This window comes from Pistacia vera, unplaced genomic scaffold, assembly GCF_008641045.1.
Source record: "Pistacia vera cultivar Batoury unplaced genomic scaffold, PisVer_v2 Contig129, whole genome shotgun sequence".
Classification (NCBI taxonomy): domain Eukaryota; kingdom Viridiplantae; phylum Streptophyta; class Magnoliopsida; order Sapindales; family Anacardiaceae; genus Pistacia; species Pistacia vera.
In genome coordinates, this window is record NW_022195346.1 from 1668669 (window position 1) to 1812847 (window position 144179).

The following is a 144179-nucleotide window of genomic DNA, read 5'->3' on the forward strand; positions in this document are numbered from 1 at the left end:
ATTTATTATTATGTTTTTTTTGAAAGCTGATATTTATGTTATTTGTTGAAGAAATTATATATGCAAACTACCTCTAGTTAATCGAATGGTTCAATAGATACTTTTGAATATATTACTCAAGAGATCATGAATTCGAATCTTTCTTCGGTTGTTAATACTTAATAAGGATAGTCATTGAAACTCTTACTCGGCCAGTAGTTTCAAGGTCTCGAAGGAATTAATTGAAATATGCATAAACTGGTCTAGACACCAAAAAAAAAAAAAAAAATTATATATGCACTAATTCTATTTAAAATTTTGATAAAAGGAGACAGAAGTACGACTAAAATTTTATATTGTACGGACTAAAAAAGTACGATTAATTTATTTTGAAATTAACTAAATCGAAATATTTGTCCAAGAGGCGATTCGTAGCCTAATCCTGATATTGATTGAAGAGAAATAACAAAATCTTATCATTGGTAAACTAGATTAAATAATCTCCCTCAATTCAGGAGCATAAAAAATTTCCCATAATTAATAAAAGGGATTACTAACATTTCTTTCCCTAAGGTTTGGTATAAATACCCTTTAGTCTTGTAGATTTGGTTTTGTAATTTCTAGTCCCTGTCAGTTACAATTTAGTCTCTGAGATCAATATTCTAGTTTTTGCCTATGTTGGTGGTAACTGATAAGTTTTGGTCATTATTGAAGGTTCAATAACTTCACTCTAGCAAGCAACTTCCAGCTCAACATTGAATAGTTAACTAGAGTTAGTTTAAAGATTAGTTTAACTATAGTTAGCTAAAGTTAGGTAGACTATTACTTGAGTTAGTTACTGCAGTTGAGTTTGTATAAAAGAGTATTGTACAGTAGTCGATTGTAACCTTCTTGGTAGTATAATGAAATTCATTTTCCCTGAATCCTCTCTCCTCAAAATGTAACATGGTGTCAGAGCTACGGGATTATTTCTTGAATCTACGGTAGGAGATTTGTCAAATTCTTCTTGGAGCGTATTCGATTCTGCTGATGTGTTTGATGGAGCTCAAAAATCTGCTTCAAATTCGACGATTGATACGTTTACAATTCCTAAAACACTTGTAAACATGAGTGGACAAGGAATTACAAGTCCTAAAACACCTGCTAATTCGGTTGGATCAAAGAATTTCATTCCAAGTCCTAAAACACTTGGATTGTGGAGTGTGGAAAGCATTGGAGGAGATTCGGCCCAAGCAAGTTCCAAGGGGAGAGGGAGCCCAAGCACTTCGGCCTAAACTATTCCAAGTCCAAGCCCAACAAAGGAAGCTCAAGTCCACCAAGAGAGAAGCCCAACTGTTGAAGTGAACCCATTCGGCCCAATTCTCATTCCAAAGGGGAAAGTCCACTTAAACCCTTATTGGATCCAATTGCAAGATCTTCAAGGCCCAATCTCTTACACCTTTATTAGTAGACTTGATTAGGATCATTGATCAAGTTTTGGGCTAATAAAGTGAGTTTTTTCAACTAATGGGGTGGTTAAAGACATAAACCCTAGAATTAGGGAATCATGTCCCTTTTTGCATTAAATGGGTATGGCCTTATTTTTGAATGGAAGGCTTGTAATTTTTGTGTAATATTTATTAATTTTCATTTTCTTGTATTGTATTTGTTGATTACTCTTTTAACCTTGTAATTGCCTATATAAAGGCAACTATTCTCCTTGTAAAAGTAGTTCATGAAATATCAAAAACTTGGTTTAACCATTGAGAGAACTTTGTGTTCTTATTGAGATTTCTTTATCCAAGTCTTGGCAAGGAGATTTGGTGGTGAATCGATTCAAGTTGGTGGAGAATTCCTTTAGGCTTGAAGTGTTCATTCTTGTCTAAACCTAAAATTGCAAGTAAGTGTGACATTGCCTCCATTTGTGTTTGGCCGAATTTAAGCTTGAGTTTAGGGCATATTTTTGTGTTGTTTGTTGTTGCAAATTGGTTGGATTTGGATCAACGATCTCTGTAAGCCAAATTTAAAGATTCCAGCTTGTTGCTTCACTAATAATTAGCTTAGCTCAACTCTTCTAATGGTCAGTTCGATCTATTAGCTCAATTTGTTAAATGTTCAATCACTTGATTTTACTTGATTTAGGTCAATTCAACAAATTCATCTGTACTTACTTTACGAGCTTTGTTATAAGATCTATTTCTTTTGCACTATTTTAGAAGAAATTATAGCAAAAGATGAACCCTAGCAGTGAAATGACAATGAATCTTACGGATTCAAACTGTCCACTATATATCCACTCGTCGGATACTCCAGGTTCAATATTAGTAACAGAGCAACTCACAGGACCGGAAAATTATGGTATCTGGAGTAGGGCTATGACGGTATCACTTAGAGCCACAAATAAATTGAGATTTGTTGATGGTACATGCAAGAAACCAGCAGATATAACCTTAGGTACACAGTGGAAGAGATGTAATTCATTAGTTTTAGCCTGGATTTTCAATATAGTATCAAAAAAGATTTTCACTGGAATAGTTTATTCCACTAGTGCACATTAGGTGTGGCAGGATCTCCAATAGCAGTACCACAAAATTAGTGGAACTAGAATTTATGGAATACAGAGGGAAATAGATAACTTGACACAAGGAAATATGTCAGTTGCAATCTATTATAATAGGTTGAAATCCTTGTGGGATGAATTGAGTTCATTGGTCAGCCTACCACCTCCAGATAGTGAGCTGCCAAAGATTATCTAGATCATCTGAATCAACAAAAATTGCTGCAATTCTTGATAGGACTCAATGACACTTACTCTATGGTAAGAAGTCAGATATTATTGATGTCACCATTACCATCAGTGAAGCAAACATACTCAGTTGTTAACCAAGATGAAAGCCAAAGGATTTTGCCAAGAACAAACAATATTGGCACAGATGTGACCACTGCTCTATATGCTCAGAACACTCAGAAGGGGCAAAATCACAACCCAAAATATAAGGGCAAGAAGCCTTACATAGAATGTGACTTCTGTCACTTACCAGAACATAAACGTGATACTTGTTAAAAAATCCATGGCTACCCTGCAGATTATAAAGGAAAAATGACTGGCTCTAAGAACAGATCATTAGCAAATCAAGTGCAATCTGCGAACCTACTATGCAAGCAGCTTTTGTTCCTGCCTCTAACACTCATGCAGATTCAACCAAAGGTTCTCTTGGAACTATTCTTTCAGCTGAGCAATATTCTCAACTTCTCCAACTCCTTGGAAAAGAAAATATGTCAGCTTCAGCCAATATAACAGGTAACACAACTTCACTCTTATCCTGCTTACATGAAAATGATAGATGGATAATAGATTCAGGGGCAATTAACCATATGACCAGTAGATTATCTAGCCTAAACTCTCCTATTGATATGGAATGTAGCCCAAATTTCTTTGTTGGTCTAAATGGAACCCAAACTAGGATTAGGCACACCGGTTCTATACAATTGGATGACAAAATTACTTTTGATCATGTTTTACATTTGCCTGATTTTAAATACAATCTGTTTTCAGTTTCAAAATTCACTTCATCACATAATTATGTAGTCACATTTTACCCTGGTTTTTGCTTAAGCCAGGACCTATAGAGTGGCAAGTTGAAGGGAATTGGTAAAAAATTCCAAGGCTTGTATTTGCATGTTTCCTCTTACACAACACTTGTCACACAATCTTGATATTCACGTAGTTGCCAAAATTCTTTCTTTAAGCACAGTTTGTAATGCAGTAGTGAATAAGGTTTCAGATTCCAGCTCAAGATCTGTATCTTCTAGTTTACTATCTAATTTTCATATTTGGCATCAAAGACTAGGTCATGTACCAAATCGTATTCTTAGACAGATTAATAAAGCTTTGCCAATTGATGTTAATTCACATTGTTCAGTTTGTCCATTAGCAAAACAAGCTAGAATACCATTTCCTTTAAGTCAAAGCATTTCACAACATCCCTTTGATCTTTTGCACCTCGATGTTGGGGTCTTTATAAAGTACCTACCTATGGTAATGTTAGGTTCTTTCTCACAATTGTGGATGATTGTACTAGAGTAACATGGCTACATTTGATGCAATTCAAATCTGATGTGTTTCAAATAGTCAAGCATTTTTTCATAATGATTAAAAATCAATTTTCCATTACATCAAAATGCATCAGATCTGATAATGGTTTGGAATTTACAATAAAAATTGTAAAGAGTTGTTGTTAGACTTAGGCATTTAACACCAAAGTTCATGTGCTTACTCTCCACAACAAAATGGTGTTGTGGAAAGGAAGCATAGACATATTTTGCAGGTGGCTAGAGCCTTAAAAATTCAATCTCATTTGCCAGATTCACTTTGGGGATATTGTGTGCACACTGCAGTATATTTAATAAACAGAATACCATCTTCTGTTTTAAAGGGTATTTCATCATTTGAGAAACTTTTTAACAAGCCCCCATCCTTACTTCATTTAAGGGTTTTTGGTTGCCTCACTTGTTCTACTATCCTTAGACTAAAAGACAAATTTTCTCCTAAGTCTATTCCCTGTGTTTTTGTAGGTTATTCTTTGGATAAAAAAGGGTACCTACTTTATAATCTGCAAACTCATGCTGTCCAAGTCACTAGGGATGTTATCTTTTACGAAAACATTTTTCCCTTTAAGTGGCTAGTCCCAAATATGTCCATTTTTCCTTTAGATTCATTTTTGGATGAAAATTCTTTTGACATGCATTCCAACACAGAATCAATTATGAGTCCTAATCCTTCACCTAATCCATCACAGTCTATACCACACTATTCTACTGACCATAACACATTAAGTCCAAATTCCTCTCCAGAATCTACAGCCTTAATGCACCCTATTTCTGCCCCTTTAAGAAGATCAAATAGACATACAAATCCACCTATCTGGACTACTGATTTTCACTGTCCCACTATACCTTTTACCTTACAAACTCATTGTGTCACCCAAATATCAAGCCTGCCTTAGCAAATTATCCACTTTAATTAAACCTACTAGCTTTTCCTAAGCTTCCAAAGATCCAAATTGGGTTGAAGCTATGTCAAAGGAGATACGGGCATTAGAGGACAATCACACTTGGTCATTGGTTCCTTTGCCTCCTGGCAAGAATCCAATTGGATGCAAAAGGGTGTATAAGCTTAAATTCAATGCTGATGGTACTTTAGAAAGGTACAAAGCCAGACTGGTAGCTAAGGGCTACACACAACAAGCAGGTATTGATTATGAGGAAACATTTTCCCCTTTGGTTAAAATGGTGATAGTAAGAATCATCTTGTCCATAGCTTCTATTCACGATTGGCCTTTATATCATCTTGATATTGACAATGCTTTTTTGCAAGGTGATTTAACTGAAGAAATATATATGTCTTTGCCTTAAGGTTTTACTAAACCAACAAACAAATGTTGTATGCAGACTCCATAAGTCATTATATGGTTTGAAACAGGCTTCTAGAGCCTGGAATTTCAAACTAACTTCTGCCTTAATTCAAGGTAGTTTTACTCAGTCCAAATAAGACTATTCATTGTTCACTAAGAAGCATGGAACTCACATTGTGATGGTGCTAGTGTATGTTGATGACATAGTCATCACTGGAAGCAGTCCAACCCTCAGTGATGCTGCCAAACAATTACTTCAAGCAAATTTCAAGCTCAAAGACTTGGGTTTACTCAGGTACTTTCTTGGTCTGGAAATTGCAAGATCCAACAATGGTATCACTCTTTCCCAGCACAAGTATGCCTTGGAATTGATTTATACAACAAGGTTATCAAGCGCTAGATCTTCCAGTATACCTTTTGACCAACATGTGAAGCTCACTTCCTCAGATTATGATAAATAGTTTGGAATTATTGGGGACTCTTTATTGGCTGATGCTTCTGTTTACCAACAGCTTATAGGAAAACTTATTTACCTATGCATGACTAGACCAGATTTATGCTATTCTATCAACTTATTGAGTCAGTTTATGCATGCTCCTAAACACTCTCATATGCAGGTAGCTTTGAAGATTGTAAAGTATATAAAATCTGCTCCTGGTTTAGGTTTGTTTTTTCCATCTGATGGCTCTTTGAATCTCACTGCCTATTGTGATTCAGATTGGGCCTCTTGCTTGCTTACCAGAAGATTTGTTACTGGCTTTTGTGTTTTTTTTTTGGGACATTCTCTTTTATCTTGGAAATCTAAGAAACAGGTCATTGTTTCAAGGTCTTCTTCAGAGGCTGAATACAGAGCAATGGCCTCTGCAGTTTGTGAAATTGTTTGGATCGTGTGTAGTTACTATTAGAACTAGGTTATCCTCCTTCTTCTCCTATTCTCGTGTTCTATGACAATCAATCTGCATTGTCTATTGCCTCCAATCCCATGTTCCATGAGCGCATCAAACACATTGACATTGATTGTCATCTTGTGTGTGAGAAGATTCAAGCTGGCATCATTACTACCAAGTATGTTCCCAGCAATGAGCAGAGAGCAGACATTCTCACCAAAGCCCTTGGCAGTCAGTTGCATCATCATTTTCTTTCCAAGTTGGGAGTGTTTAACCTTTATCACTCACCAATTTTAGGGGGGGGGGGGGGGGGGGGGGCGGTATTGAAGCTTCAGTAACTTCACTCTAGCAAGCAGCTTCCAGCTCAGCATTGAATAGTTAACTAGAGTTAGTTTAAAGATTAGTTTAACTATAGTTAGCTGAAGTTAGTTAGACTGTTACTTGAGTTTGTTACTGCTGTTGAGTTTGTATAAAAGAGTATTGTACAGTAGTCGATTGTAACCTTCTTCGCAATATAATGAAATTCATTTTCCCTGAATCCTCTCTCCTCAAAATGTAACAGTCATTACCATCACTGTATACGTTGTCCATAGGCACCTAATTACCCTCAACCCTAATTATTTTAAGGTAATTAAGTCCATTAAGGATGGGTTCGGCAAATCAAATAATTTTGTAAAATTGTACGAAATTAGAAATGATTTTACTTGGAGTCGATATTATTTATTACTCCAACGCGTTTAGTGTACTAATTGACCATACAAGATCAATAGATCATATATATATATATTTTTTTTTAAGGTAATTAAGTCCATTAAGGATGGGTTTGGCAAATCAAATAATTTTGTAAAATTGTACGGAATTAGAAATGATTTTACTTGGAGTCGATATTATTTATTACTCTAACGTGTTTAGTGTACTAATTGACCATACAAGATCAATAGATCATATATATATATATATTATTGATCGTCACGTGACACATTTAAAAAACTTTAGAATTGCTCCATTTTGACACTTTGGATTGACAAGCCAATCAATTGCTCTATCTTGACACATTGGATTGATATTTATTGCTCCATCTATAATTATTAATTAATTAAAAAAATAAAATATGTAATAATAATAATACATGTGCATTGTATTAACATTCTAAAGGTCTAACCATAATGACACCTTGGATTTGTGATTGCTATGTGGTTGAATTTTATTGGTGATGATGTAGACAATATTAATTGATGCATTGGTATTCCAAAGTCTAAATAAATAGACATAAAGATTGGATTACATAGATGCATTGCATTAGTTGTATTAATAATTAATAATAATAATAATTATATAGGTGTATTGCATTGACATTCTAAAGGTCTAACCATAATGACACATTGGATTTGCGATTGCCATATGGTTGAATTTTATTAATGGTGATGTAGACAATATTAATTGCTACATTAGTATTCCAAAGTCTAAATAAATAGACATAAAGATTGGATTACATAGGTGCATTACATTGGTAGTAAAAGCATACATGTTTATTAATAATTATATAGGTTCATTGTATTGACATTATAAACCTTTCTTCATATTCAATTCGTATTTAATTGTGTTGGCATTTGAAAGAAATAAGGGGTTATAAAAGGGGCTTATGTTCAGTTGTGTATTATCGCAATATGTTAGTTGGTGTCAACAATACATCTGGTCTTTTGTTAATTGTTTATAGGTCATGTTAGTTTGTGTCAATAATACGTCTGTTCTTCACGATTTTGTTAATCAATGATTTTTATTTATTTATGTTTTTGCTGTTGTTTACGGGTCAAATATTCATGAATTGGGATGGAATAAAGGAAAGATGTCCGATTGACATTGTCAAATGAGTTATTATTTTAATTCGTTCTTTTGAACTGTAAGTATATCTTCTAACTATTTTAATACGAAATTGTAAGTATATTTCCTAACTATTTGAACAGTTATTATTTGGTTGAATGATTGTTATTGTTTGGTCAGTGTATTTGAATGATTAACTGTGTTAGTCTTGTCAAATGGTAAGTGTATTCCTTAACAATTTTAATATGAAGATTAATTAACTTTTGTTGATTTCGTTTTTAGGTAACAGTTGTTATACGAATGAATAATTATTCCTTAACAATCTTAACATAAAGATTGATTAAATTTTGTTATATTTGTTTTCAAGGAAATGTTCATGTACTTTACTAAGATCAAATAGAGGATGATCCTATTGTCAGCTGAACTGTGAGTATGTATCATATCTATATTAGTAGAAACAGTTCATTTGTGTTGAATATGTTTTCTGTAGAAATATTCGTGTATTTTAATTTGTTATATGAATGATTAATTGTTTATATCCTGCTGATGTGCAAGTATATATGTTAAATGAATTAATTTTGGCTGATTCTGTTTTCCAATTAATAGGTGTTATTTGAAATATTTCTTATCAATTCTAATATGATAATCCCTTAAATTTGGGTCAAGTAAACCATTCATTTTATCATCACATGCATTTCGGTTTCTACTGAACAATCAATAGTAAATTAACCATTACTTTCCCAATAAAAATCCAATTGATAGGAGGATTGAATCTTTACAAACTAGACAGATACTGCTTTAATTTGATATATTATACTCTTAATTTGGATAACTGTAGGCCCACTGCCGAACTATTCCTTTCATCATTACACACATTTCGGCTTCCACTGAACATTCAGCAGTAAATTGACCATAACTTGCTCAATAAAAATCCAATTGATGATAGGTTTGCATCTTTAGAAACTAGATAGACATGACTTTAAATTGATATATTATATACTTAATTTGGATAACTGTAGCCCCACTTTCGAACCATTCCTTTTATAATCATACACATTTTGGTTTCCACTGTTTCTTGATTTCCACTGAACAGTCAGTAGTAAATTAGCCATAACTTGCTCAATAAAAATCCAATTAATTAGAGGTTTGAATCTTTGAAAACTAGACAAATAGGGCTTTAATTTGATATATTATAAACTTAATTTGATATATTATAAAATTAATTTGGATAACTTTAGCCCAACTTCTGAACCATTCCTTTTATCATCACATACATTTAGGTTTCTACTAAACAGTCAGTAGTAAATTGACCATAATTTGCTCAATAAAACTTTAATTGACGAGAGGTTTAAATCTTTAGAAACTAGACAGATAGGGCTTCAATTTGGTGTATTATACGCTTAATTTGGATAATTGTAACCCCATTGCTAAACCATTCCATTTATCATCACACACATTTTGGTTTCCCCTGTTTCTCAATTTCCACTAAAAAATTAGTAGTAAATTGGTCATAACTTACTCAAAAAAAATTCAGTTGATGAGTGGTTTGAATCTTTGGAAAATAGAAAGATAGAGATTTAATTTGATATATTTTACGATGAATTTGGATAACTATAGACTTGCAGTTGAACTATTCATTTTATCATCACAAACATAAAACCAATTCAATTTTATTGATGACAAAGGAAAATAAATATTGATATGTAGTTTTAATTGTATTTGTTCTATCTCTTTTTGTTGATAATTTTTTTATGTTACATACATATATCGAAAATAGTTATTGCTAGATATAATAAATTTTATTTGTATCATAAATATCATCTGATGTTTGTTGCCGAATCATGTAGCTTTAGTAAACCATTTATAATATGTAGAACCATTATTGTTATCCTTAAAGGAAGACAAATATTGATATGTAGTTTTAATTGTAATTGTTCTATCTCTTTTTGTTAATATCTTTTTATGTTACATACATATATCGTGAAAAGAGGTTGTTGCTGACTATAACTAATTTCATTTATTTAACACACACATTTCGGCTTCCATTGAATAATCAGTAATAAATTGATCATAACTTGCTCAATAAAACTCTAATTGATGAGAGGATTGAATCTTTAGAAACTAGATATACAATGCTTTAATTTATATATTATACGCTTAATTTGGATAACCGTAGCCCCACTTTCGAACTATTCCTTTCATCATCACACATATTTCAGTTTCCACTGAACAATCAGTAGTAAATTAACCATAACTTGCTCAATAAAAATCCAATTGTGAGAGGTTTGAATTAAAAACTAGATAGACATGGCTTTAATTTGATATATTATGCACTTAATTTGGATAACTTTAGCCCTACTATCAAGTCATTCCTTTTATGATCACACACATTTCGGTTTCTCTTGTTTCTCGATTTCCACTAAACAGTCAAAGTAAATTAGTCACAACTTGCTTAATAAAAATCCAATTGATGAGCGGTTTGAATCTTTGGAAACTAGAAAAATAGGACTTTAATTTGATATATTATACGATGAATTAGGATAACTATAGATTTGCTGCCGAACCATTCATTTTATCATTACACACATAAAACAAATTCAATTTTAGTGATGACAAAGGAAAACAAATATTGATATGTAGTTTTAATTGTATCTGTTCTATCTCTTTTTGTTGATTTTTGGATTGATTTTGTTGTTTGATTTGTGGATTTTGTGGGCTTTACAATTATCGTATTTCTTTAGGATGCTATCATCAAATGCTTTTTTTGCTATAAGTGGTGGTCAATTCTAATTGCAACAAATAGATTTGTGTCACAGGACCTGTATCTTCATGGCTTCTTCAATGCTTCAATTAAGTTGCCTTCAGATTATACTTTTGGAGTTGTTGTTGCTATCTATGTAAGTTCTCTTCTCAACATTCTTAAATTTTTTTTAATTTCTAAATTAATAATAACAATAATAATAATAATAATTCATTTGATCTTCTCAACAATCAAAATCAGTTTTTTCCTTTGGCTCTACAAGTCTCTTGCTTAAAAGTTCACATTTTTCAACAAGGTTTCTCTTTCTCTAATTGATTTATAGACTTATCAATAATACCTAGTGGATTATCCTGCAAATTTTTTTGCTTTTCTTGACAAAGTTTTAAACTTTGATTGCAGATTTCAAATGGTGACATATTTGAGAAGAACCATGATGATATAGACTTTGAGTTCAATTTGTGGATATTTTATTTATTGATTTTTTAATTATCAATTTAATATAAAATGAACTTCAATATAAAATTATATATATATATATATATATATATATATATGATATAAGAACAAAAAAAAAACCAATAATAATGTAAAAAAAAAATATAATAAACATATCCGCGCAACGCAACTTGAAAATGAATATAAGTTACAGAAATTGCGGAAAGTCAGTATAAATTTTAATTTTAAATAATTGATCTTAATAATATTCAAGTAATCTTAAATATGATACATGATTCACTACAAAATACTGACATCGAATATCAAAGACATGTATACAAAAATAATTTCAATTGTACAAGGTGATGATCCTGAAAATATAATTAGACCATATAATATTCAAGTGATCTTCTCAAGTTGGATGAATGATTTAATGACATCTACCTATAATTGATATTAATAATTATACATGTACAATTATTAATTTTATCTTAACACAACTTTGTATATCTATAAAATTTATATTTACTTTAAATTTTTTATAATTTAACAATTATTATGTCTTAATCTAATTAGTTTATTTTGTTAGAATAAATTTGTTTACAATCTATTTCAAAAACATTGAATAAACATACCTGCGCAACGCATGGGCCCCATGTCTAGTTACTAAATAAGTTTAAATCAAATTATTTTTGAATATTTACCTATATATTTATAATCAATGTTAAATTAATGAGTAATGCTACATCAACAATATTTTCTCACAAACTTCTCTTACAAGCCCCAACGTGGCAGCTAAGTCGACGCTTTCATGTCAAAATGATTTTGACTGGACCAAAGAAATGATCGTTCCTTCATAGGGAATGATGGTTCCTTATAAAGGAATGGTCGTTCCTTATGAAGGAACAATCAAATAAATGACTGTTCATAAATAAAGAACAATCATTCCTAATGGCTGTTCATAATAAGGGAATAGTCATTCCTTTAAGGAATGACTATTCCCTTATTATGAACGACCATTAGGAAAAGTCATTCCTTTCAAAAGGAATGGTTGTTCCTTAAGGAACAACCAAGGTTGCGTTTGTTTCCCTATCCTACATAAAATACATATTTGTTTCCCTATTCTCAAAATTCAATCCTATTCTATTAAACTATTTTTAAATCCCCTAGGTTTGTTAATTAGCTAAACACCCGTTACAATAAAACATTGAAAATTAACAAAAACACCCCACCCACCCATTAAATGCAGGCAGCCGACCACCACTGCCGGAGGATGGTCGAAAGTTCTCATAATGACGCATGACTGACTGGATCTAGTTTATTGTGCGTCGATTTGGCCTTTTTCGGCCAGATATTTGGTCAGATCTGGCATTTTTCGGTTATATCCATGGTGGATCTGGCCGAAAAATACCAAATCAACGTAGAATTGACCAAATCCAGCTAGTTGTGTGCCATTACGGTGACTTTCGACCACTCTCTAGTAGTGGTGGCTGGCTGCCGGCATTTAATGGATAGATGGAGGTGTTTTTGTTAATTTTCAATGTTTTATTGTAGGGGAAGTTTTTGTTAATTTTCAAATCTTATCCTCATAATAATAACCCAACTCAACTTTTTCAAAAAAATACTACTCAAAATAATAAAACAAACACAGCCCAAACCTTTGGTTGTTCCTTAAGGAACAATCATTTCTTATGCAAGGATGGGCGTTCCTTATGAAGAAATGACTGTTCCTTCAGAAGAGAACGACCTTTCATTTCTAGTAGTGCCTTTGGTATAGTGGGAGCTAGGGATGAGACACGAGTCGAGTAGTTTGCGAGCTACTCGAGCTCAGCTCGTCAAAAGCTCGAACTCGACTCGGAGCCAGTCGAGTCGAGCTTGAGCTCGAGTGGCTGGTGAAAGGGATCGAGTCGAGTTCGATCTGGGTGAAGCTCGGCTCGTGAGCTTCAGTGAGCTCAGAGGGCCAATTTGCAAGATTTTAAACTTCATTTTATTTTCAAGTTGTAAAAATGACAAACAACACCCATTCACACTTTAGACATAAACCCAAATCGATTTGGGATTTTTCATTGTGAAGTGAACCCTAAGTCCCTAACATCAGAAATCAAATCTCTCCCTCATGTCATCGCCGACGACGACTCTACTACTGCCATGCACCATCACGGTCGTCTCCACTCTCCAGTCGCTTCCTTCGCTTTAAAATACCCAAACATCCCATTCACAACTCAAAACCATATTCGTAAATCAGTCACGCCGCCGTAGCTGATGACTTCTTCGTTGCCATTCTTTGTCACCGTCGTCTCCATCGTGCTAAAACGCCTGATCTTGACCCATGTCTGGTTGTTAAGTGAGTTTAAATGCCTTTGTTAATTTTTTTTTTTGTAAGTTGTAGTTTTAGTTTTGTATTATCCTTGTGTTGGAGTTGAAATTTTGGATTTTGGATGCTTTTTTGTTGTTATGTCATTTTGGATGATTTTGGTTACAGACTTACAGTTTTAATTTGTTTGGTTTTGTGTCATCTTTGTGTTGGAGTTGAAAGTTTGGGTTTAGGAGGAAATTGTAAGTCTACTGATTTAGTGTAATCTACTAGGCTCGTTTAGATTTGGAAAAATCAATTTTGCATTAGTCATTGAATTCTGGAAGTGGAAACAATCGGGGTTCCTATCAATCATGTTACACTCACATTATTCTTGTACTTTAATAGGTTGAAATGCATTCAATTACATATATAGTTGCTTGATTTTTATATTTTATACAAATTCTAATAGTTGCTTTATTCTTCCATTATAGGTATGGAAGGTTCATCTAGTAGCCGACCCACATTGATTGACTTAAGTTCTCCAGTTCAAACCCTAACAAGTACTCTAGATCCAACTGTAAGTGCAACTTGTGGTACTAGTCTAGCTGTTCAAGAAGAAAATGATGATGTTGATAACTCATTCCAAAGGAAGAAAAGAGCGAAGACATCTCCTGTATGGGCATAATTTAGAGAGGTTCTTCAACCCGACAATACGAAGAAGATAGAATGCATCCATTGTAAGGCCAAATTGTCCATTAATGTAACTAGAAGCACTACGCAATTTGCTAGACATTTGAAGGGGTGTATAAGGTGAAGGGTTTTTAATAATCAACAACAACAGTTGAACTTTTCAGCTGCAGATGCAATGGCGGTAGGTAGTTCGCTGCCTCCTCTTATAGGTGGGAAGTTTGAGATGGCTCGAATGAGGGAACTAGTAGCGCAATGGGTGCTTATGCATGAGCACCCATTCAGAGTCGTCGAGTAAGAGGGTTTTAATAATTTCCTAAAATATGGGATGCCTGATTGGGAAAAAATATCACGCTTCACAAGTAAAAATGATTGTCAGAAGGTGTATGAAATGGAAAAGAAGAGGTTGAAGGCTATTTTGAAGAATATTTATAGAATTAGTTTGACTACTGATATGTGGAATTCAAGTAATCAGAAACTTGAGCACATGGTTGTAACGGGGCATTGGATAGATCCTAGTTGGAGGTTAAGCAAATGTGTGCTCAATTTTGTTCATTTACCGCCTCCTCGCAATGGTGTCCAGATTGCTGATAGCATGCTTAACTGTTTGCGGGAATAGGGAATTGAGAACAAAGTCTTCACAATATCAGTTGATAATGCGTCCACTAATGACATGGCAATCAAGGTTTTGAAGGAAAACTTTTCTGTAACCAAGAAGCTTCTTTGCGGGGGAAAGTTCTTTCATGTTAGGTGTTGCTCCCACATATAAATATAATGGTGCAAGATGGTCTTAATCAGATTAGGCACATTATCAAAGACGTCCGTGATAGTGTCTACTACATCAATCAATCAGAGAGTAGACTAAAAATCTTTTCAGAAATTATGCAACAATTGCAGTTGCCTCACAGAAAGTTGATATTGGATTGTAAAACGAGGTGGAACTCAACTTATGAGATGTTGGCAACTGTACTAAAATTCCAAAGGGTGTTTCCAAGATACTTTGAAAGAGACCAGCATTTCACTTCTTGTCCCTTGATGAAAATTGGGATAAAATAGAGAGAGTTTGTGAAATTTTGAAGGTTTTCAATGTTGCCACTAACATCATTTCAGGGTCTGAATATCCAACATCAAATAGATTTCTTGCCGAGCTTTGTAAGGTGAAAGTTTTGTTGGATAAACATGCTGAGGATGAAAATAAATTTGTGAGGACCATGGTGAGAAAGATGAAAGGGAAATTCGATAAAAAAAATGTTTTTTTTTTGGGGGGGGGGGGGGGGGGGGGGTGCAATTTGTTGATGTCTATGTTGATGTCTATAGTTGCTGTTCTGGACCCTAAGTACAAAATGAGAGTGCTCGACTATGATTTCCCTAAGATTTATGGTAATCTTGAAGCACAGGCTCATACTACAACAGTTCGGGATGCCTTATACGAGTTTGTACAGGGAATATGTGGCCGAAAGTCAATCATCTGTCGTTCGACATATGCCCGCAACCAATCAAGTTAGGGGAAGGGGGAGTGGGAGTAGGAGTGGGACGAATGCGGATGATGACTCTTCTAGTTGGTCGGATTTAATGAAGTATATGGGCGTAATTGAAACTGTTGCCACGGAAAAATTGGTGTTAGATTCCTATTTGGAAGAGCCATGTTATAAGTGTCAGATGGATCATGAGGCGTTCGATGCTCTAAAGTGGTGGCAAGCAAATAGTTTGAAATATCCAGTGTTATATAAGGTGGCTCGTGATATACTTGTCGTTCATATTACTACAATGGCTTCGAAGGCTACCTTTAGTGCGAGAAGTAGAGTTATTGACAATTACCGATCTTGACTGTCTCCGGACACAGTGCAAGCACTACTATGTGGAGGTGATTGTTGTCACAATCTCCTCGGACTAAAGAAGATTAACGAAGTAAGTTCAATTAACCCTAAATTATTAATGTTTTATGTCTCATTTATTTAGAATATACTTTTCTTTTACTCTAACCTTAAACTTTCTAATTTTTTCCTATATGTGTTTTAGACGGATGAGGAACCACTGGAGATTACCCTTCCTATCTTTTCATCTGAAGGGATTGAGTAGATTATTTGACCCTCTAACATATATTCGCAGGTTTGTAAATATATAGCTTTTTTTAGTGCTTCACCAGTCATTAAAGGTTTTATTAGTTTATTGATTTGTTTGTTTTAATGGTGAATTGCAAGTAATGTTAGAAGTGTGATTGCTATGATGATTTAGTGGTGAATGGTGATTGTTGTTATGAGGGATATTGTGATGTTGCTGTGTTGATTTTGATTTGGTGAATGGTGATTACTGTGTTGATTTTGATTTGGTGAGAGGTCTGGCTTGCAAACTATTTGCTTCCTTTGTATTTACACTTTACATTTAAATATCTGCAGGTGAGGGGCCTGACTTTGGGTGGCTTTGGGTTTTTCTCTCTTGGTGTTCTCGAATTTTGCTGTCCCATAGTCTATATTTCTTGCTTTAGTTTTTTGCTCTGTTGTCTTTGTATATTGCTTCATGGAGTATACTTTTGTGTTTGTATATAGCTTCATGGAGTGTACTTTTGTGTTGGTATATAGCTTCATGTGTTTGGACATAGGCACATGGCTTCATGGAGTGTACTTTTGTGTTTGTATATAGCTTCATGTGTTTGTACAAAGCTTCATGTGTTTGTACACAGCTTCATGGAGTGTACTGTCTAGTGTCTACCCTTTTGTAGTTGTACACTTGTGTTTGTGCAAGAAATGCATATTACATATGTACATCCAACAAATATATCAGACAATTGTAATGCTTATTTCATCCAAGAACTTTAAACTTGTCATTTCATTATTGTTTTGGAAGATTGTTGGTGTTGGAAATGGAAGATTGTGTTGAATTATGGGCAAATTTTGCCTTCAGATTTACAGCTTCCTTCTGGTTCACGAGCAGCCATTGAGCTTGAGCTCGAGCTCAAGTGCACCTTATGACTCGCGAGCTCGAACACTAATATTGAAGCTCAACCAAGCTCGGCTCGGGCTCGGGCTCGAGCTCGTCATTGTTCATCATGAACCAAGCTCGAGTACCAAGAGACTCGGCTTGGCTCGGCTCGTATACATCTGTAGTGGGAGTTGAAGTTACAGTGTCAATCTGTTGACACGTTTGGGTTGTGAGAGAAGATTGTGAGATTGGGTTGTAAACGTAGCATTTTTCTAAATTAATATACTAGATATTTAGCTATTGATGAAAACAAATTATTAATTGTTTATATTATTATTTACTTGACGAATTAATCATTTTTTATTTTTAATAAATTTATTTAATTAATCACATCTTCAAAAGCATTTGGTACACTAAAAGTTGCTTATTGCTTAATACCCCCTCGCGTCATTTCAGATCGAAAGAGGGGATTGCCGACGAATTTAGTGCCCATCCACTGAATCCTTTTTCTGGTACCAAAGACCAAGGTTTATATATATATATTTATAAATAATTAATGTGATTATTTTTTTTAAGGGAGATATGTATTACATAAATAGCAGTTCGTCATTTTGGTATTTATTTCCTTTTTTTCTTTACTTTTTATTTATTTATTATCTAGTTAAAATTGTTAAAAGTTAAAAATTAATAATTTTGAAAGAAAAAAAAAAATATATTTTGTAACTACATATTTGGATGACATGACATGTGTACATCATCTTAATTTTTCCTTTTTTAAAATTCATAATGATCGGTCTTAACGAAGCATATATATTACAAAAATTGATTATATTGGTACACTATATTTATAAGAGGAAAATAAACTTAATTTTTTATGCATTAATTTTATAAAAGTTTTGTATTTTAGTAATTTTAACATGTTTATTTACAAAACAGATAAGGATCATTATATATGATTATACATGCAATATACAACTAGTCTCGTAAAATAGGAAGTAAAATAATTTTATGCTTTTTATTTTAGTGCGCTAAAATTTGATTGACGAATCTACACTTTTCGAACAAGCAATGAATTGGCCTTAACAGGTTTAGGGAATATTAATGTCAGTGAGTGACTGTCATTTTAGAATCTCTATGCTCAAGTCAGAATGTCGACTCATGTTATATACTATGATTTTTAAATTTTCTGTTTCCATTAACTTCATGTCATATAAATTAATATGAAACATATAATAAAATGTAGATTTGAGGATCTAATAATGATTTTTTAATTTTACGTTTCCATTAACTTTATGTCATATTGATTAATATGAAACATATAATAAAGTGTAGAAAATTTGAGGTAGCTAATTTATTCTATGTCTTAACCTTAAGGGGTGGGAGGTTGCCCCCCCCCCCCCCCCCCCCCCACCCCCCCCCCCCCCCCCCCCCCCCCCCCCCCCCCCCCCCCAAAAAAAAAAAATTATAAAACGGCAATTTAATTTGTTTTATGTGCTTGGAAAGAGATGGTGAAGATGTGATGATTAAAAAGTATGAAAAAATAAAAAAAAAAGCAAAGACTCCAATGAACGATGGGAATGGGACAGCTTATAAAATTAAAGTCCACGTATACTCTTTAATGTCTTTCTACTACCATAACACCATGCCAAGTGGCTCCGTCGTGCATTGATTTATCAATTTATATCTTGTCATATTTGGGACCAAGAACATATAAATCAACGTAATTTTAATTTTTGTCACTCAATTGATTGAGACATGTATCTTATTTTTTAAGGTCGTTTATTTTATATTTATAAGGGCAGTTTAATTTTATCTAGAGTTATTTTAATTGTTAGAAAGTATCTCTTGATATGAAGCGTTAGAATAAACAATTAATGGTTGTATTCTTAAAAAGCGATTAATGAGAATTTCTCTTGCTTAAATTATTGAATTAAATTCAATTATAAAGTAAACTTTAATTTAATATTGTCAACTTTTAAAAAAAAAAATTGCACATAATATTTTCTTTAATGTATGATAAATTAACACATGCTTATACATTGTATTAAAAATTGTAAATTATAAAAGAGTAGTAACATTAACAAGGAAAGCCTAGTTGAAGGGCAAAGTGGTCCTAACAACCCTAATTAAATAGGAGAGAATTAAACAAACCTAGGCCCAGGCTCAAGCTGGCCCAGCCACATAACATAACAACTAATTTCATTAAATTTATTTATTTTTGACCAATCACAAACCCATCCATCACATCCTTCCAACCAAACCAGAAACTACATTAACTTTAGTAATTAATTAAGCCACAAAAAAAAGCTTAACCAAATTAATTAAACAAACATAAAACTAAATTCAGTTTCCATTCGTAGATGCGACTGACAGATGATGTGTTGTCATACATTTATTGGGTCCTTACGCAAGTCCTTGTACGATGATGTTGACAGAATTTTATTCACTTCAGCAATTTTTAATGCTTCTTTTTTGTGTGTCTTCACCATTTTTCTTGGACTCAACATTATTTTAATCCATTTTTCTGTGTTAGTCTTTCTTTATATTCTATATATCTTCATCTTAATTTTTCCAAAACAAGATATGCTATGAATTTATAAATAAATTTTTATTTCTTTATCTATTTTTATTAAACTTTATATAGAAATTATCTGTTATTCACTTTGATTATGCTTTTCTGTTCATTTGGGGTAAGAACTTGAGAGCTTGAAAGGGAAAACAGATAAAGCGACTCCGACATGATGAATAAGGAAAGAAAAACAGCAAGCTAGGCTTGTGGTCTGAGTATAAAGGGAGTGAGTCATCAAACGATCAAAAGATCCTCTGCGTTTCTGCCCCTAGGGTTTTGGAATTTTCCCATTTTTGTACCGTTTTCATTCCTTCCCTTTATTTTGTTGTCGGGTTGTATGGATTTTTCCTTTGGTTTCTGGGTTGTAACCATTTCCTATAAAATCTGAGACCCTCTTGTTGCTTCCACCCATAATTTTTTCTTGAGTTTTTTGGGTCTTCTAAATCTCCAGGAGATAGTTTCTTTCTGGGTTTCCGGTTATTGATTTTTCTTGTAAAAACTGTGCTTAAACACAATCTCTCCGGGTTTTTTTTCCAAATTATTGGTGAGATAATTTTAGCATTTCATGATGATTGGAGATTTTTATGATTAGGGTTACTTGAATCTTTGTAACTAAGTTTAATTCCATGTTTAACTACTAGGACATGGTGAGAGGAAAAATTCAGATGAAAAAAATTGAGAATAATACAAGCCGGCAAGTGACTTTTTCTAAGCGCAGAAATGGACTGTTGAAGAAGGCTTATGAGCTATCGGTTCTTTGTGAAGCTGAAGTTGCAGTGATTATCTTTTCACAGAAAGGAAGAGTCTATGAGTACTCTAACTCTGGGTAAGTTTATCAAAATCTTCCGATTCTTGATCTTATTTTCAGTATCATAACTTGCACCAAAAGCAAATCAATGCGTGCTACTATCGACTAAGTATTAGTTTTACTGGTTGTGTGGTGAAAGACTAAGAGTACAATCACCGTTTTAAGCTTTAATTGTTTGTCATATTTCATGTCTCTCTTTTTGGCCTGATTCGTATCTACTTCTGATAAAATTTTATTCATTTGTACCTTTTAGATTTGGAAAGTAATTTTGTAGATTTGCAGATCTCAATTGCGGATTTTCCTCTTTTGACTACCTCTTTGCAGCGCTCTTAGTATATTTCTTGTGCAATTCGTGTTTGATAATCATGTTTGGGATTTGTCGTCTATATAATGACAGATTTATTGCCTTGATGCTCTTGTAAGTACTATCTTTCTGTGTCATCTTATATATCTAGGGTTGGCAAAAACTTCTTGAAAAATTGGCCATGTCCACTTCCTTGGACTGTGGAGTATCGGAACCAGCCAAATGTTATTTGGTTCAGGCATAGGATTTTTATAAAACCATTTTATTTGTTAATAAATTGTAAAATCTACCTCTAACTTTGATACTTAGTAATTTGAAATTCACATTAATTATTAATTAATGCTATTTTTAGTAGGAACTTGCAACATGGCCTAAAATAGTGAAACATTAGATGGGTTCATGACCAAAAAAAGAAAAAGAAACGACTGCATGGTGTCTCTCGTTTTCTCTGCAACTTATGTCTTTATGGTGTATTTTTTATTGTTTATAAGATGATTTGTGTGCATTTCTGTCACAATATATATTATCTAAAGGCAATTGATGTTCGAATTGTAAACTTTTTCTGGTTCTCATATATTTTATGGATAAAGATTTCTTTGACAGATAACTTTGCTATATATCCACTCTCTTTTATATTCATTATCAAATCAACTAACTAATTGCTGAGAAGGAAATACAAGATTCTCATTTGGGTGAGTTATATATATACATGGAAAAAAACACTGACTTTATAGTTGCACTGAAAGTTTTGAATCATTAGTATTTGAATGCATATGTGAAATGATAATAATTATTTTTCATACTAGATCAGTTATCTTGATGTGGTTGAAGTTCTTGATTCTTTTGTAGAAAATCTAAGAGAGACACATGTTCATTCATCCAAGTTTTTTCTTGTTGATCATAACAACTCAATGTAGTGAGGTAGATATTCTTATCAGTTATCACTTGCCTTTTGATCTTCTTTTATTCATTTTGCATAAATATTTGCCTAAAGTTTTTGAACTTCTGATAAATGCCATCATTTGGTTTATAACCGAATCATGCGAAATCCGACTTTGTACTTATCAAACATAAGCAATCTTTGCACATAAATACTAGTTTTCCATTTTGAATTCTTGTCACATAATTTGTGCTTCATTTATTTGATTAAATATATGTTTATGACTGCTTAGCTTCCTTCTTAACCCAATGACTCCTGCCTTTTATCCACCTAAAGTGTAATTTATGTATCATAATACACTTTTCTATATAGAATTAATAACAATGATTTCAATTTATGATTTGTAGATATCACAGTGTATGTTATATTAATGCATTGACAGCCGAAGAACAACTTCTATGTTCATTTGAAAAGCTCGTCATAAGTTGAGAATTGAGAATACCTTGCCAAATATTGTCCACATTCAAAGTTCATGCAAGGCACACATTCAACTCTTGGCTTATTTATACCCTGGCTTTGTTAACTCATCTCCAACTACTAGTTTTGATAATTTGGGAATTTGGTCTCATTTTCTTAGTGGCCCACAAATTCAGACTGTTATTTGGTATCCTCCTATGAGAACTTGGATCAAAGTCAATATCAATGGACTATCCAAAAGCATCCCGACCTGGCAGCTAGTGGGGAAGCTTTTAGGAACCATGTGGGAAAATTCATGGAATGTTTTGCAATTCCTCTAGGTCACCAGACTTCATTCTACAATGAGATTTATGCTATTATTTCGGCTATTGAAATTGCCAATTCTAAAGGATGAAAATTTTTATGGTTAGAAAGTGACTTTTCAGTCGCTTTAAGTTGTCTCAGTTCATCACCTTATCTTCTACCTTGGACTCTGCATAATAGATGGTTTAATTGCATACATCTCTTGAGCAAAATCACTTTCTATCACTCACATATCTTTAGAGAAGGGAATGGTGTTGCTGACAAACTTGCAAATATGGGCTTCCAATGTTAAGACTTTATTTGGTGGAACTATGCCCTTACTGATATCATGGCATCTTGCATCATCAAACTTGGGGTCTTCCTCATTATCGATTCATTTAACTTTTATCTTAAGAATTTTATTTGTTTATACATCATGCCACCTCTTGGCTTCTTATTACTTGGCTTCCTGTTTTATCTCTTTTCCATTAAGGGGTAAGGCTCATATGTCCCCCCTCATCTTGTTATATTCTCTTCTTCTTCTTCAATGATATTTAATCCAAAAAAAGAAAACTTCTATGTGTTAATGGCAAAAGATTCTGATTCAAGAAATAAGCTTGAGGGATTGATTTGGTTGATATCTAAATTACAGTTTTCTATCTTGTTGGAAGAAGGATGAATTATTTATTGTCTAAAGTTTGGTTCAATTTATTTTGTTGATTGTTAAAGTTTTCTATTTTATATTGTCAAGGTTAGTTTATTTATGGTTAATAACAATCTTAGTAAATGGGATTTGAAGAAATTTGGTGTCCTAACTTCATTTTAGGTTCTGGCCAAATCAAAATATTTATGTAGTACCAAAGTTTATGGAAGGTTTCCGGTTAAAAAAAATTTCATATTGGTGATTTTCTTTTTTCGTTTTTTAGTTTCTTTACTTTACCTGTCAGAGTTTAAATCTAAAATTTTTGTGGATTTTAATTTGCACTTACTAATCAAAACCAGACTTGTTCCTATTAGAGCTTTGATCCAAGTTTCCACATAATTATGTTTCATCACTTCAATCACAAATCAACGTTTCCTTAAATTATGTTTCTTCACTTCAATCAAAATTCATGATATACCTCTAAATATATAGCCAAACAGTAAATTAGCTGCATTGAAACAAGAAAAGGAAACTTAACAAAAGAAAAAAAAAAATACCTTAACAGTAATGAATAAGATATTTGAATAGCTGAACATGGTACCTTCTTGTCTGCTAACATAAAACTAGCGCACATCTTGATCGTACATCTTTTAGATGATTTAGTTTTTCTGATTAAGCTCAATTAAGTTTTTACATTGTCTTTTATGGGAGCTGTAGAGACACAAAGGAAACTGTTCTACAAAAGAAGTATATCGTACTTTGTTTTCCCAGAAAATATAAGATTTAAATGCAACATTTAAACTCTTGATTCAATTGGAGAGGACTTATTCCATTCTTTGAGATTTTTGCTTATTAATAACTTTTACATTTGCACCACCATGTTTTTTGTCTTGGTTGGAACAATTAAAAATGTAGAGTAAGTTAATTATATTATTGGTTAGCTTATTTGCTCTCTGTCCTTATATATAACTGCACATACCCATTTCCCTGTCTTTGAAGTCAGCTTCATATGGCCATTGAGTGTATCTTCTTCACTTTTCGTATACTAAGAATCTTCTAGTTTTCTTTACTACTTATGGTTACCACATGATATTTACTAGGCTAATGTATTGACAATGCCTAGATACTAGAGAACCTTTTAGATGCCAACCTCATGTGTTGAAATTTAAACTGTTTGCCTATATAGTAATTAATATGGATTCTTGGTATTATGCTAGATTCCGACATGTGTATCCTGCAAATAGTAACCTTTACATGCTAGACTTCTCCAAAATGTATATCTTCCTTCATTTCAAAATAATAATGTATTTCATGTTTTAATCATAACACTATCAGCACATTCATAGCTATGATGTACGAACATAAAGTAGAAAGGTTTAAGGGCAATCTAAGTGCTTCTGCATCTCTCTCAATGTTAGAATGTATTGGTGCTGCATTTTTTAAATTGATGCAAGCAAACATCTAGTCACTTAATTCATTCAAGTCGCTGTTTGGATCTTATTGCAAGTTGTGTGGATAAAACTTGTATGAGAACTCTGGAAAACTGTAGGCCTTATAGTAGATTGAACAACTACCATCCCTTCGTCTTGTGTCTTAGTTGAGCCCCTGCAAAATTTTTGATATTTGGCGAGTCAGTATTTAAAAAAAAAAAAAAAAAAAAATTTCTCATATTGCACAGCCTTTTTCAAGAGAAAGTTTAGCATGCATGACATAAAGCTTGTGTTGAATCAACAAAAACATTTAAGGGATGCCCATCCTTAGTGTTACATGGAACCTTCAGCTGGGTTTGATATGCAATTTTTGCTCTTTGGGGTTACAACTTGGCGAGGAGAGTTTCTCATTAATTTGTCTTTAATTTCCATATTTTCAAAGAGGAAATTTCAATGTTATAGTCCTTTTAGTAAGTTATAGAAGCTCTCATTTAATGTTGTTAAGGGTTAGTTTAGTTTATGATTTGGATAAAGGATCAAGATAATGTGACTTAAATTTTGTGATACATGTGAACTGTTCATCTTTGTTGATCCAACAATGATAAGAGAGTGTTGAGTTGGTGACCTTGAACGTTATTTTATCACTATTGGGATCAACAAAAAGATGAATGGTTTACAAAGGGTGTCAAAACATAAAGTCGAATATTGAATTCATAGTATCTCATAAATAATTTTAAGAAAATTTATTTGGTTGGAGTGTTTTTTAAGCTAATGGTGTTTTTTTAACAAGTTTGAAACTAGACTCCAACCAAATCCTTTTAAGATAAGGGATATAAATGGTTATTTAATTGGTTGGAGTTTTTTTTTAGCGAGTTCAAATTGGAGTCAATGTTGAACCCTTTTAAGATAAGGAATATAAATGAATTTAAGATAAATTTAATTAGTTGGAGTGCTTATTTTAGCTAATTTAAACCTGAAGTCTCTGTTTGAATTTTATAATCTCCGATAAGGGAATGAGGAGCTCTTTTAAGACAAGGGAAGCCAATAGTTGAGAAGAGGAACCCTTTGAAGATAAGAAAGTGCTTTTTTAGCAAATTCAAAACTAGAGTCTTTGTCGAACCTTATGATTTTTGGGAAAAATGAAACAATAACATTTAACCAAGTAGGTGCCCATTAGTGGAGGCCTTTGGTCATGTAGTTGCCCATAAATGGAAGCCTTTGATCATGTAGGTGCCTATAAGGGGATTTAAATGCCAGACCCTGTGGGAGCAAACTATGAACTTAAAAATTCAACTTACCCCTATTGAGACTTGTTTGAGTGCTTTTAAAAATATTTTTTGGAAAATTAGCTCAAAATTTTAAAAAGAGAAAGAAAAAAGTGAAGCTTTTTAATCCAACAGTAGATGAATATTCTATATGTTGTTTTTACATATATTTTTCATTATTCTAAAGCTAATTAGGGAGAAATATACATTAAGATTATATGCTATTGTACTTGTGGTTTGTAGAGGCTAGTTGATCATAAAAATGGAGTCCCTAAAGGAAATTAGATTCAAGTCTTGTCCGTGAATTTGGTTGATGAAAGGGCAAAAGAGCAATGTTTATCTTTCCCCTAGCTGTGAGACTAGCTACTTGACATGTAATTTAGTTAACTGAAACTGTATTTAAATGCAGCACTTAATAATAGCCAGAATGGTAAAAAATAGTCCATTTTACAGATCCAAAGGAGGGTTCTTTTAGCCTTTTCATATGAGAACACAGAAGCATCTCAAATTATGTTTAGTATATTAACTAAAAAAGTGACCAATTAAGTTTACTCGCATTCTGGTTATGTTATTCGTTAGAAATTTTTTTAAATGTATGTGTTGATGAAATTTTGGTTTTGAATGCTTCAGGATGCAAAAGACAATAGATCGATACTTCAAACACACAAAAGAAGTGCTAGCTAATAAGCCTGAAACGGAAGAATACATACAGGTTAGAAATTCATCTTTGATTAAGTAAATTCCTTTGTGATGTCTTTAAGCAGAATTGTGTGTTGTTTGTGTATTATAAATAAGACATGCAAAATAGTTCTTCCTGAAAATAATACTTTGATGGAAAAGCAGTAGTCAGAATCTCTTGCATTTTCTTTTTAGGGGTAATATTAGAGTTTCTTAACGAGGGGATAGAACAATGTACACTAATTCTCTGTAACTTTCATTCAGCTTGTTGACCAAGAAAGGTCCTGAAATCACATAATGAAAAATGCTTTCCGCAGTCTCAGTTTGGGTTGTTGGAATTTGGGATATGATTTGCAGCATCTTTCTTTACCCTGTCTAAAGTGTTGCTAAATGATATAATAGGGTGGCTTCAATTTTGTGATCATGTCCTTGCTCGATCAAGTTGTTTAGGCATGGCAAACTATGCTAGTCATTTTTTAGGTTGGATTGTTGAGGATGCTTTTTATGTCTCTGGTACTCTTTGCTTATCACATGCCTCTTTAGAATCCAAATTTTATCAAAGTACACAATCTTGTTTGTGGAGAAAATTATGTGCACCTGTAATTTTTTCTTTGGATTTGTAAGAATAAATTCAAGTGAAGATAAAACTTAAATTTCTGTTATAAAAGAAATTCAACTTCTGGAAATGAAAACATTGGATTCTAATGTACACTATATTTATATATTGGTAAGTAGTATCATTAAAAGAGAGAAAGAATGTACAGAGGGGCCATAAAAACTGACCATCCTACCTCAGGATAGACTTTGGGATAAGAACAAAAACACAAGCCTGATAGACTGAGAATTTAATCTTCTCTTGTTTGTCTATCTTAAGCACGCAAATGATAGCAGATAAAAGGAGAGGAGCAAGCAAAGGAACACAAAGACAAAGACATCCTACCACATGACATGTCCTAGGATACGATTAAAAAAAACATAAACAAGACAAAAAACAACAATACACAACCTCATTCCTACCTTTGGACAAGCCTTGGGTTAGGAAAACCCATGTTCGTCACATGTTGGTTTTGAAGATAGTCATAGGTAATCCCTAAATCTCCGCAAGTCTTTTATTGGCCATGGAAGATTTCATTTTGTTGAGGTCCATAGCCTATCTCTCACCATGTTCCGAATGTGGTTGTGAATTGTCCAAGCATCCATAAAATCCCCTTTAAAAAATCTACTGTTCCTTTCCTTCCAAATGAAATCGACCATAACACTTAAGCATAATTTAACTATGGCATACTTGAGTTTGTTTCTCTTCCAATTCATGGATAGTGAATTAACATAGTCATGCCAAGGCACCTCCCTATAACCAAGAGAGGAGACCACAAGAACACAACACCAAATGGACTTTGTGAAAAGCACATGCAAAGAAAAGATGATCCAAAATTCTTGGGCTGATTTACAAAAACAACAATATGCATTTTGAGTAATACAATACCTCATCAATTTTTCTTTGGTGCTGAGCTTTCCTTTAATAGCCATCCAAATTGATTTCCTAAACCACACAAGGTGGTGCCATTTCACTTTACTTTTCCTTAATCTCATTTCATTCCAAGCCTACTTGATTGAAAAACCACTAGCCATAGAAGGTACCCATATAATTTTATCCCCTCTCATAGAGGGATTAAAATTCAGAATTTTTTTTTTTTTTTATTTCCATTGAAGCATAAGAATTTGCAACTGGCCATTTCCACTCCCCTCTCGCACAAATCTCACTAACCTTGACATCTTGGGGGAGGCCCGAGTTATAAATAATCCTAGCCCCATATTTAAGACTAAGAGGGCCAAGAGGATGCCAATTATCATGCCAAAGATGAATATGCACTCCATTGCCAACTTCAAATCTAATCATCAACCTTGCCATTTCCCCAAGCTTCAAAATGTTTTTCCAAGTCCAAGAACAATCATGAGGGATAGGGATTATCCAAATGATTCTATTCTTGATAAGATAAGTCTTGACCCACGAAGCCCAACTCGAAAAATAACTAACAAGGGAGAGATTCCATGAGTGATGCATCATGACCACCTTATTCCACTCTTTTGTTCTCATGATGTCAAGACCTCCCTCTTCCTCAGGAACACACTCCTTCTCCCAAACAATCTTGGCTTTAGTCGTTTTCATTTCCGATCCGGACCAAAGAAAAGCCTTTGAAGAAGCCTCGATCTTCTTATGGACCTTAGAAGGAAGAATAAAAATGGAAGACCAATAGACTTGAATACTCTATAAAATGGACTTGATAAGAACAACTCTATCGCATAAGATAAGAATCTACTTCTCCAAGAGTTAATTCTAGCAAGGATCTTGTCGATAAGTGGTTTGCAATGGCATGAGGAACTCCCAAATATTGAATTGGAAGCTTCCTTTCTCTAAACTTTATAATCCTCAAAAAGTCTTCTTTTTCTTCTTTGGAGATACTCAAACAATAGAAATTGTTAGCCTCCAAACCCGCCCACTCCTTGAACTTACCCAAAGCATGCTCAATCATCCCAATAGAGGTCACATCTGCATGACTAAAAATCATAAGGTCATGGGCAAAGCAAAGGTGAGTGGTATTCTCCAAACTACACCTAGGATGGAACTTGAAGTTAGGGTTCATAGCCATCTTACCAAGAATGCAAGAGAACACTGCCATCACAATCACAAAAAGATAAGGGGAAATAGGGCTCCCTTGTCTCAAACCTCTAGAACTCCCAAAAGAACCCCATAGTTCACCATTAATAACAATAGAGAACTTAGGAGTTTTGATACACATCTCAATCCAATGAACAAGTTTTGAGGGAAAACTATACCTTTTGAGGATCTCTAAAATGAAGTCCCAATTCACCAAATCATAGGCTTTCATTAAATCAACTTTTAAGGTACACCTTTTGCCTTTAGTTGAATCTCTCTCATAATTGCGAACCAACTCTTGACATAATAAGATGTTGTCCCCTATTTTTCTTTCTTTCACAAAAGCGGCTTGGGCGGGGTCAATGAAACCCGGAAGAGAGCTCTTGATTATATTGGCAATGATCTTGGATATACATTTGATAAATCGTATTGCAACATTAGTAGAATTTTACTCATCAAATTCTACTGATATTCTCTATATTTCACATCTCATTATAATACAAGTGGAAATAAATGGAGTGTAGTGCTATAAATATTATTTATTAGAAAAATAAATTGGACTCATAGTACTGTCAAAATTCTTATGATATCAAAATCAAGATTATTAGTATTTAGGAGTAACAGATAAAATCGATAATTAGACCATCAAAAAAATGTGGAACATCTAATTATAATATCATTTGCACTAGATTAAGTCACTTATCAGCATCTGCACGTACACATTCCTATTCTTGAACATTATGTCAATACTGAAAATATGTGCATGATAATTTTCACATGTAACTATGCTTTGATAAATTAGAGGAATATAGAAGCTAGCTATGAAATCCACAAGTTTTTCTAATTATGTTCATTCTGAATATTCAAATGGTGTAGCTTTCTGATGTCCATTTGAATAATTTGAAGGATGCATTCTCCAGAAATCAACTGATATGATTTAAAACAATGCTCTTGGTGCGGCGAAAAGGGAAAAAAAAATTGTTGTCTCATCATCTTTTTCATTCATTAGACAGCTTGCTTTAAGCGTTGAACTAATATAAAGCTTGTAAAACCTTATAATTAATCACATCCGTTTTAAGGGTTATTGTTGCAACAATTTTCCACATGCAGCAGGTGCAGCTTGATATAGCAAAGATGGTGAAGGAGATTGAGCATATTGAAGTTTCTCAACGGTTCATAGCTAAACTGATACTTGCCCTTCAATCTACATAGTAGTTGCTACATAAATTCTTCATTGAAGTAGTAGATTTTTCTGAAGTTCGAAATATATTGGTGCCTCAGGAAGCTTTTAGGGCAAGATTTGGGTTCATGTAGAGTTGAGGAACTCCAAGACATTGACGATCAGCTGGAAAGAAGATTGCGCAGCATTCGAGCAAAAAAGGTAATTAATGGCCTCAGCTAATACATGGATTTCTTCCATAAAACTTTTATTATGTCTCAGTGGCCAAATACTAGTTGTTGGAAAATTGTCGATTGAAAGCTAATAACCTAGCAATGAAACTTTTGTTTCAGGCTCTGCTGTTTAAGGAGCAGATAGAGCAACTTAAAGCAAAGGTAACAAGTTCTGTATTGTACACTGCTTTATTAGCATTTCAATGTGTATTTATGCACTTTTTGCTTTCATTGAACTACAGGAGAAACTCTTGTTGGAAGAGAATGCAAGGTTAAGTTCAAAGGTGAATCTTAAGGTATTGTTTTAGTTGATTGAGCTTTTATGGTTAAGTCTAGTTGATTAACACAAATAAGTTTGGTGGTCTAAAACACTAGGGATATGAAAAGACTCTTTCTACTGAGATTACCAAGTTCTAACATTTATTAGTTGCCTTTTTATGATGAACGTTTGAGTAGCTTGTAAGAGTAGTGAGGTCATTTATTGAGGCTTCAAGTTAGTTATTTAGGGTAAATAATGACTGATATTGCTTGGAGGCAGTATAAGTACCATGTTTAACAGTTAATACTTTTAATGTGCAAAGCCATGGCAGGCATCAACTCAACAGAAAGGTGTAACCCATAAGAGCCAAAGCTCCCAGAGTTCAGAAATAGAGACTGAATTGTTCATCGGACCAACTGAAATACGTTTCCTTTAGCCAGAAATTCGGTGCATGTGAATGTGATCCTCTCTCTGGACGCCTACTGTCGAGATGTACGTGAATTGTAACAAAGCCCCATTAATCCTTTCAATTGCCCTTCCGAATTATTGTGGTATGTATGGTCATCCAATAAACCACAGGTAATGCATTATAGCCCTGTCCATCTTTTGCTTCTTGTCAGATGTATTCATAATTCTAGTGTTGAAAGTGTTTCAAACATTAATGCAAAAGCAGATTTCACTGTAACAATCTACTTACATTTATAATTAACACATGTATTTTTGAACAATGTATTGTACACAATGTTATATGCCTGTAACGCCTCACTTTTTATTTTTTTTAATTTGTAAATAATTAAATATAGCTGCTTCCTTTTCTTTAATCTTGCTTAGCATTTTCAAATGCTTCTGATCTGAGCAAAATCACATGGTAGTCTTTTGCAGAAGCACTTCTAAACTTTGTGGGAATGCTTCTTCTAAAAGCAATACGCATCTTTCATTGTCCCCGTAAAGGGATTTAGTTTTTCTAATAAAAAACATTTTATAAAATAAATAAAAACAGAAAAATGCTTTTGGAAAAAAGGGTTTTATTTTTCAGTAGCTAAGTCAAATGAAAATTAGTTCTAAATAATTACCTTAAAGTATAGTTGTGAATATAATATCAAATCCCAGTTTCATTGGGCCTGGCATGAGCAGGAAGCGGTATGGACCTGGAGTTAAATAGTTAATTGTGGACAGGACTTATCACTGGACTGAAAGACAGACGAAATATAATTGCAATCCTGGAAACCTTACTCAGACTTCAGACACTCAGAACAGAACCGAACGATTGTCGTATTATCATTATGACCAATTACTATTATATAATAGAATATCAAACTTTATTTTTGAAATTTTGTAAGCCCATCATCAAATGATTCATTGTTTGAAAATAATTTCTTAGTGTTTGGTATTTATAAGAAATAAATTGCTCTATTCCCAAGGAATATAAGAAAATGATATATGACCATGGTGTCCGAGCTAATTTACGCGCACCTCAACTAATTTTTGAGACCTTAGAATTTCTGGTCAAGTAAGAATTTCAATAGCTAACCCTATAAGCAACCGAAGAGAAATTTAAACTTAAGATCTCTTGAATAATATACCTAAGAGTTCTTATCGAACCACTCGATCATCCAAAAATAATTAAATGAAATAAACTTTATACATAAAATTGATAAGTAGATTATTCTTTAATCACCTAACAAATGTATAAATGTCAATTAAGTTTAAGGGAGAACGACATATTTCCACCCAAGGTTTGGCGAAACGACACTTTCCCATCCATCAAGTTTCAAAATGACACTTTCCCACCCTTTGTCAAGTTCTGTTAGTATTTTCTATTAATATTTGACTAAAAGACAAAAATACCCTTAAATAGTTTATTATAAATTAAAATTTAGTTAAGTGAAAGTCTTTACTCAAGTGTAAAGATACTTTTTTTTTCCTTTGTTTATTTAATTAATTAGGAATATTAATTATTAAGATTTTCTATATTAATTAGTAAAAATGAAAAACATTATATTAGTAGATTATTGAATAATAGTGATGAGATATTTATGACATTATAAATAAATAAATATTAAGGTTAACTTTAAACAATTTTATAGCATTACTTTTAATTTTTTAATTTGGGTTAACTATTTTTTCTTTTTTGACTTTTTAATATCTTACTTTTTTGCTAATTCAAAAAGAAAAAAAAATTATAAAGTCAAATATTTAAGGGTATTTTCATCTTTTCAATCAAATATTAATAGAAAACATAACAGAATTTGACGAAGGGTGGGAAAGTGTCATTTTACCAAACCTTGGGTGGGAAAATGTCGTTCTCCCTAAGTTTAAATATTTTTTTTTAATTTGCTGGTATGGTGAGTGAAAGCTGAACAAATGAATACACAAAGGTTAAGAGTTAAGACAAGTGGTGGCATATATGATATAATATCTTACTTTTTGGCTAATTCAAAAAAAATTATAAAATCAAATATTTAAGGGTATTTTCGTCTTTTCAATCAAATATTAATAGAAAACATAACAGAATTTGACGAAGGGTGGAAAAGTGTCATTTTACCAAACCTTGGGTGGGAAAATGTTGTTCTCCCTAAGTTTAAATATTTTTATTTAATTTGCTGGTATGGTGAGTGAAAGCTGAACAAATGAATACACAAAGGTTAAGAGTTAAGACAAGTGGTGGCATATATGATATATGTCCCCAGCCTGCAAAACAAGCCTAAACAGACGCTCCTCTCACTTGAATTGTCAGGTTTTTTTCAATTAAGAACAAAATCACAGTATACTATTAACAATATCTTTTATAATTAAAATATGTAGAGTAAACAATACCTGATGATGTATGCATTTTATTATCATATGCTATGCACTCAGTCTTAGATATTTAAATATTATTAACAGAGAGAGAGGTCCCCATGAACTGGATCATCACTTTGAATTTCAAATTATATAGACGTTATAATCTCTCTCTCTCTCTCTCTCTCTCTCTCTCTCTCTCTCTCTCAGATAGAGTGTTAGTCAGGAATATTGATGTAGGTAGCCTTGTGGGGAGAATCTCCGAATTTCCGTGCAAAAACTGAATCTCAAATTTGTTTAAAATACACAACTTAACCCAACTCCCTTATCCTAGTTTTTGCTCTTTACCTCCATCCTTCTGACAACTTATAAAATTTAAGAAGACCACTCTAAAGAATTTTTCTTTTGTTTATACGTAAGCAAATAATATAGTAAAGATCAATGAAAATTTTGCCTTTTTCAATGAAATATTATTACTCATAATTTTGTTTTTGGTTTTTCTTCTGTAAAATTTTCGAAGAAATTTTATGAGAGATTTGTACTTGACCCAAAATTAACTGCATACTACTTGTTAATTAAGAATTAATGAGGCAACTTCCCTTATTTAATGGCTTTAATTATTGCCATCAATCCTAAAACATTCATTAAATACAGCATCTATCTGATTCCCCTGAGAATGGTAATGAAATGGTACAAAATTTCAGAAAACTTAGATCACATAACCAGGAAAAAAACCAATCAACAGCAACAGATCTAAAAGCTCTTACAAAATTCATCTTACTTCAATTAGCTCTCGATCACCAAAATCATTTAATACTGAGTCAATCCCATCTCTATAGGCTTCCCCGTTCTTCATCATAAATATTATTTACAGTGACAGCCATTAATTGCCTCTTTGGACCCGACCTACTTTCATTTACATTTGAATTTTCCCGCCATGTTATAGGCAAGGTATTTAAAACATAACTGTATGAATGTACGTGGTTATTTGAGGTTAACAAATTTGAAGGCATTAGATTAGTTCCTGCTGATACTGTTAGAGAATTGAATGAAAAATATGATGAATTTGGTCAGTACTGTGGTCAGTGACTGTGACTGTGAGGATTCTGATGGAAATTGTAATAGTAATAGTAATAGTAATAGTAATATTTTTATTTTTATATTATGTGTATATATAGTTATTGACTAAACCTACCTCTATTATTCTCTGAATAAATGGTAATGGAAAAAGTCCAAAAAAAAGAATAGAAATAAAAGATGGGTCCCTTCTATTATTGCAAGAAATTAAATTTATGAGGGTTAGAATGGTTGGTAATGTCTTGCTCTATTTTTTGACTGCACATTGCATAATATCAAGATTTATGAGCTTTAAATTAGGGTCTGGTGAAGTGCAGTGAAGAGACATTTTTTTTTACGACAGAGAGTGTTTGAATCAGTTTATGCGTACTTCAACTAATCTATCGGAATCCTGAAATACTAACTATGTAAGAACTGCAGTGACTACTTCTATTAACAACCGAGGAGGGATTTAAACTCATGAGCTCTTGAGTAATGCATCAAAAAATCTATATCAAACCACCCAGTCACCCAAAAATAGTTAAGAGACATTTTTTTTTTCTTTTAAGTACAGATATGAAGTGAGTAAATAAGTAAATTAAGATAGTGTTTTTAAATTAAAGTGAGATCTCTATTTGAATAGAAAGTACTTTGTGGAGAGCAAAATTTCAAATGTTGTTTAACCCTTAAAATATTATTAGGCATTTTCTTAATTAAAAGAGAAGCATGCATCGAAGAATTAACGTTTTATAAGATATATAAGTGTTTCTCTTAAAAACCATATGAAATACCTTTTTTTTTAATCTCTAAACTGTCTAATTAAAGTAATTGTACTAATTTAATTTAAAGACGATCTTAATGACCATCAAAAACACTTCCAAACATATTTTAAATTCCTTATTACTAGTATTAGGTCAACATGTACAGGTACAGGTTCATCATATACAATCATGAAAGCATGAAAAAAAAAAAAAAACAGTAAAAATTTTAAGAGTCAACTTTGAATTGATGAAAGTCTCATGATGACATACACCATAGCACAACCTAGCAATTCTCTCTCTCTCTCTCTCTCTCTCTCTCTTATTCAATTTATTCTCTTCTCTGCTTCTTCTGCTTCTTCTTCTTCTTCTTCTTCTCCACTGAGGCACTGACAACTATATCAATGGCGGGCCTGGATTATAATCACTATACATAAATTGGTTTCGAAATTTATGGGAATCCTTCCTTGCATTTATGCCCCTACATTTTGGCATATTTATTCAAGGGGACCAGAGGGTACGTGTCCTGATAATTACTGACAGTTTTGCATGGCAACGTGTAATTTAATATATATAAAAAAAAAAGTGGTCATGCAAACTTTAAATTAACAATACATTAAAGTTAATTTGTTTATATAGATTTCAAATTGATGCATTTATCTTTTTCTCTTCAAATTAACATTATGAATGCTAAATTTATTGGCATTATATAGAGGAGCTATAAAGCTAACCTAATCTAATATTAAAATTCAAATAGTAAAATGGATAGGAAGCTAAGAGTAGGAGCAGTAAAGTCGATTCAGGAGATCGCTTTTTCTGTACATTTGATGCAAAAAATTTGACTTGGAGCATCTTGTCTGCATTAGGATTTGGCTTTAAAATGCACGTAAATGTAAAATGTCTCGGGTCCATGCAAACCATCTTTAATTAACTATTCATTGTCTTTTTACTACTTTACTTTACAAGCTCAAACTACCATAAAATACGAATCAAATCTACTTGGTTCTCCTCCTACCTAACTCTAACTATCTTAATTATATATGTATCCAAAAGTGAATATCACCTTTTCTCATCTTTTTGAAGATTTTTTTTTTTTTTTTTATAGATTGAATCGCCCATTGCGTCTTTTAATTAATGTCTAATCTTTAGCCTCGTCCATTCTTCATAATCACTCTTAAGTTTCTAAACAAAAAACAAAAAGACCAATGAAGGGAATAATTTACTTGTATTAGAAATACATAACAGACAATAATGGCAATTTAGCAACAGTAATTACAGAGAAAAGAAAGCAGTTACTTTTTGAAACTTGTTAAGAGTAGTCCATAACCATAAATATACAAAGGTGGAGAGAAAGAGAGAGAGAGAGAGAGAGAGAGAGAGAGAGGGAGGAAATGGATTCCTCTGCAAATTTTGTCTTTTAAGAAGGAATGAGAAAGCAAGTGTTGTCGGAGTAACAGTCGTTATCTTCAATTTTGTAAAACCTACAAGTCCCAAACAGCTTGACCCCATCAAAGTGTCAAACCCCCCGACGATTAGCATCCCATCACGTGAATAACCCATGTGACCCCTCTGCTTCCTGTCTCCCCATTTCTCTCTCTGACGTATTCACCAAAAAAACGCACCGTTTTTCACTTCTTCAACTCCTTATTATTCCAAACTCCACTGCCGTTTCTTGTATGAGTGTGTCTAATATGTCCTTCTCTATTTCCATCACCAACCCTTCCCCTTCCTCTTCAAAAGCTAAACCATTCAGTTCCTTCATTTGTGGCAAATCTTTTTCTATTATTGAGTCAATGTCTTCAAGAACACGACAATCTGCACATGGAAAACTTTTGATTTGCAAACACAACTTTTCAATTAACTCTGAACCTTGCATGTGCATGTTGTGACTTCCATTATCATGTGATGTAATCCATGGCTTCATGTTGATAAAAGGCTTCAATATATCAACAAGAATTTCATCTGCTAAATAAAACAGTAACTTGCGGTTACATTGATGAGATAATAGAGATTGATGATGATGATGGTGGGTGTTGACATTATTTTCGAGGTGGTGAAAAATAGAAGGGTTTAAAGGATGAGAAGGAGAGAACCAATGAATGAAGGACACTGGGGTATGTTTGTCAATGCCTGTACGTTTTAGTATTCTAGTAATGTACTCGTATTCATATTCTGATGCTCCTCCCACGGTGGTGTTGGTGACACTGTTAGCTCTGTCGTCGATGGTGTCTCGGGCAATGAGCCTATGCGTCGCTTCTTGTTTGTACGTCTGGCTCGAATTATTAGATAACTGTGAGCTCCGTTTCGAGCTTTGAGCATTTAATACCTACAACGTGCCCACAAAAATGAAAATAACCATGCATTTTCTCAACAGTAACATAGATACGCACTCAGTCACTCGTACAAAATCACTGATAACATTTATACAAAATTTATTTCACATTAGTGTAAAATTCACCTATAAAGTCACAGTAACATTTTCATCTAAATTATTATATAAAAAATCACATAATATTTCAACTTTATCTATGAAACATTTACTATGATGACTTACGTGTTTGATATTATTTATTTATAATATTACTTTTCTTGAAAATCTATTAACATAAATATAAAAACTGGTCTAATATTTAATTTTGAAATAAATAAATAAAATACCTGTTTTTGAGGTATTTTGGTTGCTGGAGGAGAAGGATCTTTCTTGACTGGAAGAAGAGTAGGGACGGTGATATTGAGGAGTTCATTCGACAATGGAGTTTTTTTGCATTTCTTGTCAGGATTATTGGCTCTATTGGCTGTGGAGGGACGAACAAATGGTTCTTCTTGCTTGTTTCGAATAATGTCCGAAGTTTGAGGAGGCTTTCTGAGCCGGGGACTGAACCTTTCACTCGGAGCTTTCTTGCATTTCTTTGCGGGTCTTTGCTCATTCTGCTGCTCTTGCACTGGTTGTAGCTTGGGCTTTGATAACAAAACTTTGATGGGTTGTGGCTGATTATTATTATTTGTTTGTGAGGAGGGTGCACAAGATTGCTTTCGTGGCTGATGTGGAATGTGGTTGTGGTCTTTTAGAATGGAGGATGGTGTGGTTGGTTTCTGTTTGGATTCCAAGAATCTACTAAGCCTTGGTGAGCAAGAAGGTGTTGGGTGGTTGCCTGGACTGGACTGATCAACGATGGCTAAAGCCGCTCTGGAACTTATTTTCTTGGCCTTTATTTTACTAACAAGTTCATCTCTTGCTTGTTCCCTGTTCTTTAGAGTGTTTGTTATGTCAAGTCCAACTTTCCTGCTAACACTTTCTTTAACTTGCTTCACTATTTGCCTTGCATAATGACTCGGGCTTCTGTATTCATCTTCTTGTTTGAGTTCTTTTCTCCTTAAATAAGAGAAACGAGAGAAGTCAAACTCTTCGCCCACACCCATGTTCTCTTTGTTGATTTGAAGTGAAAGACGGTGGTGGTCCACGTCTGATCTTCTGGCTGAAGATATTCTTGGTGTCTCAGGCAAAGAACGAGTGCCTGTAATATGACCATCTATAGAATTTCTGTGGCAGGTAGTTGGCTTGTTTTGGGGGGGTTGTCTGGGTCGATGCAAATTTGACTTGGCCAGAAGATTTGGTGTTCCATGAAACGATGTTGAAGAGGGTGAATGGCTATCTGGAAGAAGATCGAGGCCCATCAGTCTGGCTACTAAATTGGGAGTCTTCGCACCAGGAGAAGAGCTAATTTCTGAAGAAGAATCAGTTGGAGCTGATCCAACTTTTGATCTTGTGTCTCCTTTCCTTGTTTTGATTTGAATACCCATCTAGATTTTCAAAAATGAAGATTAGTGTTAAAACATAGTATATCATTATCATCATCATTACTCACTTTTCAAAATAAAAAGAATCTTTGAAATACTAAAAATGAAAAAAAAAAGGTAGCTAGAAACCCAAAAAGACCTGGAAATAAAATACCATATCAACTTACTGAGATGTTTAAATTTTCTTCTTCTTTAAAGCAGCTGGTTGATGACAATGGAGGCTCCTCTAATTCCAAGCTATTCCTCGGTGCCTCTACTCCTGAATTACACACACAAATAAAAGAATAGAAATTCATCAGCAATACTCAAAATTAAAAAAAAAAAATATGTCACTTGAATGTGTTTGAGAGAGCAAAAGAAAGAACCTTTGAGAATAGTGTGGTCTTCAGGAATGAAAGAGTCAGGCTTGAAAGCAGGTTGGTGTTGGTGCAAAGGAAACTGAAAATGGTGGAAATCAAAGAACTGAAACACGGCACTCATGCAACCTGAAGGAGTAGCAGCAGAAGTAGAAGTATCTTTCTCTGCAACTCCTCTCTTGGAGTTGGTGGTGGATCTATTACCACCCCAATACCATTCTTTGCCCATATCTAGTAAAAAAAACTTCTTTAAAGACAAGACAAGGTTGTGTCCAAAAAGCTTACTCCAAGAATGAGAAAGTCTGAGTGAAAATGACAGAAGAAGTAGTATACTGGTAGTAGTGTTTAGTAAGGGATAAGAGAGAGTGAGAGTGAATGAAGTTTTGAGGAAAAAACTAAAGCTGAAGCTGAAAAGCTTATAGGACGCTGGTGAAGAAGCGAAAAAAGCGGATCCATGAAGCATAAATCAGCCACACTTTGATGGGGAATTAAGGACAATAGAAGTGTGTGGTTTGTGGGTTTGGTTTGGTAATATATTTACTTTGATATTTTAATAAGTTTATCTGATATGTCACTCACTCCCAAGTTTTACCAGACCATGACCAGAAACCAACTCTGCTCTCTGCTCACTCTCACTGGAATTGAAATCTAATAAAGAAATCCATAAAGATGAAAAGATGACGATATAGCCACGCACCTCTTTTTCTATCTCTTTATCTAATACACACTGTACACTTATACATATGCACTCTCTCTCTCTCTCTCTCTGTTTAAAATGTGATTCCCATTACCAAACCCTGTGGGGTTTGAAGTACGAGGTGGTTTATTGGGGATCTGCAATGTGACCCATCTATATTATATTTATCCTTCATTTCTTACTCTTATAATTAAAACAAACTATAGTTGATTGATGAACTCATCTAACTTTAAACCAATTTGAATATTGTTTACTAGTTTGAGCACATTGTCCCCACTAACTTGGGTTGATAAGACCCATCTAGCCTTTGTACATGAACCCAGCTGCATTATAAGTTCAGCAGAAACTGGGGTTGGGCTTGTATCTTGGTATCAAAGGGTTATAGTTCAAAATGTTTTGCTTTATTTGGTTCATTATCTCCCAACTACCATCACAGAATGGTAGGCCATTTTTAAAATGAAATGACATCACATATTTAAATTAATGAGACAAGAAAATAGATAAAACAATAATCATGTAATAGTATTACATGATCAATTCTATGAAAGAGTTGTAAATTTATATGCCTAAGGGGCGGTTTGGTTGGGGGTAATGTGGGATTACTAAAGTTATGCCATCTTATATTACTTGACAACCAAACGTGATTGTCAAGTAATATAAGATTCTGATAATCTTCAAATGCCAATAGTAGTTACTGTTGGTAATATTGGAAGTAATCTAATTGCCTCCATTTTCTTTGGTATTATAAGATTATCAAGGTAATCTTTTTTTTTTTTTTTTTTTTTTACAATTCTATAAAATTTTAGGACAATAATGTCCTTATTTTTAAATTTATTTACATGAATGTTGCTTTTACTTTTTCACCACAATTAATTTACTTTTTGGACAAAATTACCCTTGAATTCAAAACAAATTGCAGCTCACCCAAGCCACCACCCCCACCCACCTGCTGCCGCCGGCAACTGCCGTCGTTGCCACAGAAAAGGCGCACGGAAGGCCAGAAATGGTTGTCGTGCGCTGATATGGCCATTTCTGGCCAGAGATCTGACCGAAAATGGCCATACGGCGCACAGAGGCCATTTCCTGCCTTCCGTGCGCCATTAGGTTGTTGGATGTTGGCGGCCAACGATGGTTGCTGGTGGTCGGCATTGGCTGGGTTGGTAGGGGTGCTTTGTTGATTTTTCAAACTTTTATTATAAGGTTGTTTTTGCTAAGTTTTTAAATACAGGGGGGTTATAATAATCCAAATATAATCAATATTAAAAAATAATATAATAATAATATTTAATTAGAGAACAATTCAGTAATTTAAATAACATACCCACCAATTTATTCCTCCCAACGAAACATATTAATAAAACATACCCAAAAATTTATTCCAACTAACCAAATACATTTTCCTAAAAATTCTCAGTAATCTTCAAGGTAATCTAACTTTTCAGTAATCCAACGTTCCTAGAACCAAACGCACCCTAAAATGTACATAGTATAGTCACTTGAAATTTCCCAACCAAAAAAAAAAAAAAAAAAAAAAAAAAATGTATGTGTTGTTATAGACTTCATACAAAATAATGACATTTTGACCCCCAATCTATCATAAAAAGATACTANGTTTATTGGGGATCTGCAATGTGACCCATCTGTATTATATTTATCCTTCATTTCTTACTCTTATAATTAAAACAAACTATAGTTGATTGATTAATTCATCTAACTTTAAACCAATTTAAATATTGTTTGCTAGTTTGAGCACATTGTCCCCACTAACTTGGGTTGATAAGACCCATCTAGCTTTCGTACATGAACCCAGCTGGATTATAAGTTCAGCAGAAACTGGGGTTGGGCTTGTATCTTGGCATCAAAGGGTTATAGTTCAAAATGTTTTGCTCTATTTGGTTCATTATCTCCCAACTACCATCACAGAATGGTAGGCCATTTTTAAAATGAAATGACATCACACATTTAAATTAATGAGACAAGAAAATAGATAAAACAATAATCATGTAATAGTATCACATGACCGATTCTATGAAAGAGTTGTAAATTTATATATCTAAGGGGGTGTTTGGTTGAGGGTAACGTAGGATTACTAGGGTTATATCATCTTATATTACTTGATTATCACGTTTGATTGTCAAGTAATATAAGATTCTTGTAATCTTTAAATACCAATAGTAGTTACTGTTAGTAATATTGGAAGTAATCTGATTACCTCCATTTTCTTAGGTATTGTAAGATTACCAAGGTAATTTTTTTTTTTTTTTACAATTATATCTCTTATTAATAAAATTTTAAAACAATAATGCCCTTATCTTTAAATTTATTTACATGAATGTTGCTTTTACTATTTTACCCCAATTAATTAATTTTTTAGATAAAATTATCCTTTAATTCAAAACAAATTGCAGCCCACCCAAGCCACCACCCCCACCCACCTGGAAATGCGCACGGAAGGCTAGAAATAGCTGCCGTGCACCGATATGGCCATTTTCGACAAGAGATCTGGCCGAAAATGGCCAGATCGTGACAGAGCTGTCGTTGACCGCTAGATCAATGGTCGTTGACAGCCATATCCATCATTGATCTGGTCGTTGACTCCTAGATCTGTCATGATCTAGCCATTTCCGACCAGATCTGTGGCCGAAAATAGCCATACGGCGCATGGAGGCCATTTCCTACCTTCCGTGCGCCATTAGGTTGCCGAATGCCGACGGTCGACAGTGGTTGTCGGCGGTCGGCAAGGGCTGGATTGGTGGGGGTGCTTTGTTGATTTTCCAAACTTTTATTATGGGGTTGTTTTTGCTAAGTTTTTAAATGCAAGGGGGTTATAATAATCCAAATAATAATCAATATTAAAAAATAATATAATAATAATATTTAATTAAAGGACAGTTCAGTAATTTAAATAACATACCCACCAATTTATTCCTCCCAACCAAACATATTAATAAAACATACCCACTAATATATTCAAACTAACCAAACGCATTTTCCTAAAGATTCCTAATAATCTTCAAGATAATCTAACTTTCCAGTAATCCAATATTCCTTGAACCAAACGCACCATAAAATGTACATAGTATAGTCACTTGAAATTTCCCAACAAAAAAAAAAAAAAAAAAAAAAAAAAAATGTATGTGTTGTTATAGACTTCATACAAAATAATGACATTTTGACCCCCAATCTATCATAAAAAGATACTACCCCCCTTAGTTACGAAAATACTCATATTATCTCTATTTTTTGAATTCAAACATTAAAACTTAATTGTGAAGGGTAATTTTGTCAATTTATCTCACATATATAACATTATGGAGACAAAACTTATCTAACACTATGAATTGACAAAACTGCCCTTTTTAAAATTAAATTTTATCGGTTGAAATATATAAAAAAAAAAAAAAAGATGAGGGTACATTAATTGTTTCCAAAACTAAGGGAGGGAAGCATCTTTTGGTAATAGATTGGGAGTGAAAATGTTATTCAGCCTTCAAAAATACTATTCACTCTTTTTTTTTTTTTTTAAAAAGTCGTTTTAAGGGTGTATACGACTTTTAATAAAAAAATTTCTTCTCTCTCCCACCTAATCTTTTTAATTAATCTCAACCAATAAAAAGAAAAATGGAGAAGGGAGACAGACAAGACAAGCAGGGACATTTAATTTGGAAAAAAACTACACCCTTACAACGAATTTGAAAAAAAGAAAGAGGGAGTATCATTTAGATAATTCAAGTAATGCAATCGTTAAGTGGAAATTAACGATGCTGCCTTTGCCGACCACTTGTCTGCAAACAACCGAGCCAACTTCCCGTGCTCATAATTGAGAAATAGACTTATTACCGAAACAGGGAAGAAGATTCTGCAAGGCATTTTAAAGTATAGTGAAGGTTCAAAGTCCAGAGAATAAGCTATTAGTGAGCAAAACTATTTGCATAACAATCACAAATCGGTAAGATGAAAACTAATGCTGATATATATCATCATGTGAGGAAGAAGAAGATTGGGAAATCCGCAATAAAATCCCACTTAAACAAACATCAAGGCTTGCGCCATTCACCTTACAGGGAAAAGGGACCACGTTGAAATGTTTCTATTCGTTTTTCAGCACGTTACTAGTCTTTTCCGCATGTCACTAGTATAACCAAGTGGTCCCAAATATTTAAGCTTATAATGATGTCTATACTAACTTACGCTCCTAATATTAATAATTCATCCAAAACAAAACAAAAATATAATGTACTACCTCGCCTATATTATTACTTCCTGTCCTACTACTAATATTAGGAGTCTTATTTGATTCTTTCATCTTTTAGGCAATTAAGTCTACTAGTAATTCTAATCTTGCCAGGTAGAAACCAGATTTGAATCAGAGTCTGATCTAAATTCATTTGAAATTTGAAAGATCTGACTTTCTTTCTTGTTAAGTATGAAATAATTACAAATTCTAATTTACATTCATATAAAAGATCATTTAACAGGGTTGGCCTGACAACATTGTTTTAAAACCCGGATGGAAGGGCAACTCGCTTTGCTGCCTGGGTCACAGGTCAACCGGTCCAACCGGTTGGACCGATGACATTAGCGATAATTTTATTTTAAAAAAATTATATATTAATCCCTTAAATTTTAATATATTACAAAAATTTCCCTAAAAAGTTTAATTAGTCCCTAAAATTTTTATTTATTTCAAAAATACCCCAAAAAATTTAATCAATCCCTAAACTTTTGACATATCTCCAAAACACCCCTATAAAATTACAAATTAACCCTCATAATTTTTTAAGTATTATAAAAATCCCCCTAAGACCTGAATTGGACAGGAGAAGGTGTCGGGTCCCAGTCTGATTTTTAAAACAGAGCCTGACAGTCAAGGAGGTTTACTCATTTCCTTGATTTTCTGGATTCAAACATTAGGATTACCTACCAAAATAACATTATGACTTATCTGGTCTTTTGGGTTTATAGAGTATTCAATGAATCTCAAGATTAGTTGAGATACACATAAACCAGTTCGGTTCGGATACCTGTTTAAAAAAAAAAAAAAAAAAAATCATTTATCTTGGTCGAGGATAGTAATGGGTCTTACTGTGAAGAACTGTTCTTAAATAAGAGGAGGTAGCTGCCAAAAGTTATAATGATCTTAAACAGAAAAGATGATGGCACTGACGCTTGACCCACCACTTGTCTATGTAACCCCAATACAATTCTGAACACCGTCGTCCTCCTCTTCATCCCAAGTCTTTATTGCATTAATGCATTGTCGAAATCGTGTAGTGATTTGTCCACACCGTCCATACCTCTCCTGTATACCCAAGAGAAAAACTTGTTCTTTTAAAATCACAAGAGAGCCAGCCAGGGACTCCTTTACCCTCTTCTCTGAGTCTCTACCCTTGGATCGTAATCTATTGAAACCTTAGACAATGAATGATCCAAGGGTCAAGTCTGATAGTTCCCATTGAATCATAATAGGGGTTTCAAACACAACAAATAAATGCAAGATGAAATTATTTCAACAAGTTAATGAGTATGAGGTCAATCAGAAGACAGCCAATCCCAAAACTGCAATGGGTTATCAGTCACCAGCATTCTATCTATTAGGTGTTTGAATGACTGAACTAATTATTTTCAATCACTGTATCGTACAGCAGTCAGCTACAAAGAAGTCCAGCTTAACCAAGTCTATGACAGTCCGTACCGTAGAGCATTTAACTCCAATGGCTACTCACATTCACTCTAATGTACCATTACAGAAATACAAATGCCTAGTCAGTGTTCCCACCTGCTATCTCTGAGTTGTTGAAAAGAGCCCATTACTCTCATCATTTGCACATATTTAGACATCTGTTCAGATCCAAAATAATGAACTCAACATTCAAATTTTGAATTTGAAACAGTAAATATTCTACAACATGTTCCTAAGATAAAAATTCCATACGCAGAGATAATCACATAAAATGACAACATAAAGAAATCAACAAATCAATCAAAGTTTCATGTGGTACAAGAATATATAAATTGTAACGGTCTAAACCAGAAACAGACACAATAATACGATACACTAGCAAACACCAACCAGTACAACCAGGTCATACATCCATAGAGTTGGTTTGATTGTACCAGCTGAGGATAAGCCTATTCAATAATTTCCAATCATCTAGTCTCTAAAATATTCCTCAATAATTTTAAGTCTTTGGCTGTCTTTAGCATTTTCAGAAACAATATATCTGTAGGTATTTTCAGAAATAATTGAAGTTAACACACAGTATGTTCAACATGAAATATCTTTAACACTATTCAAAGAGAAGTTGCGCACAATAAATCAAAATAATAATAAGAACTAAGTCAAGGGCAAAAGGCCTATTGGGATGTTGTACAATTAGAGCTACACTATTTGATTGAAAAAATTATAAGGGCTTTACATCAAGAAAAATTAAACTTCAAACTTATAATTCCTCCAAAACCCAAATGGTACTGAAGAGTCACATCTCTAGGAAAGAAACCGATCCTACGACAGCAAAAACTAAACAACATAATTATTCCAAGGCTAAATCTAATTCTTGCCTCTGTAAGTTACATATTTGATACTTCATTGGATGAAATATTTTCCAAAAAAATTCATGTCACAGCATTCTATACCAAAAGATAAGGGACACATGGTAAAAATGAAACGATGTATTTCTGGACAATTTCTTCCTTGAAATATACTACTGGGAACAATCATGAGCCAGAGAGAGCAGAAGGAAGTTAGAATGGTCAGATTGTATTATTATATCAACAAACAATAGGAAATTGAAAGATACAAGAAAAAACATCAATTAACAAATAGATGGAATAAAGATTAGGATGGATGAAAGAATGTACCCAGTAGATGAGCAAAACTGTTGTCTACTTGCCTAATGTATTCAGCATAGAAAAGAAAATTTGACACTATGCTTCTACGCTCTACCATCGACATCAAACCCAGCACCTGTCCAGCCAGGTGCTGTAGATCCTCTACCCTTGGGCAGAGCCCCAACTCCCTTTCCTCTTCCTGGAAAATGAGTTTTCTTCTTTCCTCTTCCTTCTCCATCAACAGTAGCCTGCTGATTGTTTCCATTCATAATTGGAGCATTTCCACCGTTTCCTTGATTAGATGATGCGTTTTGAGTGATTCCAGCACCTGGTTCCACAGCAGAGGAGACTGAAGAAGTATCTGGAGCAGTACTAATCTGTACAGGTGCCATTGGTTTCCCATCCTAAAGATAAATCCAAGACAAAACTCTCAAAGCCTTTCTATTACAATGCTAATTAAATGTGTATGTGAGTGTCTTTCATAAAAAATAGTGTGACACGAGCAAGTCATGAGAACAGTTGCTGCGTAAGAAAGTCATTAGATGAATTGAGCAAATTGATTTCAGTTCCTTAATAATCTCATTGATTTTGGTTCAATCCAAAGGAGGACAGCCGCTAAAAATAACAGAAAAATTGACCTAAAGGGAAAAGAAAGAGAGACATGAACAACAGCAAATTATATTAATTAACATTTTCTTGCACAACGTTAACTGCATACCCACCCTCCTTGGAGATCACAAAAGGCAAATGCAGTAATTATATGATGACTTAAAATAAGAAAATACTCCAAAGTCTTAGTCACAGTTAACATGCATTCTTTTATCTTCTGGTAAACATACACATTTTTTTTTTGGATACCCTTAAATCTATCAACCTTCCATACATGTTCACCAAGTTCTAAATTGAGAGCTACTTTCTGACCCCACAACCTTGGTAGCCAGGAAACTAATGAGATACAATGTCCCAAGCAGGTGGTACAAAGTCGATTTTTTCTAATAAGTGAAACCCTTGAGGGTTTGTGAACATGCAAATTGACATAGCTGGCTGAAGAATGACACATCATATTTGTATTATAAACATACGTATATGCAAAGAAGTTGGAAAATCTAAGACTGTTAACAATGAGAGTGACTTTCAAGCAATCAACCAATCAACCAATTGACATACCAAAGTAGTAAATAGAAATGGAAAGAAAAATTACTTGAAGAGAAGAGATTGATGCTCTAGTTGGGTTCAAAGCTTCCAGTCGTCTTTTCAATTCCTCAAGTCGAGAAAACTGAGTGTTACTGCTTTCTTGAACCTATTGAACATAATAGCATTAAAATAATCCAAAAGTAGTGACATGTGAATCCACACTTAGCAAGATATATATACCAAAGAGTTTAAATCTTCACATAACTTCTGCTTCATCGCTTCTTCTTCCTGCACGGCCTTTGATGCTGCTTCCCAGACCTGAAGTACAATAGAATAAAAAATCCAGAAAATCACAACCCAAGTAATGCATCCTCTTCTTAGATCATAGAAGCTTTATTGTGGTATCAAGATTTGTTTCTGTTCTCTATAATAATTCTGAACATGACATTTTCAAATCTGCATATACATCTATCAAAATGAAAGATATGGCTGAATGTAATATAAGCCAAGCTGATTATGTTTCAGAAAATATTTCTATTGCAACACATCTAGAAAAAACAAAAACTAATCCGGCATATAGTCTTAAAATCTTAGTACAACCATAATTATTGAGTTAAATACAAATATCAGAGGCTGTATCACAAATCTGAAGGGTGAAACTACAGTTTTGGGAAGAAAATAATGAGTTTAATCAGGAGGGACAAACCTTTCGTGCTTGTTCTTCCTTCTGCTTGGCAAGATGAATTCTCTCAGTTGACATTTCTATTTTCTTTCTCAACAGTTCCATTGCTGAAGTTAAGTGCCACACATCACAGCAATGCCAAAGTAACTCAACCATACAAATTAAAGAAGACAAATACCAAACACCTGCAAATTTCAAGAAAAATAATGCTAATTTGCCAACCTGCTTTTTTAGGTCCAGCAGTGAGTTTTATTTCCATTGTAAGATTTGCTAGCTCTCTCTCAACATCACGTATTTTAGAATAGTTTTCTTCAATGTATCTGAAAGCAAGTAACAGAGAAGATCAGGTAAGATATTTCCACTAATCACCACTAGAAAGAAAAAAGAGGATCACCAAGCAAAACTTTTTACAACATTAAAATAGGGAAGACATTGGAGCAACATCCAACCAAAACCCAATAGTGGTTCCATCTGTAATGGAAAATGATTAACATATTTAAAGACCTGAACATGTTCACTGCATATTGTTTTCCTTCCAACCACCACACCAACTCAAAGAACAAACTGAATTCTTGTGCATTTGCAACAGTATGAGTAATTATAAAACAAGAGACAAGAGACACATACACACGATGTCTGAAAAGGCCAAGGATACGGAAAACAACTAACCACCTGAGACAGATAAGGCACCACTGCAACATCCACCAGCAACTAGCCATCTTATAATCATTTGAGCATACTATAAGCATCACCAGCATCATCACTACCATAAAAGCCATCACACCATCATCTCCAAGACTACTTTAACACTTCCATCAACTTAGACCCAACCGCTATCCCCATCAACAATTAGCAACAATAAATGCCACCATTACTACATACCTTTAATGCTCTAAAGCTAACTCCAGATATGACCACGACCAACAGCACCTTCAACTATTACCAATTTCCAATCACCTCCAAAAAGATATTTCAGTCCTCACACAATTAAATAATCTAACAAAAGTTCTAGTTAATAGTTATCTATGTTTCTCCAGATCTAAATTGTCGCTCAAATACTAATTACCCTATAATTACTAAAACCATATGTTTATAAACATATAAATCAGTTTTTCAGTTGTTAAAATCTTAACACGTTAGAAAACTCTGATATAAATAAGCCGAAAAGCAGTTCTAAATTTTAGTACATTGCAGTCTAGGTTTTTAATATTTCTTCAACACTAGACTAATAACAAAACAATAAATATAGGTATGAAACACTTAATTTGATTTATAAAACAATATAAAATTGCAATAGTTCAATAACAAAAGTGATAAGAGCAAATAATAAAGAGAAACATTAAAAGCAATCGATCTAAATTAAACAAAAATGTAAACATACTTCCTCAATTGATGCTGTTCTTCCTCGATTATCTGACAAAATCAATACGAAATGACAATCACATCAAAATTAAGATCAAAATGTAGAAAAAAATTAAAAGAAACATACGAAGAAATTATATGTAGAGAAAGACCTTCTCAGTGTAGGCGATGACAGGAGCTTCTCTTGAGAGACCATCAGGTCCGATCTCAGGTTGAAGCGAAGGATTAGAAGCCGCCATTGTTTGAAAAATTTAGAATCTGAAATGGAAATGAACTTATGATTTATGTGATCAAATTAGGAATAGGAGTCAACAGTTTTTTACTTCATTTGTACTGCAATAATTCGCTGCATTTATCTTATGATGTTAAGCGAAATACGTGTAAAAAGAAAAATAAAATATTAAGATACAAAGAGAGGGAGAGTGGGACAGTGGATTTGGAGAGGTGAAGGCGTGAAGCGGTATATCTCGTGTTATGTCTAATGATTAATGAAGACCGGTATTTCGTGCGAACTCCGGTTCGAAGAGCGGTTACGGTTTTTTTATTTTTTAATAATGCCCAACTAGTCCTTTGGATCTTGAGTCTTGAGTCTTGACGACTGAGTCGAGGCATATGGAGAGCACGTGGAAGGTAGATGAAGCTACGGCCTAATTAATTGCCCTTATTGAGCTATTTTTTAATTGCCGTATAATACTACGGTGACAAATTTTTTTACTAATTTTTTTTATAAATGTGACATAATATTTCGTAATTGATCAATTTTATAATTAATTAATGCACGTTGAAGTAGAAGGAATTAACTAAACTGCCTTTGTATTGTCTGAACTTGTCCAAATTTGATGAACTTCTGATATAGTAAATGGAAAATAATTAATTCCAAGTAAAATGAGAGCCTCTCTAATACCTAAAAGAGAAGTGGTTTCAATGGTAGAACATAGGTCATAGGTCATGTTTAGTTCATAGAATGCAATTATGGATAATGAGAAGCATGGGAATGAATTTTTTAAGTATTAATGATTTTTATTATGGTTTTGCATTAGTAAATTAATTTCATATTAGGTTTAAAAAAATAATATTATATTTTGAAGCTTGTTTATATTAACAAATCTTGACCGCCTAAGATCAATGATGCATCACGTGCGGTTGTTGTTACCGTGTGACACTCTTCAGTGGCCAAGATTCAGCCAGGTCGATAGATCATAGATCACTAGCCTAGATCCCTCACGTGCTAGCAGTGGCCGACAATGTGATGTGAAGAAAGTTGTCGGTTAATAAATTTGATTAGCTTTGATCAGTTTATAATTTTTTAGATTTTTGAAAAAAAAAATTAAATATTTTTAAATTATTAATTTTTTGAATTTAATAATTATTTTAAGAGTAAACGATATGTTCCCACCCAAGCTTTAGTGAAATCCTAGGTTGGTACCCCTATTTTCATAAATTCCAGATTCCCACACTTAAATGGACACAGTTTTCTTTATTTTAACCGTTAAAGGCTAAAATGGTCTTTTTCTCCCTTTTCTTTCTTTCCTTCCCATTTCTTCTTCATCTTTGCCTCCTCCTCCCATCTTCTTCTTTTTCCCTCCACATCTCAAAATGGTTGCGTTTCTCATTTACCCCTAACGAAATTAACTTAAAATTGGGTAAATGAGAATTTAGAATTAAAAAAAAAAGGGTAAAATTAGACATTTTAACGTTCTATTACTAATAATGAATGTCATCTTCTTAAATTTGGAAGGAATGCTTCTCTACCTTTTTCACGGAATGAGATTCATATTCCTTATATTACTTCTATAAAACAAACAAGAGATGGGAACGAGATTCTCATTCTTTAATCCATTTACCCTATCGTCATACAGTAAATGTAATTTCCTACCTGGACAATAAAAACATTGAATACAAATGTATAAATGAATATCAAAAGGTTTAGAAGGGCTTAGCAAATGTCTCCATTTGGAGCATTATTCTGATACTTTTTAGAATAGTATTTTAGAAAAAAATAAAGTTGAGTTAGAGTTGAGTTGGGTTGTTTTTACGAGAAAGGTAATTGTTAATGTTTTGAGTTGAATAAAGTAGAATTGAATTTTGAGAATATTGAAACAAATACATTTTTGAGTTTTTAGGATAGGATAGTAGAATAAAATAGTGAAAAAAACGAGAGAAAATATCCACTTTGACGTCTGGATTTGTGGCAGGGGAACAAATTCGTTGAGAAGAATGTTTTTGTGATTGATATAATATGTTACATTGTTACCCTCCTTGCATGGTTGCGGTTCCCAAATGAGTCCATTTGATTTGAATTATCTTTATTCAAACATCATGGTCCAATGAGTCTACAAATAACCAAAATCAAATCTCAGTATAGTAGAAGTCACTACAATATACCAAGCAAATACAGAATAGGATGTAACACAATTTACTCGTTAATAGTTTGTTGAGTAAACAACATATTCCCACCCAAGGTTTGACGAAAACCTAAGTTGGTACCCCTAGTTACATTTATTCAAGATTCTTACCCTTAAAATAACACTATTAGCAATTTTTAGGGTATAAATGGTGCAATTACTATAATGCCCTTAACCCTAAATTAATAAATTATATTTTAACCCTTAAATTAGTAGAATTTTAACTTACTATTTTATTTTCAAATCATCTCAATAACACCCTCGATCACTACACACCCTCTCGATTTTTGCCCGATCTGTGTCGAAGCCTTTGGTCACCTCCATCACCTTCCTCGTAGTCCATCGTCTAAAACCCCTTTAGTTCCCAACTCATTGGCCCCTCCAATCATTGGCGCCATTAAGCTTAGGGTTTCACTATTCTTCGCGGGAATCCAATCGATTCTGGTGGTGAAAATTCAATTGGACACCACCACTGCAACCAACATCTCCAACTCTATAAAACCTCTATGTCCCCAGCAACCGTTTAGTCGTTGTTCACCTACCGAGAGTTCATGTTCATCGGCTGTTTTTTGGTGAAGTGGTGGATGACAAACGATGAGTTGCCATGGCTAGGAAGGTTAGGGGTTTTGTAGGGGAGGATGCGAGGAGTCAAATGGTGGTGGTGGTTGGGTTCAAAACGGTTGGAAACCGGCAAAAATCAGTCGCATGTCACGATTGTCGTGTCTGGTGATCTATAAGTGATGAGGAGTTGTGAAGGATAAAGTTTTGTAGAGGGGAGGATGATGGTTCAAATGGTGGTGACAAGAGTGATTTTGCGTGGAAGAATCGCTGGAAAAAGGGCAAAAAATGTCGAGGATGCCGTTTGCCAGCGTGTGCCGGAGGACTATTAGAGGCGGTGATCTGCTAACGTGTGCCGCCCATGTAAAATGACCAATTTACCCATTTACCGTTACATCAAACACTTTTTCGTCACTTTAGGGGTGAGATCTGGAATAAATGTAACTAGGGTACCAATTTAAGATTTTGTCAAATGTTGGGTGGGAATATGCCGTTTACTCATAGTTTGTCAAAGAAAAGGTCCACATTATATCTTAAGATCCTAGATACAGAGATTCAGATTTTGAACAATAATGGCAAACTGTGCAAGAACTAAACAACCAGTTTTGTCAAATATGCCACTAATGCAAAGTGTTCATCACGTAAGGTAGGCTTTTTAACCTCTGTATCCTCTCTATAACCAAACCTGCAGGGCTGTGTACTAATCTACTATATGACTATAACAGTAGAATATCTGAATTACTGCATTTATTTGAGTGATCTACAAATGATTTTTTTTTTTTCCAATCCTTACCACAATGAACCGAAGCCGAAGCTCTTATTTTGCGCGGAGTAACTATTTGAGTAAGTCTTGAGCTGCACAATCTTACCACTCATTTTGCTTATAAAAAAACCTTAAAGCAATATCTGATAATCACATGCACTGGCGAAACATTTTGACTGCTTCAACAAAACAATCCAAAACTGATATTAAAAATATAAAAAAGGAAGAGGAAAGAAACTTACACAGAGCTTCTGTCTATTGTATTATCAAATTGCGACTAAAAACAGAGGCTAGAACTCTGCTTATTTGTGAGTGTTAAATAGAGAGAGTTTGTTGAAATGGGCAGAGTTGAAGACTAACTGACAACTCCTGAGAGAGAGTATAAAGCTGAAAATGAGTGATGGACCACTACTAATAACTTGAACTAGAAGAGGTGAAGTTGTAAACTTGCACGGATATTATACGATAAATTGCTTGATTAGAGGACGTTCGGCCCTAGTATTCTGATTCTAGACCGGTAATCACCATCTCGTTAAAAGGGGTTTTCTCAAAATCATGGATTTACATTAAGGTTCATTAAGAAGTATTTTTTAATATTCTGAATATATCTTTTAGCTAACAGAAAAATACTCTTAAATTCAACAAAATATGATATCCTCTTCCTTCAATTATTCTTTATGACGTAAACAAACTACAATACTCTTCAGTCATCTTCTAATATGCCAAGGTTGCTGAAATTTGAAAACCCATTTGAAGTCAAGAATATGCTAACAACCATGTTCTTCAATAAAACAATATTTCAGCTAATTTTGCAAATACAATTGTATCACTACCTTTATTGATAATAACTCTTGCATCTACAGCACTTTAGTGCATATATGTAACTTTCTTATGGGAAGGGAAAAGAAAGAAAGAGCAAAGAGCTCTTTGTTACTTCAACAAATGGAACTCAAATTACAACAAATTAACGAAGTACAAACAACTTCTTTATGATGCTGCAACTGATTCTAAGAGTTTCAGGACAGCTTCTTTTGTAGGCAGCGCAGGAATTGCGCCTCTCTCTGTTACCGTGAGAGCGCCACAGGCATTTGCAAAAAGTAGAGCTTCACTAAGCCGCTTCTCATCCTGTTATAATAATAAAATTATTGAAGGAAACTGCAATCTTCTTTTTGGTGACATTGAAGCTAATTATTGATTGATTTTCTATTTTCCTATTTGTTTTCTGTGCAATGGTAATGTATAGAGTGAATTTTGGGAATAAAAAGCAACTGCAATTACAAGTAGGAAAAGATGCAAATGTTGAAAAAATTTAAGGCAATATTTTGTAATAGTTTTCTACATCTTCCAAAGGCAACAGAAAAACAGTATGATCTTTTTTTCAAGCTTAGGTAATTGGCTACATCAATGAAATAGTTTGTTGAATGAACTAGATACACATCTGAGCATGGCACTCACAGTGAATAATGAAACATAAAAATGATATTATGTCTATACAGCTCTAGTGGAAATCAAACTGATATATTATAGGCAATACTTTGTTTGAGCAATAGCAAAAAATATTAAATACTTATTGATTTCTCTTAATTCAAGAAACAAATTATAAGTACCTTGAATAGGCTTAGATCAGAAGCCAGGCAGTTAAGTATCCCACTGACAAATGCATCACCTGCACCAGTTGTGTCCACAGATTTAGCTTTAACACCAGGAACACAACCTCTAAATTCCTGCAAAAATTTTGGTTTACAGCAATTTGTCAAATATAGATAAATTAATTAAAAATCATATAAATAAAATGGTACAACTTTATGCATCCTGATCCCACAGGGTTATCGAAAAGCATGCACCTCTAACACATCTTTGAATTTATAGGGTACTATATTTAGTTCTGACCAGACTAAATGCAAATCTACAGTCAATACCCAATGCTGGTGAAAAACAGTCTAGATATGATAAGAGAATAAGGAGTTACAGAATAGGTTTCAGATGGAACATATAAGTCCTAATATTAAACAAAAAAGACAGCGCCTTCTTACCTTGGTATAATATCTACAACCTTTTGATCCTTCAGTTACAACCAAAAGCTTGAGATTAGGATGAAACAGCTTCTCTAACACTACATTATCGTCATTATGATCGTCACCTCCAGTTAAGAATGTGATTTCATCTTCACTTATCTGCCAATTCATAAGGTGACCACAAAAGAATTGGATCATATATGAGTGAATTCTTTTATCATGGTTTATGCAAAAAAAGAAAGAGCTATTATTGTATTTGCACAAATGCAGCAGAAAAACATTTTTACGCCTTGAATCTCATATTTCAAATCATACCTTAATGATATCTGCTTGATCCCATATACTCATTATGCCCTCCCGAGCAGCATCTTCTGATGGCCATAGTGGCAATCTCAAATTTGGATCATAAGAGAGGATGCTACCAGACTCTTTGGCCATTTTCATGGCAGCAAGATGAGTTGATTTGCAAGGTTCTGAAATCAAACTAATAGAACCATAGTGGAAGATGCTGGCCTGCAATCAAGTATACTTTGGGAATGAATTATTCTCTAACACATAAAAACCCCACTAGAATCCATAAGAATTGTGCTATATTTCTTAGTAAAGAAAGAATGAGATAAAATACCTTCTTAATCAGGTTTTTATCAAGTTCTGGTTCACGAAGAAGCATATCAGCACTTGGATGACGAAAAAACAGAAATTCACGCTCACCATCAGCTCTGAGCGTAATAAATGCCAGTGCAGTCCTTGCAGAGGAATCATATCGCACGCCGGAGGTATCAACATTATTTTGTTTCAAAATGTCAGCCAACATGTAACCAAATTCATCATCACCTACCTGTGATACAGATGGCAAACTATAATTAAGTGAGATTGCCCCAAAAATTGTACACAACATTAACCCACCCCACCCAAAGAATAAATAAAAATAAAAAATAAAAAATAAAAAAAAGAAGAAGAAAAAAAAGGATTGAATTTATGCAATGGAAAACAGGGGTAAGGGACCTCAGAAAGTGCATTTTCCACACAATCTCCATGTTCTGTTTGGTTAGATGTAAGAGTAACAGAAGTAATACTTAATGCAAGCAGGTTCAAAGTAGGTACATAAAAGTTATAGATAAAACATTGTTGGAATCTCATTTTTGCACATAGTGATACATGAAAACACTAAATCAGTAATGGATAGACAAGTCAAAAAGCTTGCCGCTAACCAAAAATGAGTTTTAGATACACAATTCTAAATAGAAATTTCATAACAAGTTATCAAAAGGTTCATATCAAACATCAAAACTCTCAAATTTTATTTTCCTACTTCAGAAACAATCTGTATTTGTTGGTCCAATCTGGGTTAAGGGAGAAAGTGGGCGTGCAACCAACCAGTAAAAAGTAGGTTTATACAAGTTATACTCAGACTTCTAACATGAGAGTCATGTAAATGGCAATTAAGTAATTTTCTCTGTTCACGATCCAAGTAGAAAGAACCAAGTTGTGTCATACAATTGTCCAAGTGACAAGATGGAACAAGACAATGAAGTTAACACACCTTGCCAACAAAGGCTGATGAACCTCCTAGCCTTGATATCCCAACAGCCACATTAGCAGGAGCACCACCAGGAGCCTTCTTGAAAGCTGGTGCTTCAGCAAGTGAAACCCCTCCAACTGTCGGGACAAAGTCAATTAACATCTCTCCAAAGCAAACAACAAGCGGATTTCCGTTCCCGGACCCTGCTATCATATCCATGAGAAGATATAAGAACCTCCAACAATTATATAATCGTTGATTATCAATTCGAGTAGCAATCAAATGATTTCAGTAACATTGTTTAAACAGTGCCTTCTATTCTCTGTAACATCACAACTGAAAGGGTTATAGCTGCAATTAAGATCTAAGGTGTTTTCAGTCAAGCCATAGAAATCTCCGAAACCTTAATACTAAAGAAGAAATTTTCAGGGAAAACAAATTAAACATATGTTTTGAATCAGACACCATTCCTAGATCAATTGTGAAAATCATCTGCTTTTTCATAGCTCAAGATTCAGCGAAATCACACATGTCAAAAACGATATATTTTTCAACATGATTCTACTCAAAAAAATTAAGAAACACCAATACAAAAAGAGTCACATCACAATAAATCTACGATAACCCCACTAGCTAAAACAAGTCTATCTTCAATGATTCCCCAAGTAATTTGTGAGCAGAAACTGACATAAAGATACTAAAGAAAGAGAACGATAGTCAATGGGCAACAATATAGCATCATGTGATTCACATAACAAAGAGCAACGCCGAGAACATGCTACTAGAGATCTATAAGGTAAAGTAAATTCAACACATAAAACCACAGGAAGAATCTCAAACAGAAGATAAAAATAATTAAATCATTATAAAGAAACAATCTTGCAATCATAAAACCAGCTCAAATGAACCCAGATATGAAAGTCAATCATTTTTGCTTAAGAAAGAAACAGAACAAGAAAAATGACAAAGAACGAAAAACACACAAGTTTACACGTATAGATAGAAAAAGAAAGACTCACCTGAAGTGGGATTCTCAGCCATTTGAGGTCTGAAACTGAGAGATTGAATTAGAGAGAAAAAGTTTATACGAAGAAAACGAAACAGTTAAGTAAAAAGCAGAGCAACAAGATTTGCAGAAAGAAAGAGAGAAGGTTGATGTGGGTGTTATAACGAGAAACTTATAGAAGAAAAGAAGAGAAGGAAGAGGTGGTTCAATTCAAAGCATTACAATCTTGAAAATGATCGTTGAAAGTTGACGATGAGAAAAATTTTAACCGCAGCTGGGCACACAGAAATTCAAGGCTTAACAGTAAAAGTATTATTTATGCTTTATAAAATTACCAACTTTTACTCTAGCTTTACAAGTAATCTCATTACTTTATGTATACTTTAATGTTGTTTTTGTCTCTCTCAGTCTCTCTTTGGATGCACCGAATAGAGTGGGTCTGAGCTGTGTTTTCAAGAGTATGAATCCTCAGCATGTGTGTTAATTTGTGTTTGGAAGGAAAGTGTTTTTATTTTTCCCTCGGGATTTCCTTTCCTTATTTTATTTAATATAATTACCCATTTGACAATTAAATATCCCTTCCATAACCTCTTACAATTCTAAGAAACCCTAAACGCCTTAACGATGCTTTCCTACCTTTTAAAATATTATTTTTTTATCCAAAGTTAATATTTCATTATTATCTAAAACCGATTTTTACAGTAAAAATTATCTCTATCACTACCGTTTGAACATCTGATCTCCTCTTTATAAAATCTCTCTCACTTCGATATTTGATTTTTCGTCGATTGTTGACCATCGCAAAGATAGGGTTTCTTATTCTTAGCTAATTTTTAATTGATTTCGACAACGAATATTCAATCGATCACCACTATTAGATCCACCAACCAGTAGCGGATCCAAAAATTTCTGTTAGGGTGGGCCAAAATAAAAACTAATTATACATTAATTTTTTGTACATATTAGTATTTAAAAAAAAAAACCTAGGCTAAATCTGCCCCTGCCACCAGTCTCTACTTTATAAAAACCTTTTTACCCTGGCTTCTAGTAACTCACCGAACATTGGCTGAGAAAGTGAATTGTATTTTAAGTATTAACGAAATATAAATTTTGGGTGAAAAAATAATATTTTAAAACTTTTTGGGTGGAAAAGTGTCATTAAGGCAAACCTGAGGTGGTACAATGTCGTTTACTTTTCAAAGGAAAGGAAGTTGAATTATACTCTACGGCTTTTCAAGCATTTTGTTTCTTTATAATTTCAGTGGTGCGGCAGAATCTAACGAATTAAAACTATTTGGAGAAGGTTGGTAGGAATCTACTGAAAAGGCACATCGCACACCTGTTGATATACAATTGGCGATACTTTTGGAATATAAAGTTCGTATATTCTTTTTAGACTTCATCAAAAACATAACACCTTGGAATTTTATAATAAAATATATAAGTTTCTATATGGAATTTGAAGAGATTGGATTGAATTAATCGGTTGTATACTTTTTTTTGTTTTTTTTTTTATAACCACTGTGATTAGGTCATCTTGCGCATATTTCAATTAAATTCTGGAACCTAATGAATACTTTATAAGTCTAAAGAATCAGTTAAGTCACAATAATATTATAGTAGATGGGTTCAATGTTTGAACCTAGGAACTCAAGAAAAGAAGTAAACATCTTTGACCGTAATACCAATCCCTTCGAGTTTATCGGTTGTATGCTTGTTGTGTTTCATTTCTATAACTGGATTGTTTAAGTATCCATTGAACAAATATAACTTTAGTTTGTCAATTGATTTAAGTGCCTAAAAGCATCATAATCTACATAGATTAGCTATATGATTTCAAAACTTACTCAAACTATTAAACTTAATTTGATAAAGTCAAGAAATATATCTCTTTCATGATATGGATTATCCCCAAAATAGGACTTAACATCCTACTAAGATTCCAAATCTTACTCTAATTATCAAACTTAATCTGATAAAGTCAAGAAATCATTCTCTTTTATGATAGGAAATATCTCCCAAAAAGGACTTAGGTTCCTATAGATTCCACTTACTCAAATATCATATTTAATCTGATAAAGTCAAGGAACATATTCTTTCATGATAGGATATACTCCCAAAGATGACTAGTGTCCTACTAGGATTCCAATCCCTTGGATTCACTATAAAACGAGGCTTGCCCTCTCATTAGGCATATAATCTCCGATGTCAATCTACTCAACTCAAAACCATCTATTTGCTTCTAAGTTCTTGTCCAAGAACCCGACGCCTCCGCCGTAGTCCTAGCCTCCGACAAGATCCTGGTAATTCTTCATCTTTTTAATTCTATCAAATAATTCTTTTAGCTTCGCTGACTTGAGCGTCGTAGTGCCTACGGCAAACACCACCCTGTGTTTTCCGGAAACTTCACGTTGTCCTTTCTGTGTGCAAGTTAACAGATTGTCAGTAGCCTCAACCTCACAGGATCAGACCTATTTTCATAACAGTAGATTTTTGCATCTACAGTATTCTGATTCTATACCGTAATCACCATCTCGTTAAAAACGGTTTTTCTCAAAATCCTGGATTTACATTAAGAAGTATTTTCTAATATTCTGAATTATCTTTTAGCACAGAAAATACTCCTAAATTCAACAAAATATGATATCCTCTTCCTTCAATTTTCTTTATGATGTAAACAAACTATAATACTCTCAGTCATCTTCTAAAATGCCAAGGTTGTGAACTGAACATTTGAAAACCAAGTCAAGAATATGCTAACAACCATGTTCTTCAATAAAACAATTTCAGCTAATTTTGCAAATACAATTGTATCACTACCTTTATTGATAATAACTCTTGCATCTACAGCACTTTAGTGCATATGTAACTTTCTTAGGGAAGGAAAAGAAAGAAAGAGCAAAGAGCTCTTTGTTACTTCACAAATGGAACTCAAATTACAACAAATTAACGAGTACAAACAACTCTTATGATGCTGCACTGATTCTAAGAGTTTCAGGACAGCTTCTTTTGTAGGCAGCGCAGGAATTGCGCCTCTCTCTGTTACCGTGAGAGCGCCACAGGCATTTGCAAAAAGTAGAGCTTCACAAGCCGCTTCTCATCTGTTATAATAATAAAAATTATTGAAGGAAACGCAATCTTCTTTTGGTGACATTGAAGCTAATTTGATTGATTTTCTATTTTCCTATTTGTATCCGTCAATGGTAATGTATAGAGTGAATTTGGGAATAAAAAGCAACTGCAATACAAGTAGGAACAGATGCAAATGTTGAAAAATTAAGGCAATATTTTGTAATAGTTTTCTACATCTTCCAAAGGCAACAGAAAAACGGTATGATCTTTTTTCAAGCTTAGGTAATTGGCTACATCAATGATAGTTTGTTGAATGAACTAGATCACATCTGAGCATGGCACTCACAGTGAATAATGAAACATAAAATGATATATGTCTATACAGCTCTAGTGGAAATCAAACTGATATATTATAGGCAACTTGTTTGAGCAATAGCAAAAAATATTAAATACTATTGATTTCTCTTAATTCAAGAAACAAATTATAAGTACCTTGAATAGGCTTAGATCAGAAGCCAGGCAGTTAAGTATCCCACTGACAAATGCATCACCTGCACCAGTTGTGTCCACAGTTTAGCTTTAACACCAGGAACACAACCTCTAAATTCCTGCAAAAAATTTTGGTTTACACGTTTGTCAAATATAGAAATAAATGAAAAACATATAAATAAAATGGTACAACTTATGATCCTGATCCACGGGTTATCGAAAAGCATGCACCTCTAACACATCTTTGAATTTATAGGGTACTATATTTAGTCTGACCAGACTAAATGCAAATCTACAGTCAATACCCAATGCTGGTGAAAAACAGTCTAGATATGATAAGAGAATAGGAGTTTCAGAATAGGTTTCAGATGGAACATATAAGTCTAATATTAAACAAAAAAGACAGCGCCTCTTACCTTGGTATAATATCTACAACCTTTGATCCTTCAGTTACAACCAAAAGCTTGAGATTAGGATGAAACAGCTTCTCTAACACTACATTATGTCATTATGATCGTCACCTCCAGTTAAGAATGTGATTTCATCTTCATTATCTGCCAATTCATAAGGTGACCACAAAAAAGATTGGATCATATATGAGTGAATTCTTATCAGGTTTATGCAAAAAAAGAAAGAGCTATTATTGTATTTGCACAAATGCAGCAGAAAAACATTTTTACGCCTTGAATCTCATTTCAAATCATACCTTAATGATATCTGCTTGATCCCATATACTCATTATGCCCTCCCGAGCCGCATCTTCTGAGGCCATAGTGGCAATCTCAAATTTGGATCATAGAGAGGATGCTACAGACTCTTTGGCCATTTTCATGGCAGCAAGATGAGTTGATTTGCAAGGTTCTGAAATCAAACTAATAGACCATAGTGGAAGATGCTGGCCTGCAATCAAGTATAATTTGGGAATGGATTATTCTCTAACACATAAAAATCCCACTAGAATCTGTAAGAATTGTGCTATATTTCTTAATAAAGAAAGAATGAGATAAAATACCTTCTTAATCAGGTTTTTATCAAGTTCTGGTTCACGAAGAAGCATATCAGCACTTGGATGACGAAAAAACAGAAATTCACGCCACCATCAGCTTGAGCGATAAATGCCAGTGCAGTCCTTGAGAGGAATCATATCGCAAGCCGGAGGTATCACATTATTTTGTTTCAAAATGTCAGCCAACATGTAACCCAATTCATCATCACCTACCTGTGATACAGATGGCAAAATATAATTAAGTGAGATTGCCCCAAAAATTGTACACAACATTAACCACCCCACCCAAAGAATAAATAAAAAATAAAAATAAAAAAAAAGAAGAAGAGAGAAAAAAAAGGATTGAATTTATGCAATGGAAAACAGGGGTAAGGGACCTCAGAAAGGGCATTTTCACACAATCTCCATGTTCTATTTGGTTAGATGGAAGAGTAACAGAAGTAATACTTAATGCAAGCAGGTTCAAAGTAGGTACATAAAAGTTATACATAAAACATTGTTGGAATCTCATTTTTGCCATAGTGTACATGAAAACACTAAATCAGTAATGGATAGACAAGTCAAAAAGCTTGCCGCTAACCAAAATGAGTTTTAGATACACAATTCTAAATAGAAATTTCATAACAGTTATCAAAAGGTTCATATCAAACATCAAAACTCTCAAATTTTATTTTCCTACTTCAGAAACAATCTGTATTTGTTGGTCCAATCTGGGTTAAGGGAGAAGTGGGCGTGGAACCAACCAGTAAAAAGTAGGTTATACAAGTTATACTCAGACTTCTAACATGAGAGTCATGTAAACGGCAATTAAGTATTTTCTCTGTTACGATCCAAGTAGAAAGAACCAAGTTGTGTCATACAATTGTCCAAGTGACAAAGAGGAACAAGACAATGAAGTTAACACACCTTGCCAACGAAGGCTGATGAACCTCCTAGCCTTGATATCCAACAGCCACATTAGCAGGAGCACCACCAGGAGCCTCTTGAAAGCTGGTGCTTCAGCAAGTGAACCCTCAACTGCGGGACAAATGCAATTAACATCTCTCCAAAGCAAACAACAAGCGGATTTCCGTTCCCGGACCCTGCTATCATATCCATAAGAAGATATAAGAACCAACAATTATATAATCGTTGATTATCAATTCGAGTAGCAATCAAATGATTCAGTAACACTGTTTAACAGTGCCTTCTATTCTCTGTAACATCACAACTGAAAGGTTATAGCTGAATTAAGATCTAAGGGTTCGAAGAGCGGTTTCGGTTTTTTTATTTTTTGATAGTGCCTAACTAGTCCTTTGGATCTTGAGTCTTGAGTCTTGACGACTGAGTCGAGGCACATGGAGAGCACGTGGAAGGTAGACAACGGCGTAATTAATTGCCCTAAAAATATTGATCTATTTTTTAATTATCGAGTAATATGGGTCAATAGTGCTCATGTTACTTGGATAAAGTATAAGTCCAAGGTTAAGTAATGAGAAAGGTGTTTGAAAGGTAGAAAAAAGACCACGAAGCGAAGCAAAGCTGCAAGGGTAAGAAGGAGGCGTAGCCAGAATGACCCATATCGAACAATACCTTAGACGTGTCCTACACACGGGAAAAACCCTTGAGCCCAAAGGTAGCGAGATAGAGGCTCTGTTTTAAAAATCAGACCAGACCGGTCCAACCAGGACCCGACAGCTTCTCTGGTCCGGTTCAGGTCTTATGGGGTTTTTGTAATGTTTCAAAATTATAAGGGTTAATTTGTAATTTTATAGGGGTGTTTTAGAGATATGTCCAAATTTCAGGGATTACTTGATAATTTTTTGGGGCATTTTTGAAATAAATAAAAAATTTAGGGATTAATTTGAACTTTTTTAGGGGAATTTTTATAATATATTAAAATTTGAGGGATTAATATGTAATTTTTTAAAAATAAAATTATCGCTGACATCATCGGTCTAACCAGCCGGTCCAACCGGTTGGACCGGTTGACCCATGACCCGGACAGCAAAACTGGTTGCCCTCCGGTTTGGGTTTTAAAACAATGGATAGAGGATAGCCTCCGATTGTGACAATAAAAATGCACCTTTTTATTATCACGACCAGGGGCTATCCTTTATCTCATATTCAACTCTTTCTATATGAAGAAATACTTCAAACTCTTATGGTCAAACTACCCAAAGTCAATCGACTCTAGAAGATCAAAAGCTTCATACAACCAACCAGCCAACCAAACACAAGCAACAACCGTAGCAGAACAAGTCACCAAATACTTCATTCAGATCAAAAGCCTCCATTAACTCATCCATTGAAGTTATGGACCACATTCGGCCCTATGTTTCACCATTCGGTTCACTACTTAGTACATGCACCCCATGCATATCACTGCTCCATTTAGCTTGTTCTTTTCTTTCATTTGGTCTATTAAACATGCATGCCATGCATACTACTACTCCTTTTAGCTTATTCAAATTTTGCTCACCATGTGTTCCTCAATCATCAAGAGGATTTTTTGTTAGTCTATCTCTCCACTTTGCTCTTCCAACTCTTTTCCAGTTGTTCATGGCTGAGAATATTTCAGCGACTAATGCTAAATTCAGGAATAGCATTGCCCCCGGATGATCTGGGCAACAAAACGGGTACCAGCTTTACATATTCAGTCAAATGGTTGGATCAACGTTAGCAACATGAGAACTCTCAAGTCAAAAAACAAATACTTCACTCAATTCAATAAGTGTGGGTGACAACACTTGAAAGGGAAAGCTCACTCTTCATTCGGCTCTTTGTTTTTCCATTCGGCTTATTGTTCAACACATGCATCCCAGGCACAGTATTTCTTTCTCTATTTGATTTATTATTTATTTGGTTTATATATACGCACACCATGAATCACTTCTCCATTCAACCATGAGTTTGTTTGGCTTAGCTGTATACCATGCGGGATACCATATGAAGTTGTTTTAAATCGTCTACTGTAATCACCTTCAATCAGCCCAGACTGATTCATAAGTTTACGCCTTCGATTGGCCCATACCGATCCACGAGTTTACGCCTTCGATCGGCCCAGACCGATCTACGAGTTCACCCCTTCATGAGTTTACGCCTTCGATCAGCCCAGACCAATCCACGAGTTTATGCCTTCATGATTTTATGCCTTTGATCGGCCTAGACCGATCCACAAGTTTATGCCTTCATGATTTTACGCCTTCATGAGTTTACACCTTCGATCGGTCCAAACCGATCCACGAGTTTACGGCTTCGATCGGCCCAAACTGATTCATGAGTTTACGCCTTCGATTGGCCCAGACCGATCCATGAGTTTACGCCTTCGATCGGCCCAGACTGATCCATGAGTTTACTCCTTCGATCGACCTAGATCGAGTGAAAGACTTGTACCTCAAATCGACAAGTCATCGACCCAATTCACACAACGGTCCATCCGACCTAACGAGTTGCTATCACTAATTCGCTTAATCTGCACTCATACGATTAAATCTACTCTCTAAGTTAAATACTCTTTAACTTAAAGAGTGGGAGGGCTAATTGTTATGGCCAAAAATCGTCTTGGGCTTGACGAGACCCAATAACGAAATAAACATGTCACGGCCCAAGGTCTCAACCCAATCCTGATTGGGCCTACTCTTAAAATCATCTTGTGTATGAGTTGGGCTATCCTATAAGTTAAGCTAAACTGGGTTTCAGCCCATTAGCCTGTAACAATCTATAAATAGGAAATCAGAATCTCATTCTATTTCCTCTTCTACTATGATTTCAAATCTTACTCAAACTATTAAACTTAATTTGATAAAGTCAAGAAATCATATCTCTTTCATGATATGGATTATCTCCCAAAATAGGACTTAACATCCTACTAAGATTCCAAATCTTACTCTAATTATCAAACTTAATCTGATAAAGTCAAGAAATCATATCTCTTTTATGATAGGAATTATCTCCCAAAATAGGACTTAGTGTCCTATTAAGATTCCAAATCTTACTCAAACTATCATATTTAATCTGATAAAGTCAAGGAATCATATCTCTTTCATGATAGGGATTATCTCCCAAAAGATGACTCAGTGTCCTACTAGGATTCCAATCCCTTGGATTCACTATAAAAACAGAGGCTTGCCCTCTCATTAGGCATATAATCTCCGATAGTCAATCTACTCAACTCAAAACCATCTATTTGCTTCTAAGTTCTTGCTCCCAAGAACCCGACGCCTCCGCCGTAGTCCTAGCCTCCGACAAGACTCCTGGTAATTCTTCATCTTTTTAATTCTTATCAAATAATCTCTTTTAGCTTCGCTGACTTGAGCGTCGTAGTGCCTACGGCAAACACCACCCCTGTGTTTTCCGGAAACTTCACGCTTGTCCTTTCATGTGTGCAAGTCTAACAGATTGTCAGTAGCCTCAACCTCACAGGATCAGACCCTATTTTCATAACAGTAGATTTTTTGCATCTACAGTATTCTGATTCTATACCGGTAATCACCATCTCGTTAAAAACGGTTTTTCTCAAAATCCTGGATTTACATTAAGAAGTATTTTCTAATATTCTGAATATTTCTTTTAGCTAACAGAAAAATACTCTTAAATTCAACAAAATATGATATCCTCTTCCTTCAATTATTCTTTATGATGTAAACAAACTACAATACTCTTCAGTCATCTTCTAAAATGCCAAGGTTGCTGAAATCTGAAAACCCATTTGAAGTCAAGAATATGCTAACAACCATGTTCTTCAATAAAACAATATTTCAGCTAATTTTGCAAATACAATTGTATCACTACCTTTATTGATAATAACTCTTGCATCTACAGCACTTTAGTGCATATATGTAACTTTCTTATGGGAAGGGAAAAGAAAGAAAGAGCAAAGAGCTCTTTGTTACTTCAACAAATGGAACTCAAATTACAACAAATTAACGAAGTACAAACAACTTCTTTATGATGCTGCAACTGATTCTAAGAGTTTCAGGACAGCTTCTTTTGTAGGCAGCGCAGGAATTGCGCCTCTCTCTGTTACCGTGAGAGCGCCACAGGCATTTGCAAAAAGTAGAGCTTCACTAAGCCGCTTCTCATCCTGTTATAATAATAAAATTATTGAAGGAAACTGCAATCTTCTTTTTGGTGACATTGAAGCTAATTATTGATTGATTTTCTATTTTCCTATTTGTTTTCTGTGCAATGGTAATGTATAGAGTGAATTTTGGGAATAAAAAGCAACTGCAATTACAAGTAGGAACAGATGCAAATGTTGAAAAAATTTAAGGCAATATTTTGTAATAGTTTTCTACATCTTCCAAAGGCAACAGAAAAACAGTATGATCTTTTTTTCAAGCTTAGGTAATTGGCTACATCAATGAAATAGTTTGTTGAATGAACTAGATACACATCTGAGCATGGCACTCACAGTGAATAATGAAACATAAAAATGATATTATGTCTATACAGCTCTAGTGGAAATCAAACTGATATATTATAGGCAATACTTTGTTTGAGCAATAGCAAAAAATATTAAATACTTATTGATTTCTCTTAATTCAAGAAACAAATTATAAGTACCTTGAATAGGCTTAGATCAGAAGCCAGGCAGTTAAGTATCCCACTGACAAATGCATCACCTGCACCAGTTGTGTCCACAGATTTAGCTTTAACACCAGGAACACAACCTCTAAATTCCTGCAAAAATTTTGGTTTACAGCAATTTGTCAAATATAGATAAATTAATTAAAAATCATATAAATAAAATGGTACAACTTTATGCATCCTGATCCCACAGGGTTATCGAAAAGCATGCACCTCTAACACATCTTTGAATTTATAGGGTACTATATTTAGTTCTGACCAGACTAAATGCAAATCTACAGTCAATACCCAATGCTGGTGAAAAACAGTCTAGACATGATAAGAGAATAAGGAGTTACAGAATAGGTTTCAGATGGAACATATAAATCCTAATATTAAACAAAAAAGACAGTGCCTTCTTACCTTGGTATAATATCTACAACCTTTTGATCCTTCAGTTACAACCAAAAGCTTGAGATTAGGATGAAACAGCTTCTCTAACACTACATTATCGTCATTATGATCGTCACCTCCAGTTAAGAATGTGATTTCATCTTCACTTATCTGCCAATTCATAAGATGACCACAAAAGAATTGGATCATATATGAGTGAATTCTTTTATCAAGGTTTATGCAAAAAAAGAAAGAGCTATTATTGTATTTGCACAAATGCAGCAGAAAAACATTTTTACGCCTTGAATCTCATATTTCAAATCATACCTTAATAATATCTGCTTGATCCCATATACTCATTATGCCCTCCCGAGCAGCATCTTCTGATGGCCATAGTGGCAATCTCAAATTTGGATCATAAGAAAGGATGCTACCAGACTCTTTGGCGATTTTCATGGCAGCAAGATGAGTTGATTTGCAAGGTTCTGAAATCAAACTAATAGAACCATAGTGGAAGATGCTGGCCTGCAATCAAGTATACTTTGGGAATGAATTATTCTCTAACACATAAAAACCCCACTAGAATCCATAAGAATTGTGCTATATTTCTTAGTAAAGAAAGAATGAGATAAAATACCTTCTTAATCAGGTTTTTATCAAGTTCTGGTTCACGAAGAAGCATATCAGCACTTGGATGACGAAAAAACAGAAATTCACGCTCACCATCAGCTCTGAGCGTAATAAATGCCAGTGCAGTCCTTGCAGAGGAATCATATCGCACGCCGGAGGTATCAACATTATTTTGTTTCAAAATGTCAGCCAACATGTAACCAAATTCATCATCACCTACCTGTGATACAGATGGCAAACTATAATTAAGTGAGATTGCCCCAAAAATTGTACACAACATTAACCCACCCCACCCAAAGAATAAATAAAAATAAAAAATAAAAAATAAAAAAAAGAAGAAGAAAAAAAAGGATTGAATTTATGCAATGGAAAACAGGGGTAAGGGACCTCAGAAAGTGCATTTTCCACACAATCTCCATGTTCTGTTTGGTTAGATGTAAGAGTAACAGAAGTAATACTTAATGCAAGCAGGTTCAAAGTAGGTACATAAAAGTTATAGATAAAACATTGTTGGAATCTCATTTTTGCACATAGTGATACATGAAAACACTAAATCAGTAATGGATAGACAAGTCAAAAAGCTTGCCGCTAACCAAAAATGAGTTTTAGATACACAATTCTAAATAGAAATTTCATAACAAGTTATCAAAAGGTTCATATCAAACATCAAAACTCTCAAATTTTATTTTCCTACTTCAGAAACAATCTGTATTTGTTGGTCCAATCTGGGTTAAGGGAGAAAGTGGGCGTGCAACCAACCAGTAAAAAGTAGGTTTATACAAGTTATACTCAGACTTCTAACATGAGAGTCATGTAAATGGCAATTAAGTAATTTTCTCTGTTCACGATCCAAGTAGAAAGAACCAAGTTGTGTCATACAATTGTCCAAGTGACAAGATGGAACAAGACAATGAAGTTAACACACCTTGCCAACAAAGGCTGATGAACCTCCTAGCCTTGATATCCCAACAGCCACATTAGCAGGAGCACCACCAGGAGCCTTCTTGAAAGCTGGTGCTTCAGCAAGTGAAACCCCTCCAACTGTCGGGACAAAGTCAATTAACATCTCTCCAAAGCAAACAACAAGCGGATTTCCGTTCCCGGACCCTGCTATCATATCCATGAGAAGATATAAGAACCTCCAACAATTATATAATCGTTGATTATCAATTCGAGTAGCAATCAAATGATTTCAGTAACATTGTTTAAACAGTGCCTTCTATTCTCTGTAACATCACAACTGAAAGGGTTATAGCTGCAATTAAGATCTAAGGTGTTTTCAGTCAAGCCATAGAAATCTCCGAAACCTTAATACTAAAGAAGAAATTTTCAGGGAAAACAAATTAAACATATGTTTTGAATCAGACACCATTCCTAGATCAATTGTGAAAATCATCTGCTTTTTCATAGCTCAAGATTCAGCGAAATCACACATGTCAAAAACGATATATTTTTCAACATGATTCTACTCAAAAAAATTAAGAAACACCAATACAAAAAGAGTCACATCACAATAAATCTACGATAACCCCACTAGCTAAAACAAGTCTATCTTCAATGATTCCCCAAGTAATTTGTGAGCAGAAACTGACATAAAGATACTAAAGAAAGAGAACGATAGTCAATGGGCAACAATATAGCATCATGTGATTCACATAACAAAGAGCAACGCCGAGAACATGCTACTAGAGATCTATAAGGTAAAGTAAATTCAACACATAAAACCACAGGAAGAATCTCAAACAGAAGATAAAAATAATTAAATCATTATAAAGAAACAATCTTGCAATCATAAAACCAGCTCAAATGAACCCAGATATGAAAGTCAATCATTTTTGCTTAAGAAAGAAACAGAACAAGAAAAATGACAAAGAACGAAAAACACACAAGTTTACACGTATAGATAGAAAAAGAAAGACTCACCTGAAGTGGGATTCTCAGCCATTTGAGGTCTGAAACTGAGAGATTGAATTAGAGAGAAAAAGTTTATACGAAGAAAACGAAACAGTTAAGTAAAAAGCAGAGCAACAAGATTTGCAGAAAGAAAGAGAGAAGGTTGATGTGGGTGTTATAACGAGAAACTTATAGAAGAAAAGAAGAGAAGGAAGAGGTGGTTCAATTCAAAGCATTACAATCTTGAAAATGATCGTTGAAAGTTGACGATGAGAAAAATTTTAACCGCAGCTGGGCACACAGAAATTCAAGGCTTAACAGTAAAAGTATTATTTATGCTTTATAAAATTACCAACTTTTACTCTAGCTTTACAAGTAATCTCATTACTTTATGTATATTTTAATGTTGTTTTTGTCTCTCTCAGTCTCTCTTTGGATGCACCGAATAGAATGGGTCTGAGCTGTGTTTTCAAGAGTATGAATCCTCAACATGTGTGTTAATTTGTGTTTGGAAGGAAGGTGTTTTTATTTTTCCCTCGGGATTTCCTTTCCTTATTTTATTTAATATAATTACCCATTTGATAATTAAATATCCCTTTCATAATCTCTTACAATTCCAATTTCCAAGAAACCCTAAACGCCTTAACCATGCTTTCCCACCTTTTAAAATATCAATTTTTTATTCAAAATTAATATTTTGTTATTATCTAAAACCAATTTTTATGGTAAAAATTATCTCTGTTATCACCGTTTGAACCTCTGATCACATCTCTACAAAATCCCTCTCACTTCGATATTTGATTTTTTGTTGATTGTCAATCACTGCAAAGTTAAGGTTTCCCATCCTTAGCTAATTTTTAACTGATTCTGACAACGAATATTCAATCGGTAACCACTATTAGATCCACCAGCCAGTAGCAGATCCAAAAATTTCTGTTAGGATAGACCAAAATAAAAACTAGTTATACATTAATATTTTTGTTAGGGTATGTCAAAATCTAGAAATTATACATATTAGTATTTAAAAAAAAAAATGAGGGTGGGTTAAAACTAGGTTGGATCTACCCCTGCCACTAGCCTCTACTTTACAAAAACCCTCTTTCTAATAACTCACCGAATATTGGCTGAGAAAGTTAATTGTATTTTAAGTATTAATGAAATATAAATTTTGAGTGAAAAAGTCATATTTTGAAATTTTTTGGGTTATAAATGTCACTAAGGCAAACCTGACGTGGTAAAAAGGTCGTTTACCCTTCAAAGGAAAGGAAGTTGAATTATACTCCACGGCTTTTCAAGCATTTTGTCTCTTTATAATTTTAGTGGTGCAGCAGAATCTAACGAATTAAAACTATTTGGAGAAGGTTGGTAGGAATCTACTGAAAAGGCACATCGCACACCTGTTGATTTACAATTGGCTATACTTTTGGAATATAAAGTTCGTATATTCTTTTTAGACTTCATCAAAAACATAACACCTTGGAATTTTATAATAAAATATATAAGTTTCTCTATGGAATTTGAAGAGATTGGATTGAATTAATCGGTTGTATACTTTTTTTTTTTTTAATAACTAGTGTGTTTAGGTCATCTTGCGTATACTTCAATTAAACTCTGGAGTTTAATGAATACTTTATAAGTCCAAAGAATCAGATAAATCACAATGTTATTGTAATAGATGGATCCAATGTTTGAACCTAAGAACTCAAGAAAAGAAGCAAACCTCTTTGACCGTAAAATTAATCTCTTCAAGTTTATCAGTTGTATGCTGGTTGTGTTTCATTTCTATAATTGGATTGTTTACATATCCATTGAACAAATATAACTTTAGTTTGTCAATTGATTTAAGTGCCTAAAAGCATCATAATCTACATAGATTAAAGAAATTTTTTTTTTTTTTTTTTTTTTTTGAGAAAAGCTAAACCTAATTAAGCTTTTTTGAGATCTAATGACACAAATCATTACATGATTTGATTAGAGGTGGTATGTTCTTGATGTGATGAGAATCTATACTTTTATATAATATTTAATTATTTATGTTATTGAGTGAGTTTTTTATTATCAGGAATCAATTTTAAGATTTGTTTAAACTACTTAACTAATCTCAGAATTTAATTTTCAGACCTACTATTCTAATTCGCACCTCTTTAATTAGTAGCGGCAAAATAAAATGCAATATTTAACACTTATATATCACTTTAAATATTCTTTTTGGGACTTTAGTTCCATCCTATGTTTGGTTTCTCTACAATATTGTATATAAAATGGATAATTACAACATACCCCTCATGATTTATCTTATGTACCAAAAATGTCTAAAGTATTGTTAAAACCTCATAACTCCCTACCTTCTATNGTATGCTGGTTGTGTTTCATTTCTATAATTGGATTGTTTACATATCCATTGAACAAATATAACTTTAGTTTGTCAATTGATTTAAGTGCCTAAAAGCATCATAATCTACATAGATTAAAGAAATTTTTTTTTTTTTTTTTTTTTTTTGAGAAAAGCTAAACCTAATTAAGCTTTTTTGAGATCTAATGACACAAATCATTACATGATTTGATTAGAGGTGGTATGTTCTTGATGTGATGAGAATCTATACTTTTATATAATATTTGATTATTTATGTTATTGAGTGAGTTTTTTATTATCAGGAATCAATTTAAGATTTGTTTAAACTACTTAACTAATCTCAGAATTTAATTTTCAGACCTACTATTCTAATTCACACCTCTTTAATTTGTAGCGGCAAAATAAAATGCAATATTTAACACTTATATATCACTTTAAATATTCTTTTTGGGACTTTAGTTCCATCCTATGTATGGTTTCTCTATAATATTGTATATAAAATGGATAATTATGATATACCCCTCATGATTTATCTTATGTACCAGAAATGTCTAAAGTATTGTTAAAACCTCATAACTCCCTACCTTCTATGGCCCATAGACTATGGGTGTACAGATTTTTTGACTAGAATCAGAACTGGTGGGTACCCGACTATCCAATTGCAATTTCTACTCGGAACCGACCCTTACAAGGTTAGTTCCGGTTCCTAGTTGTATGGAATTGATACTGTACGGTTTTGATACTGGTTCCATCATATCAAGGAATTGGAATCGAACCTGAGAACCAAAACTGGAACCGATATCTAGGCACCCAGATTAGAACCGATTAGACAACTAGGACTGAATTGAAGTATCATTAAAAACAACAGGTCTTACGAATTTTACATTTCAAATAAGAAAATTCGATTAAGATTTGGGGAAAAAAGAAAAAATCTTTCATTCATCATTCGTCTAGTCTGCCATTCTCTCTCGTTCATCATTCATCTAGTCTGCCATTCTCTCCCGTTCGTCGAATCTCACCAGTTAGTACCCTTAACTTTTTCTCTTTGAATTCCCATTTGTAAACCCTAATTTTGTCAATGGGTTTGATTGTTTTTGTTGTGTTGTTGAGATTGGTGGATGCAAATTTGTGTTTTGAATTTTAGGGTTTTGTGAGATTGGTGTGTCTTTTTTAATTGGATTGGATTAGGGTTATGGTTTTACTGATTTTCTTATTTCGAGATTTGTTATCTGAGAATTGGGTTTTTCTCAAATCTAGGTTTTGTTTTGGGTTCACTTAAAAGAGGAAGACATGGCCATATTTGAAACTAACAAGGAGATACTTCTTCCTTTGTTTCCCCTGCCTCGTTCAACTAATACATTCATGATTCAACATATGTGATAATGTGTATTATTTTAATTTGTTGGAACATGGTTGGGTACCCGAAATCGAAACCAAAACCTATGGTTCCGATTTCGGTTCCATGCGTTTAGGAACTAGAACCAATCGATTCCAGTTCTGGTTTCAAATCAGATGAACTAGCTAATTTCGGTTTCGGTTCCAAATCCCAGGAACCAGCAGATTTCGATTTCGATCCCAAGGGTTTGGGCCAGGTACTCAGACCCGTCCACCCCTACTACCATCAGTACCTTTTTCATTAGTTACTTTTCAATAAAACTTTAGGGTGTTTAATGTAATTAACCCATATATAAAAACTATCTCATACATTTCATATCCATGTTTTAAATTTGTGCATGTAGTTTCAGATAACAAACTTGTTTTAGAAAGTTGCCAAAAAAAGTTTCATCTAAAGAGCCATGAGAAGATTCTAAAATAAATATTTGAAACAAATTTGAATTTGTTAAGTAAAAGAGTATAGAGATTGAGGTTTCAGAAATTTCACCTGAAAATATTCCATCATCAGTCAAAAGAAATTAAGTTAGCAAATAGCAACAATGGGATAGCTCTTCTTCCACTCAACTGTTAGAAGAACGAGAGTCCCTATTAACTTAGCACCACAACTACAAGTGAATTATCATTTATCCCAACTTAATAGTAATTAAGGGAATAATTCTTCCAAATCACAATATTTAAGCCAAAATTACACGAGTGCTAAATTCTATTAATATAGTCACAGCTTAGCAAATATTTAATCAAGAGAAAAAGATTAAGATTTAACACATCACACCCCTAAAACACCTGCACGTACGCATTTGGAAGCATGTGAACTTGGAGTCAAATCCATCCCTGAGTCGGGTCGCTCCTGCCCATCACAATGTTTGCTTCGTTCATTCCAGCTCCACAACTGAATCCATTTCAAATGCAAAAAATAAAAATAAAAAGAAAAAGAAAAAATATTTCAAATAGTCAAAAGAGATTAAAGATACATTTGAAATTGATAAAAGCGTTTTTACAAAGTCAGAAGTGCGTTCCAAACGAGGTATTTTCTCAGAAAGTGCACAACTCAAAAATCAGTTAAATTATACCCCATGTCTAAATCGTAAATGCAATATAGAGGGTGTCCTTCAAGGAGGTTGTTGTTCACTTGTGATCCTTGAATAGCTTGAAGATTTTCTTCTTCTTCTTCTTCTTCGAGCTGGAAATACCAGAGGGGAAATGAAACGATAAATTGTGAAACATAGGAAATTATTTTGGCATAATATATTTATGTATAACTTAAGCAAACCTGAGAACTCATCCGCTTGTTTTCTTCTTTGAGATCTTGTACCTATCAGTTTTGTCCAAAAAGTCATCAATATTACATACATATAATGGGAGCTCGAAGAATTGTTTTGCCTGGCTAGTAAAGAAACTGCACCTTTTGCTGCAGTTCTTACCGAAAGGAAAAGCTATTTAATAACGATGCCTTAACTCTTACCTTTTGCTGCAGTTCTTCCAACTGTTGTAGCATCATTTCCGTCTGCATTCATAAGAAGAAAATTACTAAGGCATCAGCTTATAGCAACAACATAATAACCATTTAGAGATCTTTTAAACTATTTCAGAAAGAGAAACTCAAAAAAGTAAAGAGTGCTTCATCACATAATTATGAACTGCATATTGAAGTTATTTAATTATATTTTCAAAATCCGAGAAAAAATAATAAATTGTAAGGGCAAAGACAAGAAGAGTAATAACATACTTTAGAAATACATTTTGAGAAATAAAATAAAAATACTGTTGTTTTGGAGCAGAAGAGAAATTGGTAACTCATTTTTGAAAAAAAAAAAAACACAGTAATTTTGAATGCTTTTAATCATATTTTAGCACTTAGTCTTAAACGATGAATTTGGTTTTTCAAATCTTGTTTCTCATAATACAATATTGAACACAATTTGTTCGCTTGTATTCATGTTAATAAAACAAGTGTATTTTATATGCATGCATCTCAATATGTGTATGCAGGAAGGCTCCAAAATGATGTGTACCTTTCTTTGTCTAGCTTGATAGAGTGTTTCATCAAGCTGTTTCTCAATCTCTTGCAAATCTTTCAGACTCAGTTGTTCAAGATCTTCTCCAAGGAAATGCCTTGAATAATGATTTAAGTACTATAATTATTAGTATATATATCGAAAGATACATACAAGTGCTAGCAAATACACAGTTACCTTTGTGAGCGCTGGAGAGACTCATATGTTGCCCTTAATTTTAAGATATCCGGATATAAGATCTGCATTGACCCATAAAATTAAAAAGCGTATATAATATCTTAATTGAATAATATTATTATAACTGATGTGATATAAAACAAATAAAACTTTGAAAACCTAAAAGTCGAGATTTAATAAACAAGAATTGATGTGTATTATCAATTTATGTACCAAAGTATATATATTTTAACTTATGCATGAGTATCAGTTTTCTTTCTTTTTCAAGTTTCTGAGAATTCCATCGTAGAAGTTAATGCTAGCACCCACAATACTAACTTGATGATCACCAAAGCCTTTATTTTCATTCAACAATTACAACATATCACCCAGATACATGTAAACACTTCTTTGATCCATTGCACATCCAAAACACAGAATTAATAGTTGTTATTACACCCTTAATTTCTTTCCTTCTTTCTTCTTCTTTAAAATAGTAAGAAAATAACGACACTGCAATTCGCGATACAATTACATTGAGAAAATATTTACCACTATCATTGATGGAATATCCAAAGTAAAAACCATATCTAACTTTACCTAGAAAGTATAGGAGTATGAGGAGAACTTAATTTACCAACCTCTTTTTCATTCTCAGCAATCCTGCTGGAACTTGACGAATAATAGTACTGCCTGTACCGTTCCAGGATTTTGTCCACATTACTGCTAGAAGAGGAAAAAAACAAGTTAGGATTTCAATATAGATTCCAATTAAAGAAACAGTATTTCCGGCACATGTTAAAAGGACTATTCATAGAGGCAAACTCCTAAGTATCAGAATGTGTTTGGTAGGGCTTATTGGAGGAAAAATTATAGAAGAATAGCTTATTATTGTAGAGTTTATGAAAATATAGCTTTTATAGAAAAAAAAAAAATTGTTAGTTGTTTGATTAAGAAAATTTTTAATATACAAGAATATATAAGTCAAATTTAGAAAATAGAATAGACATATTTTTCAAATATTTAACACTTTAAATAAGGTAAAAAGGAGCTTTTGAGCTTCTCCTAGAAATCATAAAATAGTTTATTTAAATTATTATAAACACTTTTAAAATACAGTCAAACAACCTTTAAAAGTATTAAAAACTCTTTAAGAAACTCCAAACTAAAGAAATCGTAATCATTTTTTTTTTTTCTTTTTTACTCGTAAACACCTCCAATACTCCCCAATTCTTAAAGGGATAATAGTACACTTATAAAAACTTTATACAAAGTCATCCATACAAAATGAAGTCAGATTATGATTGAAAGGATTATTATGAAAAATCAAATCAATAAATGCACATTAAAATCACTATAGATGAAAATCAAAATTACTAGTGTGATTCCTATCTTAATTCTTGATACATGGCTAGGTAGAGAAAATTAAAATACGAACATTCGATAATCTCAAAGCTTTATTTACAAAACCATAGAGTTTACAGCTTGTGTGCTAAGTAGTAAGATCCAAATGAAAAAATAAAAATAAAAATTGGAATACATTTAAAATTGGTGTGCATATATACTTCAAGAAAATGGGTAAAGAACTTGGATATTTGAACTCAAAAGCGTTGCAAGCTGAAAGCCAACTTATTTGATGGGGGAATTTGTGCGAATTCGTGCAACTTCTGAGTAAAGTTAATGGAAGAAATAACAAGTATATTATTATATCTTATAGAAATCTTGGTAACATTTTTTTTTTGTACGTTTAGTACTATTATTATTATTATTATTATATAAAGCAGGCAACAACTACAGGCTATAGCTATGGTACCTTTCAGTTACAGTCCTCAAACTAGGTTTTCATTTCCAATTAAAAAGTACACGAAGTATTCCCTCTATACATCAACGGTTGTTTGGAAATGAACGTTGTTGCCTGCTTTATATCTATATAAATCAACAGTTATTATATATATATAAATATGATCTTGTAAAGAAACCTTGTCTGGGTTATGTGTGAGTTGATCAACTCACACATAACCCAAACAAGGTTTCTTTACAAGATCATACGACTCAGACAACCAATTTAGAAGTTTTTCTCCTAAAAAAAAAAGGAAAAAAAGAAAGGGAAAAGTCTTTCTAACAGGACTATAACTTGTACAATAAAAGAAAAATGATTCTTCAGATGTCAAAACTTGTAATTAGCTATATGCTTATAAACGATGCAATTACATATCATCAGGGTTTTAAGTGTTCATGCTCGACAAAAAGATTTTTTTTTTTTTTTTTTTTTGGATTTAGAAACAGCAATATGCTGCATATTATAGGCTTACTTGCCTTAAATATACAGTTGAAAAGTTTAAATGCCGAGTACCAGAATTAGGATGAACTATAAATTCATGTAACTTAGAAAGATTTAGTTGTACTTGTGAAGAAGGTTTTTGTCAAATAATGTTTCGATTCCATTTTAAAACTGCAAAAAATGGAAGTATGCAAGAATTCTAGCAAAGAATATGTAGTGTTAAACTGAAAGAAACCAAAACCCCAAAATCCAAGAACTTCATTCCATGAAGCTAAGAGATATTGAAAAAAGAAAGAGAGTGAGAGACAATGAAGCTAAGAAATACAGGCATGGAAAGAACAATAGAAAAAAGCAGTGGTCTATAGACATTCATTTAAAAAACTGTCCTATCAGACTTGACAAAAGAAATACGTCACTTTGGTTATCTTATCTATGGACAGATCAAGAAGAAGAAAAGAAACGACGAACGTGTTGCAGTGACCGTTTTGCTTATCTAAGCTCCAAAATCTCGAATTCAGATGGTTTCGATCAAACTATAATATTAATACTATTAAAAGTAAAAACAAAATGATGTTTCACCATAAATTCTAGTAGACAAAAATAGATTTAGCAGGAACTAGAAAGAGAAAGAAGCTAGTTATCTTACTGATTGCTAGCAAACTCGGAGAGTTTGCCACGGCTAGAGAAAATGATGACAGCGACCTCAACATCACAAAGCAGAGACAGTTCATAAGCTTTTTTGAGCAAACCACTTCTTCTCTTAGAGAAGGTTACTTGTCGGTTGATCTTGTTGGGGATCCTCTCCAATACCACCTTTCCTCTCCCCATTTTTCTCAACAAACCTAGCAATAGATAACACAGAGCAAGCAAGAAAATGGAAGTAATTTTTTTTTTTTTCCTTTTTTCTTTCTTTCTTTCTTTCCTTTGTCGTACTTTGTGGTACTTCACTTAGTATATAACATATTATTTATTTTGTATATAAAATTGGAATTAATTCAATTTTCCCTCATTCTTTCTTTAAATTTTATATATTTTTGACAATTATTCTCTTTTAATTAATTTAGTAATTTTCTATTTCTAATTCAATTTTTATTATATATAAATTAATAATATAACTACACAATTTTATCAAAATAATTTACATTTTTTTTCTCTAAATAAGTTTAAATTCTTAAAAAAAAAAAAAAGTTTTTAGTTGTTTTTTTTTAGTTTTTGATAAAATTATCTGAAAACCAACTTTTATTGACAACTCTTTCTCTCTCTTTCAGTTGTTTGGCTGTATTAATGGAGTGAGATTTAAAAGCACTGGGACTTCTGTAAGAATCTAGGGCCACGCGTCGAGTGGTCGGCAAGGTTTTGTGGTCCTAGATTTTTATCTTTATTAACTATTTTGTATTTTCTTCAGCTAGTGGAGGGATCCGAGTCAGTCAATAGCTTTAGCAGAATGATTATATGACTTGTCAAATCCAACAGTAAATCTATGTACAGTAATATAACTTAGCTCCTCTCGTTTCCTTTCCTTAATTTATTTATTTGTTTTTATTACCGAATTAATTTAGATATAATTCAACTAATTTTTGACATCCTAAAATTATTGATTGAGTATAAGTTTTAGTGATTATCTTTATTAGTAATAATACGGGCTTGAATTCTAAAAATCATGTTAAATTTTTCTCTTACTCTTTTATCCTTAAGGAGATTCGAACTTGAAAAACTATCTGAGATTCTTTTTTGTTTTTTTACCATCACACCGTTTATCATATACTTTATTACAATAGATAACAAAACTTATTTTTGATATATTTATATAATGGAATTTTGTTTTTTATAATCTTAAGATATGACTTGAATGTTGAATTAACCTTTGTAAATAATGTGCCCTGAAACTTTATATTGTTTGGTAACATATTAGAGCTTCTCTTATTTACTTCAATTTTTTTTTTAATTAATTTTAATAAAAATTAAAAATATATATATTAACAATATACTTACAATATTAATATCCTTAAAGATGTGAATGTTGGAATCCCACATTCTCTACTTTCTAAATTTAACATTATTATATAATTAATAAAAAAAATTAATATTAGTGATAGTGTAACATAATATGTTTATTTATTAAGTTGATTTTTCTTAACTTTTGTTCTTCTCTTCCTTCTTTAAGCATGGTACGATATTGTATTATTTTTTCTCTTCTTATTATCTTATTAAATTCTTAACATAATTCTCGCAATAATTACTATATATATTTATTGTCTTCCTAATTTTTTTTAAATAAATATATATCATTTAGTAATAAAAGAAATATTCAAGGGTGAAAGCACATACGGTAGATATTATTTATGGGTAAAAATATTCAATCTTCCATAAAATATTTTATTTATGGGTAGTTATATATGCAAAAGTCTATTCTATGCCCAAGGGCGGAGTTAAAAAGCTGATTTTGAGGAGCAAAATGTAATATTCAACAAAAGAGCGGGGCAAAAAGAAATTATAATTTGTCATTTTAAGAGGGCTTAAATGTAAGTTTGACGAATAAAGGGGGCTAAAATGTTTAAGATAAGTTTTAAAAATTTTTGTGGGAATGGAGGGGTCACGTCATACTATGAATAGCTCGGGCCCTGGCTATTGCCCATATGGTTTCCGAAAGCGATGCCCATTCTGACTTAATTGTTTCCACCATTTACAAGCCAAAACATTACGACGCTTCATAAACTAATAAATGACCTTATATTTAATGCGGTCTGTTGAAATGAACAAAAAGAAAAGTAATTACATGATGTAGACACCAACAATTTCATACGTCTAAAATATTAAGCGATCGCACTTGTTATAATTATGATACTGTTTTCATAATAGCATATAAAGATATAAAATAATAAAAGAGACAATAGGATTTTATATTAGATCAGTTGCTTAAAGTGAATTTTACATCTATTATATTTTTTATACAAGTGTATTTCTGATCATTAACCAAGATTATAATAGACCGTGAACTGCAATCTGGTGTTACAAGTGCTCAGTGTTCTAAGTGTTCTTAGAGAATGTCAAAGCTAGTTTCTTTCTCGTAGTGTGCCTTTGTTATTTTCTTTATTGAATTCAAGAGTGTTTGATCCCGATTTTGTGAGGGGAGCTACCTATTTATACCTGTTGTGCTCAAGATAATGATTACACTTTTACAAAGTGGATTGGTGCCATCTAGAATGTGTGACTAGGCCTGCAATCGAACCGAACATGAACGAACGAACAGGCCCGTTCAAAAATCATTCGATAAGCATGTTTGATTGTTCGTGTTTGTGTTCGAACGAACACAGGATGTGTGTTCGTGTTCGTTCGATTAACAAAAAGCTCATTCGTGTTCGTTCGTAACTTGTTCGTGTTTGTTCGACTAACTTGTTCAACTAACTCGTTTTACTAACTCGTTTGATAATTTGTAAATACCTGTTCGAATAACTCGTTCAATAACTTGTAAATACATGTTCGAATAACTCGTTTGAACACCTGTTCGAATAAAAAATATACACCAACTTTCCAATTGATGCTCTAAAAAACAAATATGCAACAATTTATAATTCATACCCATTTAATTCAACATTTGAAAATAAACCAACTCTCTATCTATATTTATAATTTAAACAAAACAATAAAAACTCAGTAAATTAAAATAACTAACCAACATAAATAATAAAACTTCAAAATAAATTAAACAGAACAATAAATCGTTCAAAACAAATTTAGTTCCATATCAAACATGACACAACAAAAGATTTGTTTACATATATATTTTTATCATTACATAAATTATCATAAATATTTTAAATTTTTACATATATTTTTGTATCAACGTGCATAAATTTATAGTGAAATGAAAATCTATTGTATAAGATCATACATAGTGTTGATTAATTTGTTATATATAACTATATATTATAATTACTGTCTACATATACATTTTGTGTCACACACCATAAATTCATAGTGAATGAGTGTCTATTATATATAGATCAACATATGTGTGATTAATTTGTTATATATAATGTATAATGTGTGTATATACAAAATTATTATCATACATATATTATCATAGGTTAAATATGTTATGAAATTACCAAATTATAGGTTATCATATATTTATTATCATCACATAAATTATCATAAATATTTTAAATGTTTACATATATATTTTGTATCACACACTCATAAATTTATAGTGGGATGAAAGTTTATTGTAATATATGATCAATACATATTTTATCATTACTGTCTACATATATATTTTGTATCAACACCTATAAATTCATAGTGGTATGGGGTTTATTGTAATATATCTATACAAATGTGTGATTAATTTAGGTTTAATTAAGCTTTATATTATTAAATTTGTTATACTATACATCGCTTGATTATACCTAGGAGTGTTATCGAGCCGAGCCGGCCGAGTTTTCGCTTAACGAGCTCGGCTCGTGAGAGAAGAGAATTAAACGAGCCGAGACCGAGCCGACCGAGCTGAGCCAGAAATTCTGTGGCTCGGCTCGCTCGGTATTGATTTTGCATATTTCGAGCCGGCTCGCAGCCGGCTTATTGAGCCGATTTCGAGCCGGCTCGCGAGCCATGTCCAAATAAACTAATTTTTTTTACAAAAATTCGTGGGCTGCCGTCTGAATGTCTGATTGTCTTAAATTCAAATTCAAATAAATTGAAATCATAATTTCACTTTGAAGCTGAATCAATGTTCAAAATTGAAAATGATAAATCTGTTTAAAATATTTAAATATGTCAGGCGAATTACTTTAACTTTTCATTAATTTGCTGGGCTGAGGAAGAATCACTAATGTCTAATTCATTTTGTTAAATTTTTCACTTTTCATTTATTTTGTCAAACTGATTTATTTTGTCAAACTGATTTATTTTTCTCATATATCCCCCAACAGTTAAACCTACGTAAATCATATTAAATGAAATACTACGCTATTAACAATTTATCATTTACCATACTATTATACCACAATTAAGTTAAGTGAACTAAATAATTTTTGTTTAATTCACTTGCACTTAATAAAGTTTTCACAAAACAAAATAGGGGATTAACATAACTATACATCAAGTGACATCCCCATCCATCAAAAATATATATAATAGCAAAAGATAATTGGCTGTATGTCTATTATAGCCCCACTCCTCCTACAAACAATTAATGTGAAACATATAAGTATAATTGTCATTTTATATAAACCATAAAGATGAAAATGCAAACCTCAACACAAATATAAATATTGACCTGCAGAATTCTACTGCCACAGCCAATACACTCACGAGTGATCACCAATTTGCTGACTCCCATCACCTGATAGAACAGAAGCTGAATCTCCAAGTGATTCTCATCCTCCTCTTTCTAAGATGAAAATAGATAAAATAATCTATAGGTTAGAATAAAGTTATTTTAAATATAGAATAACACAAACACATGTAAGCAATGGAACTTACTTTGCACCCTTTCTTCACTCCATTCAAAGTGCAACACCATCACATCCACATACAACATCTCCACCGTAGCTGGTGACAAAGAAGCTCGGTAACTATCATAACCCTGCTCCCAGCACTGAATGCAACTCTGAAGCAACCGTTGTGATCGGGATGGCTAGTGTCTCTCGAGCCATCCTAGACAATACAGGAAACTTGGTTGAATGTGCCTTCCACCACTGTAAGGCATCGATGAGTCATGATCCCACACACACTTATGGCATCCCTCTCCCAAATAACAGTCCAACTCAGACTGACTAGCTCACACAGTTTCAACCACGTCCAGAAAAGTGCTAAAATCATCCCAAGCCTTGGCTCCCTCACCACAGCCACCTCATCAATGGCTCCAGTCCATCCCCTTGTGATGTAGAAGCACGGGCGTAGTCACACCTTGGTTAGCTTGAACATACTCCCCATATAACTCATACAATACATCCCGGACCGTCACCATATTTGCCTCTCCTTCTGCCTCAGAATACATCTTGGAATGCCCACTGAATAACCCTCATTTTCAATCGAGGATCCAATATAGCAGCCACAGACATCATACATTACATTCCCCCCAATATTTATCAAACTTCTGTTTCTTTTCCTAACCATTACTCTAATAAATTCATCTTCAGATTCACTTTTACTATCCAACATACATTTCACTGCACACACCTCCTTCAAGAATAAATTAGACGTCGGATGATCACTTCCTGAAATGAGTTTGTTGAACCATGAATACTTTCAAAACTTCACAAACTTTCTCCACTTTCTCCCAATCCTCGTCACTCGGATTATTATGATATTGATATCCCTCTCTTTCACTCTTGGAAAAACCTTTTTGAACTTAATTGCTATTGCCAACATTTCATAGGTAATTCCACCTTGTTTTACAATGAACAATAATTTTCTGATACGGAATTTAAGTTGTTGAACAATATCAGAAAATACCTTGAGTCTGCTTTCAGAACTGTTGATATACAACACCTCTCATAGATGTCGTCAATGATGTGCCTAATTTGATGAAGTCCATCTTGAACAATCAATTCAAGATATGTGCGCAACTCTCACATGAAACAGTTTACCTCCACAAAGGAGTTTCCCCAAAACTTCAAAATTTTCCTTCAAACCTTAATCGCAACATCATTACTTAAAGCATTATCCACAGAAATAGTATATACCTTATTTTCAATCCCCATCCCTTAGGCACTTGAAAATGCCATCCGCAATCGCAATACCATTCCGAGAGGATTAGACGAACAAAGTTGAGGATACGTCTATAAGCCTCCAAGTACTATCTATCCAATGCCCGGTCAACACCATATACTCCATCTTTTGATTCCCTGGATTCCATAGTCTGTAGTCAAACTGATTTTTGTCACAGTCTTCAACAAAGTCTTCAATTTGGCCTTCTCACTTCATATACCTTCATACAATCTTTTTTACAAGTGTGGCGGGAAACCGAAGTCCATCCAGGAATCCCATACTTCATCATATTGTTCAACCCTCTTCCTCCACAACTGTAATGGATGCTCATGCATAACACCCAATGGCGATCAATTCCCTCATTTTCGACATGTCAAACTTCCCACTTAAAGCGGGCAAAATAGTAGTTGGAACATCATTACCGACAGTCGAAAACTAATATGTTGTTGCCTCATGGAAGCTTTTCTCCTTAAACACTGGCTTAAATGTCTATTGAACTGGGTGGTGCTTCCGGTGTCATTAATACACAACTTGACTTTGCAATGGATACACTTAGCCTTTTTGGTGCCATTAGGGAGTACCACCTCCTTGAACTCCGACCATGCCACTGAAGTCTTCGCTCTTTTTTGCTTCTGAATCGGATTTTGATTTTCATCACCATTATCCAGGCTACTAATACCAGGTGTATCGGTAATTGTATCGTGTATTGCAGGGGTACTTAAGGAATTACCCTCCATTTACAAACCTATAAATCGAAAATAAAAAAAAAATTCAACAATTTAATGCAAAACCAATATGAAATAATGTCAAACTATTACATTGCACACACATCAAACCAATACATTATACATTGCACACCAATATTAATTGTCACCAATACATCCCAACATTCATTTATTCTTTAATTAGAGATATTAGTTTTGTATCATATTTGATTAAGTTTCACATGTTATATTTTGAAATTTGTCTCACTTTCATTTACAACTCACATATTCTATTTTGAATTCATTAAAGTTGCATATATAAACTTCATTTATGTAAATAAATTGAAAGGGTACATAATGCTTTATTTTCTTTAATGTCCAATCCATTCACTTCTTTTTCCAATCAGTGCAGAAAATTTGCTACCCCTTTTGGCTTTAACAAAAAAAAGTTTGAATTTGATTGAGCAATGTGGCCGCACAACACTTGTGTGCATGCATGAGAGATGAGAATCAGACTTCAGCATGGGACCCTGGTCTTGGACTATGTGCTGCCATGCATATTGGGTTCATGTTATTTTATAAAGCTTTGACAAGCTGGTGGGTATTGAATAATATGGTCAAGCATTTCAAGTATAACTGTATAATACAAAAAAGTTGGTATTTCTTCCTATCATATTCGTTAATCAAGAGAGGGCTTGCATATTCCTTCTGTACAATCAAAATGAAAGATTATTAAGTATTTCTTCCTATCATTTCCATTTTTATTCTTTGACTCAGATTTTCTCCATGGACAGAAGAGTATACTTTCTTTTTAGAGCTATAAAGAATGAGGTAGCCATGTGAGGGTTAGCACTGCTAATTTGTTATTAACCCTCTATAATTAATTGGAATAACGAACATTTCAGAGAGTTCAAATGAAAGAAACAAAGTTTACATCATGTTGTGTAATATTCTATTTTCTATGCCTTCATAAATGTCATCTTTAAGACACTGACTCTTTTTTCTTTACCCCACACCAACACATTCCCACAAGCCAGAAAGTCATATTTAAATCCTCCAGTCCCCACCACCAGATGCAGGACCACGTTCCCACAACAAGCCAGAAACATATTTATAACTACCAGTCGGCCAGTCCCCACCACCAAATGCAAAACCCCATAACCAAATTCCCACAAACAAATTTATAAATAACAACCTGTCAAGTGTCAACCATTAACAAACTCCTTTGCAATTGAAATTTTGTCCTAACACAACCACAATCTCAAATCTCAATTCATAAACAATTTCAATTTCAATAAAACAATTTAAATAAACAATACACGGCACCACTCTTCACAGATAGTACACAAACATTAACCTTGTGTGGGTTTCACAGCAACACCACGTCACCACCACAATCAACCACCAGGCACAAGAAAAGCAATTTCAGTCTGCTCTTCCTGAATTCTTTCACCGAAAAAAGCCCCCTGTTACAAACAAAAAATTCATGAAAAAACAAGTTAAAATCTGACAAAAATTTAAGAAACCCCAAACAAACGACAATAGCAGATGATGAATAAACCCCCTACTCACTAATTAAAGCCAGACGAAAATCCGACAAAGATGTTGACGAACTGACGAAGAAACATCAACTCTGACGAAGACGATTCAGATCTGATGAACCTCGTATGAAGAAGATGAAGTTCTGACGAAGATCCAACGGCTGACGACGATGACGAAGATCCAACGGCTGATGACGATGACGAAGATCCAACGGCTGACGACGATGACGAAGATCCAACGTTTGACGACGATGAAGATGATCCAACGGCTGCCGATGGTGTGACGAAGATGAACTATATCCCCCGAAGATCCCGCGAAGCTGACGACGATGAAGAAGAACTGGCCGAAATCGTTACTTTGGGAGGATTTGATTCAAATTTTACAACCATGGTTCTATTGCTGAAGATTTTTCGCGATTTGGGGATTTTAATACAGGGGGCTATTTTGTTATTTTTGAAAACTTGTTTGCGTTAGTTTCAATTAAATCCCAATAGTCTACAAAATCTCATATAACCTCCCGCTATTTCGAGCCAGGCGTGGCTCGCGAGCCTGACGAGCCGAGCCTTGTATGGCTCGAACTCGGCTCGTTTTGTCTCACGAGCCGAGTCGAGCCGACTCGTAATAAAACGAACCGAGCCGTTAACGAGCCGGAGCGGCTCGGTCCGTTGACCAGGCCTAATTATACCATATGTTATGTTTATCAATTTACCATACTATATTTATTATTTATTAATTGAAATGCTATCTTATAATATTTAATTATTGATTACATTTAGAAAAATATGAAGCTATTATGTTATTGGATTTACTATATTATATATTACTTGATTATACAATCTATTATGTTATTAAATTTGTCATGCTAGTTATCATAATAATTTATGACTTTTTAATTAAAATGTTATATACTTATATATTTAATTATTGATGACATTTGGAAAAAAAAAAAAATCCAAACAAATTATATATATAAGAAAAACAAAAGTATCATAATATTTTATTATTGATTACCATTAAAAAAAATTCATCCAAACTAAATCAAACATAATATAAAAATGAAAAAAAAAAATTAAATTATAATAATGCATAATATGTTTTTCGAACATAAACGAACAAACAATCGAACGATTGTTCGCGAACGGATGGATTAGTCGAACGTATAGTGTTCGCGAACATAATCGAACGAACAACCTCTGTTTGAACTCGATAGAACATATTATCGAACGAATATCGAACTGTTCGCGAACAAATGTTCACGAACATTATCGAACATTAATCAAACGAACAACAAACGTTCACGAACTGTTCGGTTCGTTTGTAGCCCTAAATGTGTCTTTGCTTAAATTAAATGGAGCTTGAACAAGTGTGCAAACCAAATTCATTTATAGGCAAAACTTGAGTCGGCTAGGTTATTGACAATTATATTATTTCTGTCTTTGGAGATGTGACATATTCTGGACGATGAAAAACATTTCTAAATTTTGATTGATGATTGAGGTGTTCGGGCCAACTTATGCGTATCTCAACTTATTGGATAAGGGTGCACTCATGATGGATTAACCTAAGCGGCGTGTGAAGTGGAAACTGCCAAAGGCAGTTTCTCACTAACCGCCGCCCATATAAAAGAAAAGTTTTTTTTTTTTTTTTTTTAGAGAAAGATACACACCAATATAAACAAAGATATACACACTCTCTCTCTCTAAAAATTGAAAAAGAAAAATACTCTACGTGGTTTTCTTCCAGATTCAATTTTTACTTCAAAGTTAAGGAGAAGAGATATTTATGCTGTGTAAATACATTGTAATTCATTTATATACAAAATGTGATTACAATGGGTGACTATGAACATGATCTTAGGATTAGTTTAGAATATTTGTTATTCTATGTTTTTTTCAATAATGGTATTAGAGCCGTGGTTTATATTGTTTCAAATTCGTACTGTTATATTAAAGCATATTGCTTGTTGATTAAATGCAGTTCTGAATTTTGAAATTTTGTGTGTAAAAAGTTGTCTTTTTAGTAATGATAATTAGACTATTAGATTCCTTATGAGATTATGAAGAAAATGGCTTTTGAATCATAAAAAATTGAGTTAAAATGACTTAGATATGCCTCTTTAAAGTTTCGAGTTTTTGTACAGGTTAATTTCTGGATCGGGTACCAAGTTGCAGACCCGAATAGAGGTAGAAGATAACAAAGGACCGACATGTCGTTTTAATTCCAGCCTTATATATGACAAGTCGTTTTTGTTTTACTTCTTTTTAATAAAAACATGCAAAACAATTGTGGGTGGTGAGACTTGAACCCAAGTCTTCAAGGATAAAGCCCAACTCTCTAACCATTAAGTTACATGTTTGATTTGTGTTAGCCATATTTACAAACCACATATATTCATCTCCGGCCCAACCCAAAAACCAAAATAAAAATGGGTCAAGTTGACCCGCGAATCTAACCCAGTCAACACCCGACCCATAAGGTCAAACGGGTTAGTCAAACCCAGTCAACGCTCAATCCATAAGGTCAAACAGGCTAGTCAACACCCGATCCATAAGGTCAAACGAGTTAGTCAAACCCGGTCAATGCTTGACCCATAGGGTCAAATAGGTCAACATGTCAAATCGGGTCAAAATTGACCCGATTAAATATGAAACGGGTCGAATTGACCCGAATTCAGTGTGAGATGCGTGGAGGACCCTGATCGACGCGTGGAAGTGCGTGGCTTCTTCTGCCAGCGCGTGAGGGCGCGTGGCCGCTTCTAGGCAACGCTTAGAGCCGCGTGAAGTGTTCTAATTTTTTTTTTCTTTCTTTGCTATAAAGAATAAAATGCATATGTGATATGTTATTATGAGTCTAATTTAGTTATTAAGCCATGAACACGTATATATATATTATTTATCAAATATAATCAACCTTTATTTGATAAATAAATAGTTTTTCATATATTTGTTATAGAAAAATGTTACGTTATAAATGTGCAATGGTTGCTAGAACACCCGCTCAAAAGGAAAGAGTTATGAATATGATTAGAACTCTACAAACTCACACATTAATATTAAGAGACACAGAGGATGAGTTGGTGCAACTCGTAAATCATTTCATTCATGTGAATGAAATGATTCAGGAAATTGTCTGGATAGGGGGATTAAAGGAAGATGAGTTGAAATACAAAGTCCTTAGAGAGACTCTTGGTTACCCTAGTCTCGTTGGTCTCCTTGATCTGGTTTGGAACAAGCTAAAAGTTCAAAACCTTAAAAATGACAATAAAGATTATAGACGTTTAGTCAACAACTACCTAAAGGAGTACATAGATTGGGGTGCCAAAAAGACAGCTAGTGCATCTATAGGAGTCTCCACTCGTAAAGGACATCACAAGAAATTAAGAGTTCTCTTGCCTAGGGTTAATTACAAGTTAGATAAAGACCTTAAGATAAGGATTATCAGATCCTTCCCAGTTTTAGGAATGTGGCAGTACACTTAATTTTTTTTTAGAAATTGTTTGTTTTAATTTCACTACATGTTAAATTCTATTTACATAATGGAATTAGTTTTTATTTATTTTTTTATTTTTTTTAACATTTAAATTTTTATGTGAATTTATGTTGAATTATACTTATATGATTGTGTCTTAATATTATTTTAGAATTGCAATTAATTATATCTATGATAATTGGAAATTGGAATTTTGGATGATGATTGTTGACATTGTTAACTTTTGATTCCAAATCTAATATACAATTATTATTGATATAATTAATTAAATATATATGTATGTTCTGACCATTGAATAACATGCATTATCCAATATGTAATTTTTTTAAAAATGTCATCTACATCTAAGAACATTTGTCGCCAAACTTAATACAGAGAAAAATTAAACGGCGATAATTATGAGATATGGAGCATGAAATCCAATGTGTCTTGGAAGAACAAGAGTTCTTGAAGCTCTTACCATGACCATGGAGGCCTGAAGAAGGATCATGGCTCAACATAGAAGGACCGTGCAACTTATGACATGTGGAAGAAGAAGAATTCCACTGCTTGCATCACTTTGTTGAGCAGCTGGACAATGATCTCATGAAAAAGAACCGGATTACGAATTAGCAAGGACATGTGGTCTGCCCTTGCTACGTTTGGCGTACGTCATTACCAAACTCCGGTCACTCACTATCAAGTTTGACACATATAAGAAAAAAGCTCTAACATACTATGAGAGTACACGTACACACTTGTCAACATGATTAGTGAGTTGAGAGATGCAGGTCATGTCCTAACTGATGAACAACAGGTTCAAGCTCATAAGATACATTGCCTCAAATTGGGAACACATGAAAATACACCTTACCCAATGAGGGCATCAAAATTTAGAAGTTCCACATGACATTTGGAACTGGAAGAAGATCGCCTTAATGCGAGTAAGACAAATACTGATGTGTATATGACTGGTTCCAGTTCACATGATGGTAAGGGATATAAACGTAATTTCCAAGGTGGATCCCAAGAAAAGGCAATACTAATAGGGCTCAAGGAGAAGAGAAAGTTTTAAACAACGGAAAAGGAAAGCATCCTGCCAGGAAGAGAACATGGCAAAGTGAAAGTGTAAATATAACTGTGGTACAAGGGATATTTGCTTGCGATTGTAGTGAGCCGAAAAGTTAATTACTTGTTTGCACAAGTATTTATAAAGTTTCCAGTTCTATTTTTCTAACTGAATCTTATCATTTGTGGACTGTAGATTCAGCATCAACACCACAGTAGCGAAAGACAGGAGTGCTTTCGTGGAGTTTCGACGATACCACGGGAAACAATAGAGATATATTAGGTAACAATTAAAGTGGAAGTTAAGGGATCGACACATCCAAATTGATCATGCGTACGGGTCGAATCCTATACCCACATGACGTGTTATATGCACACCGATATTCGTCAAATTTGATTTCCTGTTAGAACTTATTAAACTGGTTTTAATTTAAACTTTTCCAGTATTGGTATCCATTTATTTTTTGGACACAACATACTATGGTTGTAGTTATATTTCTGATGGTTTTTAGTACTTGACATTGCTCATATTATAGTAATGTTTGTTTTTTTCCTTCATTACTCTTCCAATAATGATGATGAATATATGGCATGCACGGCTTGGCCATATTGGCCAACAATGAATGAATATACTAGTAAGAGAGACTTGTTAGGATCCTTAACAAAAGTAGACTTGACTACTTGTGAACATTGCCTAGCTGGAAAAACAGCGAAAACCATTTGAAAAAGCGATAAGCATTGAAGTTCCATTGCACTAATTCATTCTGCATATGTGGTCCAATGAATGTAAGGGCTAGACATGGGGCTGCTTTCTTCCACATTTGGATGATTCACTCGATATGTGTATGTTTTCTTGATTCTCAAAAAATCAGAAGCTTAGAATGCTTTCAGAAGTTTAAAACTTAGTTGAAATCAATTAGATAAAAAGATAAAGTTCTACGAACCGATCGAGGTCATGATATTTATCTGATCAGTTCATAAATTTTTGTGATGAAATGGGAATAGAACGTTTTAACTATTCCAGAACTCTGCAACAAAATGGTGTTGCAGAACAAGAATAGAATCCTACTTGAAATGGTAGGTCTATGATGGCACAAGCAAACTTGCCCATCACCTTTTGGGGTGATGCCTTTTGACTGCCACATATATCCTCAATCGAGTACCCTCCACATCTATTACTACTACACCATATGAGTTATGGACAAATCGGAAACCCATATTTGAGTCTTTTAAAGCCTATGGATTGTGTTGCCTATGTTCATGATTCTTCCATAAATATGGAAATTAGGTCCAGGGGGTAAAAAAATTATCTTCATAAGATACTCGAACATTCAAATGGATAAGTCTTCATAGGAGAACAAGAAAGGTAGCATCACTGAGTTTGAATCACGAGATGTCCCATTCTTAGAACCCAATTTCTCAAGAAGGGCGAGATAGATAAAGACTTATTTCTATATGAACACACAAGACCAAGGAATTCTTTTGCCGACAATCAGTTGGTTAACTACATCACAGTGGAGCGATATGGAAGTTGATGAATCGGTTTCAGATCCTCCATCATTCCCTACTGACGATCCAACTATGAATCTGTCCAAGTGGGAGTAACACAAAACAATCTTTAATACGTCGATCAAACGGGAAACAAGTTCCATGTCGATGATTTGAGATTGAGGGAAATTTTTCTAGTTACTCCCACAAGATAAGAAGAGCCAAGGAATGTAATGAGGCTCTCAATTGCCCTTCTAAGAAAAATGGATGAAAGCAATGGAGAAGAATGGATTCTATAGAAATCAAACCAGTACATGAATTCGTTGATTTACCAAAAGACGCAAAGCCATTGGGAACAAGTGGGTCTCAAAATCAGCATAAAGCTGATGACAGTATTGAAAGATACAAAACTCGCTTAGTCGGAGGGGTATACACAACAAGAAGGAATAGATTATAAGAAACTTTTTCGCCTGTTGTGCGTTTTTACCCCATCCGACTTATCTACTATAGTTTGCTAGCATGGATCATGAATTGCATCAAATGGATGTAAAGCTGTTTTTCTCATGGAGAATTACAAGAAGAAATCTATATGGAACAACTAATAGTTTTATTAGAAGGTCAAGAACAAAGTTGTGTAGACTTTTAAATCAATTTACGGCCTCATGCAGTCCTCAAACAGTGGTATATTCGATTTCATAATGCGATAATGTCGTATGATTTCAAAATGATAGATGAAGATCACTGTGTAATATACAAAGATCCAATAACAATTTGTTATATTATCATTATTGTTGATGATATACTTATAGCTGAAATGATAAGGGATTTGTCAATGAAATCAAAGTGGTTATCTCTCTTTGAGATAAAGATATGGGTGAAGCCGCAATATTCTTGGAATCAAGATTTCAAGAGATCGCTCAAGAAATTAGTATCTCTTTCACAGAACCATCATTAAGAAAATTCTTGAACGATTTCATATGCAGATTGTAAACCCATAGACAACCCTATCGCGAAAGGTGAGACTTTGAGTCGTAAAATGTGTCCGAAGACTTCACAAGAAAAGGAACAAATGATAATGTTCCTTATACAAGTGCTGTTGGAAGTCTCATGTACGCCATGTTGTCATTAGAGTCGACATCTGTTATGCTGTTGGGTTGTAAGTAATACGTCCGACCCGGACAAGCACATTGGAAAGCAGGTGAAAGAAATCTTAAGATCTAAAAGGAATACATAATCCTCATTATTTTTCAAGAAAATGATTTACACTTGAGAGGCTCCACCGATGCTGATTGGGGAGGAGATTTAGATTAAAGGAAATCTACTTCCGGATATGTTTTCTTACTAATTGTTGGGGCCATATCTAGCTTGGAGCAGTAAGAAACATCATGTATAGCTTATCTATCTACAATAGAGCTGAGTTTGTAGCATTTTCAGTTGCAGTGCAAGAAGCCGTTTGTGTTGAGACGTTTCATGAATCATCTGGGAATATTAATGTTGCTATTGAACCAGTAAGAATAAATTGTGATAGTCAAGTGCAATAACATATACTAAGGATCCCAAATATCATGGTAAAACGAAACACATAGATATCAAAATATTTTGTGCAAACTTGGTGGCACAAAAAGGTGGAACATGAAGTAATATTTACGCATGACATGGTTGCGATCCATTCACAAAGCCTATACCAAGAGATATTTCAATATACATGTTAGATCTCTAGGCTTATGTAGGTGTGAATGTACTCATACTTTGAGATTTCCAAAAATGTTCACATTTGTCTTTCAGTATTAAATACCTATTGTCAATGCTCAATTTCGATTATTATGGAACATACATGGGAGTTTATATATATATATAATATATATATTATATATTATATATATATTGGTTGTGTAAATATTATATATGTCATTTTGAAAAGCATGTCGGTATTAAGATTGACCTTCTTACACAGGCAATCGCCTCCATTACTTGTAGGAATGGAGATGAGAACGATTTTAAGCTATTATCTAGGTGATAATAGAGAGCCAAGCTTAAATGTTTAACGTCGCCTTAAAAAAAAAAAATAGAATTAAAATAATGTCATAATAATGTGCAGTTGTAAATGATCATTATCTTCTGATTGCACAATATTAGAGTTCTGATGATTAAAAGTATGTAAAGTGAACTCAAGTTAGACATGTGCTGTGTCATTCGAACTAAAATCTGTACTTCATTTACAAGAAAAGACATGCACTCCTGGAAGAGGAACTGCTGTAGCATGTATTCATACCACATGTGCAACGATGACCAAAGGGGTAATGAAAGTCAAAATCTCAACTTTAACATTGTGTGAGACCCTGAGTTTTTAAGAATAAAATCTCATAGAATACCCTTATTACTCTATTCTGTTTCTTGAAAACCTCATTTAATGATTGCTATTTTAGAGTGTTACCAAATGATTAAGATAAATTCAATCTGCTGGATATTTCTAGAAAAGCAAGTTAAATGAAAGTTGCAAGAATCGAGAAAAGAGGAAGATTACGTTTTTGAATTATCACATTATAATCATGTGTATTCATTGGTCGACCAATTATGTTTTACTTTTATGTAAAGACAAAACATAATTATGAATACAGCAGATATTTATTATAAATGAGATTGTTAGAAAAAATGTGATAAGTAATCTAGGGTATTGCATACAATATACAACATAAGTTTCACAATTCGAGAAGTTATATATTCCTAACAGATATATGACTAATGTGCTCTCGAAGTATGCATGGTTACACGACATATTTACTAAAGTATGAACCTTAAAGAAGCACAGAGAGAGATAGTCTCATCATGTGTGAGTGGGAGATATTGGATAAGGGTGCACCTATGATGGATTAACCCAAGCGGCGTGTGAAGCGGAAACTGCCAAAGACAGTTTCTCACTAATCGCCGCCCATATAAAAGAAAAGTTTTTTTTTTTTTTTTTTTTTTTCTTTTAGAGAAAGATACACACCAATATACACAAAGATATACACGCTCTCTCTCTCTAAAAATTGAAAAAGAAAAATACTCTATGTGGTTTTCTTCCAGATTCAATTTTTGCTTCAGAGTTAAGGAGAAGAGGTACTTATGCTGTGTAAATACATTGTAATTCGTTTATATACAAAATGTGATTACAATGGATGACTATGAACATGATCTTGAGATTAGTTTAGAATATTTGTTATTCTGTGTTTTTTCCAACACAACTAATTTTCCAGGATTTTGAAACTGCTAACCAGATAAAAGCTCTAATGGCCACCCCTATTAGCAACTGAAGAGGAACTCGAATTTAGGATCTCTTGAGTAATACATCCAAAAGTCCTTATTGAACCACTTGAGCACCCAGGGGTTGGTTAAATGACATTATGTTGCTTTCTTACAATCTAATTGAGAGGAGTTTTTTTTTTTTTTTTTTTTTTTTAATCTTTTTGTAAGTTTTGTGTTGGTGGTTGTTTGATGAATAGAACTGAAAAAGTTTCTTCTGTTATCAAAGGGGCTTTCAATAAAAGCCCAAAAAGTTTTAGGCAAGAAAAACACTTTTAAAAAATGAGTGATTTAGGAATAATATGTGCACTAAATTATTTAGATTTATTTTATCATATTTTAGGATAATTGTTTGATAAATTAAAACCAAAATATAGTGAAGATTAATCTTCCTTTTCAGTTTTTCGTTTGAATGGACTTCTCACGTTATTCATTTATCCTTTATTTTGGCAGTTTTATTTTTTAAATATCAAATTTATAGGACGACTTATTCTGCTCCAAGTTTCAAGTAAAGCCGTCCAATTCAGAACACGTGTTGGTTGTGAATATAACACAGTCAAAGTGTTTAAATAAATAATTTGAATAATTAATTTTATAAAAAACAATTAAAAAGTTTTTTTTAAGATATATGAAACTGTGACTAAAATATTAAAATTTGAAAAATAAATATAAGATTTTTGGTCTAAAAGAAAAAGGTTAAGGGAGGGAAAAGCAGTTTCTCACAATTATGATCACATGGAAGAATAGAGATAAGTGGATCTCAATTCCCAAGTACATGTGGCAGGCAGTCGTTAGATTTTCTCAAATCTCAAAAACTATTCTACTTCATCACTCTAACTCCATAATTGCAATCAAACACTGATTCAACTTCACCTCATTATCATCAATGGCTTCCTCTTCTTCTTCTTCTCTCAGACTAAACAATCTTTTATTATCTTCTTCTCCTACTCTCAAATTCAAACCATCTTTATCCTCATCATCTTTTTCTCTCCTTTCATCTCCATCAAAACTCCCTTCTTCTTCTTCTTCTTCTCTCAGACTAAACAATCTTTTATTATCTTCTTCTCCTACTCTCAAATTCAAACCATCTTTATCCTCATCATCTTTTTCTCTCCTTTCATCTCCATCAAAACTCCCTCTTATTAGAACCTCACACTGGCATTCCTTCCCTGTTAAAGCCGCCTCCCCTTCTTCCACTGCCATTGCTGAGCCTGAAGGCATCAAGGTTCACTATCATTTTCTCTCTTTTTCTTTTCTAAAAAAAAAATTGAAAATTAAAAACTTATTTGAACGTATTTCAGATTAATTCCGTGCCTACTAAGCCGATCGAGGGCCAAAAGACTGGAACCAGTGGTCTACGAAAGAAGGTAAAATTTTTATCTTGTTTTTGAAATGGCTTATGTTTTGCTTTTATTTGTTTTCTTGTTCTTTGATTAAATTTGAAATGAATTTGATTGAAGTAGAGTAGTTAATTAGATTAAAGTAATATAAGTGTTGTGTTGGATGAAGATCATATTTGATCCATTTTACTTTATTTTTTAATTTTATAGGCAATGGACTGGAATTCGGTTTTGATGTGTTGTTCACTTTATTCAAATTTGTGCTTTGTAGGTTAAAGTTTTCAAAGAAGAGAATTACCTCGCAAATTGGATCCAGGTTTGAGAATTTCAATTTTTTTTTTTTTTTTTTTATGACATTGATTGTATTTAGTGCATGATAATGAATATGAATTGAAATCTTATATGCATAGGCATTGTTTAATTCATTGCCACCGGAGGACTACAAGAATGGGCTTTTGGTATTAGGAGGAGATGGTCGCTATTTTAACAAGGAAGCTTCACAGGTAAGAGTTTGTATTGGTTGATTAAAGTTACTAGTTTAGTATATTCCGCTCATGTATTGGTACATATGAGAATCAGAAAATACTATTTATATTTTGTTATGCCGGTTTGAATTTGAAATGCAGATTATAATCAAAATTGCTGCGGGGAATGGTGTTGGCAAAATTCTGGTTGGCAAGTAAGTTATTTAATTTGTTTAAGTTCTTTATGATATAGCTGACATTGTTGAATATCACTGTAAAGCAAATCTTTTGAGACACTCTTTCTGGAACAAAGAATTAGTATATTTGTTGCGATGAGTAATTGTTGTGGTGGATGAGAATTTTGTTGTCTTAATCAATTTAAATTAGGCCAACCTTTAATTAGTCTATTAAAGGACATATAACATTATTGAATAAGCATACTTGCATATAGTATGTGCAATGGCTGATGAATTTTGTTTAATAGTTTTGAAGTAATATCTGGTCTGCTTCATTGCAGTTTACCATTACGGAATAGCTCATCTACTAGATATTTGTCCTTTAATGTCCGTCGTCTTAACAGAGGATTTGCTGAAGAAGTGATGGACATCTTTCCTACCTGATCTGAATGCACTTTTGCAATGTGATATTAGATCTCTCCTCCATTGTTTATAGGGTTCCTCTCCTCTCTCCCCGCTTAAGGTGCCTGGATACCATTTTTTATCTTCTTAGGTATTGTGTATGTCGCCTAAACAGAGAGATTTCTTAACCCCATCCAACTCCAAATTAGAGATATGCCAGAATTCCTAGGCAATTACATGTGTTTTGGGTTATTGAGATGGTTTCAGTATGTTTAGCCTGTCTGTTATCAAGTTATAAACTAGACAGCGAATGAGATGTTTAGAATAGAGATTCTAAATTTATGCAACATCCACCATCGGCTATTATCTACTTTAAAAAATGTGAAGAACTACTGTATTCCTATGTTTTTATGTGACTGCCAACAAGGTTGTCTTTTACTTTCTCGACTGTTCCACTAGTTATGGCTTCTCTACCTGCATGTGTTTGCAGAGTTAGCTGTTTGATATAGTTGAATATGCATTACTGTTTTTACCTCCTTGTAGATAAACATGTATTCATTGTACTAAAATTACAAATACTCACTCAAAGATTGCAGTGTCATTGCATTGTATAGCTAAATTAAAAGTTCTATAATTTTTTAAAATCATATAGATTTAAGAAAATTTTACTCTATGAACTTGACCAAAAAAAAAAAAAAAAAAAGAGAAGTGCATAAGTTCTTCTTTTTAAGTCACTGTTTTATCAATGAATTTGAATTTTCCGTATATATTGCTCTATCCTGCTATAAAAAATTATGCATGTCACTAATGTAATAAGCATTGAAGTAGAGGTTATAAAAAACTTTTGTGTACACGTATATGGCTTATATCCTTTTCAACTTATTCTGAAATTCCTGTCTTAAACGACAATTTGGTTAGTTCTGCCTTTCATAAAGTCTAACAAATAAATTAAAGGAAGAGAGAGAACAGAAAATTGCTATCATATGATTTTGCATCCTCCCTGCCCATTATATCCAGTAACCTTTTGACTATAATAGGAGAAGTTGATGGGTGGTGGGTTTTCTGATCTCCAGGGGAAAGATGAGAACCTAGAACAGTATTTTGTTGATTTTTCTATATAAAAGAAGTTCAAATAAAGTTTTTTGTGCATTCAAAAACATAAAACCGTATCTTTTATAAATAGGTGTGATGGAGCATCATGCGGCTTTGTTAACAGTTTTGGTTCTCCTAATCTCCTTAACTAATACTGCTTCCAATATAATGGTATCAACATCTTGTAATATCAAACCTATTTGTTGCTGCAACTTTCTTGATTCTGGTTTCTGTGTGAAATATTAAATGGGATTCCACTGTTGCAGGGATGGCATTATGTCAACACCAGCTGTTTCTGCTGTAATCAGGAAGCAGAAGGCAATTATTTGCATTTCTTTAGCTCTATTTTTGCTGCTAAATTTTATCCTCATTAGTTCTACTCATTTTTATTTTTTCATTTTGCTGATACTTTGATGGTCTTTTTGACAGGCCAATGGTGGATTTATAATGAGTGCAAGCCATAATCCTGGTGGGCCAGAATATGATTGGGGTATTAAGGTGAATTTTTCACACTATGCTTTGGCCCCAATTCAGATGTACATAATGTGAAAAAACCTACCAGCCTTTGTGACCATTTTTCTTTTAGTTGGGTACCTTTGATCTTTTATATGATGTGCATAATAAATATTTGTAACACCTACATTCTGCAGTTTAAATTATGGGGATCAATTTTCTAGTATTGTTGAGAAAAGCCTGGTTTATAATTGTTTGGAAATTACTAAATTGTGTGATTAATATATTAGAAGTCTTTTTTGCTTGCATTGACAGTATTCTGTCACTTGGAATTTACTATTTGATCTTTTCTTAGTTCACATGCCATTTTTTCTGACGTTCATATTTCAGTTTAATTACAGCAGTGGGCAGCCTGCTCCTGAATCCATAACTGACAAGATCTATGGGAATACACTCTCTGTAAGCATATGGTCTGTTTGTCTGCTTGTGCATTTGCTGCTATTCATCCTTCTTTTCCTTTTTCCTTTAAAACATATACTGCTCTGTGCTACCTTGTATTGTTTAAAAAAGTGAAATACCTTTAAATAATAATTTCTTAATATACTAGTTTAGCAGTTCTGTTGGTTCATACACATTCCAATCCAGTCTGTTAGTTTTGGTTATAGTGTGAAATGTTCTTGATGTAGTTGCTTTTGCTTCCTCAAAGCAGGCATGAGGTAGATATTCTGTTGAACTTGTGTTAGGAAAATTTCTGAGGGCCGATTACTGCAGTGAGTGGTAAACTCATCACTTTACTACTACTGCCAGCTGTGCACCTCAATTTGTGTTGATGGGTGGGTTTTTTTGTGCATGCCTGCGGACATGTGTGAATATATTTGTGGATTTCTGTATGCATTTGATGGGACCTAGACAATGAGGGTGTAGGAAAAGTGAAATAAGATAGCGAGTAGAAGATTGAGGGGATGCCAAATTTCCCTATATTCTTCTCTGCCCTAATCTGCTCTCTCCCTCTCTTTTATCCTCCTGCTCTCTCCCTCTCTTTTATCCTCCAGCTCTCTCTCTCTCTGTCTCTCTCCTTAACTGAATTCCTTTGCTGTCCCAATCCCCAATTGCCACCTGTCCTAGCCTAAACCCATGGAAGTTTCCTGCCAACATCCCCTCAATCCACTACTTGCTATCTTATTTCACTTTTCCTACACCCTCATTATCCAGGTCCCATCAGCTTTCAATACCAGCATGACAGTTTTGATTCCAATTTTATTATAATGATTAAAGTAGTGACTGTGTAGCGGTTGTACAATTTGCTGAGAATATGAGTGGCCTTTGTTGGTTCCTCAATTGATTAATTGACCAAGTCGTGACTTTAAGAGCTAGCCTTTATGTAATCAGCATTTCATTTGGTGGTTCTTGACCACTCGTTGAACTGAACTTAACCTGAGCTTATATCTTTTGTTTTCTTTTGTGTTATGTTCTAATGCTTCTGCAAAGTATTCAACTGTTTGCCTTAGTAAATGAATGGGTTCAATTAAAGCTTGTGCTTACTACTTTATATGATGATCAGTCCATTGGAATCTCATCCATCATTTCTTGAGGCCAGTCATTGAGCTTTTGATATATAAAGTTAACGGCAAGAAAAACAGGTCATAGGGTGTAGTTTCTCTTTTATGCTAATTAGTGACTGTTTGGGGTCACCTAAGTAACTGTAATATTTGTCCTTCGTATGCTGAGGAATTTTATGAATAAGATTCATTCTCTGTTGTTCTTTTCATCTTTATTATTGCTGGCAGTAGCTGTCTTTGTCCTTCTTGTCTTATTACTTTAGCCAGGTTGATGCTCGTTTCCCGCATCTGTAGATCTAGTTTATTCATAGACCTCTGCTAGCTAAAAGCTTTTAACTATAGTTGGATGCATCAATCACTGCATTTATTTGAGAATTTATAACCTGACAATGTGCTACCTTTGTGTAAATTTTGAATCATGTAAACATTGTACAGATCTCTGAGATTAAAATGGCCGACATTCCTGATGTTGATCTTTCTAGCCTCGGAGTTACACAATACGGAAACTTCAGTGTTGAAGTAGTAGACCCAGTTTCTGACTATTTGGAGCTTATGGAGGTGGGAAACATCACAGTATTTGACATTCTAAGATCATGATTCATGTATACTTCATCATAGTTGTTTTATTTGTGTGCAGAATGTTTTTGATTTCCCACTCATCAAAAGTCTTCTCACACGACCTGATTTCAGGTATTTTGTTCTCTACCAAGTAGGAATTGCTATTGATTTGGTATTAATAGATAGTTCTGACTTCCTAGCCTGTTTCATTTTTGGTTGATGCACAACTTTTTCTTGTTTACCTTCTAATAGAAATATGGCATGCTAGAAGTGGCAATCACAAAAAATCAGGCTCCTATATGAAAATGATGAACTAGGTCCCAATGCCTTTGGGGACCTTTTTTTCTTTAATGTATGTCTTTATGTGTTTATGAAAAATGCTATAAAGCTTTCCAAAAATTATTTGCAGTCAATGATATAAATCTGATCTCACCACACTGTTCTATTGGGGGCAAGATTTCTAGTTAAATAATTGGTTGCTTGTCACTCTTTTGAATACTGTCCTGCTCTTTATTACTGGCACATATCTGCTGTCTTTGTTCTTCTCTTGGGCCTCTTCTTTTGACTTGTAATAGGGGTAAATTGATGGATGTCAAATACCCACGGGAGGAAAGTGATTCTATTCTAACTTGGGAATATTTATGTCCCACTAGTTTCCTGGCAGCCAAGGTTGAATCTAAAAGTAGCCCCTGATTTAGAACTCAGTGAATATGTAGGGAAGGTTAAAAAAAAAAGCAGAATGGGTTTGATAAGCTCCTAATGAGTTTCAAAATACTTTTGCTATTGACTTATTGATACATGATTCTAGTCTCCAGGAATGCTTTTGTGTTAATAATTCATAGTTTCCTCATGGTTCAAAACTCTTTTATATATCCTTCGCTTTCGATCATGTACTGTCCTCAAGGGTTAGTGAGCCGGAAGGGTTTATTGGTAGATTCAAAGTTGAAACACTTTCTTTGCAAATAAATGTAATAGGTAGGCAGAAACGTCTTAATAGCACCCTAGTTTCAAGAACAAATAGCTGAGGGTAGAGGCAGCTATGACCTTCAGTTAATGTCGAGCTTGATAATCTACACTAGTAACAAATTTCAGGTCATCGCTTGTTGAACCTGAGCTGCCACAATTTCTTCAATGTCTTCATTGATATGCCAAATAAAGAATTACTTGGTAGGGAATTAGAAGAACCTTTTTTGTGTGTAATGGTCATTACTTGCGATTTAAGTATTCTTTAGTTGATTTTCTGGAGTTGGACTCTCACACTGAATGTTTGGTGACAAAATGTTTCAAGGTCTTTTTCTTTTTTGGCCAAAGATACCCAGTGATTTTGAAACTGTGTCAATCATTTCTAAAAATTACCTTGTCACATTTCTATGGAATATAGGAGTTCCCACATAGTGAATTTACTGCTGCGGATGGTTATGATTTTGTGAAGTGAGTGTTCATGACTATTAGTGTTGCTTTTGTTGGAACCAGAATTACTCTGCACACGGTTACTAAATTGGTCGCATCTCTGTCACCGCAATCTTTCTGCATTTTCATTTTGATCTTTTTGATTATTAAGCACCAAAACTTTCTTATCAGTGTAGTTTAGCTGATTTTACATCCACTGTCTGCATTACATCCATGCACATGCCAGATTTACTTGCTCAATAAACATTCAGTTATCTCCTTCCTTTCAAGAATTGTGTGGTATTATATGTTCTATGCATTTTTTATCTCCCAGTTATTTTCTATGGATGTGCTTTTGATTTTCTTTTCATGGAAATGATAAATCTTCTATTTATAGCCTAGTTTTAGTTCTTAATATGATTGAGCCACAGATTCTTAGTCCTCAATTTTATTATCTTGGTATTTAAATTGTAGGTTTATATTTGACGCCATGCATGCGGTTACTGGTGCTTATGCAAAACCCATATTTGTAGACAAGTTGGGAGCTGGATTGGTATGTTGAACACATGAAACATCTTGCATGTACTGTTATTTGCGTATTATTGATGTTCCTGACAGCAAATGTTAGGCATGTCCTGTAGGATTCAATTTCAAATGGGGTGCCTTTGGAGGATTTTGGGCATGGTCACCCTGACCCTAATCTCACGTAAGAGAGTAATTTCAGCTACATAGTTGGCTCATTGCAATTATTGCATAGCATAGCTCACTTTTCTTAAGAAACAGGTATGCCAAAGATTTGGTGAACATTATGTATGGCGAGAATGGACCTGATTTTGGAGCAGCAAGTGACGGTATGTAAAAATTGACCACCAGAGACAGAACACATATTTAATGCTTCTGTTACATATATGGTATACTTTATTTGCAAATTTCTTCAAGGTTATAAACCTGCTTGTGTTTTTTTATGGGAGAAAAATGTAAAAGGAGCTCAATTTTTGAAATTTGATAGTTTTGAATACCAAAAATGTACTTCTCCATGCAGTGATAATATCTGATTCATATTTTCTTATATCCTTGAAACTTTAAAGAATTTCTATAGTTATATTCTTCGTATTATTTCATGGTGATGTTTCACCACAATATATACTTAAAGATTCAAACTTCTTTTTGTCATTTTTGTTCAGGAGATGGTGATAGAAACATGATTCTAGGTAAGGGGTTTTTTGTTACTCCATCAGACTCGGTTGCAATTATTGCAGCAAATGCACAAGAAGCCATTCCATACTTTAAGAGTGGCCCTAAGGTAGGAAGCACAAGCACCTTTCCTTTTCATTTTAATCTTATTAGAACCTAAAATAAATGACGTGTCTTTTCTCAGGGTTTAGCCAGATCCATGCCAACAAGTGGTGCTCTTGATTGTGTTGCTGAAAAATTGAAGCTTCCTTTTTTTGAGGTTAAGCACCACTTGAGTTAATGTGTTACTTTGAACATAGTGTATTGGTAACTGGGTTTTACATACATTGGTTGGGGTGCTTCTTCATAACACAAAATTGATTTTCTTGGATTTAGGTCCCCACTGGATGGAAATTTTTTGGAAATCTTATGGATGCTGGGAAGTTGTCAGTTTGTGGGGAAGAAAGTTTTGGTACAGGTTCTGATCATATTCGTGAGAAGGATGGCATATGGTAATTCTCTATTTGAATTTTTTGGCCACTTGATTAGTGCTGGAAAAGCGCTGCTACATTTACTAAACAAAGGCATGTCACTCAGAAGTGTTTTTTGAATTGGCTAAATGAAGTCTTGTTTGTGAATCATGATGACTATTCAATGTGTTGAAACATGTTTGAGCTTGTCATTATAACACATCACAAGGACAGATAGACACAGACAACTTATCTGGTCATCAATTAGCTAGTGTCACACAACATGTTCCTTTTGTTGATAAATAAGATAAGTTTATTAGGGAACCAACAGAGGTGAAAGCTCCAATACAGTTGATGTTTATAGGCATCTCTCATTAATTTTTTTATTGTTGTTTGTCCCAAACATCTTCTGATTTGGTTACACTTATTAAAGATTCTATTCTTTTCCAATAATGTAGCTCTTCTTGAATTTATTTCTGGTTCATGGGAGGCTATTTCTTGGTAGAGGAGTGCCTCCAAACTCTTGCTGAACCAACTGGGAGGTCTGAATCCCTACCCAGTTGAAGAAATGGGTCTGGGTGAAGAGGGTTTAAGGTTCATTTCAATAGCCGAACTGCCTATCAAATAGTTAGCTGCACAAGACTATAAGGTCCAGAAGCTGATATTTGGAATCCTCATGAAACTAGTAGATATCACCCTCCACACATACATCTGAAGTACACAGCTGATTTGTGGGGAAAGGGTTACACACCTATTTCATTTTATATTTTTACTAGAACTAGTTGAGATTCTAGCAGTTGATCTTATGGTCGTTGTGGAATTTTTTTTTTCTTTCTTAAACTTGATAGGTTTTCAACAATGTTACAGCTCTGCATTTTGGCATTTATGGCCTGTGCAATATTCAACATCAGTTGCTTGGGTTTAGGTCTTCTTATCAGAGTCATATTGTTGAGTCAGCTTGGACACATCCAAATTCTGTAATATAGTTTTAAATCAGGCTAGATTGAGAGTTGAAATTTTCAAGGTAGTTATTTTAGTTTCTTTTATATTCAGTTGTGGACCTGTTCCTTGCTTTACTAGTCCTACATTTACCTCTATATTCTGTTGTACTTCTCTTGTATTAGGTTACCAGATATTTGAGTTGGATGATAAGGCAACTTTTCATTGTTTACATGATCATAAATGATGTTTTCTTTTTCTGAATTGTCACGTGTGCTGGATTATTATGTATGTTTCTTCTTTGTTGCCTATATTGCACTAAATTTCTAATAAGTGGTACTCCTAATTTTCCAAATGACAGGGCTGTACTGGCATGGCTTTCAATTATTGCACAGCGAAACAAAGACAAAAAACCAGGGGAAAAATTGTTATCTGTTGCTGATGTTGTGAAAGCACATTGGGCAACATATGGGAGAAACTTCTTTTCAAGATACGACTATGAAGTAAGCGTCATAACTACATCTTGAATCACATGAAAATTTGTATGGGTTTTACTCCAGTTTCAGTTTAAATTTTCCTGAAAGTGTCAACTGAGTAAGTTGTATCCTTGGTAGAAGTGCAACTCTAATGTGTTTCAATATTTTTCAGGAATGCCAATCTGAAGGAGCCAATAAAATGGTAGAATATCTTCGAGATTTGATCTCTAAGAGCAAGGCAGGTGATAAGTATGGTAAGTTGTACCCAAACATCTATTTTTTGCATAACGTCCTGTACTTCAGGATGTTTGACTGTCTCGAAATTTCATGTTGCAGGAAGTTACACCCTTCAATTTGCAGATGACTTCACATACACTGATCCTGTAAGTTCATGCTCTATACATGTCCGTATTTTGTCTTTAAAATGGTTCTTCCATTAATCTGTTATATTGAATGGTTTAGGTTGATGGAAGTGTGGTCACAAAGCAAGGTGTCCGGTTTGTTTTCACCGATGGATCAAGGATAATATTCCGTTTATCAGTACGCACCCACCTTTGTTTTCCCTCAAAAATCTGAAGGATAGTAATGCAATTGTATGATTTAACCATGAATTTCTTATTGACAGGGAACGGGTTCAGCTGGTGCAACTGTTAGAATGTACATTGAACAGTTTGAGCCTGATGTCTCTAAACACGAAATGGATGCTCAAATAGCCTTAAAACCATTGATAGGTTGGTTAAAACCTCAACTGTGTGAGTTTTTAGTTTACTTGCATAATTTTATTCATTAATTATACGCTCATGTTTCAGATCTGGCATTGTCCGTATCAAAGCTGAAGGACTTCACAGGAAGGGAGAAACCTACAGTCATCACATAAAGTTCCGAGTCTTTTTAAGTTATGGTAAAAGGAAGGACGGGCTGTCATCTTCCTGGGTTGAGCTATCATAAATATTCTCTCTTCAGTTTTGACAGTGCGGTAGGAAATCTGGCATTGCGGAACAATAAATAAATCCATGTAATAATCAAATCATCAAATATGTAGTATATAGCAATAAAATATCCATCTTTCACTGCTGGATTTGATGCTCTTTTCGAACGTGTTTCCTTCTATCAATGGGTAAATAAAAAATTTAAAAATCAGTGGGCTCACTGTTTTGGGCTTTGTTGATAGTTTAAAAAGACGGCTTTGTTGATATACAAAACCCAAAAAGTCTTTCCTTTTTTTTTCTAAGAAAAAGTTAGGGTCAGCAATGATATTAAATTAAAAACCCAATGAGTTGATGGTTAAAGAGGTTTGTTTTATTTTTTGAGTTTTTGGGTTTAAATCTTGAGACTATCTATCATAATAATATTATAACTTACTTGGTCTGTTAGGCTTATAGGGTGTTCAATGGACTTGGGGAATTAGTTGAGATGTTCGTAAACTAGTCTGGATATCTTAGTTACCCAAAAAAAAAATATATATATTAAATTAAAGTAAGTACATGTAAGGTAGAGGGATGAAATAAAATTGAAAGACAAGATTAATCATTTTTGGCATGACTAATGACCCATCTATAGATCAAAGAGATGTAAAAAGGTCATCTCTTTTTCTAAAGACAAACGAGTGGGAACACTGTGCAATGCTGCAAGTTATTGGTTGGATTTATGAGTTAAAGCCACTTGGACGGTCAGCTCATAAAGTTGTATTCACTTACTTGAGTTTATGTAGAAATTGCATGTAGTAGTCTAGGAAGCAATCCAAGTTGAGTAACTAGAATCCACTTTCTACAGTGTTTTTAAAGCTTATAAAATAATGAATGCAAAGCTGAAAGGTCGTTGATGAATTTGAAAGGATGTGAATTATTAAGTCATAAGGAAAGGAAATAGAATGCTAGATTTTGATTGAAATATAGCTGATGAGATTTCCATGATAAAAATTCGTCCAATGGCAACTCCCGACCACCATTTATGGTACAACTAAGACTATATCATGTCCACCATACATGTATAATGGAAGAAACAGACTCAAAGTATTTGCTCTAAAATGCAACCCTAGGTGACATGCATAATGGCACATGCAGCACGCACTGATGAACAATATGAGATGACACATTCGTTGGGTTGGGACACTATTTTTTGGGTCACTTTTTAATAACTTTGTAAGTCGTATCGATCAGTTACCCTCTTGGATAATCCTCTACCTTTCTCAGGATGTGACAATCTCTAACTGCATCTCTTCTTCACGAAAAAAAGAGTTTGCCCAGATGGAGATGGGGACCCTGAAAAAAGTTTGTGCTTTTTTCCACTGCAAATGAAGAGATTTAGGCCTCCTGTTTTAATTAATTTAAGTTAATAATAATGTAGGCAAGGAAATTAATTAATGTTGGTGTTTTATGATTATGAAAAATGAAGGATGATATTTGTAATAGGATGGATATGAAGTCAGAATCAACAGAGTTTTCCACGACTGTGAGAACATACTTTTGATATAATTGCCACATAGTCCGTCTTTTTCTTTAAAGATCCAAAACCAAAATCAATCCGGATTGTCTCTGCTCCCCATTTCTAATGTGATTTAAGTCCTCCACCAGACCCACCAACAAATAATGGTACAGACAAGAGTAAAGCAAGCAATCTTTTAGTGGATAATAAGAGAAATGGAACTGTGTTTGTCCTTAATATAATTTCTTTCTCTCTTTCTCTTTCTCTCACTGTATAACTATACTTGTATATAGATCCAACCTTGTTGGGTCTGTCAATATCATGGGATTTGCTCTTGGAGAGAAACTAAATTTGCCCCACCTTTTTTATCTGCATGTCATTGTGACAACTCCACCATCATGTTAGTTGCCTGTACTCATGGACCTTCATGTCTGCTTTCTTTTTATTTTCTCCACCCACTGTCTCTTGTCTTCTTATCATCTTTCTCCATTTTCACCTACAATTTCATTATTTATCAACTAAGTGATTTCCATTTTGATTATGATTTGAATCAACTCCTACTACACTAATAAAGTTATGATATTTCTAAACCACCTACCCATGTTAAACTAATATTATTATATTCACAAGCCCTACGTGCATTGCTTTTAAATATTTATTATATTCATCAACAAGTGAAAAATGTGAAAATTAATTGCACTAATCATCCACATGTCACTCATCATTTCTAATTTTATTCTTCTATATAGGTTTTCCTCGTTTTCTGTTTGTTTATTAATTCATAAAGGACTAACAGAACACTTACACTATTTCTACAACACTGCTTAGGGTTTAACTATTAAAGTCATGAAAATGACTCTATTAAAGTGATTAAAATACACATTTATGCTTAATAATGTAATCATATTGAGACTATTAAAAAATTAATATATGATTTTTCATGAATAATTTGATTACATTATAAAGCACAAATGGGTATTTTAATTACCTTAATAGAGGTATTTTCATGACTCTAATTGAGGCGGTAATGTTTCAATTATCCTAAAATTCTGTTGACTAATTTGTTTGTGTCGCTAAAGGATGTTTTGAACATTATGTTAAATTATTTTTAATGAGCTTCCCCAAAACTTAACTAATTAGACTTTAACCATCTCCTCATTAATGTTTAGTATGCGTTAATTACCTCTTACATTTCAGTATCTATGATCACCTCAGCTAATAAAAAATACACGCTTAGTCAAGTATATATAACAAATGGAATGTAGTTAATCAACCATATCATATTATCTAGCATTGGGAGACTTAATTTCATCAACGTCCCTAAGTGATCCATTCACAATGTGGATTATTAGGCAGGGTACGTATTATATATGATCTTCTTTGATGTTTAATAATTTAATTTTCTTCATGTTATTAGCCTTCCAGCTCTAGCCTCTAGGTGACTTTTGTTGGTTCGAATATCGTTTTCTTAGACAAACAATGGTACGTAATAGATTCAATTTGTCCCCTTCTTTTAACTGTCTTTCACAACTTGGTAATAATTCAGGCTCACTGTTGGCTACCCTTTTTCAAGATAAATGCTTTCAATTATCAGAACTTACATTTCACAGCTACATTTCTGTCAAGATACATGACTTCATTTATCATCACCCTTCATATTACTCTCAGTGTCATGTCGCACTGTACATATTTCTGTCCGTTTAATGATGTGTATATATATATATATTTAATACTATATAAATGTTTTTTGGTTTATGGATACGAAATGGACCTCGTTAATTAGCTTCCTAAAGTTAAGGGTTTAGAAAATTGTACTACTTTCACACGACATTAAGTGAGGCAAAAGAAGAAGAAAAAAACTATCGACTACCAAAGATAATTAGGCTAATTAATGAAAACAAAAAAGAGGCCGCTAAGTTAAGATGAAACTACAAATGCAGACGAAGGTGGGGAGAATCAAAGAACTCTTATTAATCTCCGTTACAACTGAAGGTTGATTTTTTAGATAAAGATTAACAAGTACAATGTTGTTAATTTAAGATCATCTCCCCATATAAAGAATATTACAAATTAAAGTTCATATATTAAGAAATTCTAATTTCGGAACATAGGAATTTATAATACTCCCCTACGTCAACAAACGTATATATTTTAAAAATAGGAAGAATATTGATCAAGTGGTTAAGGAGGTTTGCTCTATTTCTTGAGTTTTTTGGTTTAAACTTTAAAGTCACCTACCATAATAATATTGTTGCTTACCTAGTCATTTGAGCTTGTAGGGTGTTCAATGAACCATGGAAATTAATTGAGGTGCATGCAAGTTAACCCGAATACTTCGATTACCAAAAAGAAAAAAAAAATAAGTGTTAATTTGAAAGAGAATGCCAAGGCATACAAAATTACTATGTATGCATTTATTTTCTTTTATCTTTCTTAAATGTAATGCTATGTGCATTAACCAAATTGTAGTAATTCAAGTACTAACAGTTGAAATTTTGAATTTTTTTTTTTAAGTTTTTGAGAGGAACTAACATGACAATAAGAAAGGTCTGTCACGCCAGTTAGTACTTGGGTTGTATGATTTTTAGATAGTACACATAATATTATTCATTTCTTAATCATTAATATATGTGTATGGTGAGTTCAATTTTGTACGAAAGTATATGTATACGATGCGTTTTTTATTTATCAATTGCAGTACAATATTGTAATGAGCAATGCTTGGTTTACAAAGACACATACAAAGGGAGCATACAAAGTCAATCTCCACCATTGATTTTCATGATTTCTCTCTCTCTCTCTTTCTCTTTTTCCGTTTTTTCTTTGTTTTTTTCTTCTAGATGATGTCACTTTGTAACCCTCTTTGTATAGGTTTTTGTAAGGATAGCATTTTTCTATTGTAATACAACTAATGTTCATGTACCAGAGAAAGACTACTGTGTCTTACTTTTAAAATTGATTAATTGTGTATAAATGTCACAACTGAAAGTCCAACCCTTTATACAGAGATAGTCGAATATACAATCAATGATTTAAGGTTTTTTATTAGTTTCCCCCTCATACACAGTCCCCGAAATTTCTCAAATAATATTCTTACCTTATTTCTAGTTTCCATTATCTTCGTAATCTTCAAGATTTTCTGAATATAGTTAAAGAAAACCTAAATTAAACAAGTAAAACATCTTCCTTAAATGTCATGTTATTTAAATTATAAATTATTTATGTCACGTTAAAGTAGTTTTCAAATAATTAATTATTTCCAAAAGTTCATGTTCCATATTAATCTTATTTAAAAATTATATTTAGTGGTAATATATGCACCAAACTTGCTGCATCAAGCTTCTCATAAGATATTATTAAACGAAACTTTAAGAGGGAAAAAGTTTAGTTGCTACTAATTGCATGCAACTATGCCCAAGGTCAACTAAAGAAACCTGTAATTACAGTTTAAACCCTACGTTTATAATATCTAAATTCTATTAAAGACGTTGACTTCATCTAAGTAAGTGCTCCAATACATAAATATTAGTTTCCCATTAATTCTCTCCATTAATTCCACAAAAAGAGTCAATACTTTAAGAAGGCTGTTGTCTCCTTTTAACGACGAAAAGACTCGTAACTGCTTCCCTCTAACTCTTCTGTAAGAACCAACTAATTTGAGATTTAGGAAATTAAAGGGATTCATCATGATTATACTCCTTATTAAGAGTTAATATTGGCCTAGGGATTTGCAGCAAATCTCCCTTTATATTATATTCTTTGTAGGTTTAAGGAAAATTAGGGCAATTTGGAGTAGGATATTAAGCATCACTGGTGAGCGAGGGCCACGATTGATATATATGTTTTACCTGCAGAGAAGTGGAAACCTCAAATAGTTTCTTAAAGGGAGGGCAGGTTTTGACGTTCCTTCTGTGCATTAAAATTCCAGTGGTGACAATATAAAAGGAACAAAGCAAAAAGAAATTGGGAAAGACAATGGGCGGGCCGGGGTTGAAACAATACAATCTCTGCAACATATATTTACTTAATGTCCTTTCCCTGGTATGATTTGGTGTTTCTTACAACTTGCAATAAGTAGTACGATGTATGAAAATGAAATCCATATGCACCAACTTGTAAGAAAGAATCTTATAAAAATTTTGTGTTACATTTATATTTATATATATCGTTATTTATCTCCGCCAATGTGAAAAAAACAAAATGGTTTGTGTGGTTGAATTAAACTGAGAGCCAAAGTAAAAGAAGAAAGGGATGGAGGGAGAGGGGGTAGCGACATAGTTTGATGGTCGAGAGTGACATTTACGCCAGACAAAATCTTTTTAGAGGCCACTTTAATTCCATTAACCCAACCTTTATGTATTTTTATAGGCAAAATCAATTGGGATTGTCAGTCTGTCCATTAATTTTCTCATCAAATCTAAATCTGCAGTGGACCCACGAGTAAAATCATGGTACATATGTGGCAAAAGGCAAGAAATCTTTTCGTGGGTAATGGGAGGAAATCGAACTACATTGTCCCTAACATGGCACTCACTTTCTTCTAGCAGTTGAAGAAATCCAACCAGGACGTCTAATCAGAATCCAGAAATGTGTTTTGGGTGTGAGTTTATAATTATCAGGCTGCTTTTGGTAAGAATTGACATCATGTCAAACTCTCCACTATGCTAGTTGCCTCCTTGACTAGACCTTAACTGGGGCACCCCACCCAATGGCATATTTGCGGTTTCAATTTTAAGTATATTGGTGCCTGAATTATTGTATTTTTTTTTCTTTAATATTGAGTTATTTGACAGAAGAAACAGCATATTTGCAATTGTCTGCTGCAATTTAATTGTATTAAGCATAGCCGAAACATGCTTATCTAAAATTGGTTAAACAAAAATGAACATCAAATTGACAGTCTTAATAATATCTGTATAAATGGTGTCAATAAAAACTAAAATACAGTGCAGGGGCTAAGTTAATAGTGATTCCATTGTTGAATTACCCATATTTCTTATCCCTCTGGTAGATCATTAATCTAAGATTTTTTCTTCACATGAAAAGTATGATTACACCAGAAACTGTCTCTTCGTTTGTATATTGCAGTCAATTGGCACGTGGCTAGCCATACGTGTTACAAGTTACAACTACTCATTTGCATGTACTTTTGTCCCTGTACAAGAGCTATACCCAGTGCATGTACTTCTTTTTTAAATCTTGTAATAATTTCAATGTTAACAGTTGTCTTTTAATGTTTATATAAACTTAAACTGTTTCGAAAACAATGTAACGTATTTTGACAATATACAAGAGCTATACCAAATGCATGTACTTCTTTTTAAGTCTTGTAATAATTTCAATGTTTTCAGTTGTCTTTATATAAACTTAATCCCTTTTTAAAATAATTTAACGTATTTTGACATGATGGATTTGGGAAACAACTAAAGATTCTGTGAGTGGGATATCTTTTTCAAACAACGGGGTTTTAATTTTTCTTATATTATTGCAAAGAGTTGTTTCCATAAAGAAGGCACAGGGGGCGGCCGCTCCGGTTGGCTTAGGCCTTTCATTTATGGGTCCAATGAGCTTCACAAAAAATTTGGTTTGCTACAAGACAGTGTGGAGACAGTGAGTAGTAAGCGGGTGACATTAACATATTTACTCTTCNATTGTCTGCTGCAATTTAATTGTATTAAGCATAGCCGAAACATGCTTATCTAAAATTGGTTAAACAAAAATGAACATCAAATTGACAGTCTTAATAATATGTCTGTATAAATGGTGTCAATAAAAACTAAAATACAGTGCAGGGGCTAAGTTAATAGTGATTCCATTGTTGAATTACCCATATTTCTTATTCCTCTGGTAGATCATTAATCTAAGATTTTTTCTTCACATGAAAAGTATGATTACACCAGAAACTGTCTCTTCGTTTGTATATTGCAGTCAATTGGCACGTGGCTAGCCATACGTGTTACAAGTTACAACTACTCATTTGCATGTACTTTTGTCCCTGTACAAGAGCTATACCCAGTGCATGTACTTCTTTTTTAAATCTTGTAATAATTTCAATGTTAACAGTTGTCTTTTAATGTTTATATAAACTTAAACTGTTTCGAAAACAATGTAACGTATTTTGACAATATACAAGAGCTATACCAAATGCATGTACTTCTTTTTAAGTCTTGTAATAATTTCAATGTTTTCAGTTGTCTTTATATAAACTTAATCCCTTTTTAAAATAATTTAACGTATTTTGACATGATGGATTTGGGAAACAACTAAAGATTCTGTGAGTGGGATATCTTTTTCAAACAACGGGGTTTTAATTTTTCTTATATTATTGCAAAGAGTTGTTTCCATAAAGAAGGCACAGGGGGCGGCCGCTCCGGTTGGCTTAGGCCTTTCATTTATGGGTCCAATGAGCTTCACAAAAAATTTGGTTTGCTACAAGACAGTGTGGAGACAGTGAGTAGTAAGCGGGTGACATTAACATATTTACTCTTCAAAAACGCCAAAATACCATTGGGAACCGCTTGCTTTCCTGGCAAAACTTTAAAGAAGACAATACACCTATATAAGTTGGACCCATTCCCTAATTTTCTATTCGGAAGCACCCTCACTTTGCAAATTTTACTTGTTTCAAGCCCCTTTTGGCAAACACTTAAACTAAAGAGAGAGAAAGAGGGAGCTATAAGATTCCAATTTTTGTTCACCGATCTCCCCAAGGAAAGTAGTCTTGGCCTTTCTTTCAACGCACATCTCAAACTTATATCACTCACTCTCCCAATTCCTTTTTTCTCACAACTATCTACAAATCTTCTTTCTTCATCTCTTACTCTTGCTCTTTCTCGAAAAACACTAGTCTTTAATGAAATGGCAATAGACTGCATCACAAATATACCCTCCAACTCCAAGCCTCATCAACCAAAGGAAGAATATGAAGATGAACAAAAACCACTTGTTTTTGATGCTTCTGTGCTTAAGCATCAAACCCACATACCAAAACAGTTTATTTGGCCCGATGATGAAAAGCCTTGTGCTAATGCACCTGAACTTCAAGTACCACTTATTGACTTAGGTGGTTTTCTCTCTGGTGACCCTGTTGCTGCAAAAGAAGCTTCAAGACTTGTTGGTGAGGCTTGTCAAAAGCATGGTTTCTTTCTTGTTGTTAATCATGGAGTCGATTCAACACTTCTGGCTGATGCTCACCACTACATGGACAACTTTTTTGAGCTTCCACTTTGTCAAAAGCAAAAGGCTCAAAGGAAACTTGGTGAGCACTGTGGTTATGCTAGTAGTTTCACTGGTAGATTTTCTTCTAAACTTCCATGGAAAGAGACACTTTCTTTTCGCTATTCAGCTGGGAAAAACTCATCAAACATTATTCAAGACTACTTTCTTAATACAATGGGAAATGAATTCAAGCAATTCGGGTACGAAAAGATACTACCATTTATTTATGTTACCTTTTGTTCTTCTTATAATTTCTTCTTTTTTTTTTAAAATTTAACCTTTCTCTTGTTCTTGGTTATTACAGGAGGGTTTATCAGGATTACTGTGAAGCTATGAGTACTCTTTCTCTAGGGATCATGGAGCTTTTGGCGATAAGCCTTGGCGTAGAGCGAGGTCATTTCAGAGAATTTTTTGAAGGAAATGAATCAATAATGAGGTTAAACTACTATCCTCCATGTCAAAAACCGGACCTTACTTTAGGAACGGGGCCTCATTGCGATCCAACATCTTTAACCATCCTCCACCAAGACCAAGTGGGTGGCCTTCAAGTTTTTGTAGACGATGAATGGCGTTCAATTAGCCCAAATTTCGAAGCATTTGTCGTTAACATTGGCGACACCTTCATGGTAAGATACTTTTTCATTATTAACCTTATAATACGTTTTTAACAGTGTGAATTAAATTAAATTTTTAATTTAATTTCTTATAAGTTTGGTTGTTGTTCTGTTTTTACAGGCTCTTTCAAATGGTAGATACAAGAGTTGCTTACACAGAGCGGTTGTGAACAGCGAGACTACAAGGAAATCACTTGCTTTCTTTCTGTGTCCAGAGAATGAAAAGGTGGTAACCCCACCTACTGAATTGGTGGAAAACTACGGCCCAAGAATATACCCAGATTTTACATGGCCTATGTTGCTTGAATTCACTCAGAAGCATTACAGAGCCGACATGAATACTCTTCAAGTATTCACCAATTGGCTTCAGCAGGAAAACAGCTGAACCAAGTTGAAGTAGTGGTCATCATGTAACGTTAATTTTGTTTCTGTCAAAGAAAAAGGCATTGCTGATCGAAGATGTCAAATGGATGGAGAGTTGGGCTTTAATTTTGCCGATTACTACTACTGTTTAGAGAAGACAAACGCAAAGTTAAAACAGTGAAAAATAAAATAAAAAAAAGTAAAAATGACGCTTTCATGGGGTCTGGTAAGTGGTAACTAGCTTTAATTTCAGAGATAGAACAAACAGCAGGACAAAAGACATATAAGATCGCACCAAATAAAGAGCCATGGTTAATTAGTTAGCCTTTTTTTCTTTTTGTGTTTTATCTTAAGTAATATAGAAACGAAAATTATCACCTCTGTTTATGTAAAACTCTAATTAACATTACTCTATATATTTTGTTTTTATATGCATTTAATTACTAATTGGGCTCTATTGTGAACTTAAAAGCTAACCTAAAACGGGATCTTCGCCCTAGCTAACATGCAAGGCTATCAGATCCCAGAAATTTAGAATGTTTTATATAAAAATGTGTTGTTTGATTACTGAGAATCAAAATTCAAACCCTAATCTTAGTAGCATTAGTTGTAAATAAATTAAAAGTAAATGAAGGCAGCGTCACTGTTCGCATCAAGCAATGAACATTGTTTATTAGAAGAATTTGGAGTTACATGTTCAGGTCAGGGTTAAGAAAAATCCAAGTGAAATAATGGCCCACCAATTGAGTGATTCAGAGGAATAGGATGCTAGAAAATCCATTGAGGATTGACTGAGCTTTCATTGCAGTGTTTTTTTGTGCAATTATTTTTTTATTTGGTTTGATTATTTTATATCTGGTGATTTGGAAGGTTGCGTAATATAGAATGCCAAAGAATGCTTGCAACATTGTCGCGGTGTTTGTCGTAAAATGCTGCAACATTCTTTCCATGATATTATCATAAATACTTACTATTTATTTTCTAAATCAGGATTCCGTGTGTTTACTTCTCGTTTAATTAAAATTAACCTCTTTAATTGTCAAACACCATTCTTCACCTTGCCAGATCATACAATAATTTCCCCACTTAAGTCATTACCAATCACTTCCATTTCACTCTCAGCATCACACCTGAAACAATCAAAGTTTACCCATTAGGTCATTTTAATTCCATTTTTTTATTTGAAAACTGTTTGTCTTTATATATATATGGCAGATGACAAAAACTATTTTTTAATTAACCAGTTAATTAAAAAATAACATATTAATAATATTCAAAACCCATTAATCAAAATCAAGTTTTGTATTCTTAACTTCTGAATTTGAACAGGCCTTAATATTTTTGCTTAGTTACAATCTTTTGTTGATTAGTTAAGCAGTGACTGGAATAAGGAAATATATATAAAAATGAAATCAATACTACAGCATATAGATTATAGGATGTAAAAAATGTTCAAAAAATCAGATGAAGTCAAAAAGAAATGTTGTTATACAACTAGAGGAATCTGATTGAAATGAGAATTAGCAAATTTCATTGCGCAATTAATGGTGGTGAATTTGAGTAGAAATTAAGAAATAGAGAAATGGCTCTCTATACATACAGCCGCCACAAGTAAGGACAATGACAGTCCCATTCCCGTACTCCCTTCCAAAAGGCCCGCATCACGTGGAACCATTTGTTGTTTGTTCTGGCACCATTTTCTTCCTCCTTAGCTAATAGCTAACTTATGTTTATCTAATTAATTAATCCCAACTCTTACAAAATAATTAGGAAAACATACACGAAAACAAACCCTATTAACATATATTCTCTTTGCATTATATAAAATGACATCTCTTAGGATATCTATCATCACTTTCTTCACCTGCCCAGCACTATTTTCCTTGATATGTACCTTTCTTGTTCTCTTCCTTCTGGCTTTACCATAATACATCATCCTTTTTAGCATTTTTCAGACATCTGTCCTGCAACTTTGCATCTGTATATTTGTTTCTACAAAGACACATCAACCAAACCATCATTTCCCAGATTTTGTATTTGTATTTTCTTCCCTTCAATTCCTTCCTTTCATATATATTTCTATAGGACCACTATTATGATTTTACATCGATCAACACGACAATATTTCCAATCTCCTCATTAGGGTTCTTCAAGTTTTTTTCACCTTTCTTGCTTTTTTAGCATTCAACACTGATTTCGGAGAGTCTTATAAATTAAAATGAATAAGCAAAGTTTTCTTGGAATCATACATCGAACATCGTGTTTATTTAGAAGACCTCATCATTGTCAAACACATATGGGAACAAATCAACCTGTGACACATGGACATATCTATCAGTTTTAGCATAATTAATAAAATGATTAAATAATAGCCGATGATTGATCATTGGGTAATTAGCAGATCTTATTGCAAAGAGCTTCGTAATTAAAATAATCTCTTGACTCTAAAATTTAGATCCGATTGACATGATTATCTAAGTGTGTTAGGAATAGCTCCTTCTGACACCAACTCAATTATTCAAATACCTGTCATCCACTTAATATAAATACTGTAGATGCTTGATTTTGACACCAATAACTTATACATGCAAAATATTAAGAGAGTTTTAGAAATTATACGTGAATGATTTATGAGAAGTGTTTATGGTATCAAAATGATATATGTTTGATGAAACATAAATAAAAGGTGAACAGAATAGATTTTTATAGTAGTTCAGATATTTAAAGCGAATTATATATCCATGGTTCTTTTATTATTCTTTGACTGTTTTTATGATATTGTCTGTAAGGCGTACAAAGATGGAGAAATGCTTTGTTTACAAAAATAATAAAGCTTAAATATTTGCCTAGCTCTCATATGTCCAGTCTCCTCTTTTTCACGAAGAGAGGTGCCCATTTATACACTTTTGAAGTCAATATAACGAGTGTTTTTGCAAGTAGCCTTGACACATGGAAAACTCTTATTCATCCTTATCTTAAAATGAGATAGGGTTGGTATAAAATATCTTTGAGGCAGTATGAGGTTGCAGACTTTGATTAAATTTAGATTCGATTGACATGATTATCTAAGTGTGTTGGGAATAGCTCATTCTGTCACCAATTCAATTATTCAAATACCTGGCAACCACTTAATACAAATATGTTGATATTTGATTTTAATACCAATGACTCGAACGTGCAAAATATTAAGAGAGTATTAGAAATTACACGTGAATGATTCATGAGAAGTGTTTATGGTGCCAAAATGATATATGTTTGATGAAACATAAATAAAAGGTGGACATAAGGGATTTTTATAGTTGTTCGGATGCTTAAAGTGAATCCTACATCCACTGTTCTTTTATTATTCTCTAACTGTTTTTATGATATTGCCTGTAAGGCGTATAAAGATGGAGAAATGTTTTATTTACAGAAAAAAATTAATAAAGCTCAAATATTTGCCTAGCTCTTATATGTCCAGCCTCCTCTTTTTCATGAAGAGATGTGCCTATTTATACATCTTTGAAGTCAATATAATGAGTGTTTTTACAAGTTGTCTTGACACATGAAGAACTCTCATTCATCCTTATCTTAAAATGAGATAGGGTTGATATAAAATATCTTTGAGGCGGTATGAGCTTGCAGACTTTGATTAAATTTTACCATATAAGATAGAGCCAAAAAGAAGTTTATTCATATCAATGGGTTGGACAAATTGAAGATTGAAACATGTGTGGTTGGCTGTTTGGTTTAGGATTTTTAAGCTGTGATCATGATTTAGTGGTTCTTCAATCATGCATTGCTAGATTTACTCCTAACTTGGGACAAATTTGCACATGAGGAGTCTCTGTCCAGTAGTTCAGTGCTTCTTCCGCATTAGAAACAAATTTATTTATTTATTTATTTGGATTTTGGTAAGGACAAAGTGTGCTTGTTTTTATCGGTAAATGTGTCGTTATCATGTTAAAAAAAATTAATATTAATTAGCCAACTAATATATGCAAAGAAAAACAACAAAGCTACAACTTAAAACGGTTGCCCCTCATTTTAGTTTACTAATATAATATTAGTCTAATCAAAGAGCTCTAAATTTTTTATATTTTGATAGCTAACTTTATCTACAAGAGTAGAGTTATCGGGCTACCCCAATTTGTTGTGCTTGCTGCCTCTATCAAAAACTTCTTCTCTTATGTTACTTTCATTACATAAGACAAAATTTCAATAATTTTAATTTACTAGTAATATGGCAACAAGAAATAGGAGCTGCCTTGGTTATTTTATATATATTAAAGGTCTATTTACGGTTTTCTTGTATAAAACAACTCAAAAATGTTATCTCAAAGTATTTTTTAGAAATTAATTACCATGTGTTTAACTATGTAAAATTGTTTATAATAATAGCTAGATAAAGATAATTAAGATTAGCTGAATCTTGGGTTTGGTCAAGTTTTGAATATAGAATATAAATAGTATAGAGTTTAGCCGTATTAGAGCCACGTCACATTAGGGCAAGCATGATGAAATCGAGTTGTGATACCTCGTTTGGAATAGAATAATTAAGTGATATATTTGCATAAGATCCTGTTTTATCTTAGCTAGCAAGCTCTATAATTACGTGCCAGGATGTACAACACACATGACGGTTAATCAAATCTTGTTTCTTCTATTTGCTCGTCTTTTCTTTCGGCTATATTATCCTGAAAGTGATATCGTCGGGGGAAGACGACGAACAAGTGCTTATTATACATGCAATCCTCATATCTCTTATCTTCAAACTCTCTAAAAACAACAATATATACTATATATTATATACGTGAAGGTGGATTCTATTTTGATTGGTAAGATCAATTACTACTTGCCACGTGATTCACAATAACTCATATAAATCAATAGCTTTTTATTAATATATACAACCGCAAATCCTCTCTGATGAAACAAATATTTAATAATATGTTATTATAATTCATTTCAAAATAGAATGTTGATGCAAGAATTACACCAATTAATATGATCTGATTGACCTTAGTGGAACTAAAACGGATGTGTGCGTGATTTAAGATAATTAACGATACAATTTAAATGTTCGCATAATAAGTAAAGAACACGAAAAGTTTTTAAAGTGTACGTGGATTGGCAATTTTTTGAGCTTATGTCCACTATTTTTCTTATTTGCTCAGAGAGCTTATAAGAAAATAATATAATGTCTAGAATAATTTGCTAACCCTTTCTCCATCGTTTGAAGGGGTTTATATACATGTTTTTTAACAAAAGAAATAGCGAAATTAAAGGAATTACAATCAAGATTGAGATGCAACTATAATATTCTCGCGATTGAGTGTTAAGATCACGCTATCATTGCTGTTGATTTGATCTCTTCTGAAATATCTAGAATGTGAGTTTATCTGTTATTTGCTTGAACAACTATCGAGATTGGTCGCGATTAGCTTATACTCGGTTGAGCTATATCTCGACGAGCTTATATTGGGTTGGACAAGTGTCAAATCGAATTGATTATGTTTCGAACTATAACCTTGCATAACTCTGATTTTCAAGCTTAATGGAAAAATCACACACAACATAGAATATAATACCTAATAATATATTAATTATGCATTTAAATGAATAGAAAAAATAGACATATGATAATGAGAGTTCAGTTAAAAGAGATAATTCTAAATCTTTAATATCATGAATATTTTTGAAAGGAAGGCTAGTTCTTTTAATGTGGTTGAAAACCAAATCCTGTATATAGATACCTTTAATTTTATCATAAATTTTTAAATTTTATTACGAATATATAAGAATAAAAGAAAAAGGTTATGTTATGAATTTATCATCATAAAATCTTATGGCCGATTTTATAAGAAATTCTATTTATAACTTTTAAAATCTGGAGATCGTTAACAATATTTGAGAAAAACAAATAAAAAAACGGGGCAAAAATGAAGTGAAGAATAAAGAATTTTATTTATTATGTTATTCATCCTGTCATTGTATGTTGTGTATGAACGTTGGTTAATTAATTATTGGAAAAAGTAATTTTTCTAAATAAATCTCGTAGCCAAAAGTTGTACGTAACTATCATAAAAATCTACAGATATTATTACAGTATAAATGATAAGTGAATGGGAGTGGTTTTAAGAACTTGATGAAGAAAATGACACAAGTCTAAATTGCTGATCAAGACATGTAGAGAAGAGAGTTTCATACGACATCTATACCGTTATTACTGTACATTAGAACAAAAGTCTTTTCGTATGTCTTGTCGTATAGTATGAAAAATGGATGGGCCAAGTTGTTGGGTTTTTGAATATAATCAGGATAATTATATGAGGTCCAATTCAAAAGGGATGAGGGACCAACTAACGTGACACTCATTCTTCAAAAAACTTCAAAAGGGTTTGTGAATATAACTCCAGTTTGGACTCGTTTGATCAGTTCAGGCCCATAAGTGGCTTATTACTCGGATGAATAGCTGATTTTCATCAATGGATGTCTATATCACAGTAGAGACTAAGGGAAATGTAGCTAGGCTATGTGGCCCAAAAATTGAGCCTTTCTTCAAGACCCAGATACATCATTATTCTGTTGTTTTAAGTACACGAACACAATAGTTTTTCAATAGTAAAAATATAAATGTATCATACCAAGTACTGAAATATTGTATTTTTCTTTTTTGAAAAAAAGAGGGTTTCTAACAAAAGAAGAAACACGTTTGTAGTATTTAGAAAGTGGAAATACTTGAGAATTTGGTGGTGAATTTAGAAGCACTGCTGAATTTGTTGGATTTCGCTTTTATCTTTAATCATATGCGCAACTCACTAATTAAATTATCAATAACTATTTATGTAGCCGGATAACAAATTTTTACTTGCATACAGAAAAGTTGAACAAGAATATTTTATTCCTATTCTAAGGGTATAAGTAATGGCTTTGTAAAAACTACTTATTTGGTTGCAAATAAGATTCTCAATTGACTTGTATTGTTAACAAAGACAATAGTCCAAGACAAACAAACTCAAATGAGCTGTATCATGCTCATGTATGTAAGCTTTCCATTCTTATTGTGTATTAGATGAAACAAGACATATTTAATATAATCAATAGAACCTCACGGTTTTATTAGAAATTTAGATTGATAAAGCTATACATCATAACAGTGTACCAACTTGATGATTTGGGACAAATTTAATTTCAATATTGTTGTGTGTGGTTTTTCCGCCAAGCTCGGGCCAACTCAAGGATATAGCTCGATCCAGAATGAGCTCGACAACTATGATTGATCAACCAAGCATAAGCTCGTCGAGCTATAGCTCAACCTAGCATAAGCTAGTCACGAACAATTCAAGGAATCATTCAATCAATCCCCAGATTACTTTAGATCCCAGATATTATGGGAATGACTGGATCAACGGTGATCAATGCGCAATCACAGCGCCCAATCGCGAGGATATCGAAATTATGATTTGAATCAGTTGTAATCCCCTATATTTGGTTTCTTCTTTTGTACAAATCTTGTATATAAACCCACCTCAGACAAATGAAGAGGGGGTCACAAATTTCATATAAGAATTGCATTGTAAGCTCTCATAGCAAATACAAAAACACAGTGGATGTAGGCTATTAACCTGGCCAAACCACTTTAAAAATATCTTTGTTTTTAGTTCATTTCATTCATATTCATCATTGATTATCACTAATCATGCACACATCGGTTCCAATCCCAACAAGGTCGATCGGATCTCGCTGGTTGGTGCAAAATTATGTACCAACATTTTGGTGCTAGAAGGAGGGCCTCCGCCAATATTTCAAATATTTCGGCAAACGCTTACCATAATTTATCTGTTCCAGGACCAAAATGGTATACACCAGATCGAAAACTATCACCGAAAATCACGAGAACATGGAAACCACCCACCAGGAGGTGTAACAGGAGAACGCTGGATGCTGACCACTTGTGCTGCCAACTCAACACACCGCAAACAACCAGGGGGCAAGGACTTCAGCCCCCGAGAACGACCAACTGATGGAGATGATCAGGACAATGGTTGTATAGGTGGTACAATAGAACGTGGCTGAGCTGAGGAACCAACAACCAGTTGCCTAGAACCTCGACTGGGCGCGTTTCGCCAACGCAACCCTAACAGGTATGAATTCTGCAGGTGAACAGTATGTTTCGTCACCGCCAAGGGGCGATCAACACCTCCAACCTTGCAAGCAGCACTCCACGCATGAGCGTGAGTCCCACGGGTAAACAAACCCTAGGAGGTGGTCGGGGAAACAACTGTTGAGGGAAAGCGAAGGCGACGGACACCACTAAGAAGCTCGACGATATCCCTAGCGTCAGCATGCTGGTTTTAACCCATGCCTAAGGCAAGATCAATCTTCACAGGCTCATGAAGCGAGTTATGTGCGTCAATCTGGCAATGATCGACATTCCAGTTATTATCGACATCGCGAGCAACGCATTGACAAGCATGATAACACGTATCAACCCAGCAATCATGACTCGACCTCACGTATCAACGCGTATGTTGGAGGAGTTTCGGAAGCAACGGACTTGCGAACTGATTTGATCGAGGTAAGGCTTAACAGAGCCAACCAGGGCAACTAAAAGGAAGACCTAGATCGCATGCAGATGATGCTTGACGATCTAAGAGCTACCAAAATAACCTGGTGGAGGAAGTAGTAAGTTCCCCTTTTACGGAAGAAGTTCGCTAGGCCCCGCTCCCACAAGGGTTTAGGGCACCAAAAAGCAAGGTCGACGGGAGAGGGGACCCCAGACACTAGGTTAGTGACTTAGCGAAATGTCGGTGCTTTGTAGTCACATTAGTCAAAGATGCCAAGAGGTGGTACAAAAGGCTCAAGGAGAACTCCATCAACTCTTGATAACAATTCTCCTTGCTATACTTATAGCAATTTCAGGGGAGGAGGCAGTTCGTGATTCCGCTTAGTTACTTGAGCAACATTCGCCAAGAGCAAGACGAATCATTGACCTCGTATTTAACGAGATTCCAGAACGAGCAGGCAAAAGTCGTTGATGCCCTCGAAGAATTCATTCAAACTCTACCGATCATAGTGATCAAACCTAACATGGAGCTGTGGAAAGAGCTCCAAAGTGAAGAACATGTGAGCCTGGGCAAATTCTACCAGATGGCCGCGAAATACCAATGAGTAGAGAGCTCGTTGGCAACACTAGCCAAAAGCTCAACGCGGGGGGTCTAGGATAGGAGATAAGATCGCTCCTCAAATAAGCGTGGGGGTTAAGATCTCAACGACAGGGATCGCAACAGGTCCTAGAAGAAGCAGAGGATAGATAACTGTGGTGACAGACAACCTTTCCCGCAGTATGCAGAATACACCCCCTTCACTCAAGACATTGCCCACATCTACGAAGTGTCCTGAGAGGCGAAAGACTGTCTGCTCCAGAAAGGATGAGGGGGTGGTAGCGTGCCGAATGCACCAAATTAATTAACCTTACTAACCTAACTACTAAATTGTATATAGGGTGAGCAAGGGTCGATCCCACAGGGAATGATTCGATTAAATCCTATATTCTATGCCAATAGCCACAATGAAAACAACACAATAAAACCCTAAACAGTGAACATGACAACACAACAGAGTAATGAAAGGGGTTTGTAATCAAGGCAAACTAAAGTAAAAAAAAAAAAAAAATAAAAGAAAAAAAAAATCAGATTAAAAACAATCAGTTCTCGGTTCAAGATCCACCTAAACATGCATTGGACACGAACTAACCGTAACACTATTCTATCTCGTTATTATGGAACTAATGACCCTAGGAAACAACAAGCTCTGTTACCCGAATTCTCCTTTAATCGTCACTACTGAAATAAGTTCTTCAAGTAGATCCTAACCCTCGAACAACCTAGAATAAGCTCTCTAAGTTTAATTCAATGGCAGCCTTAAGAATTAGGAAAATAGATCAATCTAAGCAACAATCACACAAGCTGGATTATTTAACTTAGGTTATGTTATTCAAGATGACAGAATGAAAATTTGTCCATAATCATCTATCATCATGTGTTACCCATTGAATAGAAAAAAGACAATTACGGATCACAATTCCTAATTCTAACAGATAAAATTCCGATAAAATAATTCAGCAGGCCATTACTAAATCACCCAAAGAGAAAATTATAAATAATTAAAACAGAATAACATAAAAAACTCCAATAAAAACGAGATTAAGAACAATGTTACTGAAGTTAGGTTACACCAATGACATGAATTTAGGCTTCAAAATCCCTTTGAACTGAAAAAGAAAGATCAGCCGCACATCTTCACCTAGAAAGTAAAAACTCTGAAAAATAAAACTCTACTGTCTTTCCCCCCGTTTAACCTAACAACTTCTAATTAAATAACATGTGTTTTCCTTAATTCTACCCAGGAATCACGGAAAATCTTTCCTGGATCCTTCCTAAAAGATAGACTTTCAGATTTGTCAAAATCTTATCAGATATGAAAAGCAGAATTCGTCTCCAGCTTGCACCAGGATTCTCGCTATGTAAAAGGTCTTTTCTGGGCTTGGTCACTTCATAAAAATTATAGTCCCAGATGTCTGGGCTTTTGAATCACCCGTTTTCGATATCGACGCTTAGTTATGCCCGTTCGAAGATTCAATACTCAGCTAAGGAATCCTTCTGCGACTAGGATTCCAGGTCCAACTTTGCAACAACTACTGAGAACCCAAACGAACTCGGATTCTCGTCCATAATGCCTTCCTGAAAATCTTGATTCGTCTACTTTAATTTCTCTGAAGAACACTTTCGTAATCAAGGAATTTAGCTCCCTAAAAAACCTGAAAAACGTAGCATTGGTCAGAATAACAAAAATTCTAGAATTTCCTAATCTTTTATCACTTATTTCCTAAAGTCTATCCAACTATGCCAAACTCACAAAATAAACTCTAATCAACTCAAATAGGCATAAAACATAACAAAAACATAATATGGAAGGAATAAAAATATATAAATTACACTCTTATCAGGGGGCTCCATTTTTAGCCAGGAGAATAGGGTTAAGAGTTCCAAATCAAATAGAATTAAGGAAAAACAGACCCTCACCCTTGTGGGATATAAATAGAAGTCTTTTAGCATTATATGGGGATTCTTGGGTGAGAAGAAAGGGAGAAAAATCTGCAGAGAAGAGAAGTAACAGAAGTTCTAGAGTTTTGATTCACAATATAGAGAAGTTTTCCTTATTCTTTTCTTATAAACCCATGATGAATGTTTTAATAAATATGATTATTTCTTTCATGTTTATTATGAACTAATTCTCTTTTCTAGGGCTAAGATGTAGCCCAATTTATGAATATGTATTGACTTAAATTGTTGTTAATTCCTATTGAGCTTTTAATTTTAAGTTTTATTATTGTGCATAATGCTTTCAATTCTTAAGGGCCTGAGAGTTGATTGATATCATGGATTGGGTTGAGATCGAGAGATGAAACCTAATTTGACTAAGGTAATAAAACCATAGATTGAGCGAACGCTAGAGATAGGTTACCACGGTCTGTGAAGTTCTGGTAAATTCCATGGAATTTAATGATCTCTTAGCTTCTAAATCCGACTTAGAGATATCTTGGGTTGTTGCTTAAGGGTTAATTTGCTAATTGTTCGAGAGAAAGTTAGTGGAATTTTAGGGAATTTGGCTTTTAGAATATCCTTAATTAGGTTAGTAATAATTGTCAATGCATAGGATTAAATTGGTGTGAAATCTGTGCCCTAGGTTTAGTTATATTGATCTTGACTTCAAAGTGTTTACAAATTCTACATTTGTTTAGTTTCTAGTTTATTACTTTTTCATTAAAGTCATTCTTAAAATTCTGTTTTATTAAATAGCAATAAAATAGACTAGTTTGGTACTTGGTAGGTAGTTCCCTTGGGATTCGACACTCGTTTACTCGAGCTTTATTACTTGCACGATTTCGTATACTTGCGAAAAGCCTGTCACTCAGCAGGTTCATTTCCTGAGCCATAGACAGGTGTTTACCATTCTTTGAGACCTTCAAGGGGAAGAAGGGTTTCAAATGGATAGAGGAGTGCAAAATAGCCTTCTAAGAGCTGAAGAAACACCTTGGAAACCTCCCCTACTGTCAAAACCTATCCAGGGCAAGTCTCTGCTACTATATTTGTCAATATCAAAATCTATTGTCAACGCCGCGTTGGTATGTGAAGGGGGAGGAATACATTGGCCAATGTACAATGTGAGCAAGAGACTGCTCGACGCGGAGATGAGACAAGGTACCCGGAGATGGAAAAGCTCACCTACGCCTTTGTTGTTGCCGTTAGGAAGCTGTGACCCTATTTCCAGGCGCACTCGATCCATGTGCTGATGAACTTGCCCTTAAAGAAGATAATGCAGAAGCCCAAGGTATTGGGCAGACTGATCTAGTGGATGATGAAAATGAGTCAGTATGATATCAAGTATATCCTGAAGACATCGATCAAAGGCCAGGCTGTGGTAGATTTTATATCTGAGTTCTCTTATCAAACAGAGGTCGAGTCAAGCCTACCAGAGGCAGATACCTCGGGAGAGATTGAGCAACAGAAACCAAAGAGTGATGACCTATGGTTATGGTTATGGACTTTGTATGTAAATGGCTCCTCAAATGAAAAGGGAGTAGGAACGGGCCTCTTACTCGAAAGTCCAGAGGGAGACCCAATCAGAGCCGCAGTAAGGTTTGGGTTCAATGCCTCCAATAACGAAGCTGAATATGAGGCATTGCTCGCAGGTATCCATCTCGCCAAGGAAATGCAGGCAAAGTCCATCAAGATTTATAGTGACTCATAGCTCGTGGTCCATCAAATTACCAGGGAATACTAGGCAAATGGAGATAGGATGACATCCTACCTCCAGAAAGTAAAGACCGAGCTCAGACAATTTAGATCATTTACCGTCCACCATATCCCAAGGGAGAAAAACTCACAGGCAAATGCATTAGCTTGCCTAGCCTCTGCAATGAACAATGAGAAGGCCGTTTCAATCATAGTTAAATTCCTCCTAAAACCAAGCATCTCCGCTCTACGAGATCTAGTGTTAACCACAAGTCAAAGGTGTAGTTGGATGGATGTAATTACCACCTACTTGAAGGATGGCATACTGCCAAAGGATATAACCGAAGCTAGAACATTCCGTACAAAGCCAGCTTGGTACACACTCATCAACGATAGACTGTATAAGCGTGGGTTTAATGTACCGTTGCTTCGATGTGTTGACTACAAGGATGGAAGTTATGTTCTAAGAGAAATACATGACGGAATTTGCGGAAACCACGTGGGAGGCAGATCTCTAGCTTACAAGGTATTCCACTAGGGATATTATTGGCCAATGGTTTATGATGATGCAGCAGACTATGTCCGTAGATGTGACCGATTCCAAAGATTTGTAGATATTCCGCAAGCTCCACGCTCCAGCACAAGAATTGATCACTCTGACAAGCCCATGGCCATTCGCGATCTGGGGCATCAAACTTATCGGCTCCTTGTGATAGGCTTTTCGCAAGTGTACAAAATCATGCAAGTCATAAAACTCGAGTAAACGAGTGTTGAATCCTAAGAAAACTACCTACCAAGTACCAAACTAGTCTATTTTATTGCTATTTGATGAAACATAATTTTATGAATGAATTTAATGTAAAAGAAAACAAATTAAAGACTAAACAAATCAGAATTTTATAAAAGCTATGGTATAAAGATCAATAAGGCTAAACCCTAGGGCACATATTTCACACCAATTTAATCCTATGTATTGACGATTATTACTAACCTAATTAAGCTTATTCTAAAGGCCAAACTCCCTATTGTTCCCCTAATTTTCTCTCGAACAATTAGTGAATTAACCCTTAAACAACAACCCAAAATATCTCTAAGTTGGATTTAGAAGCTAAGAGATCATTAAGTTCCATGGAATTTACCGGAGCCTCACAGATTGCGGTAACCTATCTCTAGCGTTTACTCAATCTATGGTTTTATTACCTTAGACAAACCGGGTTTCATCTCTCGATCTCAACCCAACCCATGATATCATTCAACTCTCGAGCCCTTGAGAATTGAAAGCATTAATTACACACAATAATAAAACTTAGAATCAATGCTTAATAAGAAATTAATAAAGAAAACGTTAACACATATTCATAAATTGGGCTACATCTTTAGCCCTAGAAAAGAGATTTAGTTCATAATTGTAATAATAAAAATCATCATTCTATTCAACAACATGAGTTCAAGAAAGAAAAATATAAACACTTCTCTAATCGGTGAACGAGAGCTTCAAGACTCTCGATCACCAAACTAGTAGCTGTCCTTCTCTTTCTCTCTCTAAAACTCCCCAAAAACTTCTTAAAGACACTTATTTATATCCTAGGGTTTTGATCTTACTTAGGAAAAGAGTAAATGCCTTAGCCCATTCAGATTCAGATTAGGATAATGCATTAACATAACAAGCCCGTGACCCATCGCCGTGGCGGTAAGAACAGTTGCTGCGGCGATCGTTCTTTCTGTCCAAGGAACCTGTGATCTTCCGAATTTGGTAAAGTTATCAACACAAAATTTTTAGCTCTATAATAAGCTTTCCAACACCACCAGAATCGTTGAATTCCAATTTCTACAGCTCAAGTTATGACAGAAACATCGAAGCCCGCTCATCTTGAAGGATTTCCAGATTTTACGTTATATCTTCGACGCGTCACAACTTTCTCATTTCAACTCCGATTCTTGTACCGTTTGTTCCTATGCGTCATGAATTCCATCGATATCATTATTTTCCCTTCAAATATCTATTTGAACTTGACAATACTCAAAATATACTCGTGATCTCGTAAAAGGTATTTATGAAAGAATTTATTCAAATACCACAATTGAAACACATTTTTCCACAAATAATCCAATTAAATCACTAACAAAATATATACTTTCAAGCTCTTATCACCTTGCCTCAGGGAAAAGGAGGCGTTAAATTCACGGTAGTTGCTGTGGATTATTTCACCAAATGGGCAGAAGTCGAACCACTGACAACAATAATGTAGAGCCGGTTGAAGGATTTTGTCTATAAGAACATAATTTCTCAGTTTGGGATTCCCCATACAATAATAACTAACAATGAAAAGTAGTTCGACAACGAAGATTTCAAGACCTTTTGCAAGCGGCTCGACATCAAGAAGAGTTTCGCTGCCGTCTATCGGCCTCAAGCTAATGGACAAGTAGAGGCTGTGAACAAAGTAATCGAGCACAACATAAAGAAAAAGCTCGACGACCTTAAAGGGAGGTGGGCTGACGAGCTGCCAGAAGCTTTATGGTCCTATAGAACGACTGCCAGGAGCTCGACGGGCAAAACCCCATTTTCTTTATCTTCTGGATGTGAGGCGATGGTTCCAATTGAAGTAGGAATCAATTTGTTCCGAAGGGAAATCTTTGACAAAGAAACAAATGAAGACATTCTCCGCCTAAGGTTGGACCTAATCGAAGAACATCGGGCCAAATCTCAGTTAAGGCTCACCTCATATCAACAGCGAGCCAAGCAATACTTCAATACCAAGGTAAAAAAAAAAAGACTTTGAAGTAGATGATCTAGTCCTCAGAAAGGTTTTCCAGGGTACTCAAAACCCGAACTTGGGGGCACTTGGGCCTAAATGGGAGGGTCCTTTCAGGATATCCAAAAAGTTCGCACCAGGATCCTTTCACCTAGAATGCCTCAACGACGAAGCAATAATGCGAGCTTGGAATGTCGAGCACTTGCGAAGGTATTACCAATAAGTAGCTCGGGTTTCACTTGTTCTTATATTCAGCATTCACATTCGTTGTAAGGCCATTCACGACCAAAATACTTGATCAATAAACAAGGTATTATTCATTATTTTCTTTGATTCATTATTAACATCTTAAGATCATTAGGATTTTACTAAATCGCGACCTAGGCGATGATATTTAAAAAAAAAAAAATTCAAAGTCAAGAGTCTAGGAAAGGCAGCTTATCACGAACATGCCACGCCAAAATCCAACTCTCAAGGTGAAACATCCCCAAATCAACGAAGTTAAACTTGAAATTAATTTTTTCAAGGAAAAACATGTTGAAGGAAATTGGCCTTAAGCCGGCGCCCAAAAAACTTGAAAAGGGCGATAAAGTCCAAAATTGAAGTTGAACGGCACATATGATTTCCTCGAACAAATCCAAAAAAGCTTATTAAGAAGCAAGCTACGCATAAGTTTAAGCAAATTCGGATTTTAGTGTAACAAGTCCTACTAGGATGACAAATTGACTACTTAGAAGTATAATAAATATTGCTCAACATGGAAACGATAAAAGTTTCTTTCATTGATTGAGTATAATTACAGAGGCAATAAAAAAAAAAAAATGACTCTTCAGGTGGGTGGGGGAGTCGGAGCTTCATCTTTGACCTATCCAAGAAGGTCGTTGCCGAGAGGAAGAGATGGCTCGTCAACAAGAGGAACGGTGACTTCCTCTCCAAGTTCGAGAACCTCAGTTGATGGAATTATGGTCAGGGGAGTTGGATCCTTGACCTAGAGTTGGGGCTCGGCCTCCTTCTTCAACCTCCCCTTGGTCGTCGCCCTCTTCCTCGGACTCGTCTGAGTAAACATAGGTCTCCCTCCGAGCTTCGACCCTCATCCTTTCGACTTCTTTCTAATAAGCTTAGGGAAGGAAAGAGAAGTTGATTGAAGGATGGGTTGCCACAATTTTCAAACAAGGAAAAAAGATGTTTCCCAGGCTCGAGTAGTAATGGCCTCGTTCAGCTCATCAATCCGAAGCCTGAGTTGTCTAGCCTCAGCTTTAGCCTCTTGGTGACCCGTTACCTCTTGGCCAAGGTCGACTGAAGACTGTTTGGACTTGGCCTCCCAGTTCCGATAGCCTTCTGAGCTGAGGATTGATAAGAGCTTAAAAGTATATATTTTGTTAGTGATTTAATTGGATTATTTGTGGAAAAATGAGTTTAATTTATGGAATTTGAATTAATTATTTCATAAATACCTTTTACGGGATCACAGGTGTATTTTGAGTATTTTCAGGTTCAAACTGATATTTGAAGGAAAAAGAATGATGTCGATGGAATTCGTGACAAGTAGGAACAAACGGTGCAAGAATCAGAGTTGAAACGAGAAAGTTGTGACGCGTCGAAAATACAACGTAAAATCTGGAAATCCATCAAGATGAGCATGCTTCGATGTTTCGATCATAACTTGAGTTGTAGAAATTGGAATTCGAAGATTCTTGTGGCATTGGAAATATTATTCAGAGAGCTATAAAGTTTATGTTGATGACTTTACCAAATTCTTAAGATCACAGACTTGTGGGATAGAAAGAACGATCGCTGCAGCGACCGTTTATGATTGCTACAACGATGGGTCACGGGGCCTGTTTAGGTTATTGCATTCTCCTAGTTCGAATCTAAATGGGCTTAGGCATTTAATTATTTCCTAAGTAACCTCCAAACCCTAGCACTATAAATAAGGGTCTTTAATTAGTTTTTTGGGGGATTGGAGAAGGAGAAAGAACGGCTACTATTTTGGAGATCGGAATTCTTACAGTTCTCGTTCGCCAATTAGAGAAGTGTTTATATTTTTCTTTCTTGAACTCATGTTATTGAATACAATGATGGTTTTTATTATTGCAATTATGAACTAAATCTCTTTTCTAGGGCTAAAGATGCAGCCCAATTTATGAATATGTGTTGACTTTATTGTTGTTAATTCGTATTGAGCATTAATTCTAAGTTTTATTATTGTGTATAATGCTTTCAATTCTTAAGAATCCGAGGGTTGAATGATATCATGGGTTGGGTTGAGATCGAGAGATGAAACCTGATTTGTCTAAGGTAATAAAACCATAGATTGAGTGAATGCTAACGTAGAGATATTTTGGGTTGTTGCTTAAGGGTTAATTCGCTAATTGTTCGAGAGAAAGTTAGTGGAATACTAGGGAATTTGGCCTTTAGAATCAGCTTAATTAGGTTAACAATAATTGTCAATGCATAGGATTAAATTGGTGTGAAATCTATGCCCTAGGTTTAGTCATATTGATCTGTTTACCAAAGTATTAATAAAATTCTGCTTTTATTTAGTTTTTAGTTTGTTTTCTTTTTCATTAAATTCATTCTTAAAATTATGTTTCATCAAATAACAACAAAATAGACTAGTTTGGTACTTGGTAGGTAGTTCTCTTGGGATTCGACACTCATTTACTCGAGCTTTATTACTTGTACGATTTCGTACACTTGCGAATAACCTGTCAAGTTTTTGGCGCCGTTGCCAGGGAACTATATTTTTTTACCAATATCAATACGAAATATTTTGTTGCTAATTTTATTTTTGTTATTTTAATTAGTTTAGTTTTAATATTAGGTTTAGTTTGTTCTTTTATAAATACATTTTTTTTTAGCTTACCAAAGTTTTCTTCTTTTTAGGTCTTGGATCGTGCATATACTAAGAGTGTAGACTTAGTTCATTTTAACCCTAAAAATGAGAGAACAATCTGATAGTTAAAAAAAGTGATGGCAAGCAACAACTATATGATGCCTTCAGAATGGAGTTTTTTAAGGAGAGTAGTAGGAGTTCATGAATTAGATTTAGATGGTTACACTGCTTTGGCCGCTCAAGTTAAAACTATTCAACAACAATTGTGTGTTGCACTTAAAGTTAATGCTATCAAGTCTCCTACTTCAATTTCTGAAATTAGAGATTGCCAAATAAGAAGTCTTTTTGCACAACCCGAACACTTCAATTACATCAACAACTTCCAAAAAAGGCAAGGGAATCCGTATTCCAACAATTATACCCCAGCATGGCAGAATCATCTTGATTTCTCTAGGAGCAACAACAACGATCCTACACCACCTCTTGTTTTTCAAACTTAAGAGCCAAAATCTAACTTGGAGAATGTGCTTACCAAGTTCATTGAAGAGACAAGCAAGAGGCTTAAGAAGACTGAAATCCTTGCCCAAAATCAATCAGCCTCTATTAGAAACCTTGAGACTTAAATTGGGCAAATTCATAACATATTAGTGGGAAGAGTTCAAGGAGTTTTGCCGAGTGATACAGAGAAGAATCCTAAGGAACAAGTGCATGTAATCACCTTGAAGAGTGGAAGAACTTTGGAGAATTTAGAGGATGAAAAACAGAAGCAAGAACAAGAGAAATATATGAAGGAAGAGCAGAAGAACTATCGTCGTGGCGAGCGTGAAAATATGGAAAAGATTGTTGGCATGAAGGACGATCGCTGCGACGATGATACTGGTCGCTGCGGCAATCGTGAGGCAACTCCCAAATCGTCAGAATTTTCAACTCATCATCACAACGACGAATCTGGTGGTCGCGGTGAGCGTGAATCTAAGCAGAAACTTTCTTTGAGCCATGCAAACCTTCCGTACCCACACTGTTTGAAGAATCAGAAGCTTGACAAGCAATTCGGTAAGTTTATTGATATGTTTTGAAGTTTACATATTAATATCCCTTTTGTTGATATACTAGAATAGATGCCGAAATATGCGAAGTTTTTGAAGGAGATCCTCACACACAAGAGAAAATTTGAGGAACACGAGAAAGTTATGTTAACGAAGGAATGCAGCGTGCTGATTCAAAAGAAATTACCACCTAAACTACGAGATCCAGGGAGTTTTACTATCCCTTGTATTATTGGTAGTTGTTATTTTAATAAGGTTTTATGTGATTTAGGGGCAAGTATAAATTTAATTCCGTTTTCCATTTACAAGAAACTTGGATTAGGAGAAGTGAAGCCAACCATTGTGTCTCTCCAATTAGCTAATCATAACATATCCTAGGGGGGTGGTAGAAGACGTCTTGATTAAGGTAGATAAACTGATTTTCCCAGTAGATTTCATAATGTTAGACATGGAGGAAGATCGGGAAATGCCTTTAATCCTAGGACGACATTTCCTAGCCACGGGTAAAGCATTGATATATGTTCATCAAGGGAAACTAATCTTAAGGGTAGAAGATGAACAAGTAGAGTTTAATGTTTTTAATGTTAAGAAGCATCCATCCGACTTGGTCACATGCTTTGAGATTAGTGTCCTTGATAACATAGTGAATAAAAAATTAGAAGAAAACTACCCTAGTTCACCCCTAGAGAATTGTTTAGTCAACTCTAGGACTATGGAGGTTGACTTTGAGATGGTAGATGCACAACGATTAAAGCCTATGTGAATGGTGAAATTAAGGATATGAGGGCTTGGATTCTCCTAGATGATCCGGATTGAAGAAAATGAAAAGTCAAGCTTACAACTTTAACCAAACGCTTTTGGGAGGCAACCCAAGCTTTTTATTTTTATTTTTATTTTATTGATTAGTGTGCTATTTTTGCAGGTGCTAATTTTCAAGTATGTTTAATTTTTTTTTTTCTGTTTTGTGTAAATAATTTTGATGTTGTGGTTGTTTCTTTAAATTCATAAATTTAACATGTGATGTGTGTTTCCGATGAGGTGCATCGCAAGTTTCTTTGTTTTGATAGAATTAAAAGACAACAATGGAATGAAACGAGTCGGTGATCGAATTGTCACGCGTATTCGCACTTCACTATTGCAAAAGGTAACTTTTCTTTCTCTCTTTTTCCTTTTGTTTATATTTGTACATTGGGGACAATGTAGATTTTAGGTTGGGGGTAAGGGAAGTTTCTTCCCAAAGACTTCTAATTTATGGATTTATGAGAATTTGGCTGTGTTTGGCTTAATATTTTTATCCATATTCTGGATCCTATTCTCCAAATAATGTTTGGCACATTATTCCAGAAATATTACCCTATTTTTTTAATTACTTTTAAACCCCATAAAGTTATTAATTTCACTAAATACCCCCTGAAAAAAAGTTTAAAAATTAACAAAAACACCCCCATCAACCCAACTTGTCAGATTCTGGCAACCACCGTCGGTGATAGCCGGAATCTGTACAACGGCCTAACTTCCGACCAGAAATGGCCGGAAGTTCAACGATGTGGCCTTTTCCGGCCAGATCTGGCCGTCAGCGACGGCCAAATAAATGGCCGTCGTTGACCGAAAACGACGGCCACATCTTTGGTCGTCGCTGATGGCCAAAGATGGCTGTCGCTTGGCCTTTTTCGGCCGTCGACTACCATAACAGATCGTAGATCTGGCCGGAAAAGGCCATAACGACGTGTTACGGCACAGATCCGACCGGTCTATGCTGTAACGAAATTTTCTAACCAGATTCCGACGGTGGTGGCCGGAATCTGGCACTGCAGGTGGTGGGGGTGTTTTTGTCATTTTATATGTTAGGGTCTTTAATTAAATTAGTAAACCTAAGGGCTTTTTCACAAATTTTTAAAATTTACCTCGTAATACTCCCCTATCCAATAACCCAATACTATCCTCAAAATCCTATCCAAAATACTAAACCAAACGCACATTTTATTTTTTTTATTTTTGTGTTCTGTTTTGAATTTTGGTTCTATTATTGGATTAATTTATATGTCTATGATAGGAATGTGATTGCAATAACATGTAACAAATAGAGGACATTAATTTTTGCCTTTAATTACAGATGATTGTAAATGTTAATGACATTTATTTGAGACCCTAGTGATTTGTGGATTGGAAGTGGTTAAGTTTACATACTTAGAGACGTTTTATGTGTGAATTTTCCATGAACATTTTTGTGATCTCAACAAACTCTAGAACTCATTTGACAACTACTCGAGGCGAAATCCTAGAGTTCACATCACTTAGGAAATGATTTAGGCTGTTTTTGGACTGATTGAGTCTTTCAAGCTGATTTTTTTTATTATCATCGCTAGTTAACCCTTTAAGCCTTTTAAACACAATTTAACCTTGTTTTTCTTTCTTTAAACTTAATTTTTACCCTATCCTAATTATGAGCCTAAAACACAATCCTACCCATTTTATCCTTAAGAGACTTAATTGTTATTCAAGCGTAGTACGAGTATTGGTGAGGAAGTGTAGTTTTGCCACAACCCAGGTTTATGCGAAGAAATTGGTTGGAGGTTGTGGAGTGCTTGTAAGATCAGTGGGTTGTATGTGTGTTTTCTACTTTCTTCTTATTATTGTTGTAAAAAAATGAAGAAAAAAAATTTTGAAAGAAAAGAAAAAAAAAATTAAAAAAAAAAAAAAGAGAGAAAGAAAAGATAAGTGGGCATTGAAAAGCATTGTGAAGATTTGGAATTATACAAATGGGTTTATATTATTGTCGAAAAGAAAGAGCTCGATAAAGGTAGGGAAGCTACTGAGTGAAAAAGGGAAGTGTTTTGTACGATAGTAATAAGAATGAATGAAAATTAAGTCTCTTAATTTGATTTTTGTTAATTTCCCTTTTCGTTCCTTCGTTAACTCATACCCTAGCCTAACGTTACAACCATTACAAAGACCTATTGATCCAAGGTAAATGTGAAATTCTACATTAGTGGAGAGTGGTTCGAAAAGTGAGCCTATGGAGTTTGATTCCATGATTCACATATAAGTCATAACCCGAATACTGAGATTAAAATTTTGTTAATGAATGTTATGCATAAAACCATCCGGGTTTGTAGACTAATGGTTTGTGGTTGTATGAATGTTTTAGGGTTGATAACGAAAATGGAATTGACGTTTGCATTGTCTGTGAGTTTAGGCGCTTTTTAATTATTCTATTTGTTTTGTGTATATGCGATTTTTGAGACAACTTTATGAACTGATCCAAGAATTTTTGTTAGTTTTAGTTCTTTTTATGTTTATTTTTATTTTTGGAGTTTAGGTTAAGTTTAGCGTGGAAATTTGTGGGTATCATCGCTAGAAACCCTCACGAGATTATAACTCGTCCAACTAGGGCCGCCTAGGGGTTTAAAGGCTTGTTGTGCATACGCTAAATGCAATCGTGTCAATCTACGAAAGTGATATAGGATTGTTTAGATATAGGTTTTAATTGGTTGATTTATTTTCAAGCTTAGAGACTTATTTTATCGCTTAGTTTGCTAGGGACTAGGAAAAAGCTGGTTTGGGGTTGTGATAAGAGCTTGAAAGTATATATTTTTTTAATGATTTAATTGGATTATTTGTGGAAAAATGTGTTTAATTTGTGGAATTTGAATTAATTATTTCATAAATACATTTTACGGTATTCAAACTGATATTTGAAGAAAAAAGAATAATTTCAATGGAATTCATGACAAGTAGGAACAAATAGTGCAAGAATCGGAGTTGAAACGAGAAAGTTGTGAAGCGTCAAAGATACAACGTAAAATCTGGAAATCCTTCAAGATGAGCATGCTTTGATGTTTCGATCATAACTTGAGCTGTAGAAATCAAAATTTGACGATTCTTGTGGCGTTGGAAATCTTATTCATAGAGCTACAAATTTTGTGTTGATGAATTTACCAAATTATGAATATCACAGACTTGTGGGACAAAAAGAACGATCATCACAGCTATCATTTATGATCGCCATAGCAATGGGTCACGGGCCCAAACTCACGGGCCTGTTTGGGTTATTGCATTCTCCTAGTCCGAATTTGAATGGGTTAAGGAATTTAATTCTTTCCTAAGTAACCTCCAAAGCCTAGCACTATAAATAAGGGTCTTTAATTAGTTTGTTGGGGGATTGGAGAAGGAGAAAGAACGGCTATTATTTTGGAGATCAGAATTCTTGTAATTCTCGTTCACCAATTAGAGAAGTGTTTATATTTTTCTTTCTTGAACTTATGTTATTGAATACAATGATGGTTTTTATTATTGCAACTATGAACTAAATCTCTTTTCTAGGGCTAAAGATGCAACCCAATTTATGAATATGTGTTGACTTTATTGTTGTTAATTCGTATTGAGCATTAATTCTAAGTTTTATTATTGTGTATAATGCTTTCAATTCTTAAGGATCCAAGGGTTGAATGATATCATGGGTTGGGTTGAGATTGAGAGATGAAACTTGATTTGTCTAAGGTAATAAAACCGCTAGAGATAGGTTACTGCGATCTATGAGGCTCTGGTAAATTCTATAGAACGTAATGATCTCTTAACTCCTAAATCCAACTTAGAGATATTTTGGGTTGTTGCTTAAGGGTTAATTCGCTAATTGTTCGAGAGAAAGTTAGTGGAATACTAGGGAATTTGGCCTTTAGAATAAGCTTAATTAGGTTAGCAATAATTGTCAATGCATAGGATTAAATTGATGTGAAATCTGTGCCCTAGGTTTAGTCATATCGATCTGTTTACCAAAGTATTAATAAAATTCTGCTTTTGTTTAGTTTTTAGTTTGTTTTCTTTTTCATTAAATTCATTCTTAAAATTATGTTTCATCAAATAGCAACAAATTATACTAGTTTGGTACTTGGTAAGTAGTTCTCTTGGGATTTGACACTCGTTTACTCGAGCTTTATTACTTGTGAGATTTCGTACACTTGCAAATAGCCTGTCAAGGATAGCTCCGAGTTCAGTTTGTTGTTGGCACCACGCTGTTGTGCCAAAGTCTCCGCGACCTCTGCTGCCTTAGCTTCCGCCTTAGCTTGAGTAGCCTCGCTTGCTTTCAGCTTATCAAGGAATTCCCTTGCCTTAACCTGGAAGGTCTTGACTTCCTCCCTAAGCAGCTCAAGCTCAGCATGCCTGGCCTCCTTCTCCTTCTCCTTCTCCTTCTCCTTCTCCTTCTCCTTCTCATTCTCTGCAAGCTCGGCCCTAGCCAGAGCATCCTTTTTCACTGTCTCCACAGCCTACCATCTCTGGTGGTTTGTCTCTAAAGTGTTGTTGCATTCCTCATATAGAAGTCTGCTCGCCTTGACAACCTGAAAAGAGAAGATGAGAAGTCAAGAAGAAGCAAGAATAGCATGCAAAAGAAAAAGGGGCAAGAACTACGGGTACCTTCGCCGCGTAGCTGCAAGTTAAAGCCAACATCTAGAATGGGGACGAGTCCTTGACAGCCGTGAATGTTCACAGGGTGAAGCAATCCCTGACAACTGCGACCCCAACACCGATATGGTTGGGAAGTTGGTCGATTAGCCCATCGACCACAACTTGTGCTGTTTCGTCCGTTTTCTTATTCTTTGGCTAGGATGAGCCA

At 34.1% G+C, this 144179-nt stretch overlaps 8 protein-coding genes and 1 pseudogene across 12 annotated transcripts; 3 read left to right on the top strand and 6 right to left on the bottom strand.

The window, feature by feature from the left end:
- The first annotated feature begins 19740 nt into the window (after positions 1–19740).
- LOC116121925 (MADS-box protein SOC1-like) lies at positions 19741–31577 on the top strand. The gene is made up of 8 exons (XM_031407830.1): positions 19741–20291; positions 20389–20573; positions 26467–26548; positions 30281–30342; positions 30452–30551; positions 30683–30724; positions 30805–30858; positions 31144–31577. The coding sequence occupies exons 2-8, from the start codon at positions 20392–20394 to the stop codon at positions 31255–31257; spliced, it is 636 nt and encodes a 211-aa protein (XP_031263690.1). The 5' UTR covers positions 19741–20291; positions 20389–20391; the 3' UTR covers positions 31258–31577.
- Positions 31578–36797: 5220 nt separating this feature from the next.
- Positions 36798–40035, bottom strand: LOC116121941. The gene is made up of 4 exons (XM_031407849.1): positions 39580–40035; positions 39382–39473; positions 38075–39217; positions 36798–37742 (listed from the first exon to the last, which is right to left on the bottom strand). Exons 1-4 carry the CDS (start codon positions 40031–40033, stop codon positions 37053–37055), a joined length of 2379 nt encoding a protein of 792 aa, XP_031263709.1. The 5' UTR covers positions 40034–40035; the 3' UTR covers positions 36798–37052.
- Positions 40036–45755: 5720 nt separating this feature from the next.
- Positions 45756–50719, bottom strand: LOC116121902. Of its 3 annotated transcripts, none has more exons than XR_004126797.1 (8): positions 50429–50719; positions 50296–50327; positions 49137–49234; positions 48939–49021; positions 48473–48550; positions 48300–48398; positions 47129–47502; positions 45756–46108 (listed from the first exon to the last, which is right to left on the bottom strand). XR_004126797.1 is itself a non-coding variant. In XM_031407807.1 (8 exons), the coding sequence occupies exons 1-7, from the start codon at positions 50513–50515 to the stop codon at positions 47203–47205; spliced, it is 777 nt and encodes a 258-aa protein (XP_031263667.1). In that variant the 5' UTR covers positions 50516–50719; the 3' UTR covers positions 45756–46080; positions 47161–47202. The 3 variants fall into 3 exon arrangements, 2 of the variants coding, with proteins under 2 accessions (XP_031263667.1, XP_031263666.1); XM_031407807.1 differs by having other exon boundaries at positions 45756–46080; positions 47161–47502; XM_031407806.1 differs by having other exon boundaries at positions 47161–47502.
- A 4080-nt stretch (positions 50720–54799) lies between these two features.
- On the bottom strand, positions 54800–58758 carry LOC116121898 (probable fructokinase-7). 2 transcript variants are annotated; one of them, XM_031407802.1, is made up of 7 exons: positions 58559–58758; positions 57561–57745; positions 56643–56855; positions 56333–56530; positions 56036–56176; positions 55610–55726; positions 54800–55127 (listed from the first exon to the last, which is right to left on the bottom strand). In XM_031407802.1, the coding sequence occupies exons 1-7, from the start codon at positions 58578–58580 to the stop codon at positions 54990–54992; spliced, it is 1014 nt and encodes a 337-aa protein (XP_031263662.1). In that variant the 5' UTR covers positions 58581–58758; the 3' UTR covers positions 54800–54989. The 2 variants fall into 2 exon arrangements, with proteins under 2 accessions (XP_031263662.1, XP_031263663.1); XM_031407803.1 differs by having other exon boundaries at positions 54990–55127; positions 57561–57742; positions 58559–58756.
- Positions 58759–61238: 2480 nt separating this feature from the next.
- On the bottom strand, positions 61239–64204 carry LOC116121882 (annotated as a pseudogene).
- A 3645-nt stretch (positions 64205–67849) lies between these two features.
- On the bottom strand, positions 67850–70802 carry LOC116121900 (probable fructokinase-7). The gene is made up of 6 exons (XM_031407805.1): positions 70611–70802; positions 69693–69905; positions 69383–69580; positions 69086–69226; positions 68660–68776; positions 67850–68177 (listed from the first exon to the last, which is right to left on the bottom strand). Exons 1-6 carry the CDS (start codon positions 70800–70802, stop codon positions 68040–68042), a joined length of 999 nt encoding a protein of 332 aa, XP_031263665.1. The 3' UTR covers positions 67850–68039.
- Positions 70803–76743: 5941 nt separating this feature from the next.
- Positions 76744–80698, bottom strand: LOC116121884 (MADS-box transcription factor 6-like). Its single transcript, XM_031407790.1, has 5 exons — positions 80425–80698; positions 78139–78223; positions 77519–77580; positions 77339–77438; positions 76744–76830 (listed from the first exon to the last, which is right to left on the bottom strand). Exons 1-5 carry the CDS (start codon positions 80604–80606, stop codon positions 76744–76746), a joined length of 516 nt encoding a protein of 171 aa, XP_031263650.1. The 5' UTR covers positions 80607–80698.
- An 18093-nt stretch (positions 80699–98791) lies between these two features.
- Positions 98792–109609, top strand: LOC116121825 (phosphoglucomutase, chloroplastic). Of its 2 annotated transcripts, XM_031407750.1 has the most exons (23): positions 98792–98998; positions 99122–99269; positions 99346–99411; positions 99656–99700; positions 99795–99887; positions 100011–100063; positions 101785–101836; positions 101948–102016; positions 102362–102430; positions 103966–104088; positions 104168–104220; positions 105952–106030; positions 106119–106183; positions 106261–106328; positions 106662–106780; positions 106856–106930; positions 107047–107162; positions 108421–108562; positions 108708–108789; positions 108872–108918; positions 108998–109075; positions 109161–109266; positions 109345–109609. In XM_031407750.1, exons 1-23 carry the CDS (start codon positions 98931–98933, stop codon positions 109410–109412), a joined length of 1884 nt encoding a protein of 627 aa, XP_031263610.1. In that variant the 5' UTR covers positions 98792–98930; the 3' UTR covers positions 109413–109609. The 2 variants fall into 2 exon arrangements, with proteins under 2 accessions (XP_031263610.1, XP_031263611.1); XM_031407751.1 differs by lacking the exon at positions 102362–102430.
- A 7955-nt stretch (positions 109610–117564) lies between these two features.
- Positions 117565–119378, top strand: LOC116121895 (gibberellin 20 oxidase 1). The gene is made up of 3 exons (XM_031407797.1): positions 117565–118377; positions 118482–118803; positions 118913–119378. Exons 1-3 carry the CDS (start codon positions 117818–117820, stop codon positions 119174–119176), a joined length of 1146 nt encoding a protein of 381 aa, XP_031263657.1. The 5' UTR covers positions 117565–117817; the 3' UTR covers positions 119177–119378.
- Positions 119379–144179: the final 24801 nt, after the last annotated feature.

Coding starts and splice junctions, on each gene's coding strand:
- LOC116121925 (XM_031407830.1), top strand. CDS start 20,392: ATGGTGAGAGGAAAAATTCAGATGAAAAAAATTGAGAATAATACAAGC. Junction 20,574..26,466: donor TATGAGTACTCTAACTCTGG/GTAAGTTTATCA, acceptor TGAATGCTTCAG/GATGCAAAAGACAATAGATC. Junction 30,725..30,804: donor TAGAGCAACTTAAAGCAAAG/GTAACAAGTTCT, acceptor ATTGAACTACAG/GAGAAACTCTTGTTGGAAGA.
- LOC116121941 (XM_031407849.1), bottom strand. CDS start 40,033: ATGCTTCATGGATCCGCTTTTTTCGCTTCTTCACCAGCGTCCTATAAG. Junction 39,474..39,579: donor AGACCACACTATTCTCAAAG/GTTCTTTCTTTT, acceptor TGTGTAATTCAG/GAGTAGAGGCACCGAGGAAT. Junction 37,743..38,074: donor CCAAAATACCTCAAAAACAG/GTATTTTATTTA, acceptor GGCACGTTGTAG/GTATTAAATGCTCAAAGCTC.
- LOC116121902 (XM_031407807.1), bottom strand. CDS start 50,515: ATGGCGGCTTCTAATCCTTCGCTTCAACCTGAGATCGGACCTGATGGT. Junction 50,328..50,428: donor TCATCGCCTACACTGAGAAG/GTCTTTCTCTAC, acceptor TGATTTTGTCAG/ATAATCGAGGAAGAACAGCA. Junction 48,551..48,938: donor AGGAAGAACAAGCACGAAAG/GTTTGTCCCTCC, acceptor ATTGTACTTCAG/GTCTGGGAAGCAGCATCAAA.
- LOC116121898 (XM_031407802.1), bottom strand. CDS start 58,580: ATGGCTGAGAATCCCACTTCAG. Junction 57,746..58,558: donor GGCTGAGAATCCCACTTCAG/GTGAGTCTTTCT, acceptor TGGATATGATAG/CAGGGTCCGGGAACGGAAAT. Junction 56,177..56,332: donor ATCAAGCAGATATCATTAAG/GTATGATTTGAA, acceptor ATGAATTGGCAG/ATAAGTGAAGATGAAATCAC.
- LOC116121900 (XM_031407805.1), bottom strand. CDS start 70,802: ATGATAGCAGGGTCCGGGAACGGAAATCCGCTTGTTGTTTGCTTTGGA. Junction 68,777..69,085: donor GTTGTAGATATTATACCAAG/GTAAGAAGGCAC, acceptor AAATTTTTGCAG/GAATTTAGAGGTTGTGTTCC. Junction 68,178..68,659: donor CTGATCTAAGCCTATTCAAG/GTACTTATAATT, acceptor TTATTATAACAG/GATGAGAAGCGGCTTAGTGA.
- LOC116121884 (XM_031407790.1), bottom strand. CDS start 80,606: ATGGGGAGAGGAAAGGTGGTATTGGAGAGGATCCCCAACAAGATCAAC. Junction 78,224..80,424: donor TCCGAGTTTGCTAGCAATCA/GTAAGATAACTA, acceptor TTCCTCTTCTAG/CAGTAATGTGGACAAAATCC. Junction 77,439..77,518: donor TCTCTCCAGCGCTCACAAAG/GTAACTGTGTAT, acceptor TCATTATTCAAG/GCATTTCCTTGGAGAAGATC.
- LOC116121825 (XM_031407750.1), top strand. CDS start 98,931: ATGGCTTCCTCTTCTTCTTCTTCTCTCAGACTAAACAATCTTTTATTA. Junction 100,064..101,784: donor GGCAAAATTCTGGTTGGCAA/GTAAGTTATTTA, acceptor CCACTGTTGCAG/GGATGGCATTATGTCAACAC. Junction 106,184..106,260: donor CACCCTGACCCTAATCTCAC/GTAAGAGAGTAA, acceptor CTTAAGAAACAG/GTATGCCAAAGATTTGGTGA.
- LOC116121895 (XM_031407797.1), top strand. CDS start 117,818: ATGGCAATAGACTGCATCACAAATATACCCTCCAACTCCAAGCCTCAT. Junction 118,378..118,481: donor AATGAATTCAAGCAATTCGG/GTACGAAAAGAT, acceptor TGGTTATTACAG/GAGGGTTTATCAGGATTACT. Junction 118,804..118,912: donor ACATTGGCGACACCTTCATG/GTAAGATACTTT, acceptor CTGTTTTTACAG/GCTCTTTCAAATGGTAGATA.